Below are 122,499 nucleotides of genomic sequence, written 5' to 3'. Positions count from 1 at the left end.
ACTCCCTCTTGAAGCATATTTAAATCCTACTCCCTTTCCCCTTTCAGTGTTGTGTGGTGTCCCAAATTTTAATTATCTTGCTTCAATTAAAAACCCTTGTAATTGCATAGACTTTTTTATTTCAGTTGACACATCATTGTTTCCTTTTGTCATTACTATTTTCAAATTCTGAGTGGCAGGTGTGCAGTAAACAGCACAGATTAAGCAGGATCAAAGGGCTTCCTTTTTAATAGACTTCAGGATCACTGGAGGTAGACAATTTATCACACTCCCTGCTTCTTTGTACAGCTATAAAGTCTTGACAGCAAGATGGCACAATGGGGTCCTGGAGCTAGAAGAACTTGAATTCAAATCCATTCTCAGACTAGCTGTGTGATCCTGGACAAGTCACTTAACCTGTTTGCCTCAATTGTGAATATATAAGGAGATAATAGTTGTAAAGTACTTAGCCCAATGCACAGCATACAATAAACACTATATAAATGTTAGCTAAATAATAGTAGCAATTCTATAGCATTTTAAGATTTGCAAAATATTTTACAAATATTATTTCATTTGATCCTCACAACAATCCTAGGAGGTAGGTACTCTTAGTACCCCTATTTTCCAGGTGAGAAAACTGAGGCAAACAGAGCTTAAACGAGATAGCTAGAAGGTATCTGGGACAGAATTTGAAATCTGATCTTCCTGACTCCAGATCCAGCATTCTACCCACTACATCATCCAATTCATTACTTAACAGCAAAGAAGCAGATTAGGGAACTGGTCTTGGAATGAGGAAGGGCCAAATTCAAATCTTGTCACTGACATTCATATGCTATTTAACTGAGGATAAGACATCTACATTTTTCAGGGCTCTGGATTGACTCTTCTAGAACTACAAGTTGCAGGAAGTGTGTTCTTCATTGATAAGAGGAGTTTATTCACCCCAGAATTCCTTAAAATAACTGAATCACAGATCCAATCTCTTATCCTAGTTCCCACCCCTAAACAAATTTTATACATAAGCACAGAGTGTTGGATTTAAAAACTCAGGAAGACTCAAATTTCAATCCAGCCTCAGATGCTTATTAGCTGTGTGATCATGAGATAGTCTCTTAACCTCACTTAACCTCAGTTTCCTTATCAGTCAAATGGGGATAAAAATATCTGTATCACCTACCACATAGAGTTATTGTTATGAATAAAGCACAGTATACTATGTATAAATCATATTTAAATCATTATGTAAATATTTCTTATTATTATTACTATGCCCTACAAGTTTCAAGAGACAACCTTGTGAAGGTTTTTTTTTTTTTGGGGGGGGGGGAGAGGTTGTTGTTGTTTTGGTTTGGGGGGAGAAGATATCCAGTAAAGGTCAGCTACTATAGTGAAAAGATCACTGGAAGTAGAATTGGGGTTAGTGAATCTGGCTGAAAGACCTGAGCTGCTGGACCATTTGGATAGCAATTTCAATGTTTTTCATAGTTTATTGTTTATGGTTTGTAATAATAATAAAAATATACATATATATGGAGAGAGATATATACATAATTTTTAAAAGGACAGATGGGAAATATGATATATGTCAGTAACTGTCAAGAAGTTTTCTGTGAAGTATGTACTTGATTCTATTTTAATTTAAACAATAATGGCCTGCTTATTAATATGAAGCTTGTGAGGGTTTTGCTAAAACATCAACATTGGTAAACATTATACAGTTGGGATGTTTTATCACACCATATATAAAAGATTATCTATAGAAAAATACGCACAGACTAACAAGAGGGGAGTCATTTAATACTGAAATCCAATTAACATAAAGAGACTGAAATTGCACGGCAAGACATGACTTCAAACAATACTGCATAGAGTCACTTACTATCTCTTACATAGTTGATTTTGTTTTTCATACATTGTGTTGGGTCCAGTAAAAAGACATAAAAGGGGCTTCAATAAAAGTCAACCGAGCAAGAATCTTCCCTAGACAAAGAATATCCACAAAGAATACATAGATATTTGGTGATGACACAAGACACTATCAGGACAGTCAGCTTTGAGTTTGGGAGATGCTGCATTAAAACTTAGCAAGCATGTAGCAAATGATGAGCAAAGAAGGTTTGCTTTGCTAAAAATCATTTTGCAAATAGAAATCACTCCCTTGGGCAATGGCTATGTACAAACTTTCTGAAATAAATGCAAATTATCCATGTTTTCTTCCCTCAAAAGGTTTTTCCACCTTTATTGGCCCAAGGAATGTTCCATGGCACTGCCCTCGTGAGACACATCCAAACGTTACAGAAAACTGCATACGTAATTCATTAAAGCACTTGATTCCACAGTATTCGCGTCTTTAGAATGACTGTAGGCTTTCTCTTTGATCCAGCCACTCAGGCAGGCCAGTAGGATCTCTCTTGCCTCCCTCTTGGCTGGCAGAAGACATGCTGGAATGGAAAGGATCCATTTGTGCTTGGATTCCATGCTTGAGCTTAGACTCTCTTCAGAAGTCCTCCGAGCCAAACGCAGGCTGGTGAGCGCCGAATTTGCACGGAAACAGTCAGACCGTGGAGTCCCTGGCAGACTTTAGGTGTGCAATCTTGGTCCGGCTAACAAAGGGGTAGGCAGTGCAAAGACCTCCGGCTGCCACAATAAAGCCTAAACTGCACCAAGCGCAAAATATAGACCAGCTGTAGCCATGGTCCACGTCATCGGGCAGACTATAAATTAATTTCGGGAGCCGGTTCAAATCATAGGAGATACTCGCAGCGTAAGTGCACAGAGAAATAGTACAAAATATCCCTAAAAAAACAAGACAGAGCACAGAGATCAGTTACAGTCTTGTCTGATTTCGGTTAATTTAGTTTTAGCCTGGATTTAGCTCCATCCCTGTCAACTGGACTCTAACAGTTTACGGCAAGTCACAACCGCTAAGTCTCATCTCTAAACCTAAGGAGCAGATGTATCAGTGAAAAGAGAGCTAAATTTGGAGTCCAGAAACCTTGGGTCCCAATCCTACCTCTGACACTTAGTGGTTATGTGATATTGGGTAAGTCATTTCAACTCAGCCTTAGTTTTCTCATCTGTAAAATGGAGCTGTTAGTAGAACATGAAGTCCTTACCACCTCACAGAATTGTTGTGATTTATGAGATAATACATATAAAACATTTGGTAAACTCTAAAGTGATACATAACTGCTAGTTATTTTATTTATTGTTACTAAATATAGTTTATTTGTAATAATAATAAAATATACATATGTATGGTCACACACACACACACACACACACACACATATATACAATTGTGACTTTAGTGGAAGAAACATGCTATCATTCTTAGGAGGTTTTTTAGAAGGCTTAGTATGTGCATCAGGAAGATGTAACTCAAATCCTGCCTTATTTACTTCTAAACTGTGTGACCCTGAATAAATCTCTCAGTTTCAATTACCTTGTTAGTAGAACTGGGATAATAATAACACTCATTTCCCAGGATTTTTGGAGGATCAAATGGAACAATATACGTAAAACACTTTGCAAACCTTAAAATGCCACAAATGCTAATTATTGCTACTACAGTATGTCTAAGCTTCAAACTATATAATGGGCACTTTTAATGGTTCTGATTTATCTAGGTAGCACTCACATTCACACCTGTGTTTTCATATTGTTGTGAGGCGAGTGGGAGGGGGAGAACATAAACACATGTCTGTTGATGAGAGTAATAGTAATATTACTATTAATAGTAACTAATTATGTAATATGTCTAACAATAATAATTTGTTTATTTATATATATTATATGTCTAACATATATATGTTATATATAACATAATATGTCTAAATGGATGTTTATGTCTTCAAAGAATTTATATATATATATATACTTGTTTCTTATCAATACAATTATATATCTTAGTATATATATATATATATTTTTTCCATCATATTGTTTCCTGTAGCTCATGTTTCAAATGAATTTCCTTAGGTATATGCATCATTTAATAATTATTTTAATACATTCATTCTTTTCAGGAACTTGGGAGAGATGAAAGATGGCTGCAATAAAAGATTATATATTTGAACCCATTCAGAATGCCAACAAATTAAGAGACATGATCAGAGTGGCCACAGTCCAAATTAAACCCATTCGCTTTTAGCATCCATTTTCTACTAACACATACATTTGTAATTATCTCGAACAGCCTGGCCATTAAAAATCAGGTCTGGGATAAAATGGTGAGCCCCAAAGCTCAGAGGCTAAACAACCAGCTGAGAGCTGAAGATTTTTTAGCAACTGTAACTATGCCCCAGTGATGTGAATGTTTCCATTACATAGCAATGACCTTCTGAGGATTCTCACATTTGATGGGCAGAGGATGACAATGAGACCCAGGAGTTTAGCTAAGAAAGAAAGTGGAGGGAGGAAGGAAAGGGGTCATGGAAACCCTACATGGCCCATTAGCCTGCATCAGAATTTACAGATTCCATTCCTTGTTTTTCCACTGACTATAAGACTCCCAAAATACGAGGCCTCCTCATGATTTCATTTTGTAGGTCTGTTGTTATTATTATTGTTGTTTGGTTTAATGCAGGTGTGTGATAAAAGTGCCATCAGTTTGGGAGTTGCTTTGGACTCCTTAGGGATATTCCATTACTAAAAGAGATAGTGAGAAAGACTTGGAAATTGGGAGGAAAAGGTCTCACTTTAAAAAGGAGACTCATTTTTGAGAGCTCCAGGGATCAGAGTAGTTTTCAGAAGAACTCAGAGAAAATAGCAATTTTAAAGGAATTTTTTGAAGAAAATCATTAAAGGTAATCTGTTAAGTGCTGACTCATTTCCCATCAAACTAAGTTATCACACATTCCTAAGGCACTCTCCCCCATCATGCACATGTAGAAAAAATATAAGATCTAAAATGTTTAAAAGAAGTGCTGAGAGTCTTTGATAGTTTCTATCCTTTTGGGGGGTGGAAGGCAAAGGAAGAGTTACCAAAGCATTAGTTTCCTCCTTCTTAACCTAGACTGTAAAAACAAACATGTTGTTACTTTAAGCAATTCAGAGAAGGAAAAAATCAGGATTAAAATATTTTTCTTAAGGAAATATTTTCAAAATGGAATTTTCCTTTTCTTTCTTTTGAAAAGCATTCTTATTCCTATATGACCATTTAAGCTAAACCAAAACAAAACACTGTATGTTTACAAGGACCTTTTAATGAATGCTGGTAATGGAACAATAAAGTAGTTTGAAAAATTGATCTCTAGAGTATTAACAAGTAGGATATAATAAAACTATGACCTGTTCAAGGAAAAGAACTGTTCTTTGTAGTTAATTATATATAGAAGTGAGAATAAACAAAAATATTTCACAAGAATGAAAAATATAGTATTTTAAAAACTTAAGCCAAGTGCTTAAAGCATCTTCTGGAGACTGAGGCTAATGGAGACTGGGACAGGATGTTTTCCAAAATCTAGCTTTTTTTTTTTTTTCAGGATAATTCAGCTAAATCAGAAATGCTATATCAAATCTCAGAGATAATAGGATACTGCGGCTTCATTTCTTTAAAATGAAGCCTTTTTTTTTTCTTTATTTTTTGCCTTAATCCACTGGAAAAGAAAATAACAAACTACCCCTGTATTTTTGCCATGAAAAGGCCAGACAGGGTCACAAAGAGTCAGACGTGACTGAGCAGCCAACAATAAATACCACCAACAATGACAATAATGAATTGTTTTAAGAGTGTAATAATTTCAATGCTAATGGTATATATCTCACCTCCTCATTATCCCTCCCCCCAAAAAAAAAGGCATTGGAACTAGATGTCTATTGGATCTTACGTTTTAATGTGGGGTCTTTGTATCAATAGAAATTCTTTCTTGATCAGCCCCTGTAGGAAACATTCCCCTCAGCTCAAACTTAAGCTGCAGAAGGTCTTTCTCAGTTCTTCTGGATACTAGAAGTCTTTCAAGTTACCTTCCATCTACCCTTTAGTATACCCATAGATATCTACTTATCTATTTACATAGATTCTCCATCATGCCCCAGAGATGCCTTTTTTTCTCCTTTTTATCGCATTCATATAAGCTCCTTGAGAGCTAGGACTACCTTCCCTTCTATTTGTATTTGTATTTTTAAAGTTTAGCACTATGTCTGAAACACAATATGCACTTAATGTTTATTGATTCAGCTTGTAGGCAAGTAAAGACCAACAGTACCCACCACAAAGCCTTTTCTCTGCATCTCCTTCTTCCTGACAACACAAAGTCAACTCAATCTTTGGGACCAGCTCATATCCCTCATTTTGAAGGAGCAAAAAAAAAAAAAAACAAAAACAAAAGAGGAGGATAAAGAGGAGGAGGGGAAGAAGAAGAGGAGGAGGAAGAAGAAGAGAGGAGAAGGAGGAGGAGGAAGAGTTTAAAGTTTGCAAAACACATTAGAAATGTTATTTAATTTTATCCTCACAACAACCTGGAGGTAGATGTTATTATTAGGAGGGGAGGAGGAGAAGGAAGAATAGGGAAAAGGAAAGAAGATGAGGAGGAAGAAGAGGAGGGAGGAAGAGGAGGAAGAGGAGGAAGGGAAGAGGAAGAGAAAGTGGAAGAGGAGGAGGGAGAGTTTAAAGTTTGCAAAACACAATATAAATGTTATCTAATTTTATCCTTACATCAATCAAAAGGTAGATGCTATTATTAGCCCCAGTTTACAAAAGAGGAAACTGAGGTTAACAGAGGTTAAATAGCTGCTCCGGGGTCATATAGCAGGGATCTGAGGCCAGATCTGGCCTTCCTGACTCTAGGTCCCCACTCTTTTTCACTATACCATCTAGGTAGCTTGGTATATTGCAGAGAAAATCCTGTTTCTGGTATGTGTTAAACGAAATGGTCACCAGAGTCTCTTTCAGTTCCTAAATTTGATGGTTCTATGAAATGTTCAATATTTAATATAGCTATCATATTAATTTTAGATAGATTTAATTTATGATACGGTAGCATTTACTTTTATGCACTGTACTTTTATGAACACTTTATGACACTCTCAGGGGCCTTAGTATAATCAATGTTTACAGTAAATTTCTGACTATTTTCTAAGATCTAAATTTATTTTATTATTTTAACTACTTTAAAAGCCTGTGCTGTGTCCTTGTTTTTATGATATACTTTTGGTTACAGCTATGATTTCACAGAATCACTGCATCATTTATTTGACACTGAGTCATAGGTCAGAAATACAACCTCAGAAGTAACATTTTGTCTATGGGAAAACATGAGCCATTCCTAGAAATGCCTTCCAGCAAAAAGGAAGGATTGCCTGTCCTTATCTGGATACCCATACAATTTCTCTTCTAATCTTTCTTCCTTTGCACCAGTCTCTAATAAGCAGATGGTCTTTTTCCTTGGCAAGATGAACTTCTCTTTATTCTGTGTCATTCACTAACTTACCCCCTTAATCACTTTCCCCAATCCCCTTTGTTGCTAAGCTTCAATCTTTCCCTATCTACAGGCTGCTTTCCTGCTGCCTATAAACATACCCAGGTCTTCCTTGTCCGGGGGAAAAAAAAAAAAAAAAATTTAATTTGATCATAGTGTCCCTCAAGCTATCAACCTCTTTCTCTCCCTCTCCTCCCTATTACAGCCAAACCCTTGGAAAGAACCATCTGTGCTTATTGTCTCCATTTCCTTTCCTCTCATTGTTCTCAACCTGTTCTAATGTGCCATAGTAACAATTCATCACTCAAATGAAACTCTTCTCTCCAAGGTTACTAATGATCTCTAAATTGCTACATCTGATGATCTTTTCTAAGACTTCCTTCTTCTTGACCGCCACAATTGATCCCTTCCTCTTCTGTATACTCTTTCTTCCCTGGGTTTTTCTACACTGCTCCCTCCTCAGTCTCCTACTTGTCTGATTGCTCTTTTTGCTGGTTTATCATCTATATGACAAATTTTCTCTAGCACAGACATTGCTTCCCCTTTGTGTCTCTATTTCTTGCATCTAGCACAGTACCTGACACATAGTTTGTGCTTAATAAAAACTTGTTGATTGATTTTTGGGTGTATATGCCCAAGGCTCTCCCCAGGACCCTTTTTTTCTTCTCTTTGAACTCTTTTTGGAGTGATCTCTATACATGACTCCCAACTTTACATACTTGGAACTCATCTCTGTCTAGTGCCTTTGCCCCATATCACCAATTGCTATTGGACAGCTTCATCTAGCTCTTTTGGAGATATCCCAAACTCCAACGAGCTCAATAGAGAAATAATGATCTTTCCTTCCATATCCATCTATCTTCTTAACTTCCCTATTTTCACTAAGGAAGGCACTCTCTTGCAGGTTGCAAGTTTGTAACCTGAATCACCACAAGTTTTTCATCCTCATCTCTCACATCCATTCAGTTGTCAAGTCCTGTTGATTCAAACTGTGTTAAATCTCCTATCCTTTTGCACTCCACTCAACCTACCCCCAAGCTAATTTAGGACCTTGTCACCAATCACCAAAAATATTTTGTGAATATTTGGTAATAACTTACATGTGTTATTTTCTTTAATTAATTATTTTATTTGTACCTCTAGTACCTATGAAAGCACTTATACTATATTAGGTGTTTCTTAAGTGTTTGTTAAATATTTGCATACTTGCATGCATCCATGAATGAATGAATGATTAAATGAATGGTTAGGGCATGTTTTTTAGGCTAATGACTTGCTGCCATAATAATTTCCTAGCAAGATGTTACAGATGGGGGCAGCTAAGGAGGCGCAGTGGATAAAGCACCAGCCCTGAAGTCAGGAGAAACCTGAGTTCAAATCTGCCCTCAGACATTTAACACTTCCTAGCTGTGTGACCCTGGGCAAGTCACTTAACCGCAATTGCAAGGGAGGGGAGGGGAGGAGGGATGTTATAGATGATATTTCTAACTATTATAGATTCTGCTATCTGCAGATATATGGGAAAGAGAAATTCTGTCAGCTACTAATAATTTTTCCATGGTTACATTAACACAGCTGAGTTTCTTCACTCTGTTTCTCTATTGTGGTGTTAGCAGCTTGGACGGCCTGCTATGAGAGGAAAGGATTTAAGTGTGGTCAGTGGGAAACCTCACTGGGAGTGAAATGTGCCGTTGGAGAAAGGAAGGAAGAGGAGAACCTGGGGAACAGTTCCCAAGTGTGCACAGATACTGTGCAGACTACCTATTCCACATGTGAGTAATTAGGAGCTGTCTGCAAAGAATAAAACGAAGAATAAAAATCTGACACATGTTAAAAAAAAAAAAAAACTTTCCATTTTAACATGACATAACACTGAAATTCTTCCACTGAAGATTCTGCTAATAAACAGACCTAGGATAAAAATCAAGACCCTCTATCTAAAAGTAGCTAAATTTAGCATTTGTGATTTGTGGGTGTCAGGCTGATCCAGGCTGCTAATGACATTTCTTAACTTTACTGCTTGAGTCAGATATATCCCTGCCCCCCCATTTCACTCATATTTTCCATTACTAAATGTGTACAGTCAGTACTGAATATTTACACTGGATGTGTTAAATGTGTGTATTATTTTCTCCCATGAGTGGGATTATCTCGATAAATCAGGTTTTGAAAGTGGGCTCTAAGACTAGATTCTGAAAAGGAAAGAATCCAGTCAGGCAGTGGGAACTCTCCTCTCCCCTGAGATAAGGTGGGTGCTCAAAGAAGTGAAAAAAGAGAAGAGTTCAACCTTTGGAAACACACACACACACACACACACACACACACGTGTGTGTGTGTGTGTATATATGTATATACATATATGTGTATATATACATATATATGTATATATATGTATGTATATGTATATAACATATATCTCTGTTAGATTTGCAAAACTATTGAAATGAACAGGAACATTTTATTGAGTTTTTGCTGTATGTCAGGCACTGTGCTAAAGGCTTAGAATACAAATACAAGCAAGCTAAACATTTCCTGCCTTCAGGGCATTTGCACACTTTGGTTGGGAAAGGAGAACATAATATATAAAGGGGCACCTGAAGGAGGGGTACAGTTTGTTTATATACTGCATCATGGCCCAAAAATGCCTGGGAAGGAGTGCAGTGGCCTGGCTTCAGGTATATTAACATGAAAGCTCAACTCTCAGAGCCCAGGATCCTTGCAGGGCACACTCTGAGTTCCATGGGAGGAGGACGAGGAAGATGGATAGAGTACAGGTTCCCTAATTTGGAAATGAATGGCAAGCTTGGAAAACAGTGGTGGGCTAGTTCCAGGGAAGATAAGATGAAAATTCACCAATCAGAGCCACCAATTAGAATTGAAAATAGAGGAGGCACTGTCCCTGAAAGGAAAGGATACTGATCTGGCCTATACTAACACTCAACTATGAGTCTGATTTCTGAGTTTTGCTAAGTTTCCAACTAACTTTTATTTAAAATTAAATCAGTCTGCCCTACTTTCTTCTGGGATATTATGGACTCCTGATTTCTATGGAGCTTTGGCCGATTTTATTGTTACCAAAGGTTTTAGATTATTCATTCATTAAGCTCATTAAAAGATATATTTTAAATGTACCATAGTGGGTGATGGTTGCCAGTGCCATTATTTCTCTGATTCTTGTTTTTCTACTTCCTCACAATGACATGTAGGGGTTTCATCCAGCAACATTTCAGATTATATTTTCTTTCCCTCCCTCCTTCCCTCTCTCCTTCCTTCCCTTCCCCCCATTCTTTTTCTTTCTTTCTTTATTCTTTCTTTCTTTCTTTCTTTCTTTCTTTCTTTCTTTCTTTCTTTCTTTCTTTCTTTCTTTCTTTCTTTCTTTCTTTCTTTCTCAAAATAGGGAGATGATCCATGAAATGAGCTCCACTCAGAAGTCCTAGGTTCAAAATCTTGCCTCTGAAACAGCTTCTGTGATTATTTTTCCAAGTTGTATCTTCCTGGAAGTCAGTTTTCTCATCTTTAAAGATGAGAGTGATGAGATTTAGGTTTTGGGATTCCCTTTAGTAGGGAATCAAATGATAAGGTCTAGATTTAGGGAACCAAAATGAGATTAGGATTTCTGGTGGTCAGGGAGTTAAATTATAAGATCTAGTGGCAGGTTCTGTGGTCAGGGAACCAAATGGAGAGGTTTGGCTCCCTTACACCCCCTTGGGATTTGGCTCAAGGGTAGGGAGTTTGGGGGACTTCTGGCAGCACAGAGGTTCTCTGTAAAGGAATTTACAGACCTGAAAAACTAGATTGATAAAAGAGGTTTATTATAGGGATTGGGAAGTAAGGTTAGAAATCCTGACAGAGAGGCATAAAGTCTAGATAGAGAAATAGGTGAGGGTAAAGAGAGGGTGGCACTGGAAAAAAATATTATTAGAGTGGCAGAGGCCTACTTGGCATAGCATAGCATGTTTAGAACCTCTGCAAAGAGTGGATTTTTAGTTTGGCTCTTTTATAATAGGAGCTTTGGCTACAAGCTGAAGGGGGCTAGTGGGTAGAGTCCCAAGTTAGCTCATCTCATAGCTGGGTTTCAGTTTAAGCTGGAATTTGAATAGAATGAGTTTCTTGAATAGAGTTAGAATTCTTTTCCTAAGGACTAGAATCAGCCCCACCTAGATAACAGAATGAAACTGTCTTATTTCCCTTGGGCAGGGTCCCTTACAGAGGCAGAATTGAAGGAGATTTTCTCCTTCAAGGATTTTTAGAGTTTCGGGGTCTCTTCTTCAAGAGGACTTGATTTGATGGGTTAAATGATCCTTTCCAGATCTAAATCTATAATCCTCCATGAGAGGAATACTGGATATGAGAGATAGCATTTATAAAGCACTTAAAGGTTTGCAAAGCATTCTCGTAGGCTAATTTTTGTTCCTCAAAACAACCCTGTGTTGTAGGTGCTATTATTATCCCCGTTTTATAGTTGAGTAAATTGAAATTATTATTTTTTTTTCTGTTACAATTAAAAACCCCAAGGGAACAGAATCCTTTTGCATCTGGGTTACAGAAATTCCCAACTTCCCTCAAACAACGGATTTGAAGTGGATATACCAGAAAGACTTCCTCCTAACCCAAACCCTGGGAGCTGGAATACTAACTAACTTTCTTCTGCTTTCTCTTCTGTTTAGATTAGCACTGATGGGGGAAGCAAAAACAAAACAAAGCTGAAACAACCCATCCCCCTATTTTCAGCTCATGATGGAATAATATATATATATATTAATATTATCACTTTTTTCTTTTTTTTAATTTTTATTTAATAATTACTTTATATTGACAGAATCCATGCCAGGGTAATTTTTTTACATTATCCCTTGCACTCGTTTCTATTCTGATTTTTCCCCTCCCTCCCTCCACCCCCTCCCCTAGATGGCAAGCAGTCCTATATATGTTAGATATGTTGCAGTATATCCTAGATACAATATATATTTGCAGAACCGAACAGTTCTCTTGTTGCACAGGGAGAATTGGATTCAGAAGGTATAAATAACCCGGGAAGAAAAACAAAAATGCAGATAGTTCACATTTGTTAATGGAATAATATTTTAGGGATAACTTTCATACTTTCATATTCTTCATCCTACTTCCCTGCCTGCATTTCAATCCCCTATCAGGTAATGTAGAAAATACCTTTATTTTACAACATTTAATGTAGATAATAGGACATCTCTCATTGGTACCATCCTAGCTCATTGTCTAAGATGGCAGATAAGGTTGAAGCCCTGAGGTTCTAGGTGGGTGGATGGGGGTCTTTGATTGGATTGTAGATATCATCCTCTAAGTCCAAGTGCTTCCCATTGTGGGCATGGAGGCTACTCTGTCCCTGCTAACAGCTGTTTTCCTCCTTCTTTTGTGAAGTTGGTTCAAGCTCTCTCCCTGTAGGATGATGCTTTTAATCTCAACTCCCTGATGCTACAGAAGTGCCTGCTTCAATTGTAGCACAAATGCAGGGGAAGGTAGAGGAAGAAGCAGAGAAGATGGTTGTGAAGGGTCACTAAATACTACTTTGGCTACAATGCTGATCCAATGTTGGAAGAATCACCTCTGTGTTAGCCATGGCTACTATCAGTCCTCAAGACCTGGAACAGCTCAGCTGCAGATGAGCTTCTGGCCTGGGGCAACCAAGGATGGCCAAGCAGCTTTTAGTTAAGAAAGCCTCTGGGTTATTCCTTAACAACTAAAGACTTTCAGTATTCTATAGCCTACTACAAACCATGTGAGAAATTTCATTTTCTGACTTTGTTTAGAAGAAAAAATGTACAAATACACACACACACACACACACACACACACACATACAAACCCCACAGTAGAATCAGCTTAAATTATGGAACTCTGGGGAAGTTAAAACAAGCTCATTCTAAATGATTACATGTCTGTGACAAATGTAATTATTTTCTGATGTTGGGTATATTTTTAGGAACTATTAATTGGCCCACTTGCTAAAAATGCTTCATTCATGCATCAACTATTATATGAAGAGCTGTAAAAGAAATACACTATTCTTCATTAATGTCAAACTAGACTATTTTGGCTCCCTAGCCATGACAGGAGGCCAGTTCAGATGACAATGATTTTTCTTTTCCAGATGGCCTATACACTTGGAGAGGAGTTCGGAGTGGAGAAATAGTCAAGCCAGCCAAATCCTTCTTTCGTTACCAACTACCTTCCTTAGATCAGCCAAAGAAAATGAATTTGGCTTCCTGGTAATATAAGACAAGGAACCAAAAAGAAGTTATTTAAAATCTAAAGGGATCCAGAAAGATGTGAGAATTCCCTGAGCAGAATTCTGGACTCTACAGCAATTAACTTCATTCTCTCTGCCTTGATGACAATCTGATCTAATCTTAAAACTCACATACTGTTTTATAAGTGGTGAGAAAATGCCCAAGGAACCAATTTCCTCATTTGGTATTATTCATTCTAATATCCCTTTACACAAATGAAGATAATCAATAGTATTTTCTGAATTCAAGTCCAAGCATAACTATGTTCTGTGATAAAAGATAGTAAAGAAGGACAAAGCTTAAGATCTGAAGAACTTGGATTTAAATTCGGGATTAGTGAATTGCCAAGTATTTAATCTTGTCTAACTTTGTTTCTTCATCAAAATCCATGCACAGAACTATGGTAAGAATCAGATGAGATAAATTTATGTGAAATCATTTAATTACTAAAAAGTGTTAAATAAAAGTAAAGTATTATTATTTTAACCCCAAAATGATCATAATAACTCATCTTCAGTAGGACCCAGATTTTGAATGGAGTTTCCATTAATGAGAGTGATCTTTTGCAGCTCCAATTACACTCTACATTAGTGTCCCTTTATGACCAATGACCACTTCAGTCATAAGAGAAAAGAATAGGTTTTATTTTCTGGCCTTTTCACTTTTTTTGCTTGATGTGACTTTTACTGACATGACAGACATCTCTTATTATCTTTTAATCTAACAACTGTAATTGGGAAGCTCCAAAATAAAGATCAGGGTTTCTTAAACTTTTTCCAACTGTGACTCCTTTTGGGCTGAGATATTTTTAGAAAATTCCAGGTATATATAAAATAGTAAACAAATCCAACATTTACTGACAATAAATCATAATTTTATGACCTCCACAAACAGTTTAAGAATCTGGGGCTTAGACAGTAACTTCTGGCGGAGCCAAGAAAACTGTATGGTTCACCTATCATGGGTAGAGGAGAGGGGGTATTTTCACCATACCTGTCATAAGGAAAAGCAGTCCTGCAACATGCTGGGTAAGACTTTCCTCCCAAAAGAAACTGACAGTGGCAACAATGCAGCCGCAGAGGAGTACAGCTGCAGCCATTCCCAGGAAACCTGCTGTGATTCTTCGTAAGTCTGGTGCCAGAAGAGAAATAGAACAGAGTATTTAATGCTTCTGGGCTATAGAAATAAAATAAGGAAAAGTTTAATACGGATATTGAAGGGGGTCATGCCATTGCCTTCCTAGGAGATGACTTTAAGATTTGTAAGCCCTGGGGCAAGGAAAGGTTAAAAAGCCCCCTTTCTGAAAACTTCAAAAGAGCAAAAAGGGAATAGACATACAAATGGGAGTAGATGATGTAGCCACCAGTTCTCTTGACTGCACTCAATATTTTAAATCAAGTCATAAAAGGATTCCCAAAGAAAGCTGGGCTTAAAGGAAAAATGGGTTAACTTGAAACATCCTTCAATCCAAGCTTGTGGTCTAATTAGTGCGGAAACTCCCAGTGAGTAAATTCTAGTAATATAGACTGGCAACTATTTTGCACCTTACAACCTTAGAGAATTGTCCATCAGAATAGTGAATATAGAGACAGTGAATATATCTTCAGTGATTTTCTGCACTAAAAGTTTAGCTGACAACTCAAGGTCACAAAGCCAGTAAGAAGCAGAGGAAGTTCTTGAAATCAGGTCTTCCTGACCCGGCTGACTCCTCTATCTACTTAATTGACCTTGCTATTGCTCATGTCAGGGTTGCTAATACAAAAGCAGCAATTTATGCTGTAAAATTGGTCAGTACTATTCCAGATAGCAGCAATTTAAGTTCTTCCTTTAAGGAGAGCAACTGATCCTTTAAGGAAAGAAATTTCATAAAATCTTTTTTGCAATGGGAAAAAAAATTCTCAGTCTATATGATATAGGAAAGCACTTGAAAATGTAGGCAGGTAGATGATTCTGATGACTGTCAGGAAGACTCTGAGTTCAAATCCAACCTCAGACACTTACTGGTTGTGTAACTTTGGGCAAACCACTTAACTTCATTTATCTCGGTTTTATCATTTGTAAAATGAACTGGAGAAAGAAATGGCAAATCATTCCAGTATCTCTGTCAAAAAAAAAAAAAATACTACAGGGTCAGACAAAACTAAAGGAATGACCAATAAAAGCAAAACTTGAAGAAATCGTACTGGGCTAAAAGTTTATTCCAAACTCAGAATGAATAGGTAATTTCCTCATCAGGATGCAGTCTCAGTCTAGCTCTTGCTAGTGATGTCTGCATGATTCAATGGTAAAAATTATCAAGGCAACTCATAAATCTGCTCTTAAAAAATTAAGACATGAAAACAATTTAGATAAGTATTCATCTTTGATTTGCTGAAAAAATATGATTAAAAGTCAGATATCTCAAGGAATTTTCAGGACACCTTAGCATTTAGAAATAGAACATATTTAATTCTTACTGTGATGACTTCAAATTCCTAATGATTACAGATTTTAGATACAATATATTTGAATGTAAGACCACTCAATATTCCAATTTAAGTGGCATGGAAAGAAAATATAAAGCTATTCCTTAGACCTGTTCTGATTCAGGATTTTCACTTGGTTAGTTTTTATGCAATAGTCTATCCTTTCTTTGGATCTTCAAGGTTTAGCACATCACCTGGCATATAGTGGAAGCTTAATAAATGATTACTGACTAACAACAACAAACAAGACTTGTCCCTGTGGTTGTGTTCATTAGTAAACGGTTTAAGTTTGCTTTAAATATTTTCTTAAAAAGTCATTTAATCTGCTATTGCTACTTGATAGCTATCATCATGGAGGATTTTCTACCTCATTCAGTTTCCTAAATGTGATGGGATTATTTCTGGTGTTCTAATGTGTTTTCCTGATGAGGAAAAAGATAATTGCTGCCTTAGAGACATGCAGATACCTACAGCTCCTCCCCAGAAAATTACTGACATACATTCACAGGGACATTTGAGCAGATGTACAAAGACTTGAGAAAAGAGTGGAGGATTAAAAAAAAAAAATTGTATAAGCAAATTAAAATCATGCCTAACTACTGGGTTAGACATGGGTGATTATTTCTTCTCACTCAATGCCTCAAACTTGGTTTATAAAAATAAAACAAAGAAACAGAATCCCAGCAACAGGGCAAGCATGTTGTGATTTTTCTCTTCTCTATCCCTATCTTTTCTCTTTCTGTCTCTTTCTCTATCTCTATCTGTCTTCTCTATTTCTCTCTCTCTTTCTGTCTCTGTCACTTCTCTTTGTCTCTTTTTCTGTGTGTCTTTGTCTCTTTCTCTTTTTCTCTGTGTCTGTTTCTCTTGCTCTGTGTCTCTCTGTCGCTGTGTATCTCTATCTCCATATCTCTTTCTGTGTATCTCTGTGTTGTCTCTGTCTCTTCTCTGTGTGTGTGTTTCTGTCTCTCTTTGTCTTTCTGTTTCTTCTTTATGTTTCTTTTCTGTTTCTGTCTCAGTCTTTTTCTCTCTATTCTTTCTGTTTGTCTGTCTCTTTGTCTCTTCTCTCTATCTCACAGTGTGTGTATCTCTGTGTGTGTATATTTCTCTGTGTGTATCTGTCTCTTTTTGTCTTTCTTTTTCTGTCTCTTCTCTATCTTTCTTCTCTCTGTCTCTGTCTGTCTCTTTCTATCTCTTATCTCCGTGTGTCTCTGTTTCTGTTTCTGTCTCTCAGTCTGTCTTTTTATCTCTCTTATCTCTGTCTCTCTATCTTTGTCTCTTCTCTATCTTGGTGTGTCTCTTGTGTATCTATTTCTGTATGTCTCTCTCTCTCCTCTCTGTCTCTGTCTCTCTCTCTCTGTCTCTCTCTCTCTCTCTCTCTCTCTCTCTCTCTCTCTCTCTCTCTCACACACACACACACACACACACACACACACACACTTTTTCTCTCACTTTGTCTCTGTCTCTCACTGTATCTCTGTCTTTCTCTCTTTTCTTTCTCTTTCTCCTGGTTCTCACTCTGTCTCTCTGTCTCTGTCTCTGTGTTAGGAGACAGAGATGTAAATGTATATGCACTGGCTCAATTGGTAAACAAGTCAAATTCTCTTTACGCTGAATGAGTTTCGTCAGCTTCTACTAGATGTGATTGGGTCCCAAGGGCAAACATCCACTGCACCATTTCTTGCTGCCAACATCTACTGCGGGGTTGTTACTAGATGTAATCAAGGTTGGGCTCTGGAAAGACCAAATTCTCCTGTAGGAAGTCTCTTCTTCCTGTGGAACATGTTTGTGATAGATACTTACGGAGCAGGTGCCATTCATCTTGCTGGATTGTCTTGGTTAAATTAAAGGGAATGTTTCGCAAACGGATTGGCTGAGAAAAGTGATACTTGATAGCTGTGCATCTTTGGGCGATTCCTTGAAAAAGAAAAAAAGAAAAAAGTTTTGTTTTCAGAGCCAATTTGCTAAAGAAGTAGTATGAGAAGGAATGATAGATTCACAAAAATTTTTAAATAAGGGAAAAATATTTGTTAGTCATCTATTGATTATCCTCAGTAATGGAGGGATCCCTTTGCTCAAAACAGCAATTTTCTTTAAGTCACCCTTCTGTTAACTCCTTCCTCCATATTTCTGTAGATATTAAATGAATTTCCATGTGCATCAACAGAAAGAGACAGAGAGAGAGAGAGAGAGAGAGAGAGAGAGAGAGAGAGAGAGAGAGGAGATAAACCAGGAGAATATTACATGGCTACATAAAATCAGCCTGGAATTTAAAATTTGCCTCAGGCAATCTACTTGAGTTTAACTGAGAACAGACTAGTTAGGGCTAGCAATGAAAAATCCAATTTCAATGTGAAATAAGTGTAAATAAATTTGCATCTTGCTTGGAATAATATCCTGATTTTAGATAACATGTTTTCAATTTCTGGTTTTATTAAATCCTCATAATTTTGGGAAGTAGACTAGCCCCATTTCATGAAAAGGGAAACTGAGACTTCAAAGAGATAAATGATTTAGCCCTGGCCAAACCAGAAATTATCTTAGTGAAGAAACTGGGAACTAATTATGTCTACGATTCCTTGAGAGGGGTCTGTATGAACCAAGAGACTTGGACCCTAGCATTCCTAAATGGTTTCTGTAGAAATAGATATTCCACACTGTGTTGTGACATTTCATCCTAAGTTTGGTCATACTTTACAGATTTTTTGAATAAAGTTTATAAGGCCATTCTGCTCAAGGACCATAATTTCTAAGAAGGGATCATATTGGACATTCATCCACTGAATTTATGGCCCAGCAAGAAGACTAGGCTCCTGAGTTCACACCCTGTATTATTTCAATTCAATTCAATAAGCCATTATTAAGTACCTACTAAGTATTAAGTGCTGTAATAGGCACTGAGGATTTAGGAAGCAGAAATGAAACAGTTTTGCTCTCAAGATATTTAGGTTCTACTGAGATAGGAAGGACACTTTGTAAATACACAAAAGGGACAAAAGGGGGGTAATTGGGAAAATCTGAAAATTACTGCTAAATAAGAGGCAGCAAGAGCTGAGGAAGGAAGAAAAAAGATGATTAAAGTGTTACAGGTTTGGGGAACATTTTGGGCAAAGATATGGAGACCAGAGCTTGATCTATTTTTCTTTCTTTTTCTTTTTCTCTCTCTTTTTCCTTATTTCCTTCTTTCATCCTTTCTTTTTCCTTCCTTCCTTTTTTTATTTTTTCTTCTTCCTTTCTCTCTTAATTTCTTCTTTCCCTCCCTCCTTTTTTCTTCCTCACTTTCTTTTTCTTTCTCTTTCTTCCTTATTCTTTCTTTCTCTCTTCAATCTATCCTTTCCTCTCTCCTTACTTTCTATTTCTTTCTCTCCCTTCCTTCCTCTCTCTTTCTTCATTCTTTTTCCCTCCTTTTCTTTCTTCATTTCTTCCTCTTTTTGTTTCTTTCTTTTTCCTCTTTCTTCCTTCTTTCCTTTCTTTCTCTTTCTTTCTTCCTCTCTCTCTCTCTCTCTCTCTCTCTCTCTCTCTCTCTCTCTCTCTCTCTCTCTCTCTCTCTCTCTCTCTCTCTCTCTCTCTCTCTCTCTCTCTCTCTCTCGTCCAAACTAAAAATGCAATGAACACTCATGGACCCAATTTCACTTCACAGGAGCTTTTTCCTATTCCTTTTCCAATCTAGGTCAGTTTGCCTTTCATAAAATAGCCCCATCTTCATTCACTCCCTTCTGTGGGTTTTCCATATTAGTGCCAGACTTAGTGTGAATAGCTAATTGGCTTTAGTCTCTTGAAGCTCAGAATTCCTGAGCTTTCAAGCTGTCTGCTCATCTCTGCCTCTCTGGTAACTGGAATTACAGATGTACTTCAACATTCCTGGCAACAGATGTCTTCATCACATCACCCTGCCTCTTTCAATCCTTTCATTACTGTTGGTATAGAAAGAAGAAAAATATCTTCTCCAAGGGCCTGTGATTTCATCAATGTGAGAATTTCACAGACCAATGTCCCAAGGCTATTTTAAATGTGCCCAAAGATTTGATTACTGACATTGCTGTACTATGTCTTTGTACAAAGAGATCATTCATTTGACATAAACAGGTTGTAGCATTTTAGTGCACATGTTGCATATAACCATTTGTAAGAGGACAGAAGACAAGAGGAAAGGGGAGACAAGGGGAAGATCAGGTCTAAGCCTTCACTTAAGGGCATTTTCCTTGCAATATTTATAACAATAAATGCTTCTTACTTTGGATTTGGACACACTGCACAGTTGACTGAACTATGTTCAAAAATTTTCAGTCCTTATTGCCTCAAGGATCAATCAGTCCACAAGAATTTATTAAGTACTTACATGCCAGATACTGTGTTAAGCTTCTGGGATATAAATACAATGAATGAAACAATCCCTACTGGCAAAGAGCTTATTTTCTAATGGCAGTGATAATAAGTATACATATCAGTACAAGGGTGGAGATTGATTAAACATATCTAGTTATCCAAAACCATTTAAAATATTAAGAAGTAAAGCTTAACTGGGTGAGAATAATTCTCTATGGAATAAATCAATCATAGACTTTAGACTAACAGTGAAAAAAGTCCTTCATCAATTGAGTTGATCAACTAAATACATAAGAAGTATATTCCAATTGGCTGAAGAAATTGGTCCTATGGGTCTAGAGAATATCAAGAAAGTTTGGGTTTCAGAGATTCAACCAAGTGGTAAAGAAAGAGTGTTATAGCTAAACTCCCAAGAAGGAAGACTCCAGATCTTCTCTCCATAATTGCTTTGAAAGGAGGAGTAATACTTTGAATTTCCACAAAGAATTCATCAGAAAAGTTATACTACATCTATGGAGATCATCTTGAGGACTCCAACAAAAGGACTACCAAGTGCTGTAAGGTACCTTTTTGTAATATATGTTCTATAAACTTGAGCACAATTTCCTTTGGACTTAATATGTACACATAGGAGACTATGTCACCAAAAAATGAAGGGGGAAGATAGTGGAGACATGTTTTATATTAACTACATTTACCACATCAATAAATACCTATTTCTAAAAGACACTTGAATCTATATGGCTAAATTATATAGACTGATAATTATGGCTGGAAGTACAACTCATATAAAGCTCATATAAAGCTCCATTTTAAATCTACTTCCACAACCCCTCAGCAATATTATTAGAGTCCTGAGGAGACTTCTGAACCCTTTTGTTATTAATCTCTTTCTACTCATATTTCCTTGTTTATTTATTTGTTTTAAAATCTCTCTCTCTCTCTCTTTCTCTCTCTTTCTCTCTCTCTCTCTCTCTCTCTCTCTCTTTCTCTCTGTGTGTGTGTGTGTGTGTGTGTGTGTGTGTGTGTGTGTATGTATTGAATCCCCTAGTAGAGAATGTATGGTCCTTGACACATAAAGCTAAGAACTTTCTAAATATAATGTATGTGCACATTAAAGGTAAGAATAAGAAAAGGACTTTATCTCTTCATCTTATTTTTGTTTGGTGTATTTCCTTCCCTACTCCCATTCATTTGCAAGGATTAACAAGAAATTGGTTTTGGAAAATGGTTAACAAAAACTCAGAGATTTTTGCAACTTGTTGCAAGGGAAGCTTCTAAACTGATAGTGATAAGGTATAGTTTAGCAACTAGAAATTAAGCACAAATATAGAAAGAATGTCTAACCCTAAATCAAAGTGAGTGAAGCTATAGTTGGCAGGATCCTGGGTGCAAAAGAACAATATTAAGCAGCAGCCACAGAAGAACTATAGGGAGTAGCATCCTACACAGACTATATATTACTGCAGATACTAAACACTATACAGAAATTGTACACCATGCAAAATCAGCAAAGAATAAACCTACTTGGAAGAGTACAATATACTGAAAAATTTTATTAGGTATACAGCAATGATGGCAATTAGGCGGTACAGTGGTTTGAGTGCCAGATCAGAGGTCAAGAATATTCATCTGGACCTTACTAGCTTCTTGACCCTAAACAAGTCATTTATCCCTATATGCCTCATCTGTAAAATGAAATATAGAAGGAAATGGCAAATCACTCCAGAGTTGCTCTTCCAATATACATGTTCCTTGACCAAAAGTATTTTCTCCTTTGATCCATGCGCTCTGGCCACATATTTTCTCTCCATGTTACCCTCTATGTCATGGCCATATAGATTCAGTACATATATCTACTGTTCCCACTGATAGTGAAGGTTTTTGTAAGAGAGTGGTCCAAATCCATAAGAAGACATTTAATTGTTGCTTTCTTACCATACCATTTCACTGAATATTTTAGCTTTGAATTAAGTTTGTCTTCCATTTGACTTATAAAAGAAACTATTCAGTTGGGGACTTGTGAACTATGGTTTTGAGCAGATATAGTTACACAGACTATAATGGAACTGCAATAGCTTTATCTAGGGAAGACACATACAAGTTATATGTGCCTTGGGAGCTCTCTGCAGAGTTGCAGCTTAATAAATGATTGTTGAATTCTAGAGTAGAAATAGCAAATATAACTACAATAGCTAAAATGAGGGATGTTTTTTTCTGCCTAGGAAATTATGATCACTTTCATGTAATCTTAACTCTTTTGTCCCTCTCGCCTTCTTCCCCTCTCCCACCCTTCCCTTGGACAGAATGGAATCATCACAACAGGAGAGGAAAAGAGCAAAGAATGGTTAGGCATGGAGGGAGCCTTCCTCTAAGTCCTTCCTGAAGCCACAGGGAAGAATGATGTGTGCCAGTGAAGAGGTAGGCAATAGGCAGATCATAGAATTGCCTTCCCTTTCCTACCAGGCTGATGATCTATCTGCCAACAGCCAAGAATACTGAAAGGGGGAAGAAGAATCATATATTTAGGAAAAGTCACAGAAAGGTACCATGCATTTCATCTGGCAATATTCATTTCCTTACCCCATAACACTCAAAGATTGCAGGGACCTGAGAACCAATGGAGATCTTGCTGCCCATAGGGAGATTCTGCACTGAAGTGTTCCAGGTACCAATGTGTTCAGATCCCACAGAAGATTAGTGTTCAAGACTGAATTAGTTAGTGAATTCTGAGTGGAGGTAAGAGAAATGCTAGAGTCAGAACGTTATTTTTGGCTCTTTTTTTTTTTTTTTATTTCTGAACAGTTGTTTTAGTACCCTAATATAAATTCAGCTGGAGTGAGAGAGGAAAGTTTATTAAGTTTGGGTTTCCTACAGTCTATCAATAGGACAGGGAAAAGCAAACTAGACAAAAATATAGAAGGGAAAGAACCAGTTGCTGGTAAGGGCTTACTTAAATTCCTTTACTTGAGGAAAAAAGAATTTTTAAAATAGAGGGGAAAAAAGCTGAGGTCAGTTGAGGAAATGGCATATCATGCTATAGTTATGCTGAATCCATCCACAAGGAGGCATTAGATTCAAATCTTTTCTTGGTCCCAGAAGTTATGAAATTACACAACATTCTTGATTTAGAATGCATCGAATCTGGCTCTTTAAAAGGGAGCACAGAAACTGAGTTTACAGCACCAGATGGCATCACACAGTGGGTGGGGGAAGATACATGCAGGGGTTGCAAAGAGCAACTTATGGACTATATTTAGTGATTAATTAGGCTCTTAAAGGGCCAGGTGGAACCAGTTGTGAGATGACACATAAAATAATCTAAGACAGTGAGAGGTGCAGTAGGACTTAGGAGGGATGGTAAAGAACATATTTGATGATTATACTTTACTTTTTTCAAGGACTGAGACAAGTACCACAGGCCCTTGAGTGAAAGTATGGAAAGAATTGGTCATGTGCCCACCTGTGTACTGCACTGTGTTGTGTCTATTCTAAAATGAACAAGAGGAATTCATACAAAAGAAATGTCAAGTCTTGGAATAAATCCGTTATGAGTTGGGAAATAAAGAGTCTTTAATTGAGATAAGAAGGTAGCAAATAGGCCAGCTTGGAGAATGTCCCATAAGTATAGAGCACAAGGGATATCCCAACCCAAAGACCCATGAGGAAGGTTTTTGACTTTGTGGAAGAGTGGGGGAAGAGGCAGTAGGCTTGGTCCTGAGATGCCTTGGTCCTGCCCTCAGGAATATGAACAAGAAAGACCACTTCCTTCTGGCTATTTTGTCCTACATGCCATGAATCAAATGGAAGGGGTAAGGACATAAAAGATTGCTGTCTGACTTTGCAAGGAAAAGTTTTAGGGTGGAGGTTTAAGGTATGATTCAGCTCAAAACTAATCAGCACTATCTTAAGGATATGAATTCAAGGACACTGCTGGAATTCTAATGTTTCTAGGATGATTAAGAGATAGTGGCAGTTAATATTACATTTGATATTAACACCTTTCTGTCACAAATATAGAGGAATAAATGGACATAGCAATAGCTGTGGATATGCCTTTTTTCTCAAATACAAACCTTCCTCTGTTGTTGCCAACCAATTTAGTTCAGGCCTTCATCCCCTCACATCTGAATTATTGAAGATAGCATTCTAAGGGGTCATAGGATTATAGATTTTGAATTAAAAGAAATCTTTGAAGTCATCTGATCCAAATAGCTTATTCTACAGCTGAGGAAACTGAGACCCAGAAAGATTAAGTGACTAGATATCCATGTAGACATTATATTCCACCTTCAATCTATCCTTCATAATACTGCTAAAATAATTTCCCTAAAAAAACAATTTTCTAGATGATCTTAACTTTTAGAAACTTCATCTAATCTACACAATGCAGGTGACCTATTATCTTACTTGAGGCAACAACGTAAACCAGATTATCTCTTCTTGTTCTTTCCTACTGTAAATTTTATTATTCTAACCTATTATTCAATATTATACCTATTCATTTAATTACAATGGTTGTCTGTTGCCTACCTATTGATTCCAGACTCTTCAGTCTGATATTTGTCCTTGTATTACTTAAATGAAATTATCCACATTCTTGTCAAGCTCAATTCTACTACCTTGATATTCACCATGCTGTTTTTTCTAGTTGGAACATCCTCCCTACTTTTTTCTTACAATACTAAATCTATTCATCCTTCAAAACCAAATCCAAGACCTAATCTTCCAAGAAATCTACTCTAATCATTCAGGCCAAATGGAGTTTACATCTTATAATTTGAAGCTTTTCTTCCTTCCTTCCTTCCTTCCTTTCTTCCTTCCTTCTTTTTTTTTCTTTCTAGTATTAATCTTCCAAGAAACCTCCCCTAATCATTCATTGATCATTAATGGAGTTTTACATCTTATAATTTGAAGCTTGATTATATGCTTTTCTTCCTTCCTTCCTTCCTTCCTTCTCTTTTTTTCTTTCTATTATTTATAAAACACAAGAAACGTTCAATATCTTTTCTATCCCCATATCACCTAATTCCATGACAGATACATGGCGTGAACTCAGTAAATAGCCTTTGAGTTATGATGAGTGAGCATGTCTATCACATTCAAAAAGTGAGTCTGGAAAAAAAAATGAGCAGAATGAATATTGGGGAAAGGTCTGATTGAGACAACTATTGTATTTGGGTTCCTGCTGTTTCTGAGCACATACTCAACATGTTTCAGATTAGGAAGAGAAAGTGATAATGAAAGCTGTCATCAGATCCAGGCTAGAGCCTCAAACTCTAGAGAAGAGGTTCCTCGTAACTCTTGTCAAGCAGGTGATAGTTATTCCTACACATCTGGGTTTAGAATTGCGCTGGATGGGAAGGCAGAATTCAAAAACAATTGCTAAAGAACCTTGGGAAACTAAGCTTTCCACTTTTAGTTAGGTATGGTTTGCCTTTCATACAAATACTGGTGAATGAAATGAAATTGTATTTACTTTTTAAAAATTAAATGTGAAAGCTCAAGGGAGTTAGTTGATGAAATTTCACATTCAATCTTAAATCAATGAAAGTATCCCTTCTACGCACTACTATGGCTTAACTGCCTTCTCATCCTGAAACTTTCCTTAGCTCCTGGGTTCTTCTTATGCTGGGATATTCCTCCACTTATACTCTTTTTTCCTACTTGTTCCAAGGACAGACATTGGGCAATACAAAGAAAAGCAAAAAGACAATCTGTGTCCTCAAGAAGTTTACATTCTACACAAAAGGAAGCTGAAGGAGTGGGTTCCAGGGAAAGCTGCGACTGATGCAGCTTCCAAGATGCAGAGGCTTTTGAGGTTGATGGAGAAATCCAGAGGAACCTAGCCTGATGAGAAATGACATGAGTTCCTCCCAGCAGCCTCCTTTGGAGGAAATTGGAGGAAATACCAGTCATTTTCATTTCCCTCTTAATTGTGCTTCAGACTCAGTATTTGCCCAACATAATCTCTACTTTCCTTCTTAGCTCCATTTCCTGTGGTGTCTTCCCCCATTAGAAAGTAAGCTCCTTGAAATCAGGGGCTATCTTTTGTTGTTGTTGTGTTTGTATTCTTACCACTTAACACCATGGAGGGCACATAAGAATTGTTTAAAAAGATCTTGTTATGTACCTACCAACTTATAATATCCTTGACATATGGTCATCTCTTTTCCAAAATATAGGGGAGTACTTACAACATGCTCCATAGTTACATAACATGTACATATATAAATATATATTCATTTATTTATGAATACTTGTATAAATGGATTTATGTAAGTTTCTGACATGCTGAAGCTCTTTACATCATGAAACCTGATCTGTGGGTTGGGTCTCTTTAAATTCACATTCATCAGAGCCTGGAAAGACGTCATGAATTGATGCTAAGTGAAGTGAGTAGAACCAGGAGAATATTGTACACAGTAACAAGATTATATGATGATTAACTCTGAGAGACTTATTTCTCAACAATGTGGTGATTCAATACAATTCTATTAGATTTGGGATGGAAAATACCATCCATATCCAGAGAGAGAACTGTGGAGACTAAATGAGGATCGAAGCATAATATCTTCACCGGTTTGTAGTTTGTTTGTTTTTCTTTGCTTTTTCTTTCTTATGGCTTTTCTCCCTTTTGGTTTGATTTTTCTTGCACAATATGACAAATATTGAAATATATTTTAAAGGAGTGCACATGTTTAGCCAATATCAGATTACTTGCTTTCTTAATGAGGGGGTAACTAAGGGAGGGAGGGAGAAAAAATTTGGAAAACAAATCTTAAAAAAATGAATGTTGAAAAGTATCTTTACCTGTATTTGAAAAAAAAATACTATTGAGGAAAAAAAGATAAGCAAACTGAAATAAATAAGTTTCACCTTTATTTCCCAAAGAAACATTTCAGTGAATACAGTGCTGGGGAATATGGAAGATCTCTGTTTGAATCCTGCCCCAGAAACTTACTAGCTATGCCTCCCTGGGCAAGTCATTTAACTGTTTGCTTCAGTTTCTGCATCTGGAAAAATGGGGATAATAATAGCACCTACCTGTCAGGGTTGGGAGGATATTATATGATATAATTAATGTTTTTTGTTTTGTTTCGTACCCAACTTTAATAGTATGATGGAGTCCATGAATGCCTTCACAGAATAATGTTTTTAAATGCATAAAATAAAACAAAAAATTAGAAAGAAAACCAATTCTATTAAAAATAGTTTATTAAAATTAATTTTAATAAGACACGGATTCCAGTTGAAGAAACCTTGATTCAATGAGATGATATACAAAAGCATTATGTGTTTACCATTATTAATTATTTTGGACACAAAACAAATGACCAGATTTCACTACCTTTTGTTTGGAGGGAGGGGAAGCCTTGTCATTTTATTGCATTGAATAACAGTGTCCATCAAATCAAAACATCTCACCTTGCTTTCTAAAGCTAGACACTAAATTTCAACCAATAACTTGAAGAAAAACTAAACTAGACATCAAAAACTAAGAGAACAATGTTTTGCTGAACATCTCCTGCTGTATAAATGTAATATAAATATTGTTTTGGTAAAATACTTAATCATTCATGGAAATGTGCCTTACTGGGAAAATAGGCTACATGTTTTTGACTGAATTGGCTGTATTCCTAGCATTCTTTAAAAATAATTTATTGGTTGTCCCTCCTAGGCCTTTTGATACATTCCTCTTAATTGAAACAACTGCTTCAGAGGTTTATTTCCTTTATGGAAATGAAGACTAGATCACATTGAATTGTCTAACTCCTATATATAGAGATTAGAAAAATAAGATTCAGTACTGCTAATTTACAAAAGTAAAGGCATGGAAGAGAGGCCTAAGCTCAAAAATGTTTTGTTTTGTTTTTTCCTTCCTATTTGCCATTGTTGGTTTCCTTGCCCCATATCCTTAACTAGAAGCATTTCTCAGAAAAATGTAAACCTGTGTTTAGTTCAGAGCAGCCTTTAGGTCTTAAAGGGTGTGTCTGGCAAATAGTTCACTCATCTATATAGAATAAGGCCATAGAGGACCTTAAATCTAGTTTTTTTTTTGTTGTTGTTGTTTTAATGATTTAAAGCAATGCATTACTAAATAAATAAACAAATGAATGAATGAATAAATAAGGTATTTGAAAAGACATCAGCAGAAAGGAAAGCAAGGAATTACATGATGTACCGATTTAGAATCTTTTATATAAAACTGGAAGATATTTAAGAGGTCATCTAGTTTAACAGTCTCATTTTATAGATGTGGGAAAAGAAGTTGTTAATGGTCAGTACAACTAATATGCATCTGAGGCAAACTTCAAATCCAAGTTTCTTGACTAAGTCTAACTATCTATCTATTGCACCATCACTATCTGACACAAGTCTGAATGCAGTCGAAAGTGATCTTTTCCTTAGTGGCTAACATCTTCTGCAAAGAGAAGTCTGGTTAAAGTCTATGTTTCTTAAACTGTTTGGTGAATCCCCTGGAAGGAATAATGTCACAAATCTGACTCTGGTCTGTCAGAGGTCACTTTTGTACTCATGTTCCTGCTCCACAACCTTAACTCAGTCCCACTCAAAATTGCCGGCATTTCTGAGCCACACAAAAATGTTTGTGGCAGCCCTTTTAGTGATGGCAAGGAACTGGAAATTGAATGGATGCCATCAGTTGGGGAATGAATAAATTATGATATATAAATGGAATGGAATATTATTGTTCTATAAGAAATGATGAGTCTGGAAAGACTTCTTGAACTGATGCTGAGTGAAGTGAGCAGAACCAAGAGAACACTGTACATAGTAACAAGATTATGTGAGGATCAACTATGATGGATTTGGCTCTTTGGACAATTAAGTGATTCAAGGCAATTCAAATAGATTTGTGATAGAAAATGCCATCCACATCTAGAGAGAAAACTAAGAAAACTGAATGTGAATCAATGAATAGTATTTTCACCTGTTTATGTTGTTGTTTGTTTGTTTACTTGTTTGGTTTTTTCTTTCTAGAGTTTTTTTTCTTTTAATCTGATTTTTTCTTATGTAGCATGACAAATATGGAAATATGTTTAGAAGAATTGCACATGTTTAACCTATATCTCATTGCTTGCATTTCAGGAGAGGGGGAAAGGAGGGAGGGAGGGAGAAAATTTTGGAACACAAGGTTTTGCAAAGGGGAATGTGAAAATTATTTTTGCTTATATCTGGAAAAAAATAAAAAGCTATTATTTAAAAAATAGATTGCAAGCATTTCTAAGACAAGAAATATCGGTGTGAGCAGGTAAGTAGATTTTAAAGGAAGTCAGGATGGTTGTAAGATAGCAAGATAGCAGTACTTTTGTATACTACTACCTGAATTCAAATCTATCCACAGATACCATGTGACCCTCCCTGGCAGGTCACTTAATTCTTCTATACAAATAGAATAATAATACCTACCAGGATTGTTGTGAAGATCAAATGATCTATCTTCAATGAATGTAGCACAGTACCTGACACATAGTAAATATTATATAAATTTTGTTGTTGTTCATTTATTTCAGTCATGTCCAATTCTTTGTGACCCACTTGGGGTTTTCTTGGCAAAAAGATAGTAGGGTAGTTTTCCATTTCCTTCTCCACTCGTTTTGCAGTTGGCTCAAATAGGGTTAAGTGACTTGCCCAGAGTTGCATGGCTAGTAAATATCTGAGATCAGATTTGAACTCAGGTCTTCTTGATTCTAGTCCCAGTGCTCTATCCATTGTATTACCTAGCTGCTTCAATAAATAATAAGTATTATCATTTATATTTATAAAGTGGCTTAATGAGGAAAGAGTTAGCTTGACAATGATATTAAAAAGTATAAGTCTAAGCATTAAACTGAGTGGCACGTGACTAGAAACCTCCCTACAAGTTGAAACAAATCCACTAATCAACACTTTGGGGATAGGATTATTCAACCAGCTGTATTTCTATACTTGTAAGGAAACCTCCCTACAAGTTGAAACAAATCCACTAATCAACACTTTGGGGATAGGTTTATTCAACCAGCTGTATTTCTACTTAATAATATTATATTATAAATTATATATAAATATTATATATTTATTATATATATTTACAACAAACATATAATATAGCATATTATATATATAATATTAATATCCAGCCCACATTTGTCCTTTCACATAGCAGGTACTCAATTAATAAGTTGAATTGGCTTGATGGAATCTCCACTATAGTATTACTCCAAAGTCTCATTGAGGCAGCATTGGCTATGCCAGTGGAACACTAATTCTAACAGGTTTTCCCAAGCTGAAAAGGCTTTGAGTATAGGTCCAGAACAAACCATTTCTGCCATCTGAAACCTAGATAAATTTAGGAAAGCTCATCACCAACAGAGTGAACATTAGGTGATAAATTTTCTTTAACTTCAGCAATTCATGAATTTATCACTGAAACTGTTTAAGCGTCGGTGAACAGGATACTTTTTTTTTTTTAACATTATTTACTTCTTGCAGTATCCACAAACTGGGAAGGTCATGCACCTGTCCATGTAGCACCATCCGAATCATCCCATGGAATGATGCTACTTAAGGTATAAGAACCTGAGACCCAAAGCATAAACCACCAGTTGAATCTAGTTTCAATGAGTGTGAGAGGGAAGGATTGTATAATGTTCTAAACTTGGAATCAAGGATCCAGAGTTAGAATCCTTAATCTGCTTATTATCAGTATGACCTTGAAGAAGTGACTTTAGCCCTCTACATTTATGTTTTGTCATCCAAGAAATGAGAGGCATAGAATAAGTGTCCTAAATGTCTCTACATTTATGATCCTATGACTACTTGCCTTCATTTTGACCTTGCCTTGTTACTCCAGCCTGAACTCAGAAGTTCTGACTTGAAAGCACAACATGCTGGTTAAAGATCAGCACAGCTCCATATCCATCACTCCATAACTCCTTACCCTAATCTTTGCTCTTTACACTGTATCATAATGAACCTTTCTCTCCCCCTAACTTCCATAAAGCTGGAAAGATAATGGTAAAAGTGGCAGAACAACTAGGTAGTACAATGGACAGAACACTAATCTGGAGTCAGGAGAATCTGAATTCAGATTTGGCCTCAGACACTTCCTAGCTGTACAAGACCTGGGCAAGTCACTTAACCTGATTGCCTCAAAACAAGCCAAAAAAAAAATACAAAATACAAAACATCCTAGAATGAAACCCCAGAGTTATCTACTCTAACTCCCCACCCTCACATTTTACAGATGAGGAACTTAAAAGATTTGCCCAAACTCAAACAATCCTCAGTGGAAGGATTTGAAGCCAAGTCCACTGTACCACACAGGTAGGTTAAAAATAATTTCTGCAGGTATGTCAGCTTTTGAAAAACACAATGGTCAGGAATTTAGTAAGTGTCAGAACTCATGAAGGATCATGGTAATTAAGGACCTACCTATTATTACAACATTGTACTCCCCAAATAAGTAAGAGGATTCTTATTACAGTATATAATACCCTAACCTTGACATGGAATCCTATACATCATCTTTTATTTTCTATTCTATTACGTTATGGAAAAGCTTGTTTTATTTCTTAAGTTCAGGATAAAATAAAACAAAAACAAAAAGTTATTCTATCTGAAAATATTCAATTATATTTCTCCAAAGACAAGCCAGTTTTGAATACATTAACATTCTTAATACTTTCCCCTAGGAATGGGGGTGGAGATGGAGGAGGAAAAGGAGGAGGTGAGAATTTTAGCTGCCTTGAAATTAACTAAAAACTGTAGAACCATGATCCTGGACCTAGCTGCAACTAACAAGGGACATGTTGATAAAGAAATGGGACTGCTCCAGACTTCTAAAGGGTAACTAGATAATTAAAAGAAAACCCTAATTTAAGAGAATTCTGAAAAGCCTTCTGGTAGTGTCCTTTTTATGGATTATTATCTGTTTACCAGAAGGTTTACATTATGCCTCTGGGTTTGTTTCCAAGGGCAGAAGAACCTAAAACAATGAAAACGACCCGAACAGTTTTTAGTATTGATTCCTGGGATAAAAAAGAAAATGGCACCACAGATCCTAAAGATGTGCATGAGAAGCTTTCCTCTGTTTTCACAGATAATGCTCATTTGTATCTATATGCTGCATATCCAAATTGTCTCTAAAACTAACTACTTGTAGAAGCCATTTGAGATTTTGGTAGCTGGAACTATACAAAAACTGGCAACCAGAGAACCATCAAAGACAGACCACTCACAGAATTTCAGACCTCAAAGGAGCCTTAGAAATCATTGAGGCCAAACAAGGGAGAATCAGAAACAATGGAATTCAATTAGACAGTGTTCTATAAATCAGAAAATGTAAATTATTTAGGAAAGAATTCATTGGGATTAAAAAAAATTGCTGGGCAAAATTCAACCCAGTCTGGCAGATGTTAGGCTTAGAGCAACACCTTAAGCCATATTTCATAATGCATTCTAAAAGTATACAAGACTCTAATTTAAAGATCATGCTATAAAATAAAATTAAAAGAGAAGAATCTTTTTCTCTCACAGGTATGAGAAGGAGATGCATTTTAACTGAATAAGATATAGAGGCAATTATAAAAGGCAAAATACAGACCAAAAAAATAAAAATAAAAACCCTTTCATTATAAGAAACTAAAACACAAACAAACAAACAAATAAAAATCATTGCACAAATCAAAATAAAATTAAGGGAAATGGTTGAATGGAAAAACATTTGGATCTATCAAATCTACATACACACACACACACACACACAAACACATATATCAATCAACAAAAGTCATTCTCCAATAGATAAGTAGTCAAAGGATATAAAAACAAAGTTCTCAAAAGAATTGCTAATTATTAACAACCATAGGAAAGAGTGCTCCAAATCACTAAGAGTAAAGCAAATCTATCTCCCCAAATTTCATCTTGATTATGTACAGATAAATTTGGTTAATTGAGTGCAAATATTTAAATATCATTAACATCTGGAGATTGATTTAGCTTACAATATCCATTCTCCTGCAGCTGTCTTTAGTTAACAGATCTATAAGTAAATATCTAAACCTCTAAACAAAGTTAATACATGGACCAGAAAATTATTAAAGTAAATTAAAGAAGTAATTTCTCAGGATTTGAAATAATTATACAATTTGAATTCAACATGAAGAGTGCGTGTATTTAGTATAATCAAAGTGGAAACCATGAACTCATAAGACTGCCAAGAGGTCGGCTATTGGCCAGGAAAACCAGATAAAAACATCTGGCTTCTAATAAGTGAGAGAGATAAGAGACAGAAGAGAAGGAGAGAGAGAGAGAGAGAAGGAGAGAGAGAAGAGAGAGAGAGAGAGAGAGAGAGAGAGAGAGAGAAGAAGAAGAAGAGAGAGAGAGAGAGAAGAGAGAGAGAGAGAAGGAGAGAGAGAGAGAAGAGAGAGAAAAGGAGAGAGAGAGAGAGAAAGAGAGAGAGAGAGAGAAGGAGAGAGAGAGAGAGAGAGAGAGAGAGAGAGAGAGAGAGAAGAGAGAGAGAGAGAGAGAGAGAGAGAGAGAGAGAGAGAGAAGAGAGAGAGAGAGAGAAGAAGAGAGAGAGAGAAGGAGAAAGAGAGAGAGAGAGAAACAGAGAGAAAGAGAGAGAGAGAGAGAAGGAGAGAGAGAGAGAGAAGAGAGAAAGAGAGAGAGAGAGAGAGAGAGAGAGAGAGAGAAGGAGAGAGAGAGAGAGAGAGAGAGAGAGAGAGAGAGAGAGAGAGATCTCAACATAATCTTGAAAGAAGGACAAAATGTCATACTGACCTTGAACTGAATTAAACCAAACCAATTCTTTTCATGGAAATTCCATTCTTGGAAAAATTGTAAAATGGAGGGATGGAGCTTAAGGCAAGAAAACACTGAAGTTGTGGAATATTTCAGATGGAAAGTACCACCCAAAAAAAAAAAAAAAAAAAAAAAAACCAGGCAAGAGTTTGATTGACTTCCATGGAATGGGAAATTGTTAAGTGGATAGACATTCCTTCTATCTCCATTCACCCACACACATGAAAGAAATAAGAATTAAAATAAAATTTAAAGAATTTGAGACAGTGTATTTTGATGGCTCAATGCACACATTAGAAGGGAACTTTCCAAAAAATAATAATTTTAACTAGATTAGAAAAGTGAGAGTTTCATTAGTAAAGAGGTTTCTCTCTATCTGAACATGGAGTTGAACCATAATAATCAAACATCTATCCTTTTCTTTTCAGTGCTATAAGCCATGCTCCACAAGAGGCTCCACAGCCTCTTGACTGCACTGCTACTCCAAATAGCCCTTTGTTCCTAGATGGGTGTCGTATCTGCCTTCTTTCTAAGTCAAAGAAACCATAACCATAAATTTAAAAAAAAAAAAAAAAGTCAGTCATTTCTTCCTTTCACCACCTGGGTCCTCCAAGGCTCTGGGTCTTCCTCCAAGAAAGTACCAACAGTCCTGGCTCCGTTTCCTTACTTCCCTTACTCCTTTTTTCCACTGAATTTGGATGCTTTGGTTAATAATTCGCTATTCTCAAGTCTTGGGAAATTTTCTTTTAAACTTTTAGAGTCTGAATTTTGATCATCCAAGAAAATTGCTCATATTTATGACATTTTTTTCCCTTTGAGATTAACTCCTCCACCTCCCACCCCAATTCTGTTCTTATTTGCCTAACATAGAATTTTTGTGGAACCAAGTGATAATAAGCAATATATGCCAGTTACTCTCCAGTGTTGAAAAAAGGAGCTGGAATCTCTGGTTCAAAGTATCATCTTGAATTATCCTAAATACTCTTCTTGGAGAAAAAAAAAGTGGCATCCAAGGTGTACAGACAAAAATAATGGAATATTTTATCTTGAAAGGAAAGATTAATCTGCTGACCCTAAACTATACTTTATAAAGGAGCTTTGCCCCAGGCCCTATATGGATCACAATGGACCTAAACTAATCTTAATTAGGGAAACCTCTCTAAGATCATAGAGATCCTCATGAGAAACTAGAATTTAATAGCAAATAAATTAAACTGGAATTATAAATAAGCCAAATTTAAAGACTTTGGGCTACAGAAAAATACTTTAAATTAAGACCTGTATTGGTTTTTAATAAAATATTTGAATTTTCACATATTTAAATTTCACATGTCCTTTATTTTCTAACAAAGTGTTAGATTCAGAGATTCTGACTTGCTTTCTAGATACTTAAAAAATAAATATAATACTTATAATGAATATATATAAATATGCAATAACATAATATATAATACATATAACACATAAATATAATAAAATAAAAGTGGAAAATTTCACATCAACTAACAAATGATTATCTTTTAATACAAAAGGATAAAATGAACCCTGAATCATGGACATGTTCATTGTTGCACATGGCAAGAGCTCCTGCTGTAGAGTCCCAAAGCTACTCTGTTAAGCAGAGTCTGGTAATGGATAAAGAGCAAGTACTTGGATGTTAACAAGGCTGAAGGAGCATCTCAACCTGTTACCAGCAGATTTCACCTTCTTTTAATTGTCACCCCACTAGAGCTACTTTACTTGGTATATAAATGCTTCCCTTGAAAGACCAATTTAATTAACACATGTAATTCTTTGTCTAGCCACTTTACAACTGCACTTAGGCACTCCAGGGAACTTCAACATCAGGGAATGGATTCACTAGATAATCTAAACATGATTTGGGCATGTTCAACAGCCTCAGTCTGTGTGGAAGCAAATTGACAAATGACAAATTCTAGCTTCTTTAAGTAGCAACTAAAATCCTACCTTCCACAGGGAGTTTTCCCCATTCTCTCTTAATTTCACACCTTCCTTCTTTTGTTTCTTGTTTATCCTGATAGAGTTTGCTTCATATACATTTGTTTGTATATTGTCTCATCCATTAGATTGTAAGTTCTCTGAGGGCAGAGACTCTTTTACTCTTTTTGTTTTTTTGGATCCCCAGTGCTTAGTACAATTCCTGTAATGTAGGAAATAGTTAATAAATGTGTATCAGTTGATTAATAATGGCACCTCACAAGGTTGCTTTGAGGATAAAATGAGATAACACACACAAGCCCTTTGAAAAGCTTAAAGTGTTATATAAATATTAGCCACTATTGTTGTGCCAGATACTAAAGAAAGACGAAGATAAATGTCACAGTCCTTGTCTTCATGGAGTTTAAAATCTAATTGATTACAATATGAAGCAAACCTATGTAGTTCTGTTAAATAGATATAGTCATTTATATTTCTCTGGTGAATCTAAATGGCTTTTAAAAATAATCCAAAAAGCAAATATGATCACCATCATTTATTCAAACAGGAAAATGAAATATATCAAAGCAATGTTTCATTTTGCATGATGCGAATAACTAGGAGCAAATAAAGAAAGAAACTGGACAGATGAGCTCTGAGATAAATTTAATTTTTTTTTTGGTAATCAGAAAGACCAACTGCTAAGAAACTCTCAAAATTAGACTGACTGCACGTTGTCCAATCATTAAGATAACCAAAATAACCTGAAGCAAGCCAGCTGATTATAGCCCAAATCAATTCAAAAACCACTGATCCAAAATCCTATCTAAACAAAAGTTCTCTGAATCTCCATGACTCAAAAGACATCCTCAGCTAGTGCATAGCCCTTTATTCACTTAGGACTGTCAATGAAGAGTTGAGGAAAAACAAGCATTATTGAATAGTCTGATGGGAAAACAAGCTGCCTTTATATTAGCCCCTTCAAAATCTACACAGAACCACCTGCTCCATTGAAAGAGGCTTCGGGCAGTCTGAAGCAGCAAAACTGTGCCCAACTTCACTGCTTCTGGTGCCAAGAGCTCATATATGCCAGCAACAAGAGTCTCCAAATTTCTCATTTCTAACCCACTTTGGCATAACCCTAACACTCTCCATAGTTGTGAAATCAGACTTTTTTATTCAAAAGAAAATTCTTCTTTATAAGAGAAAAATCTTCATTATAACCAATAGCTATTTCTGGTGTGACCCAGGTCACTCTGTAATACATTTAAAAGGTACGCGCTCTGGCACATCCCATCCTTCAGATGGGTATTCCAAGCCTGATTATATTTTTCAGGTTAGTCTTTTTTTTTTTCTTCCTAGTGTACCAAGAAAATTGAGCAAAGTGAAGCCCACTGTGAGACTTGAGCTATTATTTTAATGAGTGATATTTATTTTAAATTGCTTATTCATTAAAATACAATAATTACCACTTTAAAAAAAATCTTGCACAAAATCTGAATACAACCTATAATCAAACCTCTAGCCTCCTTCAGGAGAAAACTGGCTCAAATGTGGCATTTGTAGTTGCTTCTCCCCTCCTCCTTTCTTTTCTTTTTTTTTCTCCCTCTCCCTATGAATTTGCCAAGGGTTCTTTTTTGTTACTGCTGCCACGCTTTCAAGTCCTAGAGTTCCAACTCTAAGACTACATATGGAAATTCTGGAAAATGAGCACAGGTAATTATCCTATTTGTCAACCAGTGACCCATCCAACCATCACAATAAACATGTTTTATTTGATAATTTTATATAAATGTATTTTTAGCTTATACCCCTTTTTTTCTTTTCAGAGATTTCATTTTTATATGGTGTTTTAATATTTGTAAAATGCTTTACAAACATTATCTAATCCTGAAAATAACCTTGGGCAGAAAAGCTTATTACCTCCATTTTACAGATGAAGAAATTGAAGCAGAGATAAAGTGACTTACCCAGGATCACACATCTAGTGAAAGACTAAGGAAGGCTTTAAACTCAGGTCTTCTTGACTAATGCTTTGTCTACCATGTCATATAACTGTAAATATTATAGGTTTGACCTATATTCAAAAATGAACTATATTAAACCAATAATTTTTTTTTAATTTTAGAAAAAATAGTCATTTAATCAACAAGCATTTACAAGGTACCTAGTACTAGAGCTCATTCTATTAGGTCAAGTATCACATATAGACAGAAATATACAAAAGAGACTCAAGGTAATGGGGGAGAGGCACTGGTGACTAGGGGAAAAGAATAAAGATTTTCTGGAGGAGATGGTCCTTGAGCTGAAGCCTAGGAAAACTAAGAATTCTAAGATGCAAAAGGGAAGAAGGAATATATTATAGGTAAGGAAAATATAGGATTTTTTGTTTTAAACACTGTCTCCATTTCATGAAAGAACATTTTCAATTCTACTGAGAAAGTAATATGGGACTGTAAGGAAAAAAAAGATTTCTAAAAATTGCCAAGTTTGCTGATTTCCCAAGCATAAATTAGTGGAGATCAATAGTCAAGTGTCCCCATTTGTGCTGAAATAGACTAGATTTATTTTAGTAGCTAATGAAGTGATATTATTTCCTTGTAAATACAGAGAGAATTAACATTCCATTTACCTTTTCTTAATCAATTGAAAGAAGCCAAGAGAATCAATAGAATCACAATCAACTGTAAGCTCCACTTACACTGACCTCCCTATTGCACCTCTTTCATCTTATAGGGGTGTGGGTATATTTTTCTGAAGAATAACTGATAAATGAAAGATTTTACATAGAATAACTATATGGGATGCTTTACAAACTAGATTTTGCTCTTCTGGCCAACTTCTCTATAATCTATATAATATTAATAATATATATGTATACATCTATATAATACACATAATATAATATATAATATATGATACATGTGATTCACAAACACACATCTATAAATACACACATACATACACATATGTATACCCACAAGACATACACACACCCCTTAGTGTAAAGTCTAAATCCTTGAATCTTCTATTATAGTCTTTTATGAAATCTCTCAGTCCATGTTCTTTTGTCCTGTTTTTTTTTTTTTAAGGGAAGACTGATCACTATCTTCAGCACTCTCTGAAAATAATAAAATCATAATAACTAGCATTTAAACCTTTAAAGCTTATTAAGTACCTTCCACATTTTATCTCATTTGATACAGCAATCCTATGAGGCGGATGTCTTTATTTTCATTCCCATTTTACAGATGAAGAAATTAAAACTGAGGGAAATTAATTGGCTTGTCCAGGGAAACACAGCTAGCATTAAAGGCAGGTTTTGAACTCAGATCTTCCTGACTCCAAGCTCAATACTCTACCTAGTTGTTTCAAATATATATATTAATACTTCATCAAAAAATGTCAATACTGTTATACCATACATAGAAGAAGTATGGCTTAGTGTAGAGACATCAGCCCATGTACTCTAAGTTCTCAACACCTTGTGTGGCCTGAATCATGTTAAAACATAATTGGGAAATTTTTAACAAAATGAATAAAAATATAATAGAACATAGATGCTAATATGTGGTTTTCCAAGTCAATATACAGCCATCAAGGATCATGATGTATTATATCTATAAGTTTGATTAATACTACTGGGTTAGGAGATTAGGATGATAGGTGTGGATCAGGAATGTTTGAGATCAAATTCTATGTCTCACATTAACTAGCTATGTGAACTCAGATAAATCATTCAGCTTCTCTGAATCTCATTTTCCTCATCTATAAAATGGGATTATCATATCTATCTCACTGTTGTTAAGTCACAGGAGCTAATGTATATAAAGGGTTTCATAAATTTTAGAGCACTGTGTCATTGTCAATTACATATAGGAATATATTAAAAGCCATTTTAGAGCACTGTGTCACTGTCAATTACTCATAGGAATATATTAAAAGCCATTTTTGGCAATCTTATCTATCTAGAAGAGGGAGTTGTTAACCTGTGGCACATTAATTTTCCTTTTTAAATAATTTAATAACTATATTTCTACATACTTTATGTATATAATTTTTATTTGTTTTTAATTTTTATCTTATTTTTATTTTATATGTAAATATATAAAATGTATAATACTATGTATTCTATTTTATGCATTTAAAAATATTATTGAAAAGAACTCCATAGACTTCATTAGATTACTAAAGGAGTTTGTTACACAAAAAAATTTCAGAACTCCTGATCTGAAACGTAATCCAAAAGCTAGAATGAAAATTTTACAATTCACTAATATAAATATATGTATATATGTCTTTATGTATGTATCTATATATGAATGTATATGAGCATAAAGTCAATATAATTTACTCATCAGAGAGTTCCTCTAACCCTTGAAGTCTGTTCACTCATTCACTGAAATTTTACCCTGCTTAATTATCATTTTCCAGCCCATCACAGATTAGAAAGAAGAGAAGAGCTGGAAAGGCAGAGATAGGACAGCACAATGCACTCAGTAAGAAGTGACATCTGACAGCCTAATACTTAGTGAAGGAAGTTGGAGGGAATGGGCTGAGGAGAATGGGGACTTGGTGGGGGGAGGGGAGAAAGTATTTTTAAAATACCAACAATATAAAAACTCAAAAGGAAGTCTGAAGCCATTTAGTATAGGAGCAAAGACCTGTACATATATTAATAGCCTCTGAAGATACTAAGAACCATGATATTCATAATGATGTAACCAAACTGTTAAACAAGGCCTGGAAATAGAAACTGCATTTCAAAAACATTTCCATAACATATACTATGGAATTTCCATATGCTATAAAATATCAATTTTTTTTTTAGGAAAGTTAATAGAATCCATTAAATGTTTTAATGTGCTAAAGTACAGGGGTTATAAATACAAACAAACCAAAAAACAAACAAAAAACACTCACTGTCCTCAAGGAGCTTACATTCTAATGGGGGAAATCAAAATATAAAAAGAAAGCTAAAAGTGGGGTGGGGTGGGGTAGAGAAGGAAAAGCCCCTATTATTATCAGTGAATCAGAAGCAGAGATGAGAGAGAAATGATGGATGGCTGGTCCCAGCCCTTTTTCAAAATGGCAGTTTCAGGAAGAACTCACCAATGAGAGAAGAGAGCTAAAAAATACCAGGGGATTTTCCAATTAGAAGGTGGCTGACATATGGTGGCATATTTGAAAAGTCAGAAATTTGGGCATTTAAAGAGTTAAACTTCCACTTATGGATAATACCTCATTTCCTGATGATATTAGACAAATGAAATATTGCTATGATTATTATTGTCCTGATGGAAATACATCATAATCACTAGCAGTTCCAACATATTCCTGTTGTACTTGCTTAAAGTCTATTTGCCATTTTCTTCCCCAAATTTCTCTGATCTCCTTTGGAAGAGTTGTAATATAACTTTAAGGTAGGGCCAAGAGAGGCTGCATCGCCTGGGCTGTGTGGGAGCTCCATTTCTCACCATATGGAATAGGAACCCAGCCTACTATTTCTATTCCTAGCAAGAGGGGAAAAAAAATCCCTTGGATGATTAAAATCTTTTCATTAAGAAATTCTTTTCTAAGAAACATGTTTCCAAATCAAGTGACTTAAGTTGAGAGTTCATGAGCCTCATTATCTGATAATATCTTTATTTTCTCCTTTCCCTTACCTTCCCTCCTCCTATGCCCCCCCCACCCCATTCATTTGTTCCATTCTAATTCAACCAAGTAGCTGACTGATAGAGAGGTTTCCTTTCCTTCTCTTGGGCTTATCCTTTAAACGAAATCTTATTTTTCAAACAATCAAATGGCTGGTATCAAGGACAAAGTTGGACACAGGAGTTGAAGAGGTGAGCAAAATTCACTTTGTTAAACCAAGTTATTCTGACATTTCTTTGATGTCAGAATATAAACTCCTTGGAACTTGGACCCTGGATATGGCAACATGAATTCAAATACTGACAAGAATGATTCTAATCTTGATATCCCTTGATGTGATCACTTTTTGGTGAATGGATTTGAGTAAAGGCATCTGCTTCCATCCTTCATAGGAGGTTGATCATTAGATTTACCTAATCACTGGAGTATGCGACTTAAAAGGTTACCTCCTGAAGTCCCTTTCATATGCATAAAGGAGCAAATGAGGGGTCAAGAAAATTCATTTCATGTTCAGAGAATTTGAATAAGGCTTTCAGCAAAATAAGCTATTGTGCTGGTTACAATATGTGGCAAGCCAATGAGAAATATCATTGAACAAAAAGAAGAGGCTGAAATGACTAATTCATCGTGTGAGTTAAATGTGAATGAACAAATAGAAGTGCTCGCTAGGTATTTAACACAGTTGCTCATTAAATTCAGAAAGCACCTTTTTATTTACCTAGGACAAAAGGTTCCAGTAATGGATGTTGTGGATTTCATTGTGCGTGGGCAAGGATTATGTACATTGGTGGTTCTCCTGATGCAGAAGGAGAATAAATCTAGCTTTCTTTTTTTCTTTTTTTTTTTTTTTTTACAACAGTCTCCATGTAAAATATAGATGGTGTTTTTTTTCTCATCAAGGTCTTTTCAAGGTATGGAACAGAAAATGAAAAACAAGCAAGACAAAACTAGAAACCAGAGGAATAAACAAGGGATATTCCAGAGCACATTGGTTTTGTTATCCTTGGAGGAAGACATGGGTCCAAATCTTGGCTGTGCTACTGACTACCCTTGTGATCTTATTAAAATCAGTTCTCAAAGCTTTAGTTAGGCTCCTCATCCATAAAATGAAAGGGTTGAGCTAATTGATCTCTAAGGCTTCTTTTAGTTCTAAATCTATGATGTAGGCAAAATTTGACCTTTGGTATATGTCATCCCAAGTTATAGCTCTCCACATTAGAAGGTGGCAGAGACAACTAAACATTTGAAGGACAAAATCTGAATCTCAACAGGCTAAAATAGAACCAATGGAAAAGGATGAAATTTATTTACTTTAGTAGTCTGATAGATCAATGATGTCATTGGACTACCTCCAGTCATTCAAATTATAATTCATCCAATCCATTGCATCCTAGATGATCCCAAAAAGGTGTCCCAAAAGCCTTAGTATAGTTTTAAGCTATTAAAATTTTTGTTGTTATTGTACAGTTGTATCCAAATCTTTGTGACCTCATTTGAGGTTTCTTGGCAAAGATACTAAACTGGTTTGCCATTGCCTTCTCCGGTTCATTTTACAGATGAGGAAACTGAGGAAACTTGGTTAAGTGACTTTCCCAGCTTCACACAGCTAATAAATATCTGAAGTTGATGAAATCTTGTCTCTCTGACATTAGGTCCAGTACTATCCACTTTATCACCTAACTGCCCAAAGGTGACACATCTAAAGCCACAATATACATACATAATAAAAATGATAACTGAGTTAGTATTTATGTAGTACTTCAAGGTTTTATTTCATAAATATTAACTCATCTGATACAATAATCCTGGGAAATAAGTGCTATTCCTATTTTACAGATGAGAAAACTGAGGTTAAGTAGAGGCTAAATTTTTTTAAAGTATATTTTTATGTAGATTTTTTTAGAGCCTCAGGTTTAGTCTTCTAGTCAATTGCACCTAAACAAGAAATCTTTTTAAAAAGCACTAAATGATGAGGCATTTGGTATTTTTGTTCACTTGTCAATTGATTGTGGGCTTGTGAGGTTGTATCCTGTTGTAAAAAAAATCTGTAAAAATGACCCTTCCCTTATCAGATTTTGATCCAAAATACCTTTACTCCATGCATAGACCACTGTAAGAAAAATTTTATGAAGGAGAGAAAGCAAATGTCATAAAGTGTCAAAATGCTTTCTCCCTGCTTGAATTACAGAAGAGAAAGACGTATCTGCCCCAAAGTTTGCATAATGGGTGGACCTGATAGCTGACCTAGACTGAAAAAGAGGTAGTATTTTCAGGGGCAGCTATGTAGAAAAAGAAGGATGGGGATCCTATAAATGGAGGACTTTGCCTTCATCTTGTTCAGGGAAATGGAACAAAAAGGATGAGACTTGTTCTTCACTAAGACTAGTAGATGAGTTGGCAGGACCACAGAGCTGGCAGCATCATAAGGGATAGCTATAAATAAAAGAAAGGGAATAAACTCATCACCCTGCCATGTCACTATTGTATCATCAATTCAATAGTATTTATTGAATATACCTACTGTGTGCAAGACCATGTGCTTAGAGCTAGAGAAACAAAGAAAGACCTAGGCAAAAATGAAATCATCCTGCCTTTCAACCTTCAGAGAGAAACAAATCAAGAAAGGTATTTTGATAGAGAAGAATGCATGCTGAATTGGGAAGCAGAGGAATGGGGTTTGTATCCTGCCTTTACTCTCTGTCAATTTTCTAGACCTCAAGTTCAAAATTGATCTCAGATAGTAACTAGGTGAGAGTGTTTATTGATGAATCTTGACAGGCAAGTCAAGTAGATCACAACACCATAGAATTTGGAAATGGAAGGTCATTAAATCTAATCTTTTTATTTTACTGATAAGGAGATTTGTTTTCAGATTTTTATACTTTTTTCTCCTCTTCCTGCTTTTATTATTTTGTGAGGTGATATTGTTTATAATGTTTTGCAAGTGAATATTCAATTGCAATACTCATCTGGCTATTATGTCTCCCTGCCTAGTAAGGACATAAAATGTTTGCTGGCTTAGAACGTTTGTAGATTCTTCTGTCCTCCTTGTGGCAACTATTTCACATCAGTTAAACTTTTCTGAGAAATAGTGATAATTACAATTATTCACTTCCTACTTTTCAGAATCAACAACTTATTTAAATATAATTATAAGCAACATCTTATTTAAATCTCTAGTCTTTATTTGGACAAATTTGACCTTTCTTCTAACAGGTTAAGGTTCCAGAGTAACTCTCCTATCAGCAACAACTCGCTTATTCTTAATATTATTAATTTCATTTTCTGAAATATTATTCTGTGCTCATCATGTACAGTACCTTTTGACTCTACACTTTAATAAGAATCCATTATATGCATACCTGATTCTTCTGGGTAAACTATAAGCCTTTGGCCATTTTAATATCAACCAGGATTTTTCAACACTTATGCCCACTTTCACATCAAAGTAATGGAGCATATAGCATTAAACTTTCAGGGAGGTAAGATGGAAAAGAAGGAAGGATAAAACTCAGAACTCAAATCTTAAAAAAAAAAATGTTAAAAATTGTTTTTACATGTAATTGAGGAAAAATAAAATATGTTAAAATGTATGAATCAACTTGGTTTGTAGGATCTTGTACGGTTCTTCATAGAATTTGTTTCATCTTCTGGAATGGATACTGATCCTCAAGCAGCAATTATCTTCATCATGGTCTTTTGACTTGGAATCATCATAAACACTGTAACTATAGTTGACTGTTTCATGACATATTCTTTGCTGCCTTTGACATGTGAGGAAACTATTTTCATGAGCTCTGTTAATTTACCGCACTGAAAAGAACCTATTCTATTTAATCTTCCATTTTAATTTATCATGAAAATGCTGATATGGATATGGTTCCTATTATCCCAGTAATGTTTATAAATGTAAAAGTTGTATAGTTCTTAGCTCCAGCTGTTTCCTTTTGTACCATGTCTGCGCCATTAATGCAGGAGCAGAGGGATTTCATAGGGCTATGGACTAGTTTGTATTTTTATCCACAGGAATTTTACTTCAATATCTTAATATTGTTGCTGCTGCTGCTCCTGAAGAGGAGGTAGAGGAGGAGCAGGAGAAGGAAGAGGAGGAGGAGGAGGATAAATAGAGTTTATATGGCATTTTAAAATTTGCAAAGCAATTTACAGATAACTCATTTGAACTTCACAATAATCCTGAGAGGAAGGTGTAATTATTGTCCCCATTTTACAGATAAAGAAACAAAAGCAGACAGAGGTAAAGTGGCTTGCTCAGGTTCACACAGCTCATATCTTAGGCTAGCTCCTGCATCCTTAAAGCCTGTAACAGAAAAGCTTAAATATAAACAGATTTTGCCATCATGAAAAATCTTCCATTAAAGTCTCAGTGACAAATTGCTATCTGAAGATGAACTTAACTCAAGAGATTCATCACCAGTGGCTTGGCCACTAGATAATTATTACTTTGGCACCTTTGAAATATATATTTTTTTAATGAGTAAATCTAACATGGAAAAAAAACAAAGTTCTACCCTTAGGTTAAATATTCAACTTTATAACCAGAAGATAGGAAAGCCAAGGCTAGACAATAATTCAGTGGAAACTTAATATATGGGACAACAGCATGACATGACAGCTAAAATGAAAAAAGCAATTTTATCTTAGACTTCATTAATAGAGGCAAAGTGTCGATTGTGAACTATTGTTATTATTGGTTAGTTTTGGGTGCCTTATTTTAGGAAGTATATTAAGAAACTGGATGTTTGCCCAGAGAAGAATGGCTTGAATGTTAAATAACTCTGAGATCTCACCAAATGAGGATCAGTTGAAAGAACTTGGTTACTTAGCCTAAAAAAGAGAAGGGGGACATAAAACCTGAACATTTCTTCTGAACTTGTTAAATTTGCTCTCTAAAGATTTAGGATACAAGTCAGATCATGCCTGCCTTTTCTGTCTTCTAATAAACCAAGATATAAGGACCACTTCACTCCAATTTTCCCATCATCTCTCTATAACCATTCTCTATCTGCAGTAGCAAAGCACCTTGAGGGAGAGACATGCTTGTGCCAGGAGAATCAAACCACCATCATCATCTCAACTACCACCTCCCTGAGATCTGGAGGAAGATCATTCTGAATCCCTGAAGCCAAGAGATTAAGGAAAGCAATCCTGTCCAGAGTACTAGTCCTGATTTGCTTTTAACCCATCTTATGCAGACATAATTTGAGCAAATAACTGCTGTAGAAAAAGAGTCAGACATCCTCATCAACTACAAACCAGTTGTCATTTATAGGGCCGACAAGACAATCTAGCTGAAGCAGTAAAGCACTTTGGAGGAGAGATGGGAGACAGCTTGTGCCAGGCAAATCAAATCCTCATCATCACCCTGATCACCACATCTCATTAGACTCTGATGGAGACAGCTCAAGACTCTGAACCTAAGACAGTGGGAAACCAGTGCCTTCCAAATCACCAGTTCTATTCAGCTCAATCCCTGTTATTGTCACTAGGGTAAGAAATCAACCTTGGAAAAGGGACCCACCTTCATCACTAACTGCTGATCAATTGACAGTAATGGACCAGTGATCTGGAGAACCCTGGGAGTGATGGTATCTCCCAGACCATTAGTCCTGTTCTCAGAAAAGTCCTCCAGTCATCATTCTGAGAAGCAATCCTTATGGTGATGTACTCTGACAACTACATCTGTGAGTCCTAAAAACTATAGTTACTGAAGACCCAAACAAAAATCTTCTTCCCACCAAAGCCCATGTTGTAAAGTGGCAAGAAAACAAAAAAGTTCAGCATCAGAAACTGATGCAACTTTATTAGTGAAAATGTTTTTGTTTAAAAATAATTTAATATTAGCAACATATAGTATCTTATTAAAGTAACTGTATATGTTGCTGTTGTTAAATTGTTTTTAGTTTATATCCAACTTTTCAGGACCCCACTTGGTCTTTTCTTGGGAAAAGTATTAGAATGGTTCTCCATTCTTTCTCCGGTTCATTTTACAGATGAGAAAATGGAGTCAAACAAAGTGACTCGCCCAGTTAATAAACAGCTGAGGCTACATTCGAAGGCAAGTCTTCCCAACTCCAGATTTGACTTATTCACTGTACCACGTAGTTACCCATAAAGATAATGTATTATTGCCACTGATTTTTGACTGCACCTTAAAGACCACGAAACCTTTGCTCTAAAATTTTCTCTGTATGTTGTCTCTTCTTTTACAATATGAGTTCCTTGGAGAGCAGGGACTACTTTATTGTCCTATTTGTATTTCAGCTCTTATTCCAATGCTTTGCATGCAGCAAGTGCTTAATAAATTCTTTTCATTCATTCATTCCCTATCAAGTGAGAAACAGAAAAATATAGTATTCCCTTGTGTTGGTTCTTCCACCTTTTCAAACATGAAATTATTGTTAAAGAAAGCCAAGAAATGATTAGCTTTTCTTCTTTGGGTAAAGAGAAAGAAAGCTTTAGCAAATGTCTGGATCACTGAAGTCTTCTATCACAAGCATATCACAGCTTCCTCTCAGGCTTAAGATTCTGTGAACTCTAGTGCCTATTCCTATAAAGATCTATATGACCTATTATTAATTATTCTCTAAACTCATCTAAAAAGATTGTGGAACCTCAGAATCCATAAAAATAAATAACAAACATTGTCCCCTGATGAACAGATTGACTCCAACCATATCTACAGTACTTATTTCTTCATTGATAACCTCAGGAAACTTATGTATTAAAAAAGGGAATAAGTAATAAGAAAACATGCTGCAGTCAAAAAAGCAAAGAAAAACAAGTCGATGAATTACTTAAATATAAGAAAATAAATGCCCCCAAACTATAGTTGTTCTGAATTTTCACTACTCCTAGGGAAAATTGACTTTATTGCATATTTACATTTTTCTAAGTTAATTAAGCTGATATTCTCTTTGGCATTCTTTATGTTATCCCCAACAACTGTGAATTACTCCTTAAAATAAATTAACATTTCAGAATGTTAGAAAAGCTTTCATCTACCTAGATAGTTGGCTCTGATGAGCCAGGGAAAATCAAATTTCCTCCCCAACTATCAGGTTTTTGCGGTTATAATTATAAAAATAACTGACATTTCCATTATGCTTGAAGGTTTACAAAGTACTTTGTAATGCATTACTTCATTGATATGAAAGGGGGGAGGCTTAAAGAAGAGAACAAGCATTTATTAAATCCCTACTATGTGCCAGGCCCTGTGCTAAATGCTTCAAAACATTATCTCATTTGATAATAGCCATTAGACTCCTCAGGGACAAGTCTGGAACCAAATACTGATTCTTTATTGCCATGGAAACTATTCTTGGATTTCTCATAATAATTAATTCTTTCTTATCTGTTCTGCTTTCCCTCTAGAAGACAGTATGCAATTTCATTTGCCACATTTATTAAAATATGAATATTTTGTTTCAGAGAGAAACTTGAGGTCATTAAAATAACTTTGCAATTGACTAAAAGCAATCCAGCCTTTTTATTTTAGGAAATAGAAATTATAAAAAGGAATAGATGGTTGGAATTTGGTCAACCAACAAATATTCTTTGATCCCTACTTCATACATGGAACTATGCTTGAGTCTGAAGTTACAAGGAAGTTATAAAGAAAATTTTGCCCTTAAAGTTAGTGAACTTGATGGAAAAGCAAGGCATAGAAATTGTTTTTAAAAAAGCTTAACAAAGAATATATGAATATGTAAATATGACTGAATGACAGAGTAAGAAATTGAAAAAATGTCCCATACATAGATATAGATGAGAAGTAGTCTAATATAGCTCTGTGATTTAATTGTTATAGAACTTTCCCAGATAAAACAACCTATCCACCAACGTAGGTTGGGACCTTCTCTTCAAATTGTATTTTGTTCAGTCATTTTTCAGTCCTATCCAACTTTTTGTGACCCCATTTGAGGTTTCCTTGGCAAAAAAAAAAAAGAGTGATGTGTCATTTACTTCTTTGATTCATTTTAGAAATAAGGAACTGAGGAAAACAGGGTTAAATGGCTTGCCTAAGCTCACAAAATTAGTAAATGTCTGAGGCAGATTTGAACTCAGGTCTTCCTTATTCCAGGGCTGGTTCTATATTAACTACAACACCTAGCTGTCCCAATAATACATTTATTTGATAATTTATTTCATGCAATTCAATGTTATAGAAAAGCAGAAAGGAGAGAACTGGTAAAAGTACAATGTGTCTCTCAGCATCTTAAGGATATAGAAAATCCAATAGAAATTGTGGTACCGAATATTTGCTATTTTAAAAATATTTTAACCTGCCAGCTAAATTAGAAGACAATGTTGTAAGGCAATATATGTTCATATAACCTAGCATAATCTTCTAAGGAATCCATGATAAAATTATGCTGACCTTGCCTATTTCCAAAGCATTTTTTTTCTTTGTGAAGTAGAATGGTACTAGCATAGGTGGTGCTATCTCCATTAAAGAGAATTGTTACTCTCAACAAATAGACCCCACCAAAATGGGAGGAGATTAAACTAGACATCCTAGTCTACTTGCCAGATCAAAAATACATAAACAATGAGAACAGACATTCTATCAGAAATAAAACAGAACACTAAGGGTTTCTCCATCTCTATCTCTCTCTTTACAGATTTCTTCTCACTGCTTAAGACCAGTTTGTTTGTAGAAATTTGGGTTCTTCATACAACTCCAAGAATGACCTACTTCCAATATAGGCAACCTCAAACTTGGCAGTTTTTCCCTTGCTATCTTAACAATCATTGCACAGTACCAACACTGACTTCTAAACAATTATGAATTTTGAACTTAAAAATATCTAGCATCACAATTCATATACATAGCTATAGAGAGTAAATCTCCCTCAGAAAAGTTGGGAATCACAGTCACAGACTTTCTGAATTAAAAAGGGATCTCCATGGTTGTCTAATACAACCAAAACCTGAACAAAAATTGTCTCTAAAACAACTTTTGACAAATGGTCACCAGTCTTTGTTTGAAGATCTCAGCTGGGAAATATCTCTCATTGTATCCTGAGGCAGTCAATTAAACTTTTCAATAACTCTTTCTTTCTTAAATCAAACCTAATTTTTTTCTTAAATAAAACCTAATTTACCTTGGTGCAGTTTCCCTACACTCACAAATCAATAAGAAAAAGTCTAATCTCTCTTCAAAGTTTTTGAAGTCCTCCTTTCTTTATAATAAACAGTGGTAACCAGCATAGCTATCAGTCAAAGGAACAGAATTTAATGTGGTTTTCACCCTGAAGAATACTAAGTCATCATTTTTTTGTACAAATATGAACAGCAATGGCTTTGGGAAAGTATTTCCAAAGTACAATTTACTAAGAATGGAATTAATAGTATCCTAAGGTAAACATTGACCTATCCATGGTGCATCTTGAACTTGGGGTTCATTGAACTTATGTGGATAGTATAGACATTGAAAGATATTCAGATGAGAATGTTCCAAATATTGATCCTTCTCATCTAGTGTTCATTACACATTTAGCAATAAGTGTTTGCCTTATAAATTAGAATAAATTTCACTTATTCATTGATTCAACAAGCTTAAAATATTTACTATATGCAAGGCAAAATTCTCAGGCCCTGAGAGAGATTTAAAAACTATGATGAAGTCTCTTTTCCTCAAGGAACTTCTAGTCCTATAAGAGAGATAATATGTCTCTAAAAATTAAATTATTAGATAGGAAGGGATAAATCATAAGAAAATTGAAAAGAATTTACTCAAGAAAATAGTAGAAATATCTCCTGATTAAGGGTATCAGAGAAGAATTCATGAAAGTTATGTCATTTGAATTGGAATTATGGAAGATATAGCATTAAAGCATAGGTATCATTTTAAAAGAGAGATGGGAAGGAAGGAATTCCAAGTATAATAAACAGCAATAGCAAAGACAGAAAGGCAAGTAAATATACGGTGTTTTTAGGAAATGCCAAGTAGTCCATTAGCTGGAAATGAAATACTGTGTATTTCAGAGTCAGAATAGAAAGGTCCCTTAGGCTCATGGTATGAAAGACCTTGAATACCAAGCTAGGATTGTAGTTAATCAAAACTAGCTGATTTTTTGATATACAATGATATAGTCTCTGTATATCAAAACATTGCCAATAATGGAAAGCCCTTTCTTGCTAAACTACTCAACCTGTTTTTTGCTTTTGAGGTATTTTTATATCCTTCAAGCTTCCTACTAACAGTTTTTTTCTTCAGCTTAGTTTTCCTAAACACTCCAGGTCATAAAAGGAATTGTAGGAGAGAGAAAAAAAGAAGCAGCAGAGCACACATTTAATAGAAACCAAGGGAAGAGAGGCTATTAAGAGAGAGTAGTACTCACTCACAAATGATGCAGAAATTAAGAAAGATGAGTATTGACAAAAATCCTAAAATTGGACACTAGATTTTTGGTGACAGTAGCTCACTTAGAACATAAACAATTTGCTTGGTCTTGAGAGGGTTGGCAACAGAGACCATCCAATCATGGATACCATAATTCTGGGGAAAGTAGTGACCCATCCCTGGAAAGTCTATTCCGTTGGCTTCTGTATTATAGGGGAGAAAGGCTGATATTGGGGAGAGTTCCAAAGTAATGGGGGTTAACAGATCAAAGCCTGAAAGAGTGTGGGATCATTTGCCAAAAGACAAAATAGCAAAAGATCACAAAGTACATTCATGAAAATCTGCAGACCACCATGAGGAGGATGTCTGGCCATTGTTGTTGTTGTTCAGTCCTTTTGGTCCTGTCTGACTTTATAATCCCATTTGAGTTTTCTTAGCAAAGATATGGAATGGTTGGCCATTTCCTTCTTCTGCTCATTTTAGTTATTAGCAAATAGAGGCGAATAGAATTAAGTGATTTGCCCACGATAACACAGCTAGTAAGTATCCGAGGCCAGATTTGAAATAAAGTCTTCCTGATTCTAAACCTAGTATTCTATCCACTTCACCATCTGGCTGCCCCAAGTCTGGTCATCCCAAAGATAATATATATCTCCATGGATGTCAGGAGTCTGCACCATACTCCATTCATCATGCCCTAGTGGTAGCTTTGATAGTTACTATAGAAGGCGTTACTGATTCCAAATGGAATGTACTTTCAAAATTTTAGAAGGAGATCAGGAAAGTCACTGTCTAAAATTGAAAACAATATATGTATATATTATATGAATATGTATACATATGCATATACATATAAAATGTTATATATTATGTGAAATGTAATATTTCAAGAGAAATGTTCCAAATGGAGTATACTTAGAAAATTTAGGGATGAGGTCAGGAATGTCACCGTTTAAAATCAAAGACTATATATACAAAGTATAAAATAACATATTATGTAAGATATAATATAGTAAGAGAAATGGTTTAAAAATATATTGCTGATGAGACTAGTTCACTTCCTGAATCTCAGAAAGAGCCTTGGATACATCTCAAAAAAGAAATACATCTATTTAAAATTCAACTTACATAAGCTATGTCAGCCTGGGCAAGTCACCTAACCCCTATTTGGGCAACTAGGTGGTAAATCTGAGTTCAAATCTGGCATCAAACACTTACTAGCCATGTGACCTTGGACAAGAAACTTCACCCTGTTTGTCTCAGTTTATCCAGCTGTAAAATGAGCTAGGGAAGGAAATAGCAAACCATTCCAGTATCTTTGCCAAGAAAACTGCATGGATTTTATCCATAAGATCATGTAGAGTCAGACATGATTGAATGACTGGACAACCAGGACATAAAGATGCTGTAATTTGGGAAGTTTTATTATCTGTCATAGGGATATTAAAATAACAGAACTATATGGTTACTGATAAGGAATGTTTAAGGTATTGACCAGCAACTTGGACATAATGTTAAGAATTTGCCAGTATTTATACAACACTGCCCAGGGAGAGGGCATTCTAAGCAGTCATCACAAAGTACCCATTTAGCCTGTCAGGCAAATCTTTGTAGTACAAATAGATACACTGAGCTATCAGGGTTTGGGGGAGTAAGATCACATTTCATTTACTCTCATTCTATCCTATGAGGCAGCCTAGTATTAATTTGTATTTTGAAGTAGACTCTGCCACTGATAAGATCATTCTCACAGTCCGTCTGATTACCAATCTGCCTGAGTCCTAACAATGCCTTTGTCAAGTTAGTACCTTTTGACTTTGGGCATGGCACTGAATGCTGGGCTTCAGTTTTCTTACCTGTAAAACAAGTGGATTTTGGAGAAGGATGGAGAGAATCAGAATTAATTCTCCCAAATTTAAAGCCCATTAAGGATCTGTAATATAAGAATAAAATAATGTTCTGGTTCAGAGCTTCTTAATTTTTTTTCCACTCATTATCCCTTTACAACTGAGAAATTTTTACATGACCCCTCAGGTATTTAGGTATATAAAATAGGTATACAAATCAAACATCTACTGATAATAAATCTTAATTTAGGGACCTCTACATTCAACTATGGAGTCACAAGCTACAGTTTAAGAAACTGGGTAACTCATCAATGTTTCCTGTGCATTTATATAATATGAATCTTCACTGAGTCCTTTCTAAAGTTTGTGCTCTACAAATATAAGAAAAATGACTCATCTCCTCCATCTCCTAATAGTTCTCTAAACATGGTCAGAGGCACTTAATAACCATTTGTTGAATTAATTTCCTATAAACTCATCAGTTCAACTAGGTAGGGCACTGCATCAAGTGCAGGGCCTGGAGTTATCAAGACTCATCATCATAAGTTTAAATATGGCCTCAGAAACTTACTAGTCATATGATACTGGGTGAGTCACTTAACCCTATTTGCCTCAGTTTCTTCATCTGTAAGAAAAAAAAAAGAACTGGAGAAAGAAATGGAAAACCACTTGAATATATCCCAAAGCCTTCCTTTATAAAGAACAGAAAGAACTTTCAGATCACTTTACTTTGCCATCTGCTGTCCTACTTGGTTTCAAATCCACAGAACAAGATGTTATCATACCAGGTATCCCCCTGGTATTCCTTTCCACCCACTCCCCACATCAAGGTTCCCATCTTCCTTTTCTGTGCTCTGTGAGGTTTCTTTTGTATGTTATCTCTCCCTTTAAATTGTAAGCTCATTGAGGGCAGAGACTTTATTTTTATTTTTAATATCCCCCCCCCAGCAGAGTTCCTGGCACTTCCCTTTATGTGCTTAATAAACATTCATTGGATAATATTGGATTAATGGATCTCAGTCAGTTAAGTGCCTGAAAGGAATGGAAGAATATTGGTAGAGGATTAGACTAAGGGAAAAGTAATTACATCTCTTTAATACAGAAGACAAGGAGAAAAAGGTGGGTCATTTAACCTATTCCCATTGTCCCCACCCCAGAATAGCATGCAAAGACAAAATGCAATATATAAGTAAGAATTGGAAACTATATCCTATTCCTGGGACTGTCACACAAATTATATGACTGCCGCTTAGATGGTTGCTTACTCACTCTTCTGATGAATATTTTACCAACTACCCACAGTACAGTAACTATGAATAGCTGTCAAGTGTTTTATTAATTAAATTTATGAAAATTATACCTACTGACTGAGCCCTAAAGGCACAGATACAAAATGATAAAATTACACAAAAAGTAAAAATCCTATTACCCTTTGGAAAAATAAAGGATTCCAACAGAAAGGTACATTTTTAGAGTTACTGGGTCAAGATAAATATTTTTTGCTTTGTATGCCAGACAATAGAAATTTATTTATTAACAAATTAACATATATTAAGCACCTACTATATACAAGGCACTTTATGAGAGGTCTAAGAATGACAAAAAACAAACCCAGCTTTCAAGAAACCCATAGTCTAATTAGAGGGGATGATATACAAACAGTTATGTATGTACAAACTATAGATAGGGTAAGTTGGAGGAAATCAACAGTGGGAAGGTCTTAGAATTAAGAATTAAGAGGAAATCAAGAAGGCTTCCCATAAAAGGTGTTTTTTTAGCTGGAACTTGAAGAATGTCAGTGAAACCAGAAAAGGGAAAAGAGGAAGGAGAACTTTTCAGGTATAAGTACCATCAGTGAAAATGCTCAAGGATTGGGGGGGGGGGGAAGGGGTGTTTTGTTTGAAGAAAACCTAGAAAGTCAATATCACTAGTTCATAGACTATATGGAGTGGTGACATCCGAGGACATATAAGGTGTAAGAAAGCTGGAAGGGTGAGAGTAAAGGTGGATTTAAAGGGCTTTGAAAATTAAAGAGAGGATTCTGTTTTAATTCTGGATGTAATAGTGAATCACTGAAGTTTATTGAATGATGTATATGTGTATGTGTATATGTGTGTGTGTGTGCATACTTGCCCCTGTGCAGATCTATATTTAAGAAAGCTAAATTTAAAGGATAAACTGTAGTATAGAGAGCCTTATGTCAGTAAGACCAACGATCAAGCTATTGCAATAGTTCAGGAGATAGTAAGATGATATGAGTTTACATCAGGGTTGTAGTAGTGTTTAAAGAGAAAAGGGAGTATATATAAAAGATTAGATATGGAGAATAAGAGATAATAAGGAATTGAGGATAATTACTTAAGTAATCTTGGATGAGTGGGAGAATAGTGATATTCTCAACAACAAAAAGTTTTTTAAAAGGGGAGAGTTTGAGGAGGAAAAAACTAATTTGGAGTTAGATTAAATTTAAGATGTCTATGGAATATCTAGTTCACTAAAGAAATGATAATTGGCTTCAGAGAAGTTGATGAGACCACTAAGTAAAATATTATAAAGGAAGAAGAGAAGACCCAGAACAGACCTCTATAATCAGAGAGCATGATCTGGATAAAAATTCAGCTGAGGAGACTGAAGAGACACCAGAAAGAAGAACCAGGAAAGAACACTGTCATGAAAACTTAGAGAAGAGGTATCAAGGAGACAAGGCTGATCCACACTGTCAAGGAAGAATGAGGACTAAGAAAGGACCATCAGATTAGTAATTAGATCATTGGTAATTTGGGAGAGGAGAGTTTGGAATGAATGGTGAGGTCAAAATTCAGACTATAAAAAATTAAAGAGTTAGAAGAAAGAAAGTAGAGATACTTGTTATAGGCAGCCTTCTCAAAAGTTTAATCAGATTCTCCAGGAGTTCAGGTACAAAAGGGAGAAACGATATGCAAACATTGCCAATGAAGATGAATGGATAAGAGGGAATTTTTCAAGACATGGGAAGACATGAATGTGTTTGAAGGCAAACAAAAAGAGTCAATAAACAGAGATTGAATTTAAATGATGATGATAGAAGGAATAATCTGCCAAAGAAAATAGGATAGATAGGAAAAGGATTACTTGTATGCATAGAAGGGAGGAGAATACGATTACTTGTGCATACAGAGTGACCTTGGCAAGGAAAAGAGCTACCTCATGATGTGAGACAGGGGTAAAGGTGGAGATAATAGCAGAAAGCACCCTGGAGAAGTGAGGTGAGGAGGAAGGGAGAAGGGGAAGCTCTCAATAAATAGCCTCAATTTTTTTTCTATAAAATATAAGGAAATTTAGTGTAACTTATGTTAAATCGCTTACCATTTTGATGAGCAGAGAGAAGAAAGAGAGGGAGAATATTGGAATTCAGAATTTTTAAAAATGAATGTTAGTTATTTTTACACATAATTGGGAAAAATAAAATATTATTCAAAAATATAAGGAAGTTTCTCAGCTGCAAGTGTGAAGAACAGAGGAATTATTGGATGTTTGAGAAGGGAAGAAAAAATATAGAAAACCCTCTTGTGATGAGGGGGCTAGTGAACTAATTAGAGAAGTATAAAGGATTATTATGCTTGTAATGTGTAATGTCAAATGTGTAGATGTTTTATCTCTCTTGGAATGTAAATTCCAGGAGGGTAGGAGCTATATCATTCTTCTTTGTCTCCTCAAGGGTACCTTATAGATAGTAAATTTCAATGAACATTTACAAAATTGATCAAAATTAAGATCAAAAGAGAGAAAGGACTGCCGCTTGGTTGAACTGGCCAACCACTACAGACAATGGACAGAAGGCAGGCTGTGTATCTCTTCATTTGCTTCTGTTTTTTTTTTTTTGTTGTTGTTGTTGTTGTTGTTGTTGTTGTTGTTGTTGTTGTTGTTATTTGTTTGTTTTGCCAAAGACAATTTTTTTAAATGAGTAGAATTTTTAAGAAATCAAAAGTCAAACCCTGGAGTAGATACTATGATGGTAAGACAGCATTCCCTTAAGGGGTTAGTGACTAATACTTCATGAATTACAATCTGAAGTAGTAAACACACACATACAGATACACACACACACACACACACACACACACACACAAAACAACAAGAACAACAACAACAAATTTCTATTCTGTCATTTATGAGTTGTATGACCTTAGACAAGTCATAACCTCACTGGATATCTGATTCCTTCTCTGTATATTGTGGGGAATTTACTAGGTGACCTTCAATGTCCTTTCTAGTGATATATCTATAATTTCATCATCTTTGAATAATTACAGAGACTGGAGGATGTGTCACAGGACTGGAGACTAACAAAGATTATTTCAGCTTAAAAAAATAACAAGGGAGAGAAAGTATGTTTCAGATACTAAGCTACTGAGTTTGACTTTGGTACCCATCAAAATTGTAGAACATATTATTAATGGGGTGATTTGTGAACATTTGGAAAGGAAAGTGGTGACTATTGAATGCCAACATGGATTCTTTAAGTTATGCCAGACTAATCTCATTTCCTTTTTTGTCAGGGTAATTAATCTGATAGATCAGGGATATGTTTTAGAAAAAAAATATGTCTAGGTTTCAGGGAAGCATTTGACAGTGTCTTAAGACATCCTTGTAGAGAATATGGAGAGAGGTGAGCTAGATTACAGCACAGTCAGCGGGATCTAGAGATAGGACAGACTTTACAGGTGCCGCCTTGTGCTGATCAAGTATATGACCAAATTCAAGTCCTCATCTCACTTTCCAGCCATCTTTGACCATATCACCTCCACACTGACCTTAAATCCCATCTCCTCTCCCCTTTAAGAAGTCAGACTCCAACCTAACACCTGCCTGGTCACAAAACTAGCAAATGTCTGAGACCAGATTTAAACTCATAAAGATGAGTTTTCCTGATTCCTGCCCTGGCTCAAAAAGGTAGGATTTTATTTACTTGACTTCTAAGCCATCTCTGAGCCACATCCAGTTTTTATATACAGTCTTCCCTGATTTTTTACATGTTGTCTTCCCCTGTCAGAATCATTGTCATTGAGTCAGAGACTGTCTTGCTTGCTTGTATGTTTCCCCAACACTCAGATAAAAACTTGGCACGTAATAAGTATTATTACATGTTCTTCCTCCCTCCTTCCATATTCCCCTTCCTTCTTCTCTGCTTTTCCCTCCATTTCTTCCTCTCTTTCCTTCCTTCTTTTCTTCTTTTTGTGTCCTTCCTCTAATCCTCCCTTTCTCCTCCCTTCCTTTCTTCATTCTTTTTTCCTTCCTCTAATCTTCCCTCTCTCGCTTTCTTCTTTCTTTTTCTTTTCTTTCCTTCCTTCTTTCTTTTTCCTTCCTTTCTTCCTTCTTTCCTTCCTCCTTTTTGTTTCCTTCCTTCAATCCTCCCTCTATCCCTCCTTTCCTTCCTTTCTTCTTCCTTTTTGATTCCTTCCTTCCTTCTTTCCTATCTTTTTTCCTCCCTTCTTTCCTTTCCTCCTTCCTCTTTTCCTTCCTTCCCTTTTTCTCTCCTTCCTTCCTTCCTTTTTCCTTCTTTCCTTTTTTCCTTTCATATGATTCCAGAACCTTAACATGTCTACTATCTTGACTTGATTATTACCTGATCTGTCAGTCCCCCACATTGTTTTGACCCAGATCTAGGAACGAGAATGGGTAAGATTGATTTCTATTACAATATATGGTTATCTCACATAGTAATGAGGTCCCTTCCAACTCTCAGATTTCATGATACAATGAATTAATAAAGGCATCTAGAATGGGGGTCAGGAAAGTGTGCAAGCACTATCAATTTTGTTAACGTGGTTTTATATATATGAAAGACACTGGGGATATATTTTCAAAGGACTGAAGGGACATGCTACATTGATCTGCTTTGTTGTTGTTCATGCCCCCATGGTCAGGGGCACCTAACTGACTCTGAATAAAGTACCAGGCTTGGAGTCAAGAAGACGTGAGTTCAAATGCATCTTCAGACACTGAGGTTTATGCTGCAGCCTTGTGTGAGGATAAAAGGACTTTATTTATAGCTTGTAAAATATATGGTAAGGTAAGGATATGGGCCAACTCCTCTTCTCCCCACTTACCCCATCTCTGCCCCTGTCTTTGGCCACATAGTTCTAAGAAATGGGTCTAGGTTTTTTTGACATTTTATTTGTTCTCTTCATTCTAGGGGTAAAGAGTAGAGTCCCCAATCTCTTCTGGAAATACATGCCATGGGAGTCTTGAGAGTCTGGGAGTCTAGGAATCCAGGGTTGATGTTGCAGCCAGCCTCTCAGTGACCCCCTGAGGAGGACAGGCTGAGGATACAAGTCCAGCAGGGATTGGCATTGTCATCTTTAAACATGAATCTAGCAGGATTAATGTTATATAGGAACTGAGCTAAGCTGTGAGCCTGATTCCTCCCTTCCCCCCACCAGTGAAATAGAGGGGGGAGTGATAGTCATATCCCTATTGTCTAAGGGTGGGAAGGAAATGTTTTATGATTGTTTTTGTTACATCTTTGAAGAAAATATCCCTTTGTGAAAGTTAATTCAATATTAAGTGATTAAATGGAAATGGTATAACAGTAGAGGAGAATCCCCTCATAACAACCTTTTCAGGGTACCAGAGAATGGGGAAGAGTAACTACAATGTTAATAAGCCTCACTTTGAGAGAGTGGGGCCAGAGCAATCACATAACACACAGTTAGTATACTGATAAAATTTTCAGAAGCCACAATGCTAAGAATAGTAGATAACATTTTAAATTGAATCAAGATCTAAATATATCTTGAGCATCTAGACCACTGGGTCAGATATGATAAGGTGAAATGCAATAGAGATAAATATAAAGTCATATGCTTAAAAAAAAAGACTTCACAAACACATGATGAATGAGACAAACAGTAATTTTTCTGAAAAAAAGATCTGAGGGGCTTCATATCTATAATATTATATAGAAGGCAAAAAAATGGAATATCTTAGGTGTCCTTAAGAGAACAGTGTCCAAAATCAGAAAAACAATTTTACCCTCATCAACCAAAAATCGGAAGATTATGCTCATTAGTGGGCAACATGTTTTAAGAAAGATATTAAGAAACTGGAGAGATCCCAGAGGAAGTCAATTGGGATGGTGAAGGACCTCAAAGTTATGCCACATGAAAATTATGTGGGAACACTGGGTGTATTTAGGTAGATGAGGAGAAAGCATGGCAGAGATATGAGAACAAGGAGGAAGATATGATAACTGTTTTTAACAATCAACCATTCTTTGAATAAATGACTTAAAAACTGCCTTTTCCAAGCAATGAATGATCCATGAACAAAACCATCTTTGAAGAATACCAAAGCTATATGACAGATTTCCCAAAACTTAAATAAGGGATCATGAGTAAAAAAGAATCTGTTTTTATGCTCAAAAAGTTATCAAACTGCGCATAAGCCTTTGATCTAGCAGTGTTACTATTGGGCTTATATCCCAAAGAGATTTTAAAGAAGGGAAAGGAACCTGTATGTACATGAATGTTTGTGGCAGCTCTCTTTCTAGTGGTCAGAAACTGAAAACTGAGTGGATGCCCATCAATTGGAAAATGGCTGAATAAATTGTGATTTATGAATATTATGGAATATTATTGTTCTGTAAGAAATGACCAGCAGGATGATTTCAAAAAGGCCTGGAGAGACTTATATGAACTGATGCTGAGTGAAATGAGAAGGACCAGGAGATCATTGTATACTTCAACAACAATACTATATGATGACCAATTCTGATGGACATGGCCCTCTTCAACAATGAGATGAACCAAATCAGTTCCAATAGAACAGTAATGAACTGAACCAGCTACACCCAGGGAAAGAACTCTGGGGGATGACTATGAACCACTAAATAGAATTCCCAATCCCTCTATTTTTGTCCACCTGCATTTTTGATTTCCTTCACAGGCTAATAGTACATTATTTCAAAGTCCGATTCTTTTTGCCCAGCAAAATAACTGGACATATATACATATATTGTATTTAACTTATATTTCGATATATTTATCATGTATTGGTCAACCTGCCATCTAGGGGAAGGAGTGGGGGAAAGGAGGGGAAAAGTTAGAACAAAAGGTTTTGCATCTGTCAATGCTAAAAAAAAATACCCATGCATATATTTTGTAAATAAAAAGCTATAATATAATAAAAAAGAATCAGCTTTCCCCATTAAACTGTTTTTAAATTTATTGCCAAATCATAGAAATCATAGATTTGGAACTGGAAGAGATTTGAGAGGTCTTTTGTCATTTCTTAGTCATTTGCAGTCATGTCCAACTCTTCCTGACCCCTTTAGGGATTTTCCTGGCAAAAATACTGGAATGGTTTTCCACTTTCTTCTCTGGCAGAGAAAATTGGAACAGAGATAAGTGACTTGCCCAAGGTCACAAAGCTAGTGTGCAACTGAGGTCAGATTTGAATTCAGGTCTTCCTGACTTCAGGTTCAGCACTCTATGAACCACCTGGTTGCCCTTGAGATAATTTTACCCCCTCATTTTCCAGAAGAGGAAACCAACATCTAGAAAATTCAGGGGACCTGCCTAAAGTCATACAGAAAGTTGTAGCACACCCAGGATTTAGATCTATCCTCTGATTCTAACTCCTATCAAATACTGATCATCAATCAATAGGGCTAGAGCATGTATATTTTCTAGACTTTTTTATTTTTACTCTCCATCCTAAAACCAAAAATCAAACCAAGATCACTTAATTTCAGTCTTTTCCCTATTTTTTCATACTGTTAAGAACATTATATACTATTATGGTTATTTCTTCCAATGACTTACTGGTGTTGATTTTATTACATTCTGCTCTCCTCTCCTCACTTTGGGAACTATGTATATGCCCTAATCTCATTCCTTTTGCCATTCTCTATAATGCAATTTATCATGACCCTTGTTTTTTCTTCTATTCCCATTTTCTATTTTTTTCATAATTTAGAAAGTTTCCCCAGTTGCATATCATAATTCCCTACCTCATTTTTCTGAAAACTCACTTTTTCTGAAAAAACAAAACAAAAAAAAAAACATTTCTTATTTTCCTCCTTACTACTTGAGTTTTCTTTCAGGAAGGGAATTAGCTCCTAAGAGATGAGAAGAAAGGAAATATATGTAACTTAAATCCTCCTGAAACTGACATCTCTGCTGAAATTTTTATATCTATTTTTCCACAATGTCAGGAACACTATCAAAACTCATAACATCACAATAATAGTTACTAGTAAATAGAAGTATTTTTTTCCTTATTTGTTTGCATTATCATCTTTTCCCCCCAATTTTTCCCCCAGCAGAGAAAATCCAATGTGTTCCCAGAAGATTTACTTTAGTCCTAATCATTTTTATTCCCTTCTCTTTGGTTCAATTTTTCACTTTAACTTTTAAATATATATTAGTTTATCTTCTTTAAAATCTTTTCCTTTGTCTGACAGTCTAGTTGAGTGTCAGCACTTGCATAGGCACCCAATACCAGTCAGGAGACACTGATGGGAATAAAGAAGGGCTAAAACCACCTGAAATAAGTCATTCCCAGATACCAAGGACTCTGGGTACAGAAGCCACAGTCCAATTTTAGTCACACTCTGTTACCACAGGACTCGCAATTATGTTTTTATTGCTGTTTGTCTTCGACAAGACACAACTTCACTGGGAAAGCTTTTTCACACTTTGAAAACTACGTGACATTTGATCGATTCTCTTGTTTTAACAATGAATGAAGAACATTCAGTGAGTGTTCTAATGGGCATCAAAAGGCCATAGTCATGTCACAGTTTAGAGCAAATGGTTTCTTCTTGAATTATAAAGCCTACAAAAATTGTACTCAATCCACAGATTATATGTTGATATTATCTGTATTTATTCCTAATAGTCTCTTGTTCTGCTTGTCATACCTACAAGTTTCCTGGCCAACACATGACTAAATCAAAGTGAATTCATATTTTGAATATATACTTTTGTATCTTTCATCCAATCAGCATTTATTAAGCACCTACTATTTACCCCATACTGTGCTAAGTGCCAAGGATATAAAGAAAGGCCACAAAAGGTAATCATCCAAAAACATTTTGGCTTTAATCATTTATTGAGGTAAACACTCATGTTCTTCCATAAATATAAAATCTTAAAAATTAAAGAAAATAAAAAGGGAATAGAAAGAAGATCAGAAGAAAATAGAACTAGGGGAGGAGATAGGGCTGGTTTCCCGATACTTTTGTTCCTATATGTGTTCTTATTTTCATGACCAATTTGTAGCTACATTATTACCTTATAGCACAGTCACTTAAGGGCAGGAGGGTGGCACAGTGGATAAAGTATTGGGCTTGAAATCAAGAATGTTCATCTTTATGCATTCAAATCAGATACTTACAGGCTATATGACCCTGGTCAAGTCACTTGACCCTGTTTGCCTCAGTTTCCTCATCTGTAAAATGATCTAAGGAAGGAAATGATTAAACCACTCCAATATCTTTATCAATAAAACCCCAAATGGGATCATGAAAAGATGGACATGACTAGACAACAAAAATAGCATAGCCACTTGATATATATAAAGAATGGTATAAAATCTATATGCAAAGTTTTCCAATTATGATACTAGAATTTTTTCCCCTTCCTTTCCTCTACCCGCACCCCTTTATCACTTTAGAAGTGACAGAAACCTATAAATTTATTGATGGGGGGAACTTCTGGATGTGGAAACTGTATCTGTAGACTTAAAAAGGTGCCTGAGAATGATTTGTCCATGATCACAAAGTTAGAACTTGAACTAAGTCTTCATAACACCAAGATTGGCCCCTCTGCTTCCTCTCAAATAGGGCATAGGAAACAAAAGAGTAGGACACGCTCATTTTGTACTCAGAAGATATTAATAGCTATTGAGAAATACTCAATATATTGACACAGATAAATCCAATCTATTCTGAGTAAATCTGATCTTAAAATGAAGTTTGTGCTATTCTCTTTTTTTTTTTCCTACCACTATTGTTTGGTCTTCAATCAACTCATCTGGCTGGGTTACAAGGAAGTTGGAGCTCATTGAGTAGATTTCTGATATTCAGCAGAAAACAAAGCCTGTCAGACTTAGACAGCCTCAGCCTCTCATGCTTTAAGAAGTTCAGTTAAATCTTGCATTAAAACAGATTAATCACCACAATCCTTTTCAAATATAAGACTTTACAAGGTGAAAATAAAGAAGAATTGAACACATGAGTTGCCAGTTTGGGGACAATTCTCAATACAAATGCCTTTGTTTTGATAAGAATCATGACCAGGAGGGCAAAGCATTACAGAACAGTGAGGACAGGTTTCTTCAGCTAATGGGAGAAAAACAGATAGGAAATTAAACCTAGTCTCTCTAGCCACAGTTATGTTCCCAAAATTACTAGAATAATTGAGAAGAGGGAAAAAAGTTTGGGTCAAATAATTCAAACTTGACATACAAATTATTTTCTTGACTATCACTGACAGTCTTCTATTTTACTTTCAATTAGAGAGTTGTCTTTTTATTTTATGTTTGGATGATTTCATTCATCTTTTTCTGATACAAATTATCAACTCCTGAAACTTAAATAACAATAAAAAACAATAATAACGGCATTTATTTAATTTACTGTATGCCAGAACCAGTGCTAAAGTATTTTAAAATTATTAACTCACTTGATCTTCACAGTCTTAGGTTGTTTATTGGGATATTGAGAGAGTAAATGACTCATCTATCACTAATTCATCATCTTCATCTGCAGCATCAGCAACAGCAATAATAATAATAATAACTGCTAGGATTTAAAGAATTGTAAAGTTCACAAAGTGCCTTGTATATATCATTCTCTGATCCTCACAATCCTGTGAAATAGGTGTGATCCTCATCATTATTTTATGAAAGACTGTGCCTTACAGAGATTAAATTGCATCATCACACAACTAGTAACAGACTGAGGTTGAATTTGAATTCAGGTCTTCCTGACCAAAATCCAGCACTTTAACTATTCCTTCACTTACCTGTCTCAATTCCAAGTCTTCCTGACACAGAATGCCCTGCTATCCACAACTCTATGATGCTTCTCTCTGTATTTGTTATTTTAAATAGGAGTCTAAAATAATTTGAAAAGAGTCTGCTCCTCAAAAGTTTATCTTCTTCTATAAAAGAGTACCTGAAATTATGGAGTCTGAGTCTGTTTTATGGGATTTAAGATATTTTGAGCTGTGAAATCTTAAGGGATTTAAGATATTTTGAGCTGTGAAAAAGCCAAAATCAGTAGCTAAGAAAAACTATATGAATCTAATCAATCTATGACGTAGGAAACATTTTTTCCCTTCAAAGCTAAATGTTATCCACCAAGTAAAAAGAATGAAATGTCAGTGATTCTGATGAATATGATTACACAATCACTTAAAGCAATTTATTTTTTTTGAGTGTTTAAAACCTAATTTGAAATTTCAATTTGTCTGTGAAAATAAAAACTGAAAGAATTGTTTGGATTGTGCTTATTTAATACATAGTTCCCAGCACTTAGTGCCTGGTACATAGTAGGTACATAACTGATTGGTTGATGTTAAAGATAATTTAATGTGTAAGAAATTCTTTACTTTATCAATTTCACAAATATATTGAACTGAAACATCTGATTGTATGTATTTTCAGTCCCAGCTAAAAGCAGTTCAGATGAAACAATACACCCAGATACGTTTTAGTCAAAATAATCTGTCATACAAATTGTCAGATGTTCAATGAAAAAAAATCTACTTTCAACACTTTATATAACATCAGAAATGGACAAATTAATGTGCCTTTGTCTCACTGAGTCAGAAAATCTTAGAGATGAAGTGTACTATGAGAATCCCCACTATAACTAACAAGTAATCATCCAATTTTTGCTTGAAGACCTCCAACAAGAGAGAACTCATTATTTGCTAAAGCAACCCATTACACTCATATATAAGTCTAATTGTTTGGCAATTTTTCCTTGTATCCAACCTAAGCATACAGAGAGAGAGCAAAATAGATTTATTTCCAGTAGCCCTGGCAAAAGGAAATGAGGACCTGAATTAAGATATGATTTTGTAAATAGAAAGGTGACAAAGGTAACAAGAGGAAGGATTGGTAAATTCAACTAAACATGGCAGACTTCTCATTACCTTTCTTAAAGTGTGGCACTCAGAACCAAGCATGGTAATGGAGATAGAACTAACTCCAGAAGTTAGGCAGAAGACTAACAAGATAATTACTACTTGTCTTAAAAGAGACTAATATCACATTAGCTTTGGAAGGGGAAGGGTGTCATACTGAATGTACTGTACTGAATTGTATTGAGTTTGCAGTCAATGAAATCACGAAGATCTTTTTCAGATGGCTTGCTATCTAGTCACACCTCCACTATCTCATCCTGTTGAAGGTGATTTTTTTGAACCCAAGACTTAGACTTTACATTTATCCCTATTATATTTTAATTTACTGATAACTGACCTAAAATGTAATTTTGCTATTCTCCTCTTTTTCACTTGACAATATATTCTTTTTTATCTATAATATTATTGTTTGGTCTGGAATTAGTTCATCTGACTGGGTTAAGTCCACATTTTTAACTAGCGAAGATATATAGAAGATTTATCTGTAAAATCAATATTGGGATATCCAATGGATTTATACTCTCATTGATATGGATAATCTTACCAACCATGCACTATATAACCTAAACATGGTCCGATTCTGAGCAGCTCTTGTCTATATCCACTCAGAAATCTGTCCCCAAAAGATATTTCCATATTATCTTGATATTGTCTAGATGATAGGAGGTTATCTATTAGTTATCTCTAGGGTCTTGCTATATTCATAGCCCATCTTCTTTTTCTGGCTATACATTCATTAGAGAATGACATTCTTTACCTTACTTCTTCTTTTCATTCAGAATGTGTGAAAGATGTCAAAGAAAGAAGGGTGAAAGTTCAAAAAAGAAAAGAGGAACCTATATGTATAAAAACATTTATAACAGCTCTTTTCAAGGTGGCAAAGAATTAAGGGATACTCATCAACTGGAGAATGGCTGACTGAACAAGTTACAATAAATGGATGAGATGGAACACTATTGGGCTATAAGAAATGATGAAAATTATTTCAGAGAAACTTCGAAAGACTTATATGAACTGGTGCAAAATTAAGTGAGAAGAACCAGAGAACAATTTATATAATAACAGCAACATTGAAAAAATAATGAAGGTCAAAATGAACAACATAATGACCAAACACAATTAGAAAGGATTCTTGATAAAACATGCTATCCATCTGCAAATAGAGGGTTGGTGGACTCAGAGTGAAGATTGAAACTTATTTTTTCCTTTTTCTTTTTCTTCTTTTTTGGAGAAATTACTAATTCAGAAATTTGTTTTGCATGCCTATACATATTTGTAATAGGCATTGAGTGTAGGGCCTTTTTAATGGATGGAAAAAAGGAAGGAAAGATATAGGGAATTTAGAACTGAAAGTTCAAAAAATTGAATTTAAAAAAACCAAACACAGAACCTACTCGCATCCTTAATGTGCCTCTTCAATGCCCTTAAATGATCATCATCTTCATTTCTTTAGACATTATTGTTTTTCTTAGCCTACAGCTACACAAAATCATGGAAAGAATGTTCTTTTTTTTAAAAAAATGGGTCTTTGAGGACTTTCAATGAAGCATGTTTCCTTTAAAAGAAAGGTAGTTGGCTATAGATACAAAATGAGGTATGTGTTGCGAGACATGGATAATGTATTGTTTGTTTTGTTTATTATACTTTTTTGATCTAAAGGAAAGTTAAAATGGTGGTGATGGTGGGGAAACACCATTCAAAGTGAAGACTATCTTTAAGAGAAGGAATAGATTGAGTACTTGGGGGTTTAAGTCAGTAAATCTACTGGTTTAGACTATAGGTCCATAGAAGGAGACCTTCTGTGCCTGAATCCTCCATGTAATCAACTTTCCCCTTACATCATGTGTTTCTTTAAAAAAAAATCAGTAAAATATTGATTAAATGATAAACCTTTGCTTCAGAAAAAAGCTCATTAAAAGTCCTATAGCATTTTTCAAAAACAAATGCTCTCCTTTTCTGTTTATTTTTGGGGACAGCTCATTGTTCACTTGTCCTGTATATCCCAAGATATGCCTACTCCCAGACAAGCTTTCAGGTCTGTCCATCCAATTGCTTAGAGTTTGTATAACAAGCATTTTTGTATACTTGATTTTTCCTTTGATGATAATCAAGCCAAATTCATTTGAGTGATTATAGATCTAATTTGGGAGGTTCTACAATGTTCCAGGGCTTGATGCCAGCAGCACAATGTCATCAGCAGATAGAAGTATTTGAAAGATTTCAGTCTATAGGGAATCCCTCTTTGATTTGGGCTGAATTCTAGGCTTTCATGATAATAGTGAACACCTTAGGTGAACATCTGTCTCCCTATTTTGTGCCTCATTTCATAGAATAATCAATGTGTCATCGAACAAAGTTTCCTTTGTTGTTACATCTTTCAAGGACTCTTGCATGTTTTTTGACATTTATTTATGTGTCAAGACTAAGTCTGGCTGTCCTGCACAGACTATTAATTTCATAGAGAATAAACAGCAGGGGAAATAGATAAATCATTAGCAGAATGAAGAGAAAACCTTGAGAAATTTAAGCCCCCCCCACACACACCCTTATATAAAAACAACAGAGCTTTTAAAGGTTTATATGTCCTGCTATCTTTCTTTTATAGATTTATCTCATGATCATAAAGTAGTTGTAAAACCACCAATATTGTAAGTATTTGAATAAAACATTCAAACACAAATAACTTACATAAGTTATAGATTACCTATTCAATACTTCAAGCTTTAATTTCTGATATTACATATTACATATATTTCAGTGGACAAAAATAATTGATTTTCCTCTAACTTATCAGATATGATAAATGATGTCACAATTTGGTTTGTATAAATAATATATACACATCATATATATATAAACACACAGAGATATATGTAAATGTTGATAGACTATACCTTTTATTTTAAATTAAATGTAAGAAATTAAGGGTAAGAAAGAAGCAATTTTAATGTTATTTCAATGACTTGATTTCCTCTCTAGATTTCTCCTTTTAAAATTTTTTAACTTTTTGTCCTTTGTAATATATTCAGAAGTGTTATTAACATTGATTTGCCAAATACAATACCTCCAATGACTGAAAGAAGTATTATCCTCATTGTATTTTCTTAACTAAATTTCTTTCTAATTGTCCACCTGTTTGTACATTGATTTGATTGAAGTTAAAGCTTGATTACACTATGGCTTCCCATTCCCCAACAAGGACGGCATTTTGACACTTCATAGTACATCCTCACTATTCACCTTCATTGTTAAAAGGTCCTCTCTTGAGAGAAAGCCTTAATCAGAAACTGTACTACTCCAACGTCCCCACACTTACTTTGGTCATATAACAATCTCCCTGAAAGAATTTAACCTGTCATCTCCAAACTCCCTTGCTATCCCATTTTACAAGTTTTAATTAAGATCTCCATTAAGGGGATTGTAATCTCAACAACAGACCCAAAGCAGGAAGGTGTTTAGAGACTTTGAGCTGTTGGTTTTGCTCTAAGCTCTAAAAATTCAGGTTCAAATCATAAATCACCCTCAAATTCACCACTAACTCATGCAAGGGCACTAGAAATAGATACTGGAGAAACAGTTCTTAACTTTGGCTAATTAAAAACCCCAGTGCTTATAGAGTAGACTGCTGAAAGTGAGAGACTTTTAATGCAAGTGCAACTGAACCAACATGAGGTTTTCCTAAAAGGAGAGGAATCAGAATAAACAATTCAAGGATGCCCTGAAAGCAGGGAAAGGAATGGAGAGCGTGAGCAAAATTATGACCAAGAAGGGCACTGAGTCGAAGATGTTGGGATCTTCAGGACCATGACAGCAAAAGGATTAAGGATAGCACTATAGGAAGTTGTCATCTAGCCCTGTCACATCCAGGTCATGAAAACTTCTTGTGACTCTTCCTAGTTCTGGTAAGATGCCTTAGTACTTCATTCTCTATTCCAAGGTACCTCAGTGATGTAGGTTAACATGATTCCTTAATATCTCCTGGGCCAATTTCACTTACACTAGTTATCATTGGGACAACATACCTACCAGAGCAATTAAATACATTCTCATGATTTTAATAGGGAAGGAAAGGTTTTCACTTAGCCATGTCTAATTTGTTTTCTATCATGGCTGTCACAGTCAGAGAAATGCTAAGAATTTGTTGGTAAGATATGTTTGAACACAGCATGGGACACAGAAATTTCCAGCATTAAGATTTCCAGATTTCCAGCAAAAGGGACAAGGGTGTTAGACAGTAAAAGGAAGCACATATAGACAGAGAGAACCTGTAACAAGCCTTATGGATCATAGGAAAGCAAAAACAAAAATTAACAAAAACAAAGAAAAAACAATAGAACTTTGTTTAGATTATCATCAAGTCATATAACAAAAAACTTTCAGATATCAAGTTTTCCAAAAATCAAAACAAACTGTCTTGTGAAATAGTGATTTCCTCATTAGTAGAGTTAGAAGAAGAAACTGTATGTACCAGCTCTTATAGATATTGGAAAAGGAATTTCTTCATCATTGAGTAGTGAGTTGAACTAGAAGTCCCCAATTCTTTCTAACTCTAAGATTCTACATATCTAGGAAGGAAGGAAACAAGTATATATTAAGTGTTTACTGAAAAAAAATCAAATTGATAGTTTGCATTTTTATAAATGGTTCTATTTTAATGAATTTTAACTTGTATCACTTTTGACACTTTTACAACTAAGTCATGTTTCTATTTGTCACAAATTAAGTTTGGAAATTCAGCTTTCTTTTAAGTCGCTTGTGTCTGAATTGGGTTTAGGAGTTCACTAATCTCTGTTATATTATTTACTCAAGGAAATTTTTTATCCTTGAAAGATGCAAGTGGACACCAGGGAATCTAACCTGTTATCCAAGGTAGTCTGGTCCACTATTGCTAAACTGTCCTTGTAAATGGACTCAAACAGTGAACATTTCTTAGCAACAGGATGGAAGGAGGAGTTGTTGCTAACCCCTCATTACCAATCTCCAGCCAATCACTGTTTCTTATGCCTATGATGGTGCAAGCATTAAAACAAATCATATTGTTTTCCCCAGCTATGCTGCTACTGTATACACACACACACACACACACACACACACACACACACACACACACACATAGAAATGCTCCTTCTTTTGTCTGTAAAAATGACTTGCCTGCCCTGATTCTGGACCTTTTGGCTTGTTGGGGAGCTGAAAGACCCATCTTATTGGTAACAGCCTTACCAAAAAATTGAATGTGCTTGAAACTTTATGCCTCGGTTTACCATAATTTCAATCATGAATTAGTATGTGCCAAGCATTCTGTTAAGCACTTTACAAATATTTTCTCATTTGATATTCATAATAACACTGGGAGGGAAAAGCCATTATCATCCCTATTTTATAGTTGAAAGCAGTGAGGAAAACAGAATTTAAGTGACTTGTCCAAGGTCATACATAGCTAGTAAGAATTTGAGACTAGAAGTGAATACAGGTCTTCCTGACTCTAGGCCCACTGCCACAATTATGGCACTGCCTAGCTGGTTTTTATTTTGACTAATAAAAGTTTAGTACTTCTAATAATTTATTATTATTATGGATTAAGAATGTTTTAGTTTACAGTTTATTGATATATATTATCTATGTACATATATAGATAAACACAAATGTGTTATTTATATAGATAATATATAACTAATATAATAAATTCATGTTTGTATATATGTGCATATACACACATAGATAATACTTATATACATACATTATATATTATGTATATACATACACAATATTTAAAGAAGAGTGAAGACAGCATACAATAAGCTTATGGAAAGAAACCCAGGAATTACTAAATTCCATTTTTAAATTAAAATAAAAAATATAGACCTTATAGAATTTTGAGAAATTTGTTACTGCTTTTTTCTATATACCATAAAGGATGCATTTGCAAAAATATTTATGTTCATTGTTTTCTTCTTATTAACTTCTTGAGACACATTGCCTAACACTATGTCCCTTTGACTCATCTTTTCCAGAGAACAATCTACTGAAGACCTAGCTCATTTTGTGCATACCTATTTTGAAACAGGTCCAGGATCTCTTGCCTTGCACAAAACCATCACTGATCTCCACATTCCTTCAGTCATGGATTGAAGATTATCACATGCAAAGTCCTGGCTATAGTCTTGATTTTAATCCATTCAAAAAAAAAAAAAAAAAAAAAACCAGGACATCTGAGATTTGAACTACAATTATCTACAATTAACCTGAAAATCCATAAGTACTCCAAGCTCAGTCTAATATGCTCTGTTAATGTTTGTATTTAGAATAAATCCATATATCCATGAGAGTTTCTCATATAAGCAGAATTTCAGTTCCTGAACAGATTTTCCAGGATTAGTCTGTGTCAGATTTTTCCAGGTAAGGTGGATACTTTGGTATCTTTTTCTATGTGCTTTTTATGAAATAGATGCATGTTACTATACACATTTAACATACCAAAATGAAATTGGGATCTTAATCTACTTGTCAATTATCAAGAAGTTAGAAGAATAAAGAAAGAATCTGAGTCCAGGTAGCAAAACTAGTTCTTCAGCCATTCTACCAAATCTTTTTTTTCCCTTTTCTTTTTAATATGATTCATTAAGACATATAAAAATGAAAGGCAATTGCAAATAGTAGATAAAAGGGTAGCAGTGAAGTTAGGAAATCTTGCTTCAGTTGCATACTATGTGCACACATAGTCAAGGCTTTTAATCTCTTGCCCCAGGAAACAGTCTAACACTGTATCTTATAAATGAATTGCTAATCTAGATGAGAAATGAGTTCCACACACCAATGAGATGATAGGTCCACATTTATCTCCTATCATTAGGAGAGAGAGACAGAGAGACAGAATCAGAGACAGAGAGAGACAGAGGGAGGAAGGGAGAGGAAGAGAGAGAGAAGAAAAGAAAGAGGGAAGGAGGGAAGGACAGAGGGAGGGAGAGAGGAAGTAAAGAAGGGAGCGAGGAAGGGAGGGAGAAAGGAAGGAAAACTACATAGAATCTATTAATGTCAAACAGCAAAAATTAAAAGTGAAAATTCTTACCTCATATTAATACAAAAGACTTCAGTCTAAAGAAAATACATTCAACCTCTCTTTATTATTCATCAAATTTTAAAGCTAAAAAAATTATTTTATCTATCATTTAGTTTAACTTCCTTTTCTAGAAGATGTGATTACTCAAATCCAGAAAATTTAGTTGATTTATTCAAGGTCACCCAACTGGTGACCTTGGATTTATGACAGAATTGAGTTGGGAAGATCATAACAAGATTCTTTTCTTATCTACAAAGTTAATTCCTTTTATTTTTTTGGAGGGGGGGAGGCAATTGGGGTTAAGAGACTTGCCTAGGCACATATCTAATAAGTGTCTGAAGCTACATTTGAACTCAGATCCTCCCGATTCCAGAGCCTGTGCTCTTTTTCATTCCTTTTTTTAAAAATGAAGCTCAGGTCTGACAATATTCTTCCACCAAAGACCCCTAGAAATGCCCCTAGAATGAAATACAAATTTCTTGGACATATGTTTATCACATTCCATAATCAAGCTCCAAACTAACGTTAGAGTCTTAATTCATTCTTATTTTGTATGTTCTGTGTTCCAGTCAAACTAGACTAATAGTTATTCTTTGAATTCAAAATTGTATTTCTTATCTCTTCACATTTTACATGCATTCTGTCTCTGATGATTTAGACTGTATTCAAGTCTCTGCCTTCCAGAATGATTTTCTCTAAGACTCGGTTATCTCTTTTTTTTTTTTTTTTGAAGGCTCTCCTGATCCAAACAGTTGTTAATGATCCCTTCCTCCTCAAATTTCCTTTATTTTTTTTGTATCTGTTTACATGCTCAATACTCCTACCCATGTAGAACATAACCTCTTTGGAGCCTTGAATTGTCTCACTTTTGACTTTGTATCTCCAGTATCCAGCAGAGGGCTTGATACCTAAGTGGGTATCACAAACACCTTGGCTTCCTCCTCTACCATAATGGCTTCCATTGAAACTAACATTACAAAGATACAATTATACAAGCATCAAATGTTAGTCCAGAATGGGACTTTTGATTTGATGTAGCACAATTCTCTCACTTCACAGATGAAGAAGCTGGGGCTCAGAGAGATTAAATGATTTGACCAAACACACAATAAATTGGTGGCAGAACCAAGATGACATCTCCCATCTCTTTATTCACCACATAGTACACAGAATTTTCTTTATTCTAACAATATAATACATCCTACATAATTTTGACTAGTAAACAATCTAAATGTATCCAGTCATATCAAGTGAATTCATATCTGGAAAACTCTAAGGTGCTTTTGCTAGTATAAATGAACTGCTTTGTAAAACCATTGAGCTGTCCATCACTGGAAGATGAAGGGCCATCTGTCAGTGATGTTGGTAGATGGAATCCTGCTGTAAATTGGATTAGATGAGTTCTTAGTTCCTTCTAAAATTCTATAATCCCAGAATGCTATCCCAATTCATTTCTTAGAATTCATTCAGTACCTTCTATGTGCAAGGCTGGGGATTTTAAGATGAAAACAACTGTCTCCCCCTAAAAGACAGGTGAATACAACATTCATTCAAATTTCAATAGAAGATAATATGAGAGGAGAAAATGGCCAACAAGTGCCAAGTGACTTTGTATCTGAATTAATCACAATACTTTTAGAAAGTGAGAGCGGAAGGGTGGAGAACGATGTAATGATCCCAGAGATCATTATATTCACCTTATTTGGATTTGAACTCTGCTCTATTATTATTCAGATATTAGTGAGGATATAACTTCTGCATACATACATACATATACTCTTTCTCTCTTTCTCTCTCTCTCTCTCTCTCTCTCTCTCTCTCTCTCTCTCTCTCTCTCTCTCTCTCTCTCTTATATAGAGAGAGAAAATCTGGTGTAGAGTGGAGGTGGGGGAGTTGGAAAATGGAGCACTGTCCTCTCCAGAAAAAAAGACTTAGATGCTTAGCTTTTGCAACTGCTTTGTCTCAATGATATTCTAATATTCCAAACTACTTTTTTCATGTGCTTTGTATGCAATGATCAGAATTAATTATGCAGCCTCTTCATGAGATGAAATCATATCTGGATGCTAGTGAGAAGGGTAAAAAAGGTATGCTTCCCAGAGGAGGTTATTGTCTCAGACCTTCATGGAAAGAGTTGGAGTCTTTCCATGCACCAGCAGATTCTGATGGCAGTATCCAGCTGAGTTAGCTCTGGGAAAGGGGAAGTTGATATGTTTGAAAAATGAGAAATGTGGCAACTTGCATCTCTCTGAAGGCCAACACATTATTAACTTCTCCTTTCTATCCAATTTCATTTCAAGCCATAACTGGATATAAATCTGTTTGGTTGTTTATAAGTTAGAGAAGAGGTCTGGAACATTAAAAGGAACTCATTTCTGAGTGTTTCTACTCTTTTAATATTGTACCAACAAGAAACAGTTTTTTTTTTAATTTCCAAAAGCTCAGGAAAATTTTTTTCAATATTAAATGCAAGGTTCTAAAAATACTGGGAACATACACCTACGAAAACAAAATGTTTACAGGAATGTGATTGCTGTGAAAACTTTTTAAGTACACCAGCAGCTTCTGGCATGGAAGTAGGTGTTTCGAAGATTTTTAAATGAGCTCACTGCTACTATTTAAGTCAGTGGTCCCTTCCAAAATCAAAACACAATCAGTGGCAAATGAACAAAAGAGAAGCATATTCTGAACAGAGGGAATGTGTTAAAAATTTGAAGTGCTGAAGTTCTACCTTAAAAGGGTTATGGCTGATTGTCTATCTTTAGCTCACCCTGGTGTGCCTAGACACTGCAGTTGGTGTGATGATTCATCAGAAAGCCCTAGAAAAGTAGGTGTTAGTATCTGCCATATGGGTTGCTATATCTTGCCCATAACCAATGAATTACGGGCACTTTGGGTCTGGGCTGCAAATTCCTTGCATCTTGTACACTGGCAGTTCTAACCTCTGTTTCTTTTGTATTTTAGCTCTCCATTAGCTTTTGCTGGCTCAAGGAGTGCATCAGTTCAGAGTCCAATACGGCATGCAGACCGAGAGAATGCCGGTTTGTCCCCTCCGGGGTTTGTATCAGTATTCATCCAAGAGAAAACCTATATTCTAAAAGCATTCGGAAGTTGTAGAAGAAGCCTAGTTGGAAGGGGCTTTTTGACGGTCACTAATGGAGCAGAGAGGTAGACAGACAAGGCGTACACATGCATACCAAGACAGACATGCACACAAAGACAGGGAAGAGGAGGATGAAAAAGAAGGGAGAGGAGGCAAAAGCAGGAACAAAAAAGAAGGATTTGGGAGGTAAAAGCAAAGAGAGGGAAACGAGAAAAGAAAAAGGAGGGAAAACGGAAAGAAAGAGAAAAGAAGCCGAAGAGTGAAGAAAATGAGGGGAAAAAGCGAGAAGGAAGGACAGGTGGAAAGAAATCGAAAGAGAAAAGAGTGAGAGAAAGGAATGGTGAGGATGATTATGACTTAAAGCCATGCCAAGGCGAGCTCGGACCATGTCCCACTAGTCCATGCTCTGCCCCTGTCCAGACCCAGAGGTCCGACGGGAGTGTGCGCGCTGTCTAGGGGAGCTGTCCAAAGGACCACCCGCGAGTCTCGGACTTCCCTTCTGCCCCTGAGGGGCAGAGGGAGCCTAGAACAGCCCCTCCCCCTTGGCGCTGCCCCCTCACCTTTGAGGATCAGGTTGTCAATGTCCCTATCGATGCCCAGGAAGTAGCACTTCCTCCAGAGGCCGGAGTAGGTGGCGAAGAGTGGGCGGCCGCACTCGGACTCCAGCACGCCGAGCCCTAGGAGGGACCTCCAATGCTCCAGCAGCAGCAGCTCGTCCTCCGGCCGCCCCGAGCCACGATTGCTGCCCCCGCTGCTGCCGCCGCTCTCACCGCCGCCGGGGCCGCCGGCGCCTCCCGCTCCTCCTCCGGCCGCCGCCGCCTCGGGGGCCGCGGGGCTGCGCCAGCCCGGGAGCAGCTTGCGGCCGTGCGGGGACGAGTCCCGTAGCGGCAGGTGGGACAGGGGCATGAGCCGGTTCTTCTGGTCCGGGGGGTCAACACCTGCGCGGCTCCGCTCACAGCTCTCCTTGTGCCGCCGGGGGTCTGTCTCGTACCAGTGGTCGGTGAAGATGGCCGTGACGAGCAGCCCCAAAGAGCAGAGGCTCAGGCACAGGCTGAGTGCCGTGATGAGCGCCCGCGGCTCCATCGCTCGCTAGCCTGCCTGACTGTCTGCCTCTCGTGCCTCCCCTCCCTTAGAGTCCGCAGCGGGGCCGAGCCGGGCCGGGGCTGCAGCCGCCGCCGCCGAGCCGACCAACTGGCTGGGCTCCGGCGCCGCCGCCGCCGCCGCTGCTGCCGCTGCAGTTAGACACAATGCACTTTGCTTCCCTCTCGCCTCTCTCTCTCTCTCTCTCTCTCTCTCTCTCTCTCTCTCCTCTCTCTCTCTCTCTCTCTCTCTCTCTCTCTCTCCTCTCTCTCTCTCTCTCTCTCTCCTCCCTCCCTCTTCTTCTCTCCCTCGTTCCCCACCCGCCCCCAATCTTGCTCCCACGGTCTCCCCTCCCTTCTCTTCGCTCCTGTCTCCCTCCCTCCCTCTCCCCTCTTCTAATCTCTCTTCCCAACCTCACTAAGCACCCCCCCTCGTTTCCCCAAATCCGGTTTCCCCTCCTCTCCCACTTTCTCCTCCTTTCTTTTATCCTGTTTCTCCCATTTCTCCACCATCCCCCGCTTCAGCTTGCCTGCCTCTTCGTGCCTTCCTTTTAATTCTTCATCTCTCCACTTTTCTTTCCTTCAAATTTTTTTCCAAGTCCTATCCCTTTCTCTTCGTCTCTTCCCCTTTCCTCTCCTTTCCCTTATCACTTCTTCGTTTACTGCCTCCTTGACTCCTTTCTTCTCTTCTTTAGTCTGTCATTAAGTTCCCATCTCTCCCTCGTGACCTTTAGTTCTCACCTCGAAAACTACCTCAGAACAAATCCCCCAACATCAGACTCAGTCATGTCACTTGTCCAAGTCGATTTTGATCACTGCCCCCAGTGGCTTCCTGGATGCATCCAGTACAAAAACCCCATCAAACTGGGTCTGCATAATATTTAATGCTTCACTGCACTATGTGCCATGTGGTGAGGTTCTCGTATCCCCATTTCTATCTGTTGCCTAGTGAGCATTTTGAGTGCTTAGTTCTGTCATGATATCTCTTTCCCTCTTCAGAGAAAGAGCACTTGTCCAGCTAAACCCTCCCTCATTCTGATTCAGCTACTCTTCTGGAAGAAAAGTCACTAAGATCATTAAGAACGTCTCTGGAGACTTATAAAGCCTTTGGTCGGAGAGATTTCTTTGTTCTTCAAACAAGACAATTTGGGGCAAGTTTCCTCATCCACTCACGGCCTCCCCTCCATCCCGGCCCCATATTAGTCAGTCACCTCCTTCTCTTGCTTGAGTGAGTTTTCGCCTGGAATTTATTGATGAGTCCATGGCCTCAGTGAACACAAGGAACCGGCATCTGCTCTCTAAAGTGATTATTACCAATGAATGAAGAAAACCTCTAGTAAAAAAAATCAAAGTAATAATTTTCTTCAGGGCAAGTTTCCATATGTACACTTTACACGAAGAAGTCAGTTCAAAGTAGCACCATACATTACAGTCAATGAATATAGCTAAGATATGAGGCTGGATATCCTAATTGTAGTGCTTGCTCCATTGAACTATTTAATTGCCTCCTGTAGGTAGGAATAGCTGGGTTCAAATCCAGTCTTAAATAGTTAATAGCTGTATAAACTCTGGGCATATTGCTTAACTTCTGTTTGCCTCAGTTTTCCTCATCTGTAAAATGGAACAATAATAGCATCTACCTCTCAGAGTGGTTTTAAGGATTAAATGCCACATAAATATTAGCTGTTATTATTATGACTAAAGTTAAGGAAAGTGTCAATGACCAGCTTTTCTAAAGGACTAGTTGATTAAACTGAATAGTCTTTGAAAGAATAACTTGGTGCCCTTGGCACTGGTGATAAAGGACAAATATGATATTAAAGATGCCAGTATGGCATTTCTCAGGTCCTTAGTTTATGAAATATTCAATGATCAAAAGGTTGTGAGGCATTCATTAAATGCTAGATGTCATTAGTGCATTGTTTAATGGCACTTATTAATGGATGCCCCATCTAAAAATTAATGTGAATTAAATTTTATTCTGAAATGACATATATAAAGACAGTATCGGAATCAGACTTTGGAAATGTTTGCAATATGCATCTATATACAATATTTTTTCTAACTGAAGACTATAGACCTCTCATGAGCTGTTCTGTTCATTGAAAGATCACTTAGGCAAATTTCTCAATCTCCTCAGACCCTATATCCATTTTCTGGGGACCTGATAACATGAATTATCACTCAGATATTCTCACAGCTTTAGCTAGATCTACAGTGAGCTCAAGTCTAATTAAGGAAGATAAAGAATTGTAATTTTAGATTGTTCCTCTCACCTGTAAGCTTTCTAGTAAGAAATGCTAAGCTTGTCACGGGAGTCTCGTCTGTCCTTACACAAAGATGATAAGACAGGGAAGCTTTATTTTATTAATATACTATAGAATAATCTTCCATTTTTACTCATTCCTACCTTTAGTTATGAGAAACAATTATAATCTAAAATTCATTTAGGGTGACATATGCCCTTTTACATCTTTTAAAATGAAATTACTTAAGATCTTGCATGTCCCAAGAGCCTCTAACCTCTCAACTAGTCCTAACCCCTTCTCAAACACCATGCACTGCTCAGAATTAATACTCAGTCACATTACCTGGCCATGTGAGCAGTCTTCAGACAAAAACCATTCCCCCCTCACCAGAATGAAGCTGAAACATTCTATTTTTCAGGCACTTCTGTTACATTTAAAAGAACATAATAGTCTCTCTCATTTCCCTAGCCAGAACACTTTGATCATACCCTCCTTAGAAAATAGCATTACCCTTGAATTTCATTTATGTCTATGTTTTAAACCAATCTCAGCATATAATCTGATGGATTACCTTTGACAATACTTCACCAAAATATCACCGATTACAAATAAGAGCCATCACTATGTAATTAAAAAACTAGTCCTATCAACTATCAACAATAGGTTGTTTTTGCCACAGGAAAAGCACAATGCTCTATGTTTTTAAATAAATTCATTTGGATATTTCCAAATAGGAAATCACATCATCCATTAATCAAATATACCAAGTTTCCATTTGCTATTGATTGCTGCATTGAGAAAATAGAGGCTATAGCATTGAGTTATTGTCAATAAGGTATTCATTTCATAATTTTTGGAGCACAAAGACAATGCATTTCAATGTTGAGCTACAAGCTAAACATTTACTAAATATGGAAGACACATAATGGAATAAACGAGGCAGATTAGAAGGCTGGATCAGTAAACAGCAGGCTCTCACAGCACCTAGTCAGACAGAAAGCTGAGTCTATCTATGATGCATCAAATTCTAAATTGCATCACTATCCCTTGTCTCCGTCTTGTCAGTGTTATGCCATGACTTCTTAGACATTTTCAGAATTTTTAACCTTTGTTAACATTCCCCCTACTATGCCAGTCGCAATAGAATATCTTTTAGAGAATATAAGTGGAACTCCCAGTGCCCAGTGATAATGAGATTGGGGGGTGGGATGTGTTTCTACATTAATGTCTCACTATCCAGTCAAACTTGACTTAATAAAAGCCAAACTCACAATTCTCTTCTGTGAACCAAACCCCAATCCCAATTTCCCTGGCTCTAAGAAGAATTATTATCTTAATCACTGAGGTGTGGGTCATCACCTATGCAAAATCAACAACAATAAAACCAACAACAGTAATAATGCAGAAAACTTTGAGCCTGGAACTGGAATTCACATTGAACCAACAGATAAAGTCAACGCCTACAAATAATGTAGTTTCTTCCAAACAAGACATCAAATATAGTATAAGTATAAAGCTATAGATGAATATGTTAAAAGACAAATTGGCAGTCTGAAATCAAAGTTTAATGGAAATTTTAAATGGACCATAACAGATTAGAGCAGTACAATCTCAAAATTTTGTATAATATTAGTAAAAAAAAAAAAAATTGGGGCCAAAAGGGAGGGGAAAAAATTGGTTGGCATTCCTATAGCACATAAGAAATAAGGTTAAAAAACAGTTTAAATGTTTTTAAATTTTTTTATTATCTAATTTTTATTTATTTATTTATTTGTTTTTGCTGGGGCAATTGGGATTAAGTGACTTGCCCAGGATCACATGGCTAGGAAGTGTTAAGTGTCTGAGACCAGATTTGAACTCAGGTCTTCCTGACTTCAGGGCTGGTGCTCTATCCACTGCACCACTTACCTGCCCCTTAAATAGTTTTGGAATAAAAAATACATTGTTTAACTAAGCAATAGTAAAAATTGATAATACGTACAGGCTATTATATTTGTCAAACTAAATAGTTTACCTCCCAATGGAGCCTATGAAATAACTAAGATCTAAGGCCAAAATCAAAAGACCTTCCATGGGCCAATATGAATTTGGTCAACAATATGTTAACAAAGAAATAGAAAACGAGTGACTCTGTCATGTGGATTTGCTTTTGAAAATGGAGGGGTGTATGATGTCAATTCACAATCTGAACATTATCATTAGAAATTATAGAAGGGTAATTCTAAAGGACCTCAGACTCTATGATCATTATAGATTATGCAATAATATGGCAGAAACTGTGTAACACATTACTACAGATATCAAAGTTCAGTGTCTTCCAAAGTGAATCATAATATGATAGCCAAAATTATACATCAGAAGCTCACTATATGTTAGGGCCTAACAGATGACTTCAAAATACCCTGAAAAACTTCACCAATAAAACTGTACTGGAATCTGACTGTCATCATAGAGTAAATTGTTATCTACAATCACTCAGACATAACATCAATTCATAGAATCTTAAGAATATTTTTCAAACAGATGAAATAATACCAGATATTTATGATCGCCAAGGTAAATGGAATGAAAAGTTTTCAAAATATAATTACTTAACTGAGCTCAAAGTTATATGAGACTAGGCTATGGTACATATGATCCTTTTTGTTCTGAATACTATTGAAGTTATTCCAGGAATGCCTTCAGCGAGCTCACAGTGGGTTAGTTTACATATTCTTACTTTTCCTTCAACTGAACAAAGTAGTTATATTCACCTGTGCAATATCCACAGGAGGAAATAGATGAAGAAGAAGAAGAAGCAGATGAAGAAGGAGGAGGAGGAAAAGAACAAGATCAAGAACAAGGAGAAGAGGAGGAAGAAGAGGGGAAGAGGAAGAGAAAGAGGAAGAAGATTTTTTTCTTCAAAATGTCTCATATATACATTTTCTTTTATATTTTTATTGTTGACCCTTTTAAATTCTTTGTTTATAGCAATGGTTTCCTAAGTTACTCTGTGTCTGTGTCTTCTGTCTTCTGCATTGCTATGCCCTTACATTTATGAATCCTATATAGTTTTGTAAGATTATTTGTTCATGACCTTCATTACGTCACTTAATTACTCAAAAATCTTCATTGATCTTTTTGTAGGGGCAAGAAACTGGAAACTGAATAAATACACATGAATTGGAAAATGGTTGATAAGTTATGGTATATGAATCTTAAGGAATATTATTGTTCTGGAACAAAAGACCAGCAGGATGATTTCAGAGAAGTCTGGGGAGACTTACATGAACTGACGTTAAATAAAATGGGCAGAACCAGGAGATCATTATACACGGCAACAACAATACTATATGAGGATCAATTCTGATGGATGTGGCTCTTTTCAACAATGAGATGATTCAAACAAGTTCTAATTGTTCAGTGATGAAGAAAGTCATCTACACCCAGAATGAGGACTGTGGCCAGTGAATGTGGTTCACAACATAGCATTTTCCTCTTTTTGTTATTGTTTGCTTGCATTTTATTTTGCTTCTTTTTTTATTGGTTTGATTTGATTTTTCTTGTGCAGCATGATAATTGTATTAATATGTATGCATATACTGCATTTAACATATATTTCTACCATGTTTAACTTATATTGGACTACTTGCCATTTAGGGGAGGGTGTGGGGGGGGGAATTGGATCACCAGATATTACAAGGGTTAATGTTGAATAATTGTCCACATATACATTTTGAAAAATAAAAAGCTTTAATTAAAAAAATATACCTTGACTCCTTATATCCTATTGAAAAACTAAACTTTTCAACCATTTTTCAAAGTCTATCACATAGTCTCTTCTGACTTGACCAAACCTATTTCCTGCTACTACATACATGATCCTTTAGATCTAGGCAAAGAGGATTGTGCCAAAGATAAATTATATTCATTTCTACCTTTGTATGTTAGTTAACTCAAACTGTTTTCCTTGACTGCAAGTACCATCTTTCACTACTTTATCCATACAAATCCTATTCACCTTTCAAAAATTAACCTATATGACAGTCCTCCATAAACTTATCCCAGACTAATCCTTCCTACATTGATCTCAATGATCTTTCAACTGCTGTGGCTGATAAAACCTATACCATAACTCAGTGCTCAATTATATATTATCATGTATTATTCACTGTTTTAAAATGCACTTGCTTTTCTTCCCAACTAGAATAAAAACTCTTTGAAGAATTGAATAGAAATATTGCTGATATCATCTTCCATTCACTCAGATTCACTACCCAGAAATAATCTTTGGCTCTTCCCTTTCCTTCAATCTTCATACCTAGTCAGTTATCCAGTTTTCTTAATATATTTTCATAATATGATTTGCATATTCTCTACTCACATACACTCTAACCTAGTTCATGTCTATATCCCTTCTTTCCTAGACTATTGCAATAGCCTCCTATTTGGTCTCTCTAAATCCAGTCTATGCTCTCTTTGATGTATCCTCCATATATCTGCCAAGTTAATATTTTTGAAGCAGAAAAGTGACCATATCATCTCCTGATTAAAACTTCAATTGACTCCAAAATAAAATAAAAACTACTCAGCTTATCATCTAAATCTTTTACTTCAACCTATCCTGGTTTTATTTGATAATTTTCCTCTTCACATAGCCTTAATAATCATCAAACTAATCTAATAGCTCTTTTGTTTATATGTTACTTCATCTTCTTCTAGGTGGTGTAATATAGTACACATTGAACCTAGAGTCAGAAAGACCTGAGTTCAAGTACTACCTTGGAAACTTATTAGATATGGACCACAGACAAGACACTTAACTTCTCCTTGCCTCATTTTTTTTTAAATCTAAAAAATGGAGTAATAATATTGCCTACTATCAAGGATTATTGGGGAACAACAAGGGAAACATTATCCTTTTATCCATACAAATCCTATTCACCTTTCAAAAATTAACCTATATGACAGTCCTCCATAAACTTATCCCAGACTAATCCTTCCTACATTGATCTCAATGATCTAAATGATCTAGATCTAAAGGATCATGTCTGTAGTAGCAGGAAATAGGTTTGGTCAAGTCAGAAGAGACTATGTGATAGACTTTGAAAAATGGTTGAAAAGTTTAGTTTTTCAATAGGATATAAGGAGTCAGGGAATTTTTTTTAATTAAAGCTTTTTATTTTTCAAAATGTATATGTGGACAATTATTCAACATTAAATAAAGGGAACAAGGGAAAAAATAGAAGAATATTTCCAATGTGCTTTGCAAACTTTAAAGCACTATATAAATGCTATTATTTTCCTTTGCACAGGTTGTCATCAACATCTAGAAAGTATCCCCTCTTTACCTTTTAATTTCATTCAAATCACAACACATGAGACTTTTCCTGAGACTCTGCCCTTCCCCATTAGCATTCTTTCCCCTCTGAAATTACTTTGCATTATTTTTCATATACTAACTTATTTATATGTTAAATCCCTCCAGTAGAATATAAGTTCCTGGAGATCTGTGGCCTCCAGTTTTGTCTGTGCAGCCCTAGATTCCATAATATGCACTGTACTAAAGCTCAATCTAGCCAATGGTAGCTCAGTGTTTTGAGCACATGCAGTGTGCTCTATCTGTTGCAAACCCAAGTTGGAGTTTGGTGATCCTACCATCCTTCATACATAGATGGACAGCAACCACGGCACACAATTCCTGCCTGAAGGGTTGGGTCCCTATTGACTCAGTTATTCTAGAATAGTCTCTTGAATAGAAAAAAAAATGCTTAACAAATGTTGAATTGAGTTGAATATTTGTAGTACTAATAAATTGGTGATAATACATTTATTAATCTCTTAATGTAGATGAATGCTATTTCAATGTTTTATTAGGACATAAAGGTGACCTAAGGTTCTTGAAAGCAGTGTACAAGTTTTGGCTGGCTTTATTAAACTAAAATTACTGTGATCTGAGTCCTGTCAATAAACCATATGTTATTCAAAAACTAGCCTAGCTACCTGTAGAGAGATTCAACACCTACTAACAGATTGGTTAGTAGGCTGTGAATTCTTTGGTCACGAAAACCAATGACATAGACAAAAAATACAAAATGACTTTGTCTTACATAACCTCTAGCTTCTTTCATCTTTGATAGCAGTGGTTGTAAGGAGGCAGGGAAAAAATGCCAAAGAAGCATATTAAGATCATCTACAAACATTAAATGTTGGAACTCTAATTATGAGATCTTTGTCCAGTGACCATGTTGACACTTTCAGAAGAAATTAAATATATTCATACTTACTATAAATGATATCACAAGACAAAGAAGTTGCAGTGAAATGGAAAGATTATTTAGAAGTTGTCCTTGAAGAGCTAAATAAGGTTGATGAAGTTGGTTTCGTGATATTTCCAAGAGCAATCAGCATCATTTCTTGAGATGTTTGGTCATCTCATTCAAAGTGCTTATAAAGAGGATAAGCAAAGATACTTTCTCATGTTGAGAATGGCAATTGTTTCAACATTTGTTGCAAAGGAGTCAGAGAAATTCTGTCTGGAACTAGAAAAGAGTCCCCAAACCAAATCAATTATTTCAGTGCAAAGACGGGCACAAAAGGAGAATGACAAATATGCTAGAAAAATATAATTCAAGGTTTAGAAATTAAATAAGCCAAGACTGAGTCTTGTATATCATAAATACCTTCTTTAAGAGGAGATTCAGAAGGACCTACATCCAAGCAATAGCCAGCCCTCAAAAAAATAAAATTGATTATCTTGACAGGTACTGCTTAAAAGTAGTGGAATCATTTCAGAATCAGCTGGCTACATGAAGTGAGAATGAATGGCTACAACAAAAGTCAAAATTGATATCAAATTAGAAAAAAGGATAGAAAGCCAATACCATACACAATGAAAATAACTATAACTTGACCTATTTAAATGAAATGTTGAGTCTGACAAGTAGGAAATTGATTTTTTCCAAAGTAATTGGGAATTCCCTCCCTCCACCAATCCCAAATGGATTCACAAAGTACAGACATTGATTGGTTCTATCATCATTTCTCAAAGACATTTAACAGATGTAAAAAATTTCCATAATCAGGAGGCTAAAAAGTATCCTGAAACTGTTTCAGACAGCAAATACTTGTCATGCTTTGCAAGCAAATATACATAGCAGCCAAGAACCATACTGGTTTTGCATATCTTATCATATACAAAATATTTTAGAGAAGAACTGAAGATTACAATCAGTATTATCTCAGAAAAAAGCAAAAAGGGGATAATAAGTATGAAGAAAACATTTTGTGAGATCCAACTAAGCTATGTAATCATAAGAGTATTTAATAGATGAAACTGGAAGGATAAATACATATGACAAATAAATATGAAATAGAACTTTCAGAGTAGCTCTTGTAATCCATTTTCTTTTTAATAACTTTGTAACCACCACATTTGGGCTCTTCATACTTTGGTATCTCATGTCATATATGAGGAAATGGGAAGACACTCAATAAAATAACAGAAGAAAAAGAAGCTGAACAGGATCAAATAGATATGAGAGGAAATCCATGCTGGCAGCCCCACAATATTAGAAGTATTAAGGTATCAATTTCTACCATACTTTATTTCTTTAATAACTTTTTATTGATAGAACTCATGCCAGGGTAATTTTTTACAACATTATCCCTTGCATTCACTTCTGTTCCGATTTTTCCCCTCCCTCCCTCTACCCCCTCCCTCAGATGGCAAGCAATCCTTTACATGTTGAATAGGTTACAGTATATCCTGGATACAATATATGTGTGCAGAACTGAACAGTTTTCTTGTTGCACAGGGAGAATTGAATTCAGAAAGTATAAATAATCTGGAAAGAAAAACAAAAATGCAAGCAGTTTATATTCATCTCCCAGTGTTCTTTCTTTGGGTGTAGCTGCTTCTTTGATCAATTGAAACTGAATTAGCTCTCTTTATCGAAGACATCCACTTCCATCAGAATACATCCTCAAACAGTATCGTTGTTGAGGTATATAATGATCTCCTGGTTCTGCTCATTTCACTTAGCATCAGTTCATGTAAGTCTCGCCAGTCCTCTCTGTATTCATCCTGCTGGTCATTCCTTACAGAACAATAATATTCCATAACATTCATATACCACAATTTACTCAACAATTCTCCAATTGATGGGCATCCATTCATTTTCCAGCTTCTAGCCACTACAAACAGGGCTGCCACAAACATTTTGGCACATACAGGTCCCTTTCCCTTCTTTAGTATCTCTTTGGGGTATAAGCCCAGTAGAAACACTGCTGGATCAAAGGGTATGCACAGTTTGATAACTTTTTGAGCATAGTTCCATCTACCATACTTTAAAGGAAAAGATTCCAAAAGAAAGGAAAAGATGACAGAGTGTTAAAGCAAAAAAGAGGTGATAAAGAATGCATAAATCATTACCAACCTATATTGTTCTTGCTAATATCTTTAAAAAGTATCATAGAGGAAAATATAAGAAGGGAATAGAAAGGCTGGTGGAGATCATTCTCTACCACAAACCACATCTTGATAATAACAAAATTCAAAGATAATCATAGAGAATATAAGAGCTCATTGTTTATGATTTATTGATTTAATTGTATGTGTTTTTATTCTATCAAGCAAAACACCATCTCAACATTTTCTTTAATAAAGTATTTTGTATGAAGATCTCCAGGTTACCTTCTGAAACTTCTCTATCATTCCTGGGAAATCTCTTCATTGAGACGCTCACTTTTGCCCTAAAATTCCACACATTCAAGGCAGAGAGTATCAGTCTGCTTGTATTTGGATTTTTAGCACTTAGCCCAAGTGCCTGGTACCGGTAGGTGCTTAATAAATATTTATTGACTGACTATATTAAGATTATACAAGCTAGTTGGTGCAGTGGATAGAGCACCAGCCCTGAAGTCAGGAGGACTTAAGTTCAAATCTGACCTCAGACAGTTAACACTTCCTCCCTGTGTTACCCTGAGCAAGTCACTTACCCTAAATTGCCTCAAAAAAAAAAAAAAGATTATACACGATTCATTAATAGACATAATTTCCAAGATAACTTTCTTCAATGATCTTTTGACAGTCAATGTTAACTGAAGAATAAAACACAAGGTCTTCTACTATAGACCCTTTCTAATGTCTCATTGCAGCATTGAAATGACTTTTCAGTCATCAAAGGCTATGTCAGTTGAAAAATGAGGTTGAAAAGTCTTCAAAGACAGATCTGTTGATGAACTCTATTCTTATTGTCCAATGAGCTAAGTCTGGACGAGTTCGTTACCATATTAACCACAAAGTGACAATTTTCAAGTCATGTTGACATCTACTAAGTCATAGAGCAGTGAGATATACTCACAATGACATTCACAGACGGTTAAAATATTGATGTGAGTAACAAAGAAACACAGAAACAATGAATGTATCTGTCATAATCACAAGAATGTTATAAAGACGATTGACTACAAATGTTGAGAATCTCTAGTTAATTTTATTTGCAAATAATATTGCACATCAAGCCACAAGATAGAACAAAGTCTTTTCAATAACATCCCTGGTCACTTAAAAATGATTGATTCAGTAATTCATATAGGGAGAAACAAGTAAAAGAAAATTACATATTGTTTATGACACATTGTTGAATGGGCTATCCACTGATTAATTCATTGCTATAGAAATGTGTGTGTTTGTGTGTGTGTGTGTGTGTATGTGTGTGTGTGAGATCAACAATGCTGGTGGACAATGAACTAAGACCAAAAGGAGCTTAATAGGAGAAGGAAAGAAGGGCAGCTCACATTTGGAAAATGGAGCAGTGTTTTCAATGATTCTAACCTATTCTATACATATTTGGCCCTTAATTGTTCTAAATACATTTTTATCTCATCCACCTCATTGCTAACAAGATATCTGTTTATTATTTTATTATTTTTATTATTATTTTACTCTATTTCCTAACTTTGATTCAGAAAAATCAATTAGGACTCCAAGTAATTATCCCATTCTGTATTCCTAACTGAAACAAATCTCTTTGGAACTGCATCCTTTCCTTTGAAGGATATTCTTCCGCTCCTCTCTTTCTCCCCCATTCTGATTCACATTTCTTTTTTAAGATTCAGACTACCTTCTCCCTATTGGATAGAGAGATTGCAGACAACTCATGTTCATGCTTTAAAAAATGTTCTTATGAGATCTAAACTGACAACTTGATAGATTGAGAATGTAATAGTAATTTTTATTTGCTCCTGGCTTTCAACATTTGCTTTGGGGTACTCAGAATCAACTTCTAACTTATTTGCTTCCTGTCCCATCTCCATTCACATCCAAACTTCCTCAGTCTTAAAGCTCACCTCTTCTACCTAAAGTTCTTAATAAGCTCCCTTTTTTTTCTCCATTCTCAGTCTGGCTCTTGCTTCTGTCTCACCCTGTCTTAAACTGAACCCTTTAACACAGAATCCCTTTCTCTCTGCCAGACTTTTTGCAAGGAAATATTTTCCCATATACTCAGTTACTATTAGCATAGCTCTCAACCAATTGGTGACTAAGAGCTAGTATAAGTTAGCCATAGATCACCACAGCCACCTCATTTGATGATCCAACTTGTCTTAGCCTGATATCTCCTGAGAATTACCCAGCAGTCTCAGCCATCTCTGACCAAACTGAACAATTATTTAGGTCAAAGATAATATTCTTGAATTTTAAGACATTTTGACCTTATAGATTGTTGAAGCCCATAAGGTGAATGTTTCTATAATTTCTAAGGAGAGTGTATCATTTATCCTAAAACTACCAGAGAATGTGCTACTTTCTACACAAACATGGTAGTTTTAAAATAATCATAATAATTTTTCCTTTATCTGACATTTTTGTGAATAATTGTAATATCTCTGTTGAAGTCATCACATTTCTGACACTTCCCCCCTCCTCCATTGCAAAGTTGATTTAGGACAAGGCCAGAAATAGATCTCCTAAATAGAATTCACTACTGCGACCTACAGTGCCCACTCTTGTTAAGTAATTTTGGTGATACTGACTTGCAACATGACTTTACTCAAATATCACAGACCCAAAAAATAGCTGGTCTCTTTTTGCTTCCAATTTCATCAACATTCCACAAAATGCCTTGTCTTTTTCACATGTTGGATGAAGCTACTTCCTTTTGGGAGCCTTCTTGCACATATGGTGAAGAAAACCATTCAAAGTAACCCACAGCCATATTGATCTCCTTCGATGTGTGATGTTGTAACAGATGATGGCAAATTAATCTCCACACATTTCCCAGATGATCTGTATTATAGAGGAATGGGATCTCATTCAGCTTAGCTTTAGAACACCAGCTCAGGGACCCAGAGCTGAAAATAAATCATGACTTGAGTCCTATCCATGTATTTTGGTGCAGTTATGATTTCATCAGCGTGGTACTTGTTTCATCCCTGCACATCCTTACCCCACCACTCCACATCTTCTCATCCTGTGTTATTCTTGTCTCTATTTTCTCATTGGCTCGCTACAGAGAAGGTACTGAAAGCATGAGATCTTCCTCTTCTTCTTTTAATGTCTCATGGTTACCAGCACAACATGCAGTTGTCCATTAGCTATCCAAAGCTTATGCCACATGACTGAGCCATCTCCTTTACAAATCATATGTGTCCTGGTTCATGACATTTATACCATTTTTCACACATAATTTTTTGATTGATAATTCCCTGGAACTGACATATCCGCTAGACAGGTTTCTATTGTCCTTTTGGGTCATCTACAATTTTGGTTCTTCTAAGCTAGTGGTGGTGATCCATTATTCACTACCATATGGCATCCCTGGCAAAATATCAATATTAAAAAGAGAGTTTTGCAGCAATGAACAGTTTGGGATCCCTTGAATGGTTGCACATTTTCCCAAATACAATCCAAGATAATTCAAAAGCTCATATATTCAGAGTTGGAAGAAAGCTCCAGGGCTATTCAATGCAACCCCCTCATTTAACAGAACAAGAAAATGAGTCTGATAAAGTAAAGTAACTTAAGTGTGGAGCTGCAGGTAATATGTCAGGTAGGACTTGAATCCACTTTCCCTCACTGAAGAGCCAGTACGCTTTCCAATGAACCACATTACCTCTAGAGTCTTTCAATTCAGTTCTAGGGTTAGCTTATTCTCCATCTGAAGCAGCTATTCTATATGGAGGGCTAGATGGATTAATTCGATGGACAATAACTATGTGTCATAATTTGGGTGATAAATGCTTTTAATCCACTTTGTTCTTCTATGGTAGATAGATGGCTAAACTAGTCTCTTTCAAATGACTGTGACTCTCAATGAAAAGGGTTTAGTGTGTTTCAGGGCTTAGTGCAATCAGCAAAATGTTATCCACAAGCACGGCCATATGGAGAAACCCATAATAAATGAGGACTCCCTCTTATATTTGGACACCATACAGGACACCCACTATAACATTAGGAAACAGCTTGAGTGGGCATATTGCTCCTTGTTTTATACTGTTTCATGTTGCTATTCAGTACATAAGAACTAGTGTTGCATAAAGAATAGAAAGCTAACCTCAAAGCCAGGAAGACCTGAGTTCAAGTCTGCTTCCAATATACATTTTCTGTGTGACTCTGGGAAATGACCAGTACTCTGGGCAGAAAGTTGCAGAAAGGATGCCAATCTGTATTTTTTTTTCACCTTGCTTTGTTGTGGTTCAGTCATTTCAGTCCTGTCTAAGTCTTCATGACCTCATTTGGGGCTTTCTTGATAAAGATACTAGAGTAATTTGCCAGGTTCTTCTCTAGCTTATTTTACAGATGAGAAAAGTCAGTCAAAAAGATTTAATTGATTTGTCTAGTAAGTATCTGAGTCCAGATTTGAACTCAGAAAGATGTCCTCCTGACTTCAGGCCCAGTCCTCTAACCTGTACCACCTAGCTTCCTCACTTTTGGAGTTACGTTTACTGATAAAACAGTAAGTCCCATTCCTTTCCCAATTCAGTATACCAACAAATAAAACTATTTCTATGGTCACTACAATCATAAATTTTTGATTATTTTAATATGAGGCATGAGAGGCACCTTGTTTGAGGAGACAATTTATGTAGAATGTTATTCTGTCAAGTCAAATATCTTTTTCTTAACAGACAATATTCAAAAGGAATTTTTTTTTATTCTTTGTATTTCTTAGAAAGGGGCAGGAAGGTAGCACAGTGGATAGAGCATTAGGTCTGGAGTCTGTCCGACTCATCTTCCCAAGTTCAAAGTCAGCTTCAAAGGTTTACTAGTTGCGTGACCCTAAGCAAGTCACTTAACCCTGTTTCCCTCAGTTTCCTCATCTATAAAATGAACTGGAGAAGGAAATGTCAAATCACTCCAGTATCTTTGCCAAGAAAACCCCACATGGGGTCACAAAAAAATAGGACCAAAACAAATGAATAATACAAATATCTAGCAATAACTTCTTTGTTCATAATTGTTCACCAGTAGTCTCTCCCTTTAGACTATGAGCTCCTTGAGAGCAGGAGTTACCCAGTGCTTGTTAGAGTGTCTGACATGTACAAGGTGCTTAATAAATATTTATTGATTGACTGATGATTGACTGACGCTAATGGAGAAAATCATCTGTAAAGTCAGCCTATTGCCCTCTCATTTTCCACAATACCCAATTCTCCAGACCATTCTCCAGAATGTTTTATAGAGACAAAAAGTAAGCATATAGGTCAGAAGTTACTAATGCTCACATGGTTTCTTTTTGGCAATTCTGTCTGTTATTTCTGATTCGTTTTAGAATATTTCCTCTTCGAGATATTTTGAAAATCATTCCTTGAGTGTCTCTAAAATTATGTTGCTTCCAACATGGATTTCTTCCAGATATAGTTTATTTGGTCAGAGCCATATGCTATTTCCTACTTCATCTTCTATATAATTGGCACTTCCTCATATAGGACATTGGGCACTGATGTGATTGAGTACACAATATTGCAACTTCACTCTCAGTGTTGATGAAAATGTCCCTCTACAGAAATACAAGTCTGGTACTGTTACTAGCAAGGTACACAGGAGCTGATGACTTATACCACTTCATGTTCAACTCTGGAGGAAGTCCCATAGCAAAAGTGGGTTCCCCAGTTCTTATTTTCATTAATTCATCACCTCAATATCAACTTCCTGAGGAAAAAATGCTAATTGTAGTAATGTCTCTTTGGGCTATAGTCTAGGGTTTCCCCCACAAAAAAATTAAATGGGGAAATCAAAGCACTTCTAAAGCATCTCTTAAATTATGCCAGGCACTATTCTAAATACTGAGGATACAAAAGGAAAAATAAACAGTCCCTGATATCAAAGGGTTTATAATGTTTTTTTTTTAATTTTTTTATTTAATAATTACATTATATTTACACTCATTTCTGTTCCGATTTTTTTTTCCCCTCCCTCCCTCCACCCCCTCCCCTAGATGGCAAGCAGTCCTTTATATGTTGGATATGTTGCAGTATATCCTAGATACAATATATGTTTGCAGAACCGAACAGTTCTCTTGTTGCGTAGGGAGAATTGGATTCAGAGGGTATAAATAATCCGGGAAGAGAAACAAAAATGCAGATAGTTCACATTCGTTTCAAAGGGTTTATAATGTAATGGAGAAAGACAACATGCAAACAACTATGTACAAAGATAGTTACAGGATGAATTCGGTATATTCTCAGAGGGAAGAAACAACTCTGTATAAACAAGATAAGTACAGGGTAAATTGGGAGTAGTCTCAGAGGAAAGACACTGAGATTAGAGAGGACTGGAATAACTTTCTTGCAAAAGGTAAGATTTGAGATGACATCTCAAGGAAACTAGGGAAGACAGGAGGTGGAGATGAGTGAGTAAGGAGAGTATTCTAGGAAAGTAAAAAGCATACTCAAGATAAAAACATATGTATCATGTATGGAGCAGGTTTATTCCTGCACAGAAGAAATTCCTGAGTATAAAAGATTCTTCTTTAAAGTTTTCATCTGTTACTCCTAATTCTACCCTGCAGGACCAGGAAAAGCAAGAGAAATCAAGTGCCTGTGTGTGTTTTACTGTGCTAAGTGCTTGAAGATGTTAAAAAAAAAAAAAGGCAAAAGACAATCTCTTCCCTCAAGGAGCTCCAAGACTAATGGGGCAGATAGCATGCAAGCAATTATGTACAGACAAAATATAGAAAGGATAAAATGAAGATAATAAATAGAGGGCAGTCTCTAAGATTAAGGAATGGTTCCTTGCAATTTTAGAGGAGATTTGAAGGAAGCCAGGAGATTAAAGTAAAGAGGAAGAAAGTTGCAGATATAGGAAATTGATGGTGAAAATTCCTGGATTCAGGAGGCACAGGGTCATGTATGAGGAATAACAGCAAGGAGAACAATGTTATTGTATCACAGAATATCTAGTAAGGAGTAAGGTGTAAGGGGACTTGAAAAGTAGAAGAGATCATCAGGTTATGTATGACAGGCTTTAAAATCCAAATTGAGGGTATTATATTTGATATTAGAGGTTATAAGAAGCCATTGGAGTTTATTGAATATGAATGTATGTGTAGGGGGGAAAGAGAAAGAGGGGAGGGAGCAGGGAGAGAGGAAGAAAGAGAGAAAGAGAGAAAGAAAGAAAGAAAGAAAGAAAGAAAGAAAGAAAGAAAGAAAGAAAGAAAGAAAGAAAGAAAGAAAGAAAGAAAGGAAGGAAGGAAGGAAGGAAGGAAGGAAGGAAGAAGGAAGGAAGAAGGGAGGGAGGGAGGGAGAGAGGGAGGGAGGGAGGGAGGAAGGAAGGAAGGAAGGAAGGAAGGAAGGAAGGAAGGAAGGAAGGAAGGAAGGAAGGAAAGAGACAAAAACAGAGAAAGGGAGAGGGGAGTGAAGAAAATGGAGAAGGAAAGAGCTCATTAGTCCTATTCTTTAGGAAGATCAGTTTGACAGAGGAATGGAAGATGAACTGGATTGGGTCACCAAATCAACAAAGTGATGCAGTAACAAGTTACTGAAGTAATTCAGTGTGAGATGATCAGGGGCTACCCCAGAGTGTTGGTGGTATTGAAGTCTGATCCCTTTTCCATGTAACTGCCCTTCAAATACTTAAGGATAGTTATCATCATTTCCCCTCCCTACCTTCACTAATCTCTTCATTTTATTTATGGAAAGGATGCCAGTACTGAAGTATTCAGTGCCTTCCAGTCATATAATATGCCACGTGTAAATGTTAATGTGATATAGTTGGTATATTCAGTCTTACCATGAATTTATAAATGTCCCCGCAATCTTGGTTAAATTGGATGTAACTGATTCAGTCAGACCGATTTACTGTGACTTTGTAATATAGGCCAATGAATACTGGAAAGAGTATTTCTAGATGGTTCCCTTCCCCCATCCAGACTGTGCACCAGGCAGCAGAGAATTGGATTGACTTAATCTCATAGTGATTTTGAATGTGCTATAGCCATATAGACCTGGATTTAAGCAAGTAATTTTTTCATTGAGAATATGACCCTCAGCCATAGTACTATTTAAATATCCTGAATAAACATGCATAACCAGACAATTTCTTAGTAATTCTGTGACTACTGGAAAATATGCCAGGAAGTATGGAAAGCACAGAGTCACTTACAGTCACTTGCATATTGTGCAATGTTAATATTTCTGCTTTGGCCAAAGAATGGTTTTCTATGCTTAAAATACAAACTAGCTTCGCTCTCAGGAGAAAAAGTAAAGGGTTTGAAAAGTGCCTCTCCATTCTCCAGATTATCAGAGAGAATGAAACATCCTTTAAGGGAGGAAAAAGCCCACTTTAAAAAGAAAAAAAGATCTGAAAAGACAAAAAAGAAAACATGTTTTAGGATATTGAAAGGTGGAAGACTGCCACAGGGAAAAGGGAAGAAGCTAGGCTGAATACTTGAAGTTAATCAAGAGAGAGGAGATTTTTCCTTAGAAAAATGGATTTTTGAGGAGGAAGCAACTACTGTCCTCCAACATTTCAAGTCACTCAAAGATTTATTAAATAATTACTATTTAACAAACGCTATGTTAAACAATAAGGATACAAAGAAAGCCAAAAAAACCCAAAAAGAACAAAAATGAGAATCTTCCCTCGAAGAATTTACAATCTAATGGAGGAGATAACATATAGAAAACTATGTATAAAATATGTACATACATACACACACACAGGATAAATTTGACATTCTTGCAGAAGGAAGACATTAGTATTAAAAGAGCTTGGAAGAGCTTTCCCTGTAATATTTTAGTTAGGATTTGAAGCAAAGAAGGGAAACCAGATGATGAGCCAAGATTCTTCAAGGAACAATGGGAAATCACAGGTCTTATTAGGTGAGAAATTATCCAATAAGATGTGGGAGAAGATATAACAAATGGTCCTTGATGATTGTCTGTTAAAGGGTACTAGTACCAAAAGCAGGCTATTGATCTCCAAGCAGTATAAGAGAGATATGCTTCCTTACCAGGCCACATATCCAGAATATGATAAACAACCACCCAAGACTTGAAAGAACTGATGATACTAAGCCACCCAGTTGGTGCCTTGCACTACCTCGGATATTTATTATTTATTATTAACTTTTCTCAACCTCAGTTTCCTCATATGTAAAATTGATACTTTTACCCAAAAGTAAAGCACCTACATTATTGAGTTGTGATGAGGATCAAATAATATATATAACTGCTTCACAAATGTTAAAGGGCTATTTAAATGTTATCTCTCAAGATTATCATCCTCAAAATAATCATCATCATCACCATCATCATTTTCAATATAGTCATCACCATTGTCATCATAAAAATCATCATCATTATCATAATTATTGATAGTCCAGGAAGAGTGGAACAAAGTCCTAAAGACAAAAAAAGAAAGATAATTCTGATGTAGACGATATGATCAATTGATCATCAAGCATTTTATTAACAATTTTTACTATATGTCAAATATCCTACTAAGCTGATGATCTTATTAAAAAGAGGATTAATCTAAAGAGTTCAGTGTAGAGAGACAAGAAATACATCAATGAACAGAGAGCTTGGTATGATGAAAAAAGAATTTTATTTGAAATCAGTATATATGGGTTCAAATCTTATTTTGGCCATTTATCTCCCTAAGTATTGAGGTAAAATTGTGACCTGGAATCAGGAAAACATGAATTTGGATTTAGCCAAGAAATTCACTAGATGTATGATGCTAGACATGTAATTTTTCAGCCTCAGTTTCTTCCTCTGTAAAATTGGGAAATGCACAGTACCTATTTCTCGGGATTATTATGAAGATAAAAATGAGATTTGTAAAGAGTTTTGCCAACCTTAATGTTCTGTATAAATGTTAGCTATTATGTGACCTTGGGAGAAGTCAGTTAATTTCCTTAAGTCTCATTTTTTTTCTTATCTATAAAATAATGAGGTTGAACTAGTTGACATTTAGGGTTTTTTCCAGCTCTAAATCCCATTATCTTTTTAAAAATAAGACATGCAGGAAATGGAAGCAAAGACAAATAATTGAAAATGAATGAATAAAACTATGCATAGTGAATGCTAAGCTCAAGAGGAGCTGAGGTTACCTAGGAAAGTTGAAAACAATGCAAAGAACATTTTTAAGGTATATTAGGGATAAGAGAAATAGGCCAGAGATTCAGGGTAGATGATAGAGAGAAGACTGAGTTATTTGGTTCTCATTTACTGTTTTCTCTGTCAAGAAGAATGATCTTTGGTCTCAAAGAGATAAACCAAAAATGGCTAATAACAGAGTACATTAGAAGTAGGGAGAATTTAAGAGGGCAACTAGCTGTTTTTGACAAGTTTGAATCACTAGGCCATGAGCAATTATACCCTAGAGTTCTGGGGGGCAAAATGACAGATGTGCTAGCTAAGCCAAAATGAGTGATATTCAAAGGACTGTGGAGAATAGGAGAGGTCTCAAAAGAACAAAAGTCAAATATTGTCCCTATATAACTTCAATAATGGAAAAGAATGAATGAAGTCTGGAAATTATAATACCTCTGAGCTTGATTGATTTTTGGCAAAATTCTAGAATATAGGAGGAAGCAAAAGAAGACATGCCAGACTAACCCAATTTCCTTTCGTGACAGGGTTATTCAACTGATGCATCAAGGGAATATTGACACTGGGAAACGAATGTGAACTATCTGCATTTTTGTTTTTCTTCCCGGGTTATTTATACCTTCTGAATCCAATTCTCCCTATGCAACAAGAGAACTGTTCGGTTCTGCAAACATATATTGTATCTAGGATATACTGCAACATATCAAACATATAAAGGACTGCTTGCCATCTAGGGGAGGGGGTGGAGGGAGGGAGGGGAAAAAAAATTGGAACAGAAACGAGTGCAAAGGATAATGTTGTAAAAAAAAATTACCCTGGCATGGATTCTGTCAATATAAAGTAATTACTAAATAAAAATTTTTTTTAAAAAAAGGGAATATTGTAGATATAGTTTATCCTGATTTTAGCCAAGTATTTGATAGAGTTCCTTTTGCTATTCTTGTGGAAAAGATAGAAAGATGTCGACTATTCAATAATACAGTGAGATAGATTGGATAACCAGGTCTCAAAAATTACTAGTAAGAGTTTAATGAAATCTTGGAAGAAGGTTGACAATGCAATGTCCCCAGAGACCTGTGCTTGGATTGATACCAATTAACATTTTTGTCAGCAACTTGGACAAAGGAATAGATGGCATACTTAATCAATTGCATAAGACATCTTGTTAGAAGGAATAGCATTCAGTGAGTATGGAGATGGATTCCAAAAAGATCCTTACAGACTAGAATACTGGGTGACACTAATAATAACAAATTTAATAAGGATAAATGTAAAGTCTTTCATGTGGGTGCAAAAAAACAGACTCACCAGATGGTTCATTTAAGTATAATCTGGAGATTTTCATGGGCTACAAGCTCAATATCTGTAATCAGAGTGATATGAAAATAAAATCAAACTCACTTACTTTTATGTCTCAGTAACCCTGTTCAAGGGAGATGATCATCCTGGACTTTGTCCTGGTCAGAACACATTTGGAGCATGACATTACTTTCAGATTTACATTTTAGAAAGGTCATTAATAAGTTGAAAAGTGTCCAAAGAAAAGTAACTAGGAAAGGGAAGAGTCTCAAACTCTTCCATATGAAAATTAATAATCAGTTTAAAAAAGAAAAGGGGAGCCATGAAAGCTCTCTTCAAGAAGCTAAAGAATTGCCATATGTAAGAGAGGCTCAATTGGTCCTGTTTGGCCCCAGAAAGCAATAGCAGGAACAAGGGTATACAGGTTCTAAAAGGAGAAAAATTTCCTAAAAATTAGATTTGTCCAAAAGTAGAATCAATTACCTCAAAAGATAGAGGGAGAAGAACTTACTAGATATCTTAAAGCAAAGGCTGGATGACCATTTATCAGGTATGTTTGAAATGATTTTCTTATTCATGTCTGGGATGTACTACACCCTTATCATCGTCATCATCAACATCATTGTAATCACCATCACCATGGCTCACATTTATTTAGTACCTACTATGTGCCAGGAACTTCACAAATATTAATTATTTCATTTCATCCTCATAACAACCCAGGGAGACAAGTACTATTGTTATCGTCATTTAACAAATGAGAAAACTGAGGCAAACAGTGTTTAAGTAAATTGCCCAATGTTACAAGTAAGTACCTTAAACTTGGTGAACTCAGGTCATCCTGACTCCAGGTCTGGCTCTTTAGCCATTGGACCACCTAGCTAACCCCAAGGGTATCTAAATTTCCTTTCAACTCTAACATCTTATGCTTCTCTTATCTGCTCTTTTATCAGTTTATCACATTTTACTTATGCTCTGAAATTTGCCCTATCACTCCTCCATTTTCATAGATTTCCATAAGGTTCTCCAATGTAGTATTGTGCTATTAATTAATAAATGTAAAGTGTCCTGAGTATCCTATTACTGTCTGAATCCTATATAGAACATAAACCATAATCCTTTCCAAGGATTCTAAAGGAATTCTATATTCCAAAGGAAGAAAGCAAAGAAAATATTTTAGCACAAGAGATTCAAAAGCAGAAACAGAGCATGTGAATCTCAGTGCCGAAATGCTACATCTTCAAAGGCAGAAGAAACTGCAATGCTTTTTCAAGTTGCATCCACTTTGTAACAAACAGAGAGTAAATGCTGATTTGTAAAGAGGAAAAATAAGATGCCAAAGGGCAAAAATGGATCTCTATTTCATAAAAAAATCTTCAAACTACAGCAGATGTGTTGGTCCATCTCAGGCAGTTTACTTTCTGCCTGAAGATAAACTAGACAACTTCTCAAGATTATCTTCCAACCTTACAATTTTATGGTATCATCAAAAACAGAAGGATCATTTCTATATCTACTATTTATATAAATTTAAAATCTGTTTGCAGGGAAATAAGGAAAATGATTACGTTTCCAAGAAAGAAGATAGTTAAAACCAAATGTGATTCCCTCATTGGAACTAAGACATAAAGAATTAAACTCTTCTATAACTAGATTTGAAAGAGAAAAAAAATGGTGATGATGGCCTAGGAGTCTTAACCTTTTTTGTGCCTTGGGTCATTTTGACAATCTGAGGAAATCTTTGAATCTCTTCTCAGAATCATCTTTATTGCCAATTTTATAATGGAAAGAAATGATAATTTTTGGCTACAGGTCAGTAGCCAATGAGAATGAATATCTATTTTTTCCCATCCAAATTCACAAATCTATCCATGGATCCTGATGAAGCATCCTTGACCTAGAAGTCAGCTGGAGTTGAGTTCTTCTTCCAATTAATTAAACATCAGAAAAAGAAGTCCTGCAGAGGAAGCATGCAAGGAAGATTGTAAGAACCATACCCAAAGCATAGTTGCTAGAGGCCATAAGATAACCTAATGATAAGGAAGAGAAAACTGATCCATCTCTGGTTTTTCCATTACTTCCTTTTTTTTTTTTTTTGTAATAGAGATGAGTCTGTATGACTTGTATAGTTTAATAAAGAAATAAATATTTGGCGCTACCTGAGCACACAAGGTCATCACCATGTGCAATGTAGCATAATGGATAGAATGCTAGATTTGGAATTAAAATTTCAAATTTTGCCTCAAACTCTTATTAACTTATCTCTTTCAATAAGTCACTTAAAATCTCTGCACCTCAGTTTCCTTATTTATAATATGGAAATTATATATGATGATAAAATCTAACAGTGTTTTTATGAAAATGAGATAATATATTGAAAGCATTTGGCAAAATTTAAGTTATCGTCTAAAAGTCAATTTAAAAACCCATACTATTTCATTAAATATGTGATTTGAACAATATTTCTATCTTCAAAAGATTCATGATTTCTTCAATCTGGGTACTCTTCCCACTGGCAGAGATCATAAATCCTCCATACCTTCATAAACAGACATGATGAGAGTCTGTGGATGAAAATATTCATTGCCTCCCAGTCAATCATTCAGTCAATAAACATTTAAGTGCTTACTATATGCCAGATGCCATGCTGTTGGTACAAAAAGGGGCAAAAGACAGTAGCTCACAATTCAATGGGGATGACAGCAAGCAAACAAGTTTATATAAATAAGCTATCTACAAGATAAAGGGGAAATGATTAACAGAGAGAAGGCCTTAGAATGAAAAAGTGTTGAGAAAAATTTCCTGTAGAATATAATCTTAGCTGGGACTTGAAGCAAGCCATAAGATAGAAATGAAGATGAAGAGCAATCCAGGAATAGGGAAGAGGCAGAAGAAAATGCTGAGAGCCAAGAGATTATGCTTAGTCACCTGAGACAATTCTTATTTACAGGACTGCAAGGAGACCAGTGTCACTAGTTCCGAGAGTATGTGGGAGGTGCAAGGATATAAGGGAATAAGAATATTGGAAATGTGGGGAGAGATTTAGGGCTTTGAATGCTAAATAGAAGATTTTGTATTTGATTCTAGAGGCAAGAGGAAGCCACTGAAGTTCGCAGAGTATGGGAGTGACATGGTCAGACAAACACTTTAGGAAAATCTCCAATTTTCTGTGTGTGAACTTCTTCAGGCTTGTCCTTGGAAAATGGAAACTCAGACTATCACCAGACTTAGACTTAAATTCTTTCTTTCTTGGTACATGATCTCAGAAAAACACAAATATTACCTTCAAGTCAGTCAGTCAGCATTTATTCAGCACTTGTTGAGTGCTGGTACTGTATTGAGTAATGGACATACAAAAAAAAAAAAAGCAAAAGACAGCCTCTGTCCACAAAAAGTTCAGTCTAATGAGACACCATGAAAACAAAACAATATAAAAATTAAATGTGCAAATAATCTACATATAAAATAAATTGTAAATAATAAATAAAGAGAAGGTATTAATTAGTTTTAAGGAAGATCAGGAAAATATTTCATAGAAGAAGATCTTTTCATTTCTTTTCTTTTTTTGGTAAAATAAATTAGGGTTAAGCTACTTGCCCAGAGTCACACACTTAAGTGTCTAAGAGTGGACTTGAACTCAGGGCTGTCTGCTGTATCATCTGGCTGCCTTCAATAGGGTTTTATCTTGAAGGAATCCTGGGAAGCCAGGAAGTGGAAATGAGGAAGGGATGTTATTCCAGGTATAAGAGAAAGTAAGTCAGGATCACCTCCATATATAGAGCAACTTGAAAAGATATCACAGAAATCACATTGATTCTATGTAATCATTAACCAGTGTTTCACAGCTATTCTGAACTAGATATCAAAAGAATTCATGAAAATGTGGTGCATTCTTTTACTGATCTCAGTGTGCCAGGTTTCATCAAACACTGCTGAGTGCAATCATCTGATGTGCATGGTGCTTGGAAAACCATTCTGTTCTTTTTGGAAGGGATAACTAATTTGACGGGATTCACAGCACACCTCCACAGAGCTGCACCTGGGCCCCTTTGATGGATGGGTGCCACATGATGATGACGGGTCACTCAAGTGAGGAAGCAAATGAAAGCTAGAGGGAAAAAAAGATACCATTTCACCTCTAGCTATTAGTATGAAAAGGCAAAACTTCGTCAGGGTTAGATTTATGGAGGACAGAAAGAAAGATATAGACAGAAAAATGGAGACAGAGAGAGACACACATAGAGTAAAAGAGAAACAGAGACAGAGATAAGAGAGAGGGGGAGTACAGGGGAGAAATGCAGAGACAGAGAAAGAAAGAGCAAAAAAGTCCAAAAGAAAGATATAGACAGCTTTGATGTATGGCCTCTGTTTGCTTATTTTATATATTCAATATGGATGTGCCCTCTATTATAGCAGAAATGATCTGAATGTCTGGGGAGGATACTAGGAAAGATTCTTCCTATCTTTGAAGGGCATAACACATACTGGCCACTATGTGGTCACATGGACTTGCAACTTTTTCTATAATCAAAAATTACCAAATTAAATTTTCTCTCACAGGGATTGCCATCCATGGTTGGGAGAGATCCCTGAAATTTCAAGCCTTTTTAGCCCTTATATTTAATCCTAACTCCAGTAGTAACTTTCTGGGGAGCCTAAGGCAAATTATTTGATTTCTCAGTTCCTTCATCTAAAATGTCTGACTCTTTCAGTTCTGAATTCAGAGGGATTGTATTCCATTGCTTAAAAAATAATAATTCTTATTTTCCAACTTATCTTTTTCCATATCATTCCTTCCTGCCAAGAAGCCTGGAAGCTTTTTTTCTATGAAAATAGCACTATTGAAATGGATCACTCCCTGTGATATTAAGCAGCTTTGTAAAGGCCTATTTATTTTGTTATCTCTGGCAGTGGCTGCATACCAGATCCCTCCTCCTGAAAATAGAAGGGGTTGGAATGTTGACAGTGAGACCCCAGAATCTAGCCAAAGTATTTCTGGGTAGAACCTAAAGCGTGTTGGAAGAGCCATGAGATCTGTCTAGGGAGTTGAAGGAAAGGGGAAAGAAGAATACTACAAAAAGTAGGTAGGGTTTTAAAGTACTATCACTGCTTTCTCCACCCCCAGCTAAGTAATAGGCAAAAACCTTAATCAATGGATGTTAAGAGAGGTTGATTTGGCCTATGGAGACATGCCATGGAGCATGCTCAGACTTGCAATTTCTTATTCCAGTCAACAGCTTCTGAACTTACTTTCCAACATGTGTGGCTCAATGCTAAAAATGGAAAGGGGGAGAGGAAGGGGGTGCTAAATGCTTTTATAAAATATTATTTCAGCTATTCTTCATGAAAACCTTGTAAAGTAAGGCTCTTATTTTCCCCCTTTTTTCAGTTGAAGAAAATAAAGTTAAATGACTTGTCCAGAGTCATATAGCTAGAAAGTATGAAGTAAGATTTGATCTTAGGTTTTCCTGACTCCAGGCCAATTCATTCTATCACCAGATGCTTCTAATGAGTTTATGCTATGAAATGGCAAAAAGTTCCCTTATAAATCCTGAAGCTAAAAGAGCTATTACTTCAGCCTCTCTCTTCTCTTCTACCCTTGAATTCTATCAAGACTGTTTCATGTTTTTTCCTGAAAAAAGGTAGGGGGAGGGTTACTTTAACCCTTAATCAACTTCCATGCAGTCAGGAACATAGAGCACCAAAGTACACATTCTGTCTGTGTTTGATTGAACTCTTTTGCATTTGTTCTTTCTTGACTTAAAGTGAATGAGTATCTATCAAAAAATGGATATGTCCTGGTTTGGTGGCAGTTATTGTTGAGGGTCAATTGACCCAATGGGGCTTGAGACCACTAGCCTTCTTGAATTTATAACATCAGAACTCACCTAAGAAGAGAAAAGAATAAAAACCAAAGAAGTGACCAAAATCCAGACTCAGGCTTTCCTGGACAAGGACAATGTTTTAGTTGCCATGTGTTCATGGCTTCATGGAAACCAAAATGGAAGTAAGTTCCTTCTGCAATTCCTTTGTCTAGAAATAGCTTGGAGCATTTCTGACATGATTCACCATCAAAAAGGAAGAGAAAGGCAATGGGGGAGGTCACTGTCTTATATATATCCACTAGGTCATTAATTCTTCCAACTTAGTAGTCAATAAATAAATTCTGGGACAGTTAAATGGTGCAGTGGATGGAGAAATGGCCCTGAAGGCAGGAGAACCTGCGTACAAATCCCTTCCTAACTTCCTAATGGTGTTCCTGGGCAAGTCACTTAACTCCAATTGTCTCTCCAATAAGTAAATAGATTCATTTTCTCAAACTTTTACTTTAAGTTCTCAAGGTCAAAACCATGTCTCACAGTTCCCATATGGTTCATCAAAGCCAGGCAATGGCAATTCCAAACAAGTTCCATGGGATAGCCCCTTTAGGCCACCTCAGCCTTGCTTCATGTACTTTTAAGAGCTTATCTAAAGAAATGAGGAAGGGGAGGAATCTGGGAAGATGGTGGAGTGGGTTGGCAAATTTCAAGCTCTCCCGATTTCCCCTAAATAGAACAGATTTGTACTGCAGGGTGGACATAGATTGGTGAAAAAAATCAAGACTTGGGGCAGAACAGGGGTCCTACTGATACAACCCAGAAAAGATCTGAAGAAAGACCTTGGGTTGGGACATAACCTGTCTGAAGTGCAAACATCTCTGGGCTACCTCTGCACAAACATCAATGGGGACTCCTCTGGCTAGGTAGCTGTGGCTAAAGCCTCCAGAGGAACCACAGAGATATTCACCTCTAAGACTATTTGTTGGGTTCGGGGAGGGGGCAGGGGGCAGGCCCCGCTGTCCTACTCAGACTTGTCAGTGGGGTTAGAGCACTGCTAGCTGTGGGCACTTGCAGGAGTGGGGAACTCTTGGTTTGGAGTTCCTGGTCAGAGTGGAGAGGTGAAGGGAAGCTTGAGGCGCCATCCCCCACCCCACCCCATGATTCGAGGTGCTTATATTGATACCTCTCATTGAAAAAAATGAACTAGCAAAGAAGAAAGAATCCTACCCTTGAAACATATTAAGGGAACAGGGAAGACTGGGATTTACTTTCAGAGGAGGATACTTTAGTTAAAAAAAAAAAAAAAAACAACAACAACTTTTATCTCAAAGAGTACCATGAAATGGTGCCTGCCCAGAGAATCTATAGAAAAACTAAAAAAAAAAAATTCAAAAATCAAATGAGAGACATTGTGGGAAAACTTTAAAAAATAAAAAAAACCCTCCAAGAAAAACAAGATTATGAAAAAAGAGTTAATCAACTAGAAAAGGAGGTACAGAGTCTCAAAGATGAAAACAATTCTTTGAAAATTAGAATTGGTAAAGAGAAATCCAGTGAAACTATGAGAGACCAAGAAATAACGAAACAGATTACAAAGAATGAGAAAATAGAATAGAATGTGAAACATTTTATAAGAAAAATGACAGATCTGGAGAATAGATCAAGAAAAGAAAATATAAGAATAATTATACTGCCAGAAAATTGTGACCGAAAATAGAACATTGACACAATAATACAGGAAAAATCCAAGAAAATTATCCTGGCATGATAGAACATGAGGGAAAAGCAGAAATAGGAAAAAATCCATCAACCACCACCTCAAAGAGATCCTGTGTGGAAAAACATGGGAATATTATTGCCAAATTTCAAAACCCCCAGATCAAAGAGAAAATTTTGCACGAAACAAGGAAAAAAAATAATTCAAATAGCTTGGAGCTACCATTAGAATTGTACAAGATTTATTAGCAACTACAATAAAAGATTGCATGCCTTGGAATCATATCTACTGCCAATCAAAATGAGTGAGACCAGGTGAAACTTTCTCAAAGAGTCTATGAGATGGAATAGGTCAGACGATACTAAATCATGTAATCCCTATTCCCGGAGGTCTGCAGAGCTAGAAGATCAGGCTTTAGGCCCAAATTGTAGAAAGTCACATGATCTCTAGACCTAGAGCTCTCTAGACCTTAGATCAGCTTCAGGAAGTGACAGGAAGTGAGGTGACCCATAGGAAGCAGACAACATTGGTGACCATTGGCTAATGATGGTTACTGCTTTTAGTCTATCCAATTAAAAGATTTGGGTCCTTTCTATTTAACCATCTTTACTACTTCTGACTTGTCTGGTCGAGCATATATTGGGAGCTGAGATGCTTCCTGAGTATGTTGGGTCTCTCCCTGCAGGGACTAAATAAATTCTTTCTTTTTGTACCTGAAGATGTCTTTGATTAGTTAATTTGGGGAAGAGGAGCTAGCACCCATCCCACACAAAAAGACCTAGGCTTGTGGCCAAAATTATCTATAAATTTGAATGAGAAAGAATGGACCTTCAACAAACTTGAAGATTTTCAAGACATTTTATCAACCAAACTCAAACTTAACAGAGAATTTAACATATAAAAGCCAAAATCAAAGATCACTTTTAAGGTGCAACATGGACAAACTGTTTCAACATGGAAAAATTATTTATGTTTTTTTTTTACATGGAAAATGTATATTGTATATTCAAGATTTACATCAATAATAGGGCAGCTCAAAAGAAAAATTGGCAGAGTTAAGGTAAAAATAGTAATCATGCCATACAAATGAAGTGGGAAGAAGAATAGATACAGAGACATTAAAGGGGGGAGGAGGGCTCATAGTTCTGAAAACCTTCTCATATTGGGAATGGGTTCTTAGACCTCACTATATATACACCATATGAAGGGTATAGCACCCTCCAAAAACTATAAAGAAACAAGGAGGCGAGATGGAGAGATGGAGAAGTAAAGAGTGAAGGAAGAAGGCAAGGGAGGGATTCTTGGGTGGGGGGAAGTTAGGTAATAGCAAGGAAAGTTTTGGAGCAGAATTTAATTAAAGAATCAGCAGGGAGAGGAAAGATGTGTATGTGGGGTGTGTATGTGTGAGAGTATGTGTATGTATGTGTACATCTACATATGTATACATAAATATATCTTTTCTTAATTGCAGCTAGCTTGGGGGTAGTGGAGGAAATAAAGGGAGAAAAAGAATAAAGTAGATAAGGTGTGCAGCAGAGAAGCAAAGAACAATTTATAAGGAAGTAAAGAAAATGGAAATTCATGAATATAATTTCTTCTACCAATATATATACTTTCTTGATCTGGTAATTTGTTATATATTTTGAAATCTGGGCACATGATAGTGTTCTCTTTTGTTTTGTTTTATTTTGTTTTGTATTCCTTTTTTGTTTTTCTTTTTTTTTTCTTGCTCTGTTTTTTCAAATAAAATAAATTTTTTGATAAATTTTTTAAATGATGAAGGAAGTAGGGAGTTCTAGAGGAATGATGTAAATAGGCAGTATCCTTGCCTTGCTTTTCCATAATAAGTACCCAAACCAAGCTTAGGATTCCAGGTTGAGCCTTTCTAGAAAGAGAGAGAGACAGAGAGACAGAGAGAGAGAGAGAGAGAGAGAGAGAGAGAGAGAGAGAGAGAGAGAGAGAGAGAGAGAGAGAGAGAGAGAGAATGTGTGTGTGTGTGTGTGTGTGTGTGTGTGTGTGTGTGTGTGCTGTGTGGTGTGCTTTGTATGTGCTTTGTATTTCCTAACTTTCTTACCAGGGTAACTAGGTGGTATAGATAGACTGCTGGGTCTGGAGTCAGAGTCAGCTTCCTGAGTTCAGATGTGATTTCAGATGCTTACTATCTCTGTAACCTTGAGCAAGTCACTGAATATATGCTTTGCTTTCCTCATCTGTTAAAAATAAAATAAAATAAAAAGGAAGCATGTATTATCTTATTCACCTATAAATCTCTGATCCTCTGATATCTCATCTCTCTGTCTACATTGACTATCACTTTTCACTTTTTCCAATTCGAATTCATGGTTTCCATGAAGGCTCTTTTGTAACAATAATAATACCTAAAATTACATATGACTTTAAGGTTTTCAAGAATACTACAAATGTTACATTATCCTCACAACAAACTAATCCTGGGAAGTAGATACTATTATTATTGTTATTCTCATTTTACAAAAGAGGAAATAGACAGAGTTTAAGTAACTTGTCCAGGATCACACAGCTAATAAGTATCTGAAGCTGGATTTGAATTGAGATCTTCCTAACTCCAGGTCTAGTGTTCTATCCACTATGTCTCCCAGCTGCCCACCTCTCTTTACATGCCCCATCCAAAATTGCTGATGTCTTCTCATTCAAAGTTAGCTTATGACTGCTTTTAAAAAATGTTCTCAGACATATCTACATACATACATGCTGATAGCTGGGCCATCTAGAAGGTAGAGAATGTATATGGATAGAGTGCTGGGTCTCAAATTTGATCTCAGACACTTACTAGCAGCACTACACTGGGCAAATCCCTGAACTGTTTGCTTCAGTTTTCTCTTCTCTTAAATGAGGAGGAAAAGGAAATAGCATAAGTGATTACTCCAGTGTCTTTGCCAGGAAAACTCTCAAACTGGGTCATAAAGGCTTTGAAACAACTAGAAAAATGACTCAACAATAACAACATACATGTCTCCTCTTTTCAAATGTAAGTTCCTTTAGCACAAGGACTTGTGCTGTTTTTGTTTTTTGGTTTTTTGGGGTTTTTTTGGGGGGTGGGGTTGGTATCACTAATGTTTAGCACAGTTAGGTTCATGATATAACCTGAGGCTAAATGCATTTGATAAACTCTTCTCATTGCAGAAAACTGATTACTCAGTATTCCATGTATGAATGATGGGTGGAGTTGGAGAAAGGATGGGAAAAGAGGGATTTTTATCTTCTGGCTTCCACTTTCAAGAAAGAAGATATGGAATTTCAGATTCTCTTTAAAAAGTCCCGGAAGTGAGAAAATTGTGGAAGAAGCCAACATTTAGAGAAGTCAACACCTTGATTATGTCCTTATCCCCAATTCACACATAAGATATTTCAGGGATTTTCTCATTGGGTAAGATCTGGAATTCTCTCTTGGTTAAGTTGAGATGCCTTGCTTCCAGTAGGAGATTTCATTCACTCTGTGTATTGACTGGTATATTTTCATCTGCATAAATTCTCAGCCTTCTGTTTACTCTTGATTTGGATAAATGAGTTTATTTGAGATTCACTATATGTAGTATTTGTAGAGCTGGCACTTATTTGCTGAAGAGAGAGCCAAATTTTAGATAGATAGTTTATGACACTTCTTCCCAGTTAAGGAATCAAGAGTGAAGCTTGAACCTAAAAATTGTTTCCCCTAGACTAACAATATTTATAGAATTGAGAACTATAATTCTAATCCAGTGTCCTTTCTCTGAGGAAAGCCAAGTAGCTAACAGTATAGCATTGATCTCCTATTCCCTGACTGTCAGGGATTTGAGTTTCCCTTAGAGAAGATTGGGCAAAGGAGAAAAGAAATAATTATTCATTCCTCTGAGAACAACATCTACACAGACCAACGTGGACACATAAAACCCACATATGCACATACACATAGACCTTACAATATCAAAAGCTTAGTAAATGCTTGGTAATTGAATGACTTTTTAAAGCATCCTGGGGAGACTTACATGAACTGATGCTAAGTGAAATGAGAAGAACAAAGAGATCATTATATTCATGGCAACAAGATTATACGATGATCAAATCTGATGGACATGACTCTCTTCAACAATGAGATGATTCAAACCAGTTCCAATTGTTCAGTAATGAAGGGAGCCATCTACACCCAGAGAGAGGACTATGGGAACTGAGTGTGGACCACAATATAGCATTCTCATTCTTTCTGTTGTTGTTTGCTTGCATTTTGTTTCTTTTCTCAGGTTTTTTTTTTCTTTCTTGATCCAATTTTTCTTGTACAGAAAGACAACTGAATAAATATGTATACATATATTGGATTTAACATATATTTTAACATATTTAACATGTATTAGACTACCTGCCATCTAGGGGAGGAGGGGAGGGGAAGGAGGGGAAAATTTGGAACAGTAGGTTTTGCAAAGGTCAGTGTGGAAAAATTACCCATGCATATGTTTTGTAAATAAAAAAAACTTTAATAAAATTTTAAAAAAGAAATCTATGGTAAAAAAAAAAAAAGCTTAGTAAATGCTTGGTGATTAAATGACTTTTTAAATCTTACTATCCTAGAGAGATTTACATTAACTGATGCCAAGTGAAGTAAGTAGAACCAAAAGAACATTGTACAGCAGTAAGAAGATTATGTGATTATCAACTCTGATGGATGGGTCTCTTTTCAATGGTGAGGTGATTCAGGGCAATTCCAATAGATTTGTGATGGAGAGAGTCATTTGATATCAGAAAGGGGACTGTGAGAACTGAATGTGGATTTTTACCTTTTTGTTGATTTTTGCTTGCTTTTTTCCCTTTGTGATCTGATTTTTCTTGTGCAGCATGAAAAATGTGGAAATGTGCATAAAAGACTTGCACATTTGAGATATATTGGATCACTTGCTATCTAGGGGATGGGGGATGCCTTTGGAAGGAAGGGAGAAAAAATTAGAACATAAGTTTTTCAAGGATGAATGTTGAAAACGATTTTTGCATGTATTTTGAAAATAAAAAGCTACTCTTAGATACCCAAAACAAAGATTAGCATCATGAAAAGAACTTTGAAATTCCTCAAAAACAATCCAGCCTGTTCTCCTTCTGCATTATTCTAAGCCCAACTCTTTGTTCATTTGTAGCATCTGTGGAAAATATATATTGATGGACTAGCTCTATATGCTGTCCATCTGCCTGCTTATGATAATCTAGACCAAGACTTCTTAAATTTTTCCTACTCATGACTCCTTTTCACCTGAGAAATTTTTATAGGACCTTGAGTATATAAATATATAAAATAAGCATATAAATAAAACATTTACTGATAATAACTCATAATTTCATGATCCTCACATTCAATTACAAGACCCTACATGAGGTCACCACCCACAGTTTAAGAAGCTGGGGTCTAGACAATAGATATTATTCTTCATCCTTGATTTTTCCTCTCTAGATGATTAAGTGAAGCCATTTTCAATAATTATATATGTCATTCAGGAGAAGCTCGTGTTTCAGGGCTTGAAACAACTAGTCCAGTCTTCTGAAAATGAGAGCTTGCAGAGGATGTCACCATCCCTAAGGAAGCACTCCTCAGCTTGGATTTGGATCTCCTCCATGGCTGTGATGAATACCTTTGGCAAACATCTGACTACATGTTTTTTGCCTCTCCCAGTATTAATAATCTGAGATTGAACAAGTCAAACAAGCTTTTCTTTTATGTAGATTTCAAAGAATCTTACATAATTTTGACAGACATGGGAGATGCTTTGTTGGAAAAGAATTTTAAATGCATCATGAAATGAAAAACATGTAAGATAAACAAATAATAATGAAAGGACAGAAAGTGGGAAGGGAAGACACATTTACATAGCATTTATTTTGTGACAGGCACTGGACTACATTTATAAATGTTATTCTAGAGTTAGATATTATACTATACATTTTACTTTGCATGTATTTTGTTGCATGGTACCAATGTGGTCTACTATGGACTTTTATTTGTTTAACAGTGCCCCACTTGTAATTGTTGTTTGTCCTTCATTTTCAAAAATTACCAATGACATCATGGGGTGATGTCTTGATTTGTGCATGAATTAGATTTAAGTAGGACAGAGTTGCACCAAGTCATCAACCTTGTTTTCTCTTCCAGAGTAATCAAAGTCCGCTGGCAAGACAAAAGTCAAGAGGACTGGAAATGGGCCAAAGACAGTGGAAGACCTTTGTGTCTTTGATGTCTGACTAAGCTATAAGCAATCCACAGAGCCTGCTTCAGCCACCCTCATGGCAATTGGAACAAATTGTTCTCCTATATCCCAACAGTCAAAGGAAATTTTTGCATGCTTTGGACAGACACCCTGCCTAATTAACTGACAAATTTGAGGTTTGTCTGTTACCCTCAACTTGATTTAGTCCATCTGCCAAGACAGTTTAGTGAGGTACAGCCACTGTACATGCTGCATATAGCTTCTTGGAGCCACACGTGAGAGTTGAGTGCCAGGTGGATACTAAAGATAGATAGAAGTCCTAACAAGGGCTTGGCAAGCACTTAGACCTGAGGTGCTAGTCCTCCTGAACATCCCATATATCCCTTTACATAGTAAGTACTTAATCAATGCTTATGTTCTTCCTCCTTGTCCCCCAATGTTATCATCAAGGATATTTTCAATGTGTATGTAAAATTTTTCTATATTTAGGACAGTAGACAGGTCATGGTTGACAGTTACCTTTCCTTGGTATTAATAAATTCCGAGATTTCTTTCACACTTTTGGTAACTTCCCACCTTCACAAAGCTCATCAACAAATCATCAATGTCCTTGAAATTTTGTCACCTACTAGACAAACATTCCCTGGGAGTGAGATATGTTTGGTCTAATGCAGCTACTTTCTCCATTTTCATCCTTTTCAGAGGTGGAAAACTCTTCTGTAATTATATAGCATTTTAAGGTTTGTAAACATGTGTTTCTCATAGCAATCCAATGAGATAAATGCTATTATTATCCTCATTTTACAGATAAGGACACTGAGGCAGAGAGGGGTCTTATCCATAAGACTCGCAAGTGTCTGAGGCAAAATTTAAAGTCAGGTCTTCTTGATTCTAAGTCTAGCATTGTATGATCTCTCCTTCACCTCATAAGAACATCTAGCCCTGAGATGCTAAAGTCAAGTGAAAGGGGATCTACTACCCAAGTCCATTATGCCTGGAAGATCATCCTGAGGGCTTGAAGGCAATGCCAGTGGAACACAAACTCCATCAGGTTCAATCAAGTTGGGAAAGCTTTGAGTCTGGTTCTCAACAACAGAGGGGGTCTGCTTTTCCTAGTATACACTTAGCTAAGTGCAAAGAGGTTCTTCCTCAGTAGACCAGCTATTGGTGATGGCCATGAAAATCTGTGAAACAAACACACAAACATACAAAATGGCCTTCGGTTCTGTGTGGTCCCTTTTCCCTTCTTCAGTAAACAGTGGCAGAAAAATAGAAAAGGAGGCAAAGGTTTCCTAGTATCGCACAAGTTTTAGACTATCTGCAAAATTGAATTTATTGTGTCTGTGTGTGTGTGTGTGTGTGTGTGTGTATTTTGCATTTACTTATCTGTGAACATGTCCATGACCCAGAAAAATGTAAATTCCCTGAGGGCAGGAATAATTTATTTTTAAAAGTGCTGAGGCAGCTGGGTGGCTCAACTATGGAAACAGAAAGATGTGAATTCAAATCCTGCCTGAAATATTTGCTATCTTTGTGATCCTAGACAATTCATTTAAATCCTCTCAGGCTCAATTTCCTTATCTGTAAAATGGGGATAATAATAATACCTAACTAACAAAATTATTGTTAGGATCAAATGAGATAATTTATATAAATTTTACAAACAGAAAACACTGGATAAATGTTCACTATTATTTTTTATCCTCATAGTACCTGACATATAATAAACACCACAAATGCTTGTTTTTCTTCCTCTCTCCCTCCCTCTCATTTCTTTTTTCTTTCCTCCCTTCCTTCCTCCTTGTTTTCTCTGTTCTTCTCTTCCTTCCTTTTTCTCTTCCTTTTGTCCTCCCTTCCTCCCTTTTTCCCTTCTTCCTTTTCTTCCTGTCTCCCTCCCTTGCTTCTTTCTTCCCTTTCTTTTTTTTTTCTTCTTTCTTCTCATAGCCTTGGGAGCTTAGGCACATGGGATCCCAGGTACCTTAGCATTCACTACATAGTAGGACTTAATAAATATTTATTGGATTAAAGACAATTATCAGGAAGGTGATTTTGATAAACCTAATCATTCTGAAATTTGGAACTCAATTCTTCTCTCTTTTCTCCACTCAAGTTCCCCTCCAATGCTTCATCATAGCAAAGACATAATCCTGAGTTACTGAAGGCCATGCCTGTGGATCATAAGCTCTGGCAGGTCCTAGTAAACACAAAAAGATTCAGACATAGACCTAATGATGGACTGCTATGTCTATCCTCCAAGGAGCCACCTAAGCTTATGGAGCCTCATTACAAGAAGGCCAGCTACAAGGAGATTTATTTTTTTTTATCATGAAGTGAAGTTACTAAGACAGAGAGGATGTGGGAGCTCTGTCAGCAAAGAGAATACCCATTTACACAAAGTTATGGACTCTGGAAATATTGAAGGATCATTTTTACCTTATTTATAGACTGATTTCTGCAAATGAACAAGTTGGTCTGATTTTTGTTAGCCAAGTTATGTTTAAGGTCAATAGCACAATTATATTACAAATCACTAATTAGTGACTGAAGATCTCCTATGTGCAAGGCATTATGATAGATAAGGGAGGAAGGGAAATATAAAGTACATCTAGTATTTATGTCTTTAAGGATTTTACAGCTTAGTTGTGAGAATGGACATTCATGTGTGTACATATACTAGTTATGTCAAGTAACCTCGCTAAGGAATTAGAATTGTAAAGAACCTCAGAGATCATCTAGATCAGGCTAGGTTCAAAGAGACTGAGTGATTTGGTCGAAGTTACATAAGTGTTAAGTGACATAATCAAGTTTGAGCCCAAATATTCTCGATTCCAAATCTAGTACTTTTTCTGTCACATGAGGGAGAACATCTTTCTCTAAGAATATTGATTAAAACATTCAGCTAATAGGATATTCTACTGGAATGAGAAACTCTGCAAAGTATGCAAAAGTTAATTAATCATCAATGCCTTTAAAATTGTTGGCTCCATAGTTTTTTATGGCCAATAGATTCATTGTCAAGTGAGGAAGAATGTTGTTATTGTTTAGTCATGTGCCCCATTTTGGGTATTCTTGGTGAACATACTAGAGTGCTTTGCCATTTCCTTCTCCAATTCATTTTGCAGATGAGGAAACTGAGGCAAATAGGGGAGGTAATGACAAGGCCATCCTCCTAGTAAGTGTTAGAGGCTAGTCTTTCTGACTTCCTGACTCCAGTCCTAGTGCTCTACTCCCTAAACCATGTAGCTGTCCTTAGAAATTGTAGAATAATATTAATAAAAACAGGATAGGAATTGAGACAGATGTAATTTCATTGGCATAGGGAACTCCCAGGTGAGAGAACTCCTTCCATCACTGAAGGTCAGCATCTTCTCTGCAATTTAGACTTTTTAAAGAGTTGCCTAAATAGGGTCAGCAAACTACAGTAGAAGGGCCAAAACTAACCTCATGGGTCATACAAAAACAGGTGGTAGACCAGATTCTGTGCTTGGGTCCATGTTGGCTGACTTCTGGCTGCAGCCCTGAGAGAGTGAATTAGATTGTAAGTTTCTTAAGGGCAAAGATTGTTATTTTGCCTCTTTTTTTGTATCCTCAGTATTAGCAAAGTGCCTAGAATACAGTATGCACTATAAGTCTGTGGTGATTGATCAAATGACTTGTCCATAGTCTATAGCTAGTGTCAGAACTCAGACTAGAATCCACATATTTTTGACTTTCCATCCACCACATTCCACTGCCTCTCTCATTTATACAAATATGGCTCCTAAATCTCATGATAGATGAAGTCACTTACAATCAATTAATTATTTATGGCATGTCTGCACTCCGGAGGTTTTGAGAATGAACTATCTTTTGGCAACAAGGTAAAAAGTACCCAAGATCTTTCACAGGAAGTGATTGTGGAGCTCCTCACAGTCATGAGAGTTCTATTTGCTAAGTACTCCCAGAGCTGTCATACTGTCTGCCCTGGGGAAAAAGAAGAAAATTAGAGACTGTGAAGAGGGCTGGGCTTACACATGACTTCAGTCTCCATTTTATCTACTACAAATGGAACCGAAAAGCCCAAGAGCAAACCGTTGGCTTCTGATGCAGACACAGCAAGAAAATACCCCAGATGAGCTACTTGAAAAGGTTAAGAAGGCTGTGCAGCCATTTTGCACCTTGCAGAAAGAGGCTGCAAGAAATTGTTAAGGGAGACAGAGATTAACTTGAGTCAGAAAATCACCCCAATTAAATTCAATTGTCCATTTGATAGGATAGCAGCACTAACATAATTGCCTCACCCCAAAGTGCCAATAACACGATGCTGTTACATATCTCCTGCAGAAATGCTACACCTTCTTCTCTAGCAAGGTCAGGATTCAGATAAAGTGATCCCAACTTGGGACACTCTTGCTTCTCTCTCCCCCTTTCATCTCAAGCCTCTTATATTAGGTTTGCAAGTCTAAATACCATCAAATGACAGTAACAGCCTGAACAAAGCACATAAGCCCTGCCACTTACCAGTGTCATAGAAATAATCCATATGATTCCAGTATGTGGGATAGGCATAAATATAACTCTGTATACTTTTAATACTTAAATATTTAACGCTTAAAGCCTTTAGACACTGTTTTCCCAGATGATTATTTGAAGTCTTTCAGTGTTGAAAGATGTTAGGTGACAAGTATTCCCAAGATGAAACTTTAAAAGTGCTAGGGAAAAACTCTTTTCAGAAGGCTAGAACATGAGAAGGGGGCTGTGGAGAAAAATGCCAGAGAGACAGAATAGAGAAGAAAATAGGGATTGTGAATTGGTCATTCCTGTGGAAAATTTAAGATGCATTTCCTTTCAGAGCCATCAAGCTCAGGCTAGGGTTCACACTCCTTGCAGAGTTCTCAGCAAGGAGCATGCATATGGTTAGAAACTGAACCCTCCAGGCTTTAGCATTCATCCAATAGGCAAATTTCTAGTATGTCCAAAGCCCATAGTACCTGGCCAAAAAAACAGCATGGGAAGTAGGGATAAATGAATTCATAACCTTCAGTTCCTACAGGTTTTGGAAATCATTTTGGAAGATGGATATGTGAACATTTGTGCTTGATTTAACCCTTTGAAAATTATCTTGTATTCTTGCTGAGTAGAACAGCTGGATTTGGAATCAGAAGAAGTTAAGTGGGTTCAAATACTGACTCTCCCATTTACTATCTAGGTAACATGGAATAAGTTACTAATTTCTCTGAAACTTGCTTTCTTTATCTATTAAAATGAGAAGGCTAAAAGAGGGGATTCTGGGGTCCCTTTCTAGCACTAAACCTATGATCTCATCACTCTGTAAATAAATATTTTTTGTCTTACTATAATGTCACATATTTCATTCCGATTTACTGAAGGTCAAGACACATTCAGTAGAAATGGGGACTCATGATGTATGGATTAAGATATATAACTACCCCTTAAACACCATGAAAGTGAGAATAGCTAAAAGATCACTAGGATGAGGGGAGAAGCTAAAGAATGCTATTTTTGTGGGAATATGTGCATGATTAAGAACTTAAAAAAAAATTAAGCCTGATGGGGGCAGCTAGGTAGTGCTGTGAATAGAGCACCATTTACATAGTGACTTCAGGTTTGTAGAGTACTTCATATGTTATCTTATTTGATTCCCAACATATCCAGTTGATTCTCAACATATCCAGGTGAGGTAAGCTATATTATTATCCCTATTTTAAAGATGAGAAAACTAAAGTAGATAGAGATTAAATTATTGCATCAGGTCAATCATTCAATAAGTGTCTTAGACTGGATTCAAACTCAGAATTTTGAGTCCAAGTCCAACACTCTATTCATTGCACCACCTGACCTGACTTCTCTTCTCATAAATCAGATAACTTTTTTTTTCTAAGACCATCATATTATGGTGGTCATATGTTCTGAAAGTTTACTGCTGAATAACCTTGTAAAACAGTCATTATGCCCTGCTTCTTTTAGTTACCATGTGAACATTCAGTCACTAGAGTATGGGTGCTCCATCTCATCAAAGACCACTGGCTTCAGGCCTACCTATTGATTATGATAATGAGATACAGGCTCTTGGTTATACAATGATTAAAGTTAAAGTACAGGCTAGAAATAGAGAAAGCAATAACTGCATTATGAGAACTGCCTGAAACTGGTTGAGAGCTAATGATTAAGCCTCCTACCTCTGACCAAGAGTTAAAGAAAAAAGTTTAGACCCTTCCAGGGAGAAAGGAAAACAGAAGAGAATGTAAGAGGCCTGCTTGGGTGGAAAACAACCTCAACAATGTGTCCTTATCATTCAGTGACAATTTTATCCAGCTGTTTTCTAAGAATTGCAGCTTTTCTCAACTATGAGGGACCAAGAATCCAGATGTCTCTCAGTAACCAGGGGCCATGTGGATTACTTACTCACAGAGAGCCAGACTGTTACCTCCTCAACAGCACATAGGAGACAATAGTGTACGAGAAGGAACATCATGTGAAAAGCTATAATCCTTTTCAGAGGGACAATCCCTGTCCTTCCAACAAAGAATCCCACCTGGAAGACCTTGTCACCAATGTGCTAGACAGCTAGATAACGCAATAGATAGCACAGGGCTTCAAATCTGGAAGACTTCATTTTATATAGGTTAAACAAGTAGAGGGCCGGAATTCTGGGAAAATATACTTGAAATAAAGTGTTAATTCAGTGGAATTGATGAGATGATGGTTCTCTAGTTCACATATATACTTGGTACTTAGCATGGTGATGTAAAGGTTCTCTAGTTCACACATATTCAGTATGCTGTAATGATGTAATTGTACTAAGGTATATAAGGATTAAGAAGGACTGGAAAAGAGATATTCTATCTTTGACCAGCCTTGTGGTGGTTCTCCTGCCTCCTGCAATAAGATCAAGACTGGGCCAGAATAAAGACTCTAGACTTTCCTGACCATTTTCATTGTATTTATCCTTCTGAAACCAAGGCTCATCCAAAGGACCTCCAGAAAGCTAGTCCGAATGTTACATAAACATGTACAATTCTTCTAAATATATTTCCTCATTTGTCATATTATGCAAGAAAAACCAAATCAAAAGGGGAAAAAAACACAAGAAAGAAAAAAAAAAACAAGCAAGCAAACAATAGTGAAAATACTATGCTCTGATCCACATTCAGTCTCCATAGTTCTCTCTCTGGATGCAGATAGATTTCTCCATCACAAGCCTATGGGAATTGCCTTGAATCACTTCATTGTTCAAAAAAACCTAGTCCATCACAGTTGATTGTCACATAATCTTGTTGCTGTATACAATGGTTTTTTGGTTTTGCTCACTTTGCTTGATATAAGTTCATATAAGGAAGATTTCATTTTAAATCCTACCTCAGACCTTTATTAGTTATATGATCCTGGTTAGGTCACTTAACTTCTGTCTGCCTCAGTTTCCTCAACTATAAAATGGGGATAATAATAACATTCCCTCTTAAAAGAGTGTTGTAAGGATGATAATATTTGTGAAGTGCTTTGCTCAATGTTTTCCACATAGTAGATACTTAATAAATGTTTGTACTCCTTCCTTTTCCTATTTTGCAAAAGCACAGTATAAATAAAGGTATGGTAGGACTTTAAAGTGTTCTCCACTAAAGCATTCCCTGATGCCTGATTATGTCATGGAGTTGACACTGAGTCTTTGACAGCTACTCCACTGAAGCAAAAGCTCTGTAAAGTCCTGCTCAGCTGGAGAGGCTTCCATCTCTAGCCCAATGCCATTATAGGGGAGGCTGCTAACTCAGCATGCTAGCCAAAAACCAAGTGTGATCTTTGGCTGCTTTAAGAGAGGCATGGTATCCAGAGCAAGGGAAGCAATGGTTTCCCTGTGTTCTGCCTCTTGTCAGAATTTATTTATAGGATCTTGAATAGTTCTGGACATCACATTTTAGAAAGGATAGTAATAAACTGGAGAAGTTCTAGAAGAAGGTGACCAAAGTGATAAAGGGTCTTAAGATCATGCCATGTGATGACCAGTTATAAAAATTAGGAATATTTAGCCTGGAGAAGGGAAGTATTAAGACAAAGTGGATCACTTTCTTCAACTATTCAAAGGTCTGTGATTTGGAAGAGGAATGAGACTCGTTCTACTTGGCTCTGGAGAGTATAATTAGGAATAATGACATTACAAAGAGGCAAATTTCACCTTAAGGTCAGGAAAAACTTCCTAACAATTAGAGCTCCCTAAAAATGAAATGGAC

At 36.1% G+C, this 122,499-nt stretch overlaps 1 protein-coding gene across 1 annotated transcript; it reads right to left on the bottom strand.

The window, feature by feature from the left end:
- Positions 1-1,761: 1,761 nt before the first annotated feature.
- Positions 1,762-78,621, bottom strand: TMEM178A (transmembrane protein 178A). The gene is made up of 4 exons (XM_051975160.1): positions 77,932-78,621; positions 17,938-18,051; positions 14,666-14,803; positions 1,762-2,781 (listed from the first exon to the last, which is right to left on the bottom strand). Exons 1-4 carry the CDS (start codon positions 78,452-78,454, stop codon positions 2,540-2,542), a joined length of 1,017 nt encoding a protein of 338 aa, XP_051831120.1. The 5' UTR covers positions 78,455-78,621; the 3' UTR covers positions 1,762-2,539.
- Between the last annotated feature and the right edge of the window lie 43,878 nt (positions 78,622-122,499).

Source organism: Antechinus flavipes, chromosome 2 (assembly GCF_016432865.1).
Source record: "Antechinus flavipes isolate AdamAnt ecotype Samford, QLD, Australia chromosome 2, AdamAnt_v2, whole genome shotgun sequence".
In the NCBI taxonomy this organism is placed as follows: Eukaryota; Metazoa; Chordata; class Mammalia; order Dasyuromorphia; family Dasyuridae; genus Antechinus; species Antechinus flavipes.
The sequence above is the reverse complement of the archived record's forward strand: the minus strand, read 5'-3'. Positions and strand labels throughout refer to the sequence as shown.

Bases quoted from the DNA above. Each gene is read 5' to 3' on its own strand.
- TMEM178A (XM_051975160.1), bottom strand. From the start codon at position 78,454: ATGGAGCCGCGGGCGCTCATCACGGCACTCAGCCTGTGCCTGAGCCTC. The intron at 18,052-77,931 runs GTGAGGGGGCAG...TTCTTTTTCAAG, and splicing joins TGACAACCTGATCCTCAAAG to GAATCGCCCAAAGATGCACA. The intron at 2,782-14,665 runs GTATGGTGAAAA...TTGTTTTTTTAG, and splicing joins ACTGCTTTTCCTTATGACAG to GGATATTTTGTACTATTTCT.